This window comes from Pan paniscus, chromosome 9 (assembly GCF_029289425.2).
Source record: "Pan paniscus chromosome 9, NHGRI_mPanPan1-v2.0_pri, whole genome shotgun sequence".
NCBI lineage: Eukaryota > Metazoa > Chordata > Mammalia > Primates > Hominidae > Pan > Pan paniscus.
The window spans coordinates 105,723,776-105,867,954 of NC_073258.2; the positions used below are offsets into that span (position 1 = coordinate 105,723,776).

General features: G+C 37.2%; 5 protein-coding genes across 12 annotated transcripts in view; all 5 read right to left on the reverse strand.

Moving 5' to 3' along the window:
- Positions 1–10,234: 10,234 nt before the first annotated feature.
- Positions 10,235–36,014, reverse strand: CASP4 (caspase 4). Of its 3 annotated transcripts, XM_034933608.3 has the most exons (10): positions 35,869–35,941; positions 29,668–29,701; positions 22,089–22,343; positions 19,243–19,352; positions 18,281–18,454; positions 16,899–17,133; positions 15,898–16,041; positions 14,448–14,557; positions 12,115–12,218; positions 10,235–10,338 (listed from the first exon to the last, which is right to left on the reverse strand). In XM_034933608.3, the coding sequence occupies exons 2-9, from the start codon at positions 29,699–29,701 to the stop codon at positions 12,120–12,122; spliced, it is 1,161 nt and encodes a 386-aa protein (XP_034789499.2). In that variant the 5' UTR covers positions 35,869–35,941; the 3' UTR covers positions 10,235–10,338; positions 12,115–12,119. The 3 variants fall into 3 exon arrangements, with proteins under 3 accessions (XP_034789499.2, XP_008952013.4, XP_063464319.1); XM_008953765.7 differs by lacking the exon at positions 29,668–29,701 and having other exon boundaries at positions 35,869–36,014; XM_063608249.1 differs by lacking the exon at positions 35,869–35,941 and having other exon boundaries at positions 10,235–12,218.
- A 21,888-nt stretch (positions 36,015–57,902) lies between these two features.
- On the reverse strand, positions 57,903–90,584 carry CASP5 (caspase 5). Of its 2 annotated transcripts, none has more exons than XM_063608250.1 (9): positions 90,518–90,584; positions 74,592–74,846; positions 70,639–70,748; positions 69,332–69,505; positions 67,565–67,799; positions 66,179–66,322; positions 64,679–64,788; positions 63,045–63,147; positions 57,903–61,652 (listed from the first exon to the last, which is right to left on the reverse strand). In XM_063608250.1, exons 1-8 carry the CDS (start codon positions 90,522–90,524, stop codon positions 63,049–63,051), a joined length of 1,134 nt encoding a protein of 377 aa, XP_063464320.1. In that variant the 5' UTR covers positions 90,525–90,584; the 3' UTR covers positions 57,903–61,652; positions 63,045–63,048. The 2 variants fall into 2 exon arrangements, with proteins under 2 accessions (XP_063464320.1, XP_014202452.4); XM_014346966.5 differs by lacking the exon at positions 90,518–90,584 and adding an exon at positions 76,319–76,532.
- Positions 90,585–91,754: 1,170 nt separating this feature from the next.
- CASP1 (caspase 1) lies at positions 91,755–103,378 on the reverse strand. Of its 3 annotated transcripts, none has more exons than XM_008953761.6 (10): positions 102,500–103,374; positions 101,601–101,867; positions 100,457–100,519; positions 98,552–98,667; positions 97,715–97,888; positions 97,051–97,285; positions 96,510–96,653; positions 94,229–94,338; positions 93,615–93,745; positions 91,755–92,990 (listed from the first exon to the last, which is right to left on the reverse strand). In XM_008953761.6, the coding sequence occupies exons 1-9, from the start codon at positions 102,678–102,680 to the stop codon at positions 93,647–93,649; spliced, it is 1,389 nt and encodes a 462-aa protein (XP_008952009.6). In that variant the 5' UTR covers positions 102,681–103,374; the 3' UTR covers positions 91,755–92,990; positions 93,615–93,646. The 3 variants fall into 3 exon arrangements, with proteins under 3 accessions (XP_008952009.6, XP_034789502.3, XP_014202472.5); XM_034933611.3 differs by lacking the exon at positions 102,500–103,374 and adding an exon at positions 102,005–102,235; XM_014346986.5 differs by lacking the exon at positions 100,457–100,519 and having other exon boundaries at positions 102,500–103,378.
- Positions 103,379–105,575: 2,197 nt separating this feature from the next.
- Positions 105,576–112,805, reverse strand: CARD16 (caspase recruitment domain family member 16). 3 transcript variants are annotated; one of them, XM_008953764.4, is made up of 4 exons: positions 112,686–112,805; positions 111,786–112,052; positions 110,875–110,937; positions 108,955–109,111 (listed from the first exon to the last, which is right to left on the reverse strand). In XM_008953764.4, exons 1-3 carry the CDS (start codon positions 112,690–112,692, stop codon positions 110,918–110,920), a joined length of 294 nt encoding a protein of 97 aa, XP_008952012.1. In that variant the 5' UTR covers positions 112,693–112,805; the 3' UTR covers positions 108,955–109,111; positions 110,875–110,917. The 3 variants fall into 3 exon arrangements, with proteins under 3 accessions (XP_063464321.1, XP_008952010.1, XP_008952012.1); XM_063608251.1 differs by lacking the exons at positions 110,875–110,937; positions 112,686–112,805 and adding an exon at positions 112,586–112,677 and having other exon boundaries at positions 105,576–109,111; XM_008953762.5 differs by lacking the exon at positions 110,875–110,937 and having other exon boundaries at positions 106,058–109,111.
- Positions 112,806–130,702: 17,897 nt separating this feature from the next.
- LOC100985973 (caspase-1-like) overlaps positions 130,703–144,179 on the reverse strand; it is an 18,261-nt gene continuing 4,784 nt past the window's right edge. Inside the window, 9 exon segments of the mRNA XM_055095156.2 lie at positions 130,703–130,802; positions 131,273–131,381; positions 132,824–132,967; positions 133,363–133,597; positions 134,077–134,250; positions 134,905–135,014; positions 137,945–138,217; positions 138,746–138,818; positions 143,448–143,544. Coding sequence (XP_054951131.2) covers positions 130,703–130,802; positions 131,273–131,381; positions 132,824–132,967; positions 133,363–133,597; positions 134,077–134,250; positions 134,905–135,014; positions 137,945–138,217; positions 138,746–138,818; positions 143,448–143,544 — 1,315 coding nt within the window.

Here is a 144,179-nt window from a genome sequence, read left to right on the forward strand (position 1 = left end):
AATTAGTTCAACCATTGTGGAGGACAGTATGGCAATTCCTCAAGGATCTGGAGGCAGAAATACCATTTGACCAGGCAATCCCATTACTGGGTATATACCCAAATGAATATAAATCAATCTACTATAAAGACATATGCACACGTATGTTTATTGCAGCACTATTTATGATAGCAAAGTCATGGAACCAACCCAAAATTCTCAGCAATGATAGACTGGATAAAGAAAATGTGGTACACATACACCGTGGAATACTATGCAGCCATAAAAAGGAATGAGATCATGCCCTTTACATGGATGAAGCTGAAAATCATTATCCTCAGCAAACTAAAACAAGAACAGAAAACCAAACACTGCATGTTCTCAATCAAAAGTGGAAGTTGAACAATGAGAACACATGGACACAGGGAGGGGAACAACACACACCAGGGCCTTTTGGGGCATGAAGGGGAAAGGGAGGGAACATAGAAGACAAGTCAATATGTGCAGCAAACCACTATGGTACATGTATACCTATGTAACAAAACTGCATGTACTGTACATGTACCCGAGAACTTAAAGTAAAATTTTAAAACAGCCCTCTGGCCGGGCGCGGTGGCGCACTCCTGTAATCCCAGCACTTTGGGAGGCCGAGGCTGGTGGATCACGAGGTCAGGAGATCGAGACCATCTTGGCTAACACGGTGAAACCCCGTCTCTACTAAAAATACAAAAAATTAGCCAGGCGCGGTGGCGGATGCCTGTAGTCCCAGCTACTCGAGAGGCTGAGGCAGGAGAATGGAGTGAACCCGGGAGGTGGAGCTTGCAGTGAGCCGAGATAGCGCCACTGCAGTCCGACCTGGGCGAAAGAGCGAGACTCCGTCTCAAAAAAAAGAAAAAAAGAGCCCTCTATGACAAACTCATAACCAAATTCATAGCCAATCATAGTGAATGGGGAAAAGGTGGAAGCATTCCGTCTGAAAACCAGCACAAGACAAGGATGCCTTCTCTCACTACAACTATTCCACATAGAACTGGAAGTCCTAGCCAGAGTGATCAGGCAACAGAAGGAAATAAAAGGCATCCAAATAGGAAAAGAAGAAGTCAAACTATCCTCCAGTATACAAAATTTGGTAGCATGCATGTAATGTATCTTTATAATAGAATGATTTATATTCCTTTGGGTATATATACCCAGTAATCATCCATACTATTCTTTACATGTGGTATTTTCATCTGGTTCTGATATCAAGATAATATTAGTCTCATAAAGTAAATTGAGAAGTGTTTTCTCCTCTTATAATTTTTGTGAAAATAAAAGTCAAAACAATGAATGGTGGCAAGGCTGTGAAGAAAAAGGAATGCTGTCCAGCACGATGGCTCATGCCTGTAATCCCAGCACTTTGAGAGGCTGAGGCAGGTGGATCACTTGAGGTCAGGAGTGCAAGACCAGCCTGGCCAACATGGTGAAACCCCATCTCTACTAAAAATACAAAATTTAGCCGGGTGTGGTGACACATGCCTGTAGACCCAGCTACCCAGGAGGCTGAGGCAGGATAATCACTTGAACCTGGGAGATGGAGGTTGCAGTGAGCCGAGATTGCGCCACTGCATTCCAGCCTGTGTGAGAGAGTAAGACTCCATCTCAAAAATAAATAAATAAATAAATAAATAAATAAATAAATAAGGAATGCCTATACATTGTTGGTGGGAACATAAATTAGTTCAGCCAATGTGGAAAGTAGTTTGGAGATTTTTATATCCAAAGAAATATAAATCATTCTATTATAAAGATACATGCAAGCATATGTTCATTGCAGCACTATTCACACCAGCAAAGACACGGAATCAACCCAAATGCCCATCAATAATAGAATGGATAAAGAAAAGGTGGTACATATACACCATGGAATACTTTCAGCCCTAAACAGGAATGAGATCATGTTCTTTGCAGGGACATGGACATGGGTGGAGCTGGAAGTCATTATGCTCAGCAAACTAATGCAGGAACAACCAACCAAAAACGGTATGTTCTCACTTGTAAGTGGGATCTGAACAATAAGAACACATGGACAACAGGGAGGGAAACAAGACACATTGGGGCTTGTGAGGGGCCCAGGGGAAGGGATAGCATCAGGAAGAATAGCTAGTGGATTCTGGGCTTAATACCTATGTGATGGGTTGATCTCAGCAGGAAACCACCATTTCCTTTGTAACAAATGTGAACATCCTGCACATGTACCCCAGAACTTAAAATAGCTTGAAAAAAAAAAAAAAGAACTTAAAACAGAACTGCCAGGGAAGCCAAAAATACTTCCAAACTCACTCTACAAGTACAGCATTACTCTGATACCAAAACCAAACCAAGATACATTAAAAAAAAGAAAGAAAACTATTGGCCAATATGATTGATGAATATTGATGCAAATACTAGCAAACAAAATTCAACAACACATTAAAAAATTGTTCATCATGACCAAGTCAGATTTATCCTAGGGATGCAAAAATGCTTCAACATATGCAAATCAATGTAATGTAACACACTGTATCAACAGAAGAAAGAACGAAAAACATATAATCATTTCAGCTGATTCTGAAAAATCAATTGACAAGATTAAAAATGCCGTCATCATGAAAATTCTCAAAAAAAACAGGTAAAGAAGAAACACTTCAGCATAATAAAAACCATATACAACAGACCCACACATATATTATACTGAGTCTGGAAAAACTGAAAACCTCTCCTCTAAGATCAGAAACATGGCAAGGATGCCCACTTTCAACACTGTTATTCAACATAGCGTTGGAAGTTCTAGGAAGAGCAATTAGACAAGATAAAGAAATAAAGGGCATCCAGATGGGAGAGGAAAAACTCAAATTATCCTTGTTTGCATATTATGTGTTCTTATATTTGGAAAAACCTGAAGACTCCACCAAAAAACTATAATAGCTGATAGACAAATTCAGTAAGATTGCAGGATACAAAAATCAATCTACAAAAATTGGTAGCATTTCTATCTGCCAATGGTAAACAATATGAAAAAGAAATTTAAAAATTTCATTTACAATATCTACAAATAAAACTAAATACCTAGGAATTACGTTAACCAAAGAAGTAGAAGACCCTCACAATGAAAACTATAAAACATCAATGCAATAAATTAAAGAGGATGTGAAAAAAATGTAAAAATTCCTTGTTCGTGGGTTGGAAGAATCAATATTTTTAATATGTTCGTACTACCCAAAGCAATCTCCAGATTCAATGCAGTCCTTATCAAGATACCGTTGACATTCTTCACAGAATCAAAAAAAAATTCTAAAACGTGTATGAAACCACAAAAGACCTGAAATAGCCAAAGCTATCTTGAGCAAAAATAACAAAACTGTAGGAATCACAATACCTGACTTTAAATTACACTGTAGTTATCAAAATGTCATAGTACTGGCATAAAAACAGACATGTAAATAAATGGAACAGATTACGAAACTCAGAGATAAATTCGTACATCCACAGTGAACTCATTTTTGACAATGGTGCCAAGAATATTCATACGTTGGTGAGAGGACAGTCTCCTCAATAAATGGTGCTGAAAAATGAAACTAGATATCCATGTGAAAAAGAATGAACCTAGACCCCCAACTCTTGCCATATACAAAAATCAAATCAAAATGAATCAGAGACTTAAACACCTCAAACTATGGAACTATAACAAAAAATGGAGAAACTCCCCAGTCCTTTGGACTGGGCAAAGATTTTTTGAGTAACACTACGGAAGCATGGACAACCAAAGCAAAAATGGACAAATGGAATTATATCAAGTTAAATACCTTCTGCACAGCAAAGGAAACAATCAACAATGTAAAGACAAAACCCACAGAATGGGCAAAAAATTTGCAAACTATTCATCTGACAAGGGATTAAAAACCAGAATATATAAGGAGCTAAAACAACTCTATAGGAGAAAATTTTAATAATCTGATTTTAAAATGGGCAAAAGTTCTGAATAGCCATTTCTCAAAAGAAGACATACAAATGGCAAACAGGTATATGAAAAGGCGCACAACATTAGAGAAATGCAAATCAAAACTACAATAAGGTATTATCTCATGCTAGCTAAAATGGCTTTTATCTGATAGGGAATAACAAGTGCTAGCGAGGATGTGGAAAAAGGGAACCCTCATACACTGTTGGGGATAATGTAAGTTAGTACAACCACTATAAAGAACAGTTTAGAGGTTCTTTAGAAAACTAAAAATAAGCTGCCATATGATCTAGCAATTCCACTGCTGGGCATACACTCAAAAGAAAGGAAATCAGTATATCAAAGAGATATCTGCATTCCTGTGAATATTGCAGCACTATTCACAATAGCCAAGATTTGGAAGCCAACTAAGTGTTCATGAACAGATAAATGGATAAAGAAAATATGGTACTTATTCATAGTGGAATACTATTCAGCCATAAAAAAGAATGAGATTCAGTCATTGGCAACAACATGGATAGAACTAGAAGTCATTAGGTTAAGTAAAATATGTGAGGCACCGAAGGACTAAGATCACATGTTCTCACTTATTTGTAGGAACTGAAAATTAAAATAATTGAACTCAGTGAAATATAGAGAAGAAGAATGGTTACCAGAGGCTAGGAAGCATACTGTGGGGTGCAGGGAAATTGGGGAGGATTATTTCCCCCAAAAAGTGTTAAAAAGAAGGATTAAGACCTAGTATTTTCTAGCAAAACAGGGTTACTAAAGTCAATAATAATTTAATTGTACATTTAAAAATAACTAAAAGAGCATAACTGAATTATTTGTAATACAAAAGAGAAATACTTGAGGTATGGATGCCTCACTTTTCACAATGTAATTATTATGTATTGCATGCCTGTATCAAAATATCTCATGTAACCCATAAATATGTTATGTGTATACACATAAATATATACCTAAAATTGAAAATTAAAGAAAGAGAGAAAAAACAAACTGGACTATCATTTAATCTAGGAATCCTCTTATGGAGCATATATCCAAAAGAAAATAACTCATTCTTTCAAAAAGACACATGCACTCATATATTCATCACAGCACTATTCATAATAGCAAAGACAATGAATCAATCTAGGTGTCATTAAGGGTGGATTGGATAAGAAAATGTGGTGCATATACGACATGGAATACTACACAGTTATAAAAAAACGAAATCGTATCCTTTGGAGTGGCATGAATGCTTCTGGAGGACATTATCCTAAGCAAATTTACTCAGAAACAGAAAACCAAATACTGTGTATTCTCATTTATAAGTGGGAGCTAAACGCTAGGTACACGAGGATAGAAAGATGGGAAACAATGGACACTGGGGTCTGCTAGAGGAAGGAAGGAGATAGAAAGACAAGGGTTGAAAAACTACCTATTGTGTACTATGCTCACGACTTGGATGACAGGACCAACTGTCACCAAAACCCCAGCATCATGCAATATTCTTAGGTCACAAAAGTGCGCATGTACCTCTTAATGTAACTTTTCAATTTAAAAATGTGGGAGGTAATGGGAAAAAATTTAGGTTTGGGAGAATTTTGGATTTTGAATTTTTGGATGAGGAATAACCACATTTAGGGCTAGATACCTTGACCAGAATGGAGTTTCAGTACTCTTCTCCAACCTCTTCAACCCCGCAACACACATACACATCGGCCCACAGGCATTCATACAGCCTACTTCTTTTAATGTCCTAGGAAGAGATAAAAACATCTTGTCAATGTCACTCAGTGATGAGCATCTGTGCCCTATAATCTGGAAGCTCAAATGAAAATCAGACCTAAAAAGAGAAAGTCTGTAGACCTTTGCTCTGATGTAGAATCTTTAGCCAGAAAAACTGCGACAAATACAGCAAAATGAATAACAAAAATAAAAAAGTACTTGCACCTGCAACAAGCATAGCAACATGCATATCTAAGCATTGAATGACCCCCCCCCCCCAGGGTTTTTAAAATCTGCTCTGGATCTGATAGCCATGAAGGATACAGGTAAATTCGAGTCCATTCATTCCATCTGTTCAGGGCAGGCCAGATCTGCTTTCTATGTTTCCAACTGCAATAGTCTAGCATCCAGGGTAGTCAAGTGGTAGAAGCATCTTTAGCCCACCTTTCAGAAAATATCCTCCTTTTCACTGGATAAGGGATATTCTTGCCAATGTTTGATAAGTGTCAGAGTAAAAAGCCACTTGTGAAATGTTGGCAAGAAACATCTGTGAATAAACCACCTCACAAATCCCAAGACTGGCTCTTGCCTGAAGAAAAAGAAGAAATATTGTTTTTTTTCTAAGTCAGCTAAGACATGCAATGGAATTCACTTTGTTTTCTATACACTGGATTATATTTCTAGTGAATATATTCAAAATTCAGTGAGTATATTGTTACTGATATTTGACAAGTGTGCTGTATGTGGTGCAGATATTAGAGTAGCATATTCCCTGAGTTCAAGAAGTCATCAATTTAGTAGAGAGTAAGAGAAAGGTAAAATGGGGCAGAGGAAAGTGACTGGTCCATGGAAAAGACATACTTATATGTGCATTTCAAGAGTGATATTTACTAACTGATTTAAGTTAATCATGAGCTCTGAAATGCAATTGCCTCATCTATAAAGGGGAGGATAATAATTCATACACAAAAGATATCTGAAGCATCACAAGTGTATGGAATAATATAGGATATGTAATACTCAATCTCTACAGTATAATTCTATTAATAGCTTCTCAATTTATCAACTTCAAAAATAATTTTAATTAGAATTAAACAATATTCACCAAAAATATTCACACAAAATTTTAACTAAATACAAAAATGGTACAACAGAACAAAAGTGAAAATCTAGAAAGGGTTGATTAGGGAAGAAATACATAATATTGGAGGGAAAAAGTTCTTATGGACAACAGAAATATTGAAGAAGAATTAATTTATTACATAGTTGACACAGAAGTAATGAAGACATATAAATATTATACAAAGGAAGGTGTGAGGGAAAAATAATGGCAATAGCTCTGTTTATAACCATGGACACTTTCTTTAATCCAATCTTTTAGTCAATGGTAATGGTAATAAAATATATTGAATAATAAATTAAAATTCTATATAGAACCATGTCTATCACAATTAAAGGAAGGTTTTTAACTAAGTCTTGTTCCAGTTAAATAAAGTAGGTAAGAGATGAGATGGAGACAGGTGTCTCTGCAAATATTTTGTGAAATTCAGGAAGTAGATGGTTATTTTTCTTCAGGAGAGCACCATGATGTGGTTGGAATTTACACAGTGGAATGTGGAGCTAGGTGTAATATTGGAGTTATAGATAACTAAATTGGAGTTTCTGATAGTCATCTGGAAAGAAGGAGTAAAAAGTAGTGAAAGAAAAGAAAGAGACAGAAACCAGCAAGACTGATGTTGAGAAAACAGTGGACCAACAAAGGGCTGCAAAGACAGAGGCAAACGTCATGCGGAAGGCTGGGATCAAATGATTTTAAAGAACAATTCCATCTAATATTAAAGTCTGCTAATTACACTGAAGCTAGAAATGTTTGGGTCTTTTGTGTGGTATCATCGTTTTTGATCACGGAAAAAGTTAATTCTACCTTAGGATATGGTCAGCACAATGTGGAACCAGTCTGTCTCCTGAGGGAGGGCATCTCATTATAGACAATATGTAATTTACCTATATGAGCAGAGCCAAGACCTTCAGGCCATAGGTGACCAAGAGAATGCAAGTCCCAGGAAACTGCCAAACATGGTGAATGAAAAGATTCAAATGACTTTTATTTAAACCTTGATAAGGAAGTTAACTGAGTTAAGTTACAAAGTAGAAATATCTTTAATGATAGCAGTTGTTTAACACCTTCTTTACTCTGGACTATGCTAAATATTTTGCCTACATTAACTCATTACATCCTTAGAACAATGATATTTATATTCACATCTATTAGTAAGGAACTCAAAGAAAGGCCAGAGAAGCTAAATAAATGAAATTAATTTACCAAGTACTAAGTGGCTGTGTCAGTCTATAAAAGCAAGGATCTTACACCAAAGCTTACATTTACAATTATTCAGATATATTCTGTTTTATGTACTTCATACTTCTAGGTAAAACCCACTTTAAGGTAGGACCCAAATGTGCCTTGCTTGTTTTTCTGCTTCTCTGCCCTCTGCTTCCACTATTCTATAAATACTTGATGTCTGGGCAAATTGGACTGCTGAATGATCCCAACATTGCAGACCTTTTCTATGTGGAGTCAAATTCTAATGTACTCCAGCATAGATCATTTTCCACTGAATTCTCTATTATTGCTCACAGTTTATGGAAAATGTTTTGTACTATAGAGGAATTCAATGATTACTAATTCAGTGTATATATATTATATATACACTCATAGATTATTATATATACTCTCATAGATTTAATAATCTATGAGAATTACCCATAGCCCTCCCACCCTGGGTTTATCCTATGTAATTAATACCAAGGAAGATGGGATTCAAACAATGCTATTTTTTTAGAAGCACTGTTACCTAGGAAGGGAGAATACACTGCTTGAGAGTCTTCTGTGTTAAGGTAACTTCCAAATAGTGAACCTAAAGAAAGACGGACATTGAAAAAGCCTCACCTTCTCTAGAGAACTTTACCCCAATGTGTTGGATACTCTTTACTGATTTTTTTTCCACATGCTTGACTGATTGATAATAAGTCCTGTTCAAGATGTAAGTCACTTGAAACCATGCACATCACTTGGGAAACAAGAGGGTCTTCACATGAATGACTAGACAGTTATTTAACAGCTAAGGCAGAATAGATGAGTATCTGTGAGTGACACCTTTGGTCTCTGCTTTGTTTGGTGAAAGTGGAATCAAGACATCATCAGATATAGAATTAATAACTTTCTTGACATGTGTATGTCAAGGTGGCTCCTGAGGCATCACAGGTGTGTGAAAGTAAAGTTGCCTAACTCAGTTTGATGAACCGTATGGGGGAGAAAAAGACGTATATGCTTGGACCCCTAGTTTTGCTAAGATTTATCACAGTAGAAAAGTGGTTAACTGTCTTATATGAAAAATGAAATATAGCTCATTCACACTGCCAGATCTCTCTCTTGTTCTACATAATATTTGATGGTGGTGAGATTTCCGATTATTTCCTTGATTCATTTTGAAATAATAAGTAATATACTTTACTCTCATTTCTTCTTTCATCAGTTTTGCACAGTAGCTTAATTCTCTTCTGTGTAAGTTGATCAGAGTTTCCCGGGTGCAATTTACTCCATCTTTTCTCACCTCCAGTTATCCCTTTTGTCCCCAATGTCTTATTGTGGTAAAAATACATACCACAAAATTGACCATCTTAACATTTTTAAATGTAGTGTTTGATACTAAATCCATTCATAAAGTCATATAAGTGTCACCCCCATTTACCTTCAGAATTCCTCTTTGTCTGGCAAAGCTCAAATTCTATATCATTAACTAATAACTCCCCATTTCCTCCTCCCCACAGTCCCTGGCCATCACCATTCTACATTCTGTCTCTATGAATTTTATACCCTAGGTACCTCATGTAAGTGAAATCATGCAGTATGTGTTTTTCTATTGCTGCCTTATTTCACATAGCATAATGTCAAGGTTCATCCATATTGTAACAAATGTCAGAACTTCCTTCTCGTTAAAGGCTGAATAAAATTCCATTATGTGTATACACCACATTTTGCTTATCCATTTATCAGTTATTGGATTGTTCCACATTTTAGATATTGTGAGCAATGCTGCTATAAATGTGGATGTATAAATATATCTTTGAGACCCTGCTTTCAATTACTTTAGTTATGTACCCATAGGTGGAGTTTCTGGAGCATATGGTAACTCTACTTCTCATTTTATGAGGCAATACCATACTGTTTTCCAAGGTGGCTGTACCATTTGAAATTCTCACCAATAGAGCACAGGATTCCAATTATCCTACATCCCTTCAAACCCTTGTTATTTTCTGTTTGTTGGGGCTTTTTTTGATGGGAGTCATTCAAATGGGTATGAGGCAGTATCTCACTATAGTTTTTGGCAACATCTTTCATCCTATTGTTGGGGATAAATCAGTCAGTTTTCTTCATCAGCCAAGTATAGATATTTCATGAGCCATAAAGCTCGAAAATCCAGTTAGCTTCCTCCACTTCATTTCCACTCACCCACCATTTTCATTGAGATTATATTCTCTATTAGAAAAAGACACAGTTCGTTTGTCTTCACTTTTATTGAAATACAAAATGTTAAATATGCAAGCTGTACTAATGAAGGTGCTCCTTGAAGTTGATTAAGGAGGGCTGGGCTGCTTGTGGCTTCCTGCAGGGGAGAGAAAAAACAGAAGGTCAAGATGGTTACCCCTTGCTGCCTTCATCCCATCCCTCATCATGATTCTTCTTGCATCCTCTTCCATGTGCTCTTGCCACTTCCCTTGACTTCCATCTGTGACATCTTAGTCTATTCACGAAAATGTGATCTTTGTAAAACCTGATTTAAAGCATATTACTTCTTTTTTCTAAAGCACTAGAAAGGCTTCCTGTCTCGCTCAGATAATAATTTTTAAAGGTTTACCATGTGAAAACATAGAACCACACGATCTGGCTTCTCACTGCTTCTCCTAATTTGTCTCTGCCATTTTCTCCACTCACGTTCTCTTTTGGTCACACAGTCTCATTGCAGTTCTTTAAACATGTTTAGTGCATTGCTATCCCAGGGCATTTGCACTGGCTGTATTCTGTGCTGGGACACTTTTCCTGCATAAGAACCACATTATTCACTCCCCAACTCTGTCCATTCTTTGTTCTGATTTCATTATTTCAAGAAAAGCTTTTGAGTGAAATATCTATAGGAGTACAGCATCCATCATTCTGTGTTTTCCTTTGTCTTCCTTTATTTTTCCTTTTATCTTTTTTTGCTCTCTGGCCTGTGATATATTTACCACTTTGTGTCTTCAGAGTCTGTTTCTACTCACTAGAATATAAGCTTTCAGAGTGTAAGAAATCTATTTACGTTGTTAATTGGCATATTCCAAGCATCTAGAACAAAACCTGGTGCACAGTTAGTGTTGGCAAATATTAGTCAACAAACAATTCAATGTCCAAATGCAGCCCCACTGGATGGATTAGGCACTGAAAGCTGTTATGCTGAAATGATGCAATATTGTGACTGAAGTGTCAGAAACCAAGAGTAAAAATTATGTGGTAAATGTTGGAAGTATTGAGAACAACTTTATACATTTCACTATAAAATATAATTTTAAGTATGTATCTTAGAGGGAGATTGATAATAGTCTTATAGTCTAGTGTTAAATAAAGCTATTATGAGTGAAGAAAGTAATCATTTAGTCCAGACTCAATGTACCCATTCTATAATATTTTGGTCAAAATAATAACAAAAGTTACATGGGAGCTTGAAGGAACTTCTGGACTGTGATTGAAGATTCAAAAGCCAACTCTGAGTGATTGGTGATCTGCATTGTGAGAACAGTCTGAGAACCAGAGCCTGGATCAACACAAACTCTACAGTGTAGGATGTATTCTGTACCATCTGGTAATGGTACCTGGATGTCAGTAATGTGGTATTTGCTGTGACATCCTCACTCAGAGGATCAAAATGCTGCTTTCTCCAGAGTTAGCTCCTTTGTTTACTCTGTTTTGTTTAGGGTTTGATGCAATGTTTGGCTACTTAGTGTCTCTCTCTCTCTCTCTCTTTCTCTCTGTGTGTGTGTGTGTGTGTGTGTAAGAAAGGGGAATAAAAGAGAAAGACAGACTATGAGAGATAAATGAATATAAATAGTAATGGAAGCATGAGCATGTTTCTATTTTAATAATTACTATCCTTGGTTTTTCATCATCACATTCTGCTGCGGTTTTCCTTACCTCCTTGATTGATTGATTGATTGCCTGATTAATTGTAGAGTTGGAGGAATCCAAGTGCATGTAAGTCGGAAAGAAGTAGCAGATAATCACCAGACTATATCAACAAAAACACCAATTTGACCATCCAAGTACTCAGCTGTCATTTGTCATTGAACTTAACCACCAATATCACTCTCTTATTTATTTCACATACCACCAACAACTCTCAATACTTAACCATTTTCAATTGCCAGGAAAGAGGTAGAAATATCTTGTCATGGACAGTCGTTCTATGGTGGGCATTTGAGCTTTGGCCCTTGGAGTTTCAAATGATTGCTGTACCTGAAAAAGAAAATAGGCTGTAGATGAGATACGACTCTTTTCAAGTCTCAGAAAGCATCTTTCACCATGTACCAGACAACACCTGGAATGAAGTGAGCTTGCAGGTTTCATAGAACCAAGCCCATGGGCATTCTAACTCCTCAACATTGTACCCTACCTCTTAGAATTGCCACTCCATGTCAGACTGTACGCTTTACATCAAAATAAACACCTCATGTCTAATCCAAGGTCTTTCAACATTCATTTCCTCTATTTTCCATTTCTGACCTACAGATCTGACAATAAGTTATCCCTTGAAAACTGTTCATGAAAACCAGATAAGGAAGGACTCTGTACTTTCAACACTCACCAAGGCTGATTCCTCAATTGAAGGAGAATTTAATCCCAGTATCTTATCTTTCTTTTTTTTTTTTTTTTTTAAGATGGGAGTCTTGCACTGTTGCCTGGGCTGGAGTGCAATGGTGCAACCTCGGCTCACTGCAACCTCCGCCTCCAGAGTTCAAGCAATTCTCCTGCCTCAGCCTCCCAAGTAGCTGAGGTTACAGGTGCCCACCACCACGCCTAGCTAATTGGTTTTTTGTATTTTTAGTAGAGACGTGGTTTCACTATGTTGTCCAGGCTGGTCTCAAACTCCTGACCTCATGATCCTCCTGCCTCTGCCTCCCAAAGTGCTGGGATTACAGGCGTGAGCCACCGTGCCCAGCCCCAGTATCTTATCTTTAAGACCCAAACACTGAACAACTTTCGTATCTCCACCACCAAGCTGATCTTGTAGTTTTTTTGCATCAACTAATTGGTAAGTCTACTTATCCTAAATCCAGAATTTTTAGTTCCTTTTTCTATGAACATCCTTGAAAGTACAATGTCTAACTCCCACTTATCCAAGAAGATTTAAAAGATTTAACTTCCCAGATCTCTATTCACAGGAGCTCTGTCTCAATTTATGCTGCATTTCCTCCTCCTTCTCCTCCTCCTTCTTCTTATTTCACTACTTTTCTTTTTTTTTTTTTTTAAGACAGGGTCTTACTCTGTCATCCAGGCTAGAGGGTAGTGGTGAAATCTCAGCTCATTGCAACCTCCGCTTCCTGAGCTCAAGCGATTCTCCCATCTCAGCTCTCAGGTAGCTCGGATTACAGGTTCCAGTCAATATGCCCGGCTAATTTTTGTATTTTTTGTAGAGATGGGTTTTGCCATGTTGCCCAGGTTGGCCTCAAATTCCTGGGTTAAAGCCACTCCACCCTCCTTCGGACTCCCAGAGTGCTGGGATTACAGGAATGAGTGACTGTGCTGGTTCTGGATGGCTTTCTTCTATAAACGCCAGAGGTGTATCTTTCTTTTCCCGCAGGAGTTTTACTGTTCTCTACAATTTTTACTTTATTAATAATTATACTATTCTGTGTTAATACCAATCCCATTTTCTCTTTAAACAAGAGGGTGCATTTATCTATGTATTTATGCATGTATTTATTCAATAATTATTAACTGAATATCTGCTACGTGCCAGGTTTGTTGAATTGCTGAGCAAATCCCTGCCATCACGAAGTTTGCATGTTAGTGAGTAAATACAAGTAAAAAAACAGACACATAAATAAACTATTAATATTTGCTGAGTTGGTAGATGTACGAGCTATGGAGAAAAATAACGCAGGAAGTAGTGGGAATAAGGAATGTCCCAAGTTGGGCAAGAAGTAGCAACCTTTCCTTCTGCACTTTTTTATTGAAAGAATGACTTCTTTTTTGTTCCCTCTCACATGTCTTTATGGATCCTATCACAATCTGTAAGCACATATTTGTTTGTTAACCCACATTTTCAGTATCCATATCTCCCACGAAAATGTGAGTCCTAGATAGGATTATGTCATGTAGGCCTCATTTACCCCTCTGTCACCAGGAGGAAATCCATGACCTAGCAGACCACGCAGATTTTATTCATTTAATAAATTAAGAAATAAAAATTATTTCAAAATATTTTTCCTTCTCTAAAACTTAAGAACTTACGGTCCATAACATAAAGCTTATGGTTGATATTATTTTATTTTACTTTGATCTTCTGCTGGGATATATTGGAATTGTCTTTTCCTTAGCCATATTTTAAACAACTGAATGACAGAAACTGGGTACCTCTCTACTTTCACTTCCCTGACAAAAATTGTCATTGTGAAGTAAAAAGTGAATCATGACAAATTCTTCCTGAAGAAATAAATGAGTAACTAGAAAAGAGACACTTACCTTCCGAAATACTTCCTCTAGGTGGCAGCACCAAGAATATTTCTGGAAGCACGTGATGAGTTGTGTGATGAAGATAGAGCCCATTGTGCTGTCTCTCCAGGACACGTTGTCTATAATGATACAGATGGGTATGCCTTGGGCTATGACTTTCACTATGTTTTTGTTCATATTTTTGTTTTGAGAATGTTTTTAAAAAGAAAAGCATAGCTTGGGAATTATCTTTACAGATTTGTAGGAAGCACTTACAACCTGACATTTACCCACTTTCCACAGAAAGTAAACAGAAAACCTAGCAAAAGGTGATCAAAAGTTGCAGTTTGTAAGCATTTCAAGAGATTGTGTATTGAAGAAATTTTGATTCTTGGGATTGACTTTCTACTACAAAACTCATGTTCATTCTCTCAGCTTTTATAGGGGCTTGAGAAATAACTGGAATTATCCCACTTTACAGAGGAAGAAATAGAAGCACAGAAAGATGAAGGAACTTCCCCATGTTCACACAGTGAGTAAGCAACAAAAAATTGCCACCAGGCTCCAAAGTTGTTTGCAGATTATGCCACACTGTCTTTCACCGTATAATAGAAATAGATGAACACATGACAAGTTTCAGTGATAGAAGCTGAAAAAAGTGATAAAAATCTATTGTACAGGATGGTGCCAGTAGTAACCAACATTGTGTTATGTACTTGAAATTTGTTAAGAGAGTAGATTTTATGCTAAGTATACTTCTCACATGCAGTCACGGAATGATGATAATAATAAACAGAGAAGTGTAAGAATCTTTTGGAGAAGAGAGATATGTTTATGGCATAGATAGTGGTGATGATTTCAGGAGTACATACAAATCTCCAAACTCATTAAGTTGTATACATTAAATATGTAACATTATGTATGTCAATCATACCTCAATAAAGTGGTTTTAAAAAATAAGATTTAAAAATATACAAATCAAAAACAGTTAAATGTACACTCCTTAAGATAATTACCTAGACATGAAATACTAACCAGTGTTCCCTGAGATTAGACCTAATCAGCCCCACCCTATCATTTTCTACTTGTTTTAAAGGGTATCCACAGTTCTAGCAGGGCATGCAATGGCACTGCTCATTGTAGAATCAGATGGGAAATATGGAGAAGAAGACTTGAAGTTGATCATTTGAGAAAGAGAAGCCATTCCTGGAATCCATAAAAACACTATGTAAAATGTTAAATGGGCTTAATAAAAAAACAGAATTCATCATCTGTTTAAATGGTGAGTGGTGAATGGGTTTCCATGTATCGGGTTGCTTTAGGAATCTGTTCTCACAGCACACATAAGATCATGTAAAATATGTGGAGAGCACACAACATTCTATCAGATCATTGTTTCATAGGGATTCTTGATTTTCTAGATTCATTCAAAGATGGCCTCAGGCCCACAAATCCCTTACTGCCACTGAAAGATACATACGTGGCGTTGAAGAGCAGAAAGCAATGAAGTCCTTCTCCACGTGGGTCTTGTAAACAGCATCTTCCTCCAGGTTCTCAGATGACTGTGAAGAGGCCACTTCCAAGGATGCTGGAGAGTCTCTGACCCACAGTTCCCCATGGTTTGCTATGGAGACATTAACTTTCTGCACACTGCTGTGCCTCCCACAGAATGGCTGTCACAGTTGCCCACCTTGTTCTTTTTGAATGTTCATTCTTACTAGTTTCATACATACAGACCCACACACATACAAACACACACAGAGAAACAGACACACACACACCACTTTTCTTTCTCTCCAGTGTCATTCAACAATGTGCCTACTGATAGTGAAATCATCTTGAATTTACCATTTTCTAGAAAAAAAAAATCTGTTTTCTTTTGAAAAATAGCTCCCAAGAGCTATGAGACAATTGGTCTCAAATTCCTGGCCTCAAGCCATCCTCCTGTCTTGGCCTCCCAAAGTGTTGGGATTATAGCCACCATCCTCAGCCAGCCATGAGGCAATTGAATCTTTGGAGCAAAGTGGCACTGCAACATTCTAAAGTCCCCTGATCTCTTTACTAATTTCCCCCTCAATAATTATAAGAAAAAGGGATGCTGTTTTACATAATGGCCCCAGTTTCAAATGAAATTCTTCTCAAACCACATAATGTCAAAATTTCTGTAAAACATTTACAAATCAAGCTATCATGAAAATGATTCCATTCCAAAGTTTGAGTATTTCTGTTTAACTTTGATTTAGGGATTCTGATGATCTCCTTCACCACTTACTGTGGATAAAATTGAACATAAATTTCTCCACTAATTTTGATGAGACAATTTCTTGTTATACCAGACCCTTAGGTAGAGTTTCTTTAGAATTCAATGTACTTTATTTACACTGGATGGGGTCTAAGACTGTTGCCCCTAAATATAAACCAAACATCACAATCCTCTGCATACACCTTCATAACTGTTAGATGTTCAGTCTCAGCACTCACCACCTCTGCAGGCCTGGACAATGATGACCTTGGGTTTGTCCTTCAGACTGAGGCAGTTGCGGTTGTTGAATATCTGGAAGATGGTGTCATAAAGCAGCACATCTGGTTTTTTCTCATCATGCACAGTTCCGCAGATTCCCTCCAGGATGCCATGAGACATGAGTACCAAGAACGTGCTGTCAGAGGACTTGTGCTCTGGTCTGGTAGCAAATGCCCTCAGCGCTGACTCCATATCCTGTAAAAGTGCAATGTCTAACTTCAGTCAGAGAAGCATCACAATTAAAGGGGACTCCTAGATTTACCATGAGCGAAACAAGAAACATATGTAACATCCGGGTCGTGGTGCTTCACTTAGTGCTTACTCAGTCATGACAGCTGTTTAATGGTTTTATTTTTCCTTCTCTATGGGGCCGTGGATTCCCATTTTCTCTTCCTGCTGACATACTGTCTTCTTAGTATATTGTATATTGCTATGTGTTACTCATGTTACTTTTTCTTTTCCATCTCAATCTTTTCTCTCCTTACCTAGCAAGAGTCATGTGTTATAAATGCAACACACCACGATCTTTGTAAAATCCATCCCACTATGCTTAGAATAGAATCAAACTTCTGGCCTGACCATACACCACCCTCATACTATGTTCCTTCTCCTTCAACCTCTAGTCACACTGGTCTTCTCTTTGTGCTTCTCATATGCCAGGTTCATTTTCAGCTCAGCTCTTTCACAGGTGGCATCTCCTACTTTGAAGGCGCTGCATTCGTGTCTTTCCAGAGCCATCTCCAACCAACCCAAAAACGTTGCTCCCCACCCTACAATTCTGTCTCATATTTCCTTTTTCTTTTCTTTTTACTTACTTTTGGCTGTCTTGTCGCTGTTTTGTAGACACACATATGCACACCTGGTGCTTGAAGTTGTCTTTTTTCTTACAATTTCACTGTTTCTCTCTACTGTAACCTAGATGAATGCTGGCTGGGAACTTCCTGTCTCATTTACAGACCTATTCCCAACGTTAGGAATAGCTCTTAGCACCAAGTTTAGGACTCAATATTTGTTTTATAAGTATACTGCCATTTAACATTCATTACTCTACAATTTTCTGGGGATTCTCGGGGCTGCATCCCAATCACATGATTTTGGAATTCAATAAGAAATGTGAAAACACGTGTCAATCATGTTTAGTCTAGTTTTCCAGAATTGAGGATATTTGGAGGACCAAAGAGACATAGATTTACCAGTCTAGTACTCTTATTTTGTATACACACACACACACACACACACCCTCAGAGGTTGTTAAACCTTGTTGAGCTCTTTGAAGCCAGGTAGTTATTAGAAGGATGTGTCTTGAATATGTATGTGTTTGTGGCGGCTGAGGGATTCTTACCCTGGCTGTCAGATTCTCTTCTACATCTACACTATAGTCCAGACCCTCAAGTAGCTCCTTCATCCCTGTGATGTCAAAGTCAGCTCCATTCCTCGGAGGCAGATGGTCAAACTCTGTATTGCATATGATGAGAGCCAGGCGTGTGCGGTTGTTTCTCTCCTTTATTGGATAGATCTGCAGGATATGGAGATGCAATAAATTTAATTTACTCAAGTCTCCTTTCAGCCTCCTTATGCCTATCAGTGTTGCTTTTTCAAGTCTTCATGCAGCTGCTCTCTGCTCTAACTTGTATCAAAAGACACTGACTTTCTCTCTCTCAAGAACCCAGGGAAAGAACCAGACATATCTGAAATTGTTATTAAGAATCTTGAGGAAACTAGATAATTCCTATGCCTTTTCTTCTTCACCTACTCCAATCCTTCTTAGCATTCAAAGTTCAGGTCAAATTTCATACAAAACAAGAAATGTTGTCATTGACTCCAGTGAAAAATGAATACAGCAAAAGTCTTTGCCTTTGGAAGCATAGCTATTTTGTTACTATTTTTAACACATAAATTTATAATGTTTTTCAAGCTTTAATTATATTTCCCAAGTATCCTTCATGTCTAGACTTTTCAAGTAGAGTGCAACCAATTACAAGTCAGCTATATTATCCTCCAAATATGTTTATTCCATGGCTAATGCTACAATTGCCATAAAATCCAAATAATTACAAGAATAAATACAGGAGCAATAGAAATACCAGTTTTCTTTCAACTCATGATAAAATGATCTGCATCATGGATTGAGAAAGGATTGGTATCGTTGTGAAGTCACATAATCTTGCCCTTAGTAAAAGCATTATTGAAAATGGTTACTGTCATCCCCACCCCCAATCATTTAGTGCTATAAGAAATGGTGCACTGAAGGAAAGCAATGATATCTCTTCTTTTTTTTTCTATTTCATATAGATAGCATAGCACCTCTTCAGCTCTTTCTTTACATAGTCTCAGGAATTCTTCATGAGGACAAAGCTTGAGGGCATCTGTAGATTCTCCTGACTCAGGTGGTCCAGCCTCCATATTCGGATGAGCTGCAGGATATTGCATAAGATAAATTGTGATTTCTGACTCTGTGACCCAATTTATCACCTAAGAAGATCGAGAGAGAAGACATCCTGGGAAGATTTCTTCACATATAGGGGTTTTAGTTGTATCTCATATCTAGTATTCTACATCAGGAGATGTATTGTAACTGGAAAAGATAGAAAAGCAGATCCACCCAAACATGTAATCATAGATTCTGATCATTCTGGGGAAAACATGCCAATGATGTTGGGGTTAAATTTGGCCTTTCCTTATACCATCAAAAGAATTTGATTTTTCCAAAGGTTGTACTCCAGGATACTCATTTATCTGTGTGGACTTTCTATTGTGTCTGTGCAAGAGTATACTGAGTAAATAGTTGTCAGAACACTATCTACTACAAATTTAATGTGTGTTCCATGTCCAATATTTAATTTCTACTATCACATGTAAAAAGTAAAATTAAACAGGTAAAATTAATTCTAATAACATTTATTTAACATAACATACAAAAAGCATTATTTTAACATGTATTTTTAGCCACAAGCCAGATGCTTAATAGTTATCCCATACAGGATGGAACAAAATCCTATTTTGGAGTAATCGTCCCCTCCTAATCCCCACTACACATACAGATAAATACATACATACACCAAAGCACAGAATATTGAATCTTGTACTTTCAAGGCACTATTTTTTTAGCAACTTTACTGTTAATTTTTAATGATTCTAGAAGAAATGAACTTCAATTATCCCTGTGCAAATTGTAAAGCCAGCTATTTGTAAAGCCAGCCAGTCTGAGCTCTGGAGATGTAACAAGTTGTAAGAGTGTGTATGAATATCAAACCTTCTGAGCATCTCTTTTCATAGATTACACAGTGATATATGACCTTCGGTCCTATTTCAGAAAATTCTGCCAATGTGAAGACATGCTGGATCCTTGGATATTCCCTGGTCAGAGGGTATGTTTTCTAATCCAAAGTTTCCTGTTTCCACTTCACTTACAGGTTTAGAGAACTTCATAACTTAGTCATTTCCTAATGATCATTATGTGTGTGTGTGAGATACAGTGTTTTCAGGTAAAATTAGAAATTAGATAGAATTTCTATCTTACATCCAATAATAAAATTAGCATGAAAGCAAATCATTTCATTAGAAGATAGTACATATTATACTGCAGACTGCTGCCCAAAGAGAGCTGGATATACTCTAGGTACACTGGCAGTGTACCTAAAGTTTCCTGGGATCGCTCTGGAGACTCCAACTGCAGATAGAGCCCAGGGAGACACTAGACCCCTCCTGTGAGGGGTTGCAGCTGCCTTATTCCTGCCACAGCCTCTGCTAATCAGATAGGTTACTTCAGTTTAGAATTGAATGCTCATTGTGATATCTGGGTTTGCTAAAACCATTCTGTAGCCTCTATTACTTCTATTCTAATTCCCATTAGTTGCACTATCACTGACTTTTTGAAAATGGAGATTGTTTCCATGCCATCCAGGTTTGAGAAAAAACTAAAAACCTGCAAAGGGACCAGTTTAAATATTAATGAGAATGCTACCTTCTTATAATCTTGGACAACTATCATACTATCATGTGCTCCCTGTTGGTAGGAACAGTCCTTCTTCATAGAGGAGTGCTGATTGAAAAAGCTCATTTGATATAGTGAGGTCTCAACAATTTATATTTCCTTTTGTTTATCACTATTTATCATTATTGGTAATCTGTAATACTTCATGGCTCAAGATTTCAGCTTAAATTCTGGGGGGTATTGAGTCTGTCTCTGGTGAACTTCAATATGAGAATATTTAACCTTTAATAATACGTAATTCAATCTGGGTCAAAAGTTCCGAAAAGAAGTTTTAAAATTTTAGACATTTTATGGAGATTCTCCTTATCATATTTTGTAATTCGCAGAAGTAAGCACTGGAAAAGTCTAGTTCATAGCATCCACATAATAATTATGAAAACTAATATTTATTGAATGCATATACTTTATTTATTTACTCATCCTACGTTATTTAGGCATCTGTTATGTGCCAAGAAAACTACTGATTACTGTTATTAATTGGTGAAGAAACCAGTTGCATTCTGGTGGGAGAAACTTGGTAGATGTTGTTTCTGTCTACTGAGATGAAAAGGGAATAAAAATGCAACAGTTTTGTTCTGGGGAACAAGGTGTATATTTTAGCTGTATTTGTTTTGTGATGCCAGCAAAACACTCAAGTAGACCTGTTGAATATGTTGCTAGAGCTAAATGATCCTGGATCAGAGGAGAGAGTTCCGGATGAGAGCTAATATCTTGAGAGTTGTTGGCATGTGGTGCCTGTCATTATAATGTTTCTAGGCTTAGACGATCTTATGAGAAAGTACTGGAATTGTCTTCATTTCACAGATGGTAAGACTAATAACTAAGGATCTAGGGAAGTTAAGCAACTTACAGGATGTCACATAGGTCACAGGTGACAGAATCTAGGTTTAGTTCTATGTGTCCCTTACTACAAGGTGTGAACTATTAACTATTTTTGTACACAGTCTGAACACAAGGACTCAGCCTTTTAGCTGATTGTAAACTGGATTCCACCCCACAAAAGGGAAGTGGTCTCTAAAAGGACAAAGATAGGTTTAGTGAAAATGATAGTTTAGGAAGGGAAAGATAGGGGAATCACAGAAGACACTGCTTAGGCCTTGGAGTTAAACAGATTTAGGGAAAATTGAGACATTCATTGTAAAAAATCCAGTCTTACCTTTTTTATTGGGGGATATTTGGTCTATGTTAAAAAAGGTTTGAAGAAGCATTTGTCCTGCCATACGTTGCTTCTCTTGGATAGAGTCTGCCATGACCCGAACTTTGTCTTCAGTTTTAGCATCATAATATTTCTTTTTTTCCTCTTCCTTCCAGTTCAGTACATTTTGTTCCACCAAGTTATCCAAAACACCAGTGAGGAAATCTTTGCCCAGGGATTCCAACATCTTAAGTGGCTTTTTTCTGTGGTTGCTTTCTGTTAGAAATAGAAAGATTCCTTTAACTATGGGCACAGCTTAAAGAGTTTCACCCTCACTTTAGATATAGTTCTATAATGTGAAATACTTCTGAAAGTATGTCCTACTTCACCATCTGTCTTCTTGTACCTATAGAGTTCTGTCATTCATCAAATTCCTACCAGGTTGTTTAACAATTTATTGCCACTTAATACTTTTTATTTTCTTTTTTGTTCTTTTTTCTTTTCCTTTCTTTTAGCTTCTCATCTTCCTTCTGTGGCATTGGACCTAATGCTAACTTCCTGGTCATCCACTGTATTCATTTTTCTCTTTTACTGGTTCACGGCCCATAGTGATAATGATCTGCCTAAAACATATATTCCCGGGAAAGTCAATGCTCTTGTCTAGAATATAAATTCTTCCTACTAGATTTTTACTTCCTATATGATTTTTACTCTTTTCTGTATTTAGTTTTCTTGGTGAAAGAACTATATCTTTGAATTTGCATTTTTTTAACCTACATCCTATACCCACATCTTTGTATTCAAAATGTTTAAAAGTACTTAATATGCTTGCTAAATACATAAATTAAAGAATAAATGGATGAGTGCATCCATATTTATAATTCTTTCAAATCTTGTTCTCAATGAAAATTTAAAATTGAAAGTAACCTGATTACTAATCTTGCAGTGTGGTGGATTAGTTTAATTTGACACCATGTTAATGTATTACTCCTTAGAGTAATTTGAATATTTATAAGGAAATATAGATACCAAAGTAATACATCCTTTGTTTCAATACAACAGATATGATTTCGGCAGATTGTACACAGAAATGCTGGATATCTTATCAATTCTCAATCAATGCTACAAAGATAATTATACAATCCATGTAGATGTAAGGATAGTGTTGACACAAAATGACATCTAAAGAAATCATGTCAGGACATTGCACAAAAGCTATGGCACAGAAGCACCAGCCTCATTGTCTGGGTTATCTTGAATTAATATTTTCATATGTGCTTATTGGGCAGCTATTATGAGAAAAACATTAGACGTTACAAACCAGGAAAAAAGTTACATAATATAAATTAACTTAATAAAGGGTAATATCTCCCATGTACTTATTATAAATAAAAAATGGATGCATATAAAACAATTTAAATCATTATTATAATCATCATTATTATTTACACATCACTGTACCAAAGGTTTTACAAATGTTAATATACTGGACCCTCACAATAAGCCAGTGGGGTAGTTATTATATTCCCTATTTTATATTCACCATTTAAATAATAACTTGTGTCACATCACATGAATTAGGATTCAAATCTTGTTTTTTTCACCATAGTCTATATAGTTAATCATGATATGGTTCAGTTAAAATAGTTAATATTCATTGAACCCTCATCATGCCAAGTGCATTACTGAAATTTCACAAAAATTCCATATAAAACATATATTAACCTCTCTTATATGGAAAATGGAAGGTAATAAGTAATTGACTCAAATAATGTAAAAGAACACCGAGTATATAGTAACTGGGAACAAGAATTGAAATCTAGGGGTTCAGAATCCAGAGCCCCCATTCTTAATTCATCAAACTACATTGCCTGACAGTTGGTGAAGAGCTTCTTAAAAGAATGTAGACAAGATATTTAAGGGGCTCAGAAAACATTAGTGCATTCCAACAGGTGAGATCACAAAGGCTTCTGAGAAGAGGTAGCAAAAATATTAGTCTTGCAACATCAGGTACAGATGTTGCAACACAGTGTGATTTGCAAACAGTACACAGATTAGTGTGTGGGATATCCAAACTACCTGACTTCTGGGCTTCTGTTTTATTTATTTGTGTGCTCAGTAAACTAATATAGTGTTGACTGAATAAATGATATGTGAAGAAATATAATAAGCAATAAAATTGAAGAGTTTTTAACAAAAAAAGTCACATATGACAAACACACAGCTAACATCATACTCAATGGTGAAAAGTTGAAAACCTTTCTCTAAGATCAGGAAGAAGACAAAGATATTCACATTTACCACTTCCATTCAACGTAGTTCTGGCCAGAGCAATTCGACAACAAAAAGAAATAAAAGGCATCAAAATTGGAAAGGAAGAAGTTTAATTGTGCCTGTTTAAAGATGAAATGGTCTTATATACGAAAACCCTAAAGGATCCACCAAAAATCTTTCAGAACAAATAAACAGATTCAAGAAAATTGCAGGATAAAAAGAATCAACATACAAAAATCTGTAGTGTTTCTGTATAACAATAAACCATCTTTAAAAAATAAATAAATTTCCATTTAAAATTGCTACAAAAATACTTAGAAATCAATTTAACCAAGTAGGTAAAAAACAAGTACACGTAAAAGTATAAAACTTCAACCCGATCAACATGGTGAGACTATGTCTCTACAAAAAATTTAAAAAGTTGGCTGGCCATAGTAGCATGTGTCTATAGTCCTTGCTTCTTGGAAGTCTGAGGTAGGAGGATTGCTTAAGCCCAGGAATTTGAGATTATAGTGAGCTATAATTGTGACACTATACTCCAGTCTTGGCTACAGAACGAGATCCTGTCTCAAAAATAACAACAATAATAACAAATCTCAAAACTATAAAATATTGATAGAGAAAATTGAAGAAGACAAAAATAAGTAGAAATGTATTTTGAGTTGATGGACTGGAAAATTACTATTATTAAAATGTCCCTAATACCCAAAGAAATCTAAAGATACAATGCAATTCCTATCAAAATTCTAATGGCAGCTTTTACAAAAATAGAAACAAATCCTAAAATTTATATGGAATCACAAAAAAAAAAAAACCCTGAATAGGCAAAGCAATTTTGAGTAAAGGGAACAAAGCTGCAGGCATTGCACTATCTGAGTTCAAAATAGACTACAAAGTACTATAGTCATCAAAATAGCACAATAGTTGCATAAAAATAGAAACAGAGAGCAAATGAACAGGACAGAAAACCCAGAAATAAACCCAATTATTTACATTAATTTGACTTTTCAACAAAGGTTTCATGAACACACAATTGGGAAAGAACAAATTCTTCAATAAATGGTATTGGGAAAATTGTAAAACCACATGCAGAAGAATAAAAATCTCTAAACATATACAAAAATAAACTCAAAATGAGTTAAATATGTAAATGTAAGAACCAAAACTGTGAAACTACTAGAAGAAAACAGAGGGGAACAGCTTCATAACATTGGTCTAAACAATGATTTTTGGATATGACACAAAAGGACAGGAAACAAAAGCTAAAATATGCAAATGAAATTACATCAAACTAAAAAGCTTTTACACAGTCAAAGAAACAATCAAAAGATTAAAGAGATAATCAACAGTATGGTAGAGAAGATTTGCAAACCATACATCTGATAAAGAATTAATATGCAAAATACAAAGAACACCAACAATTCAATAGAAAGAAAATAAACTGATTTAGAAATAAGCAAAGGACCAGAATAAACATTTTTCAAAAGAAGACATACAGAGAATATGTATATGAAAAATGATCAACCTCTCTAGCCACCAGGGAAATTGAAGTCACAATGAAATATCACTTTGCACCTGTTGGAATGGCTATTACCAAAAAGACAAAAGATAACAAATGGTGGAGAGGATGTAGAAAAAAAGAAACTCTTGTACACTGTTGGTAAAACGTAAATTAGGCCCTGTGCAGTGGCTCACGACTGTAATCCCAGCACTTTGTGAGGTTAAGGCGGGCAGATCACCTGAGGTCAGTAGTTCTAGACCAGGCTGGACAACATGGTAAAACCCTGCTTCTAGTAAAAATACAAAAATTAGCCAAGCGTGGTGGTGGGCGCCTGTAATCTTAGCTACTCATGAGGCAGAGGCAGTAGAATTGCTGGAACCCTAGAGGTGGAGGTTGCAGTGAGCCTAGATTCCATGACTGCCCTCCAGCCTAGGCAACAGAGTGAGACTGTCTCAAAAAAAAAAAAAAAAAAAAAAAAAAAGAGTAAATTAGCATGGTCTTTATGGAAACCTATATGGAGACACCTCTGAAAGTTAAAAATAGAGCTGAAGATATGATCAAGCAATCCTACTATTAAGTATATATCAAAAATTAGAAAATCAGTGTCTCGAGGAGATATCTGAACTTCTATTTCCATTGCAGCATTATTCACAATAGCCAAGATATAAAATCAACCTAAATGTCTGCGGACAGATTAATAGATGAAGAAAATGTGGATTATATACACAATGCTTTTCAGCTTTGTGTTTTCACTGAATAGTGAATACACTATTCAGCTTTTAAATGGAAGTAAATCCTATCGTTTCTGACAATATTGATGAACATGAAGAACATTATATTAAGTAAAATAAGCCAGGCCAGGCACCAAAACACAAAATATCACATTATCTCCCTTATACATAGACTCTAAACAGGTTAAACTCATAAAAGCAGAAGGTTGTACATAGAAAATATGTACAATGTTTGTTTGTCAAATAAATAGTAAATTAAAAGTATGGCCTGAGGTATAATCTGCACATTCTGATGGCATCCATTATATGCTTAAAAGAATAAATAAATCATTCTCAAATTTATAGATTCAGCCCAGATGTGGATGTTGGTATTGAAACCTATACATTCAATAGACAATGAGATATCTCAACTACATCTCACAACCTCATTTAACTCAACTTACAAAGATGAACTGTTCATTTTTTCATTTCCATCCTTCATTCTCTTTTCCATATACTAGTAAATAATACCTATACTCCCAGTACAAAAAAGCAGCAAAACCTGGTGATATTCAACCTCTTTGGCCTTCTCTATATCTTATTTCCCTTCTTAATTCACATTGCATCGATTTTATTTGCTAAACATTTTCAGAATCTGACCACTTCTCTCAATTCTAATTGTTCATTACTTCTATTCAGGCCAACATCCTTTCTTTCTTAAGAAATAAATTCATAAGAACTTTATCAATCTACTCTCCGTCCCTTCTATTCTACTCTTTGCAACGAAGAGTGTTCCAATATCTAGATTTGACCATGAAAACTTTCAGCCTATTCTAATCTAGGCCTTCTCATTCACTCATTTTCTGATACTGTTCCCACCTTGCTCATTACATTCAAAACGTTCTGCCTTCAGTTATTTCTAGAAAGATTCTATTTAGGGGTCTCTGTATTTCCAGCCCCTACCTTCTCATTCATTCTTGTTTTCCCACTGCTGTCTGTCTAACCTTCAAGTCTCAGATTAGATGGCACCTTTCTCAGGGAATCAAGTCTCTACTTAGGGATCTGTATAGTTTCAGCAACCCCGCTTCTAATTTCTTCTGGTTTCTGAACTGTTCTCTGTCTATCTGTCTATCCTTCAAGTATCAGATTAGATGGTATTTTCTTAAGGGAATCCTCTCTGATTCTTCCAGAGGAGACAGCGTCAGAGGTATATGCTCCTAGGGCACCTTGTATCTCCTTAGAGTAGCATATTTTTTTCCATTTATTTACTTATGTATTTATATATTTTTGTGAGACAGAGTCTCACTCTGTCACCCAGGCTGAAGTGCAGTGGTGCTATCTTGGCTCACTGCAATCTCTGCCTCCCGGATTCAAGTGATTCTCCTGCCTCAGCCTTCTGAGTAGCGAGGACTACAGGTGCACACAACCACGCCTGGCTAATTTTTGTATTTTTAGTAGAGATGGGGATTCACCATGTTGGCCAGGCTGATCTCGAACTCCTGACCTCAGGTGATCCACCCATCTTGGTCTCCCAAATTGCTGCTATTGGATTACAGGCCTGAGCCACCACATCCAGCCTTTTTTTAAATTTTTCCATTTAATTGTGATTCCCAGCCTACTTATCTTTATCCACTGTTAGAATTTATGCTCTGTGAGGACAGGGGCCATGAACTACATCTGCACTATTTTTGGCATTCTTTTTACTAATTATTTACTGAATATTTACTAATTATTTACTGAATCAGTAGTCAAGTCCATGTAGGAACAAATGAATAAAACTTAAGTGTGGCTCAACTCTTAAGGAATATGAAACCACCTTTGCAAAATTATAACTGAGGAAATTACAACAATGAATGAAATCAGACTGGGAAAGCCTTTGTGGCTACCTGCTTGTGGTTTGGTGCCCCCCCTCCAGCGATGGATCCAGAAGCTAGCCCAAGTGGCCGCCTAGTTCTCTTGGACTGGGGGCTGGCTCTGGTACTCTCTCCACTGGCAGGCACTGCCAACCCAATGTGCATGCATTTAATTGCAATGGAGAAATAATCCTGGAGAGATGTCCTCTAACTGTGGCCCTATCACAGGTTTCCATCTGTAGCTGCATTGAAGGGTGTCTGGATTGGTGAGTATCCTAGGTGCTGCCAATACCTCCTTCCTTCTCCTGACTGGTTCTGTGGCCCCATAGTGGGGTGTCTGTCTGTAGCCCCATTGCAGGATGTTAGGATTGGTGAATATACTAGGCACTGCTAATGCCTCCTTCCTTCTCTCGACTGGTCTGTAGCTCTATGATGGGGTGTCTGTAGCCCCATTGCGGGGTGTCTGTAGCCCCATTGCAGGGTGTCTGTTTGTAGCTCCACCACGGGGTATCTGTTAGGCTCCACTGGGGTCTTGGTTGGCTCTAACTAGTAGGAAGAGTCTTGGTTCAGGAGACTTGTCCTCAATCAGGACAATTTTGAGATTTCTCAGACAGAGAATAGGAGGATAGTTTGGAAGGGATACTCTTGGAGTTCCTGTTTAGGGATCGTCTGATTTGGAAGGCCTTCTGTCTGTCTCATCTTTGTGTGTGTTTGTATATGTGGAGGGAATCTCAGAAGGAATTGCTGAAGGAAGTCCAGCAGGCCTAACTCAGAGGACTCTTCTTATTTGGTCACATTCGATGAGCCCTGGAGAAAGTTCAACAGGCCTGTCTCATGGTGACTATCTGCTCTTTGCCTTACCCAGAGACCCCATTGTGAATTACTGTTCTGAGGTCGTCCCTCCCCACCTGGATTGGATCAAAGACAACAGGGACGAACAGAAAAAAGTCTGAGCTTTGCCAGGTTGATATTGGGTGCTGAACGAAGTGACTAGTGTCTGTTTTGTTATGTGAATTCTGCTGGGATAGAAAATGTTAAATGGTTCCCTATGCAGCTGGTTGGGAAGCATCTTGCATTTTAAGAATCTTGCCTATGTTTCCATAAAACAGAAAATGGTGATTTTTTTCTTGTAAAGTAGCTTGAACCCCACAACTATGGTGAGGTGAGCAGGCTGATCAGAAGCTGTTCCGTTCTTCTGGAAGTTGCAGAGAAAAGGCACCCAGAAATCTGGTATGCCAGCAAAAAGTATAAGAAATTCTTACCAGCTAGGTTTCTGTTCTCTCTCTCTTTCTCCATCTGTGTAAACAGTAAACATCATTATATGTTTCTCTGTAAAGTTTTGATTAATAGAAAAAAGAATTTACAAGACTAGTCTTAGCCTATAGCAAATCTGATGTATTTTTGCTAAGAATTTGTCTTTCAGTGTTCTGTAATGGAAAGAGGGGTATCACAAGATAGAACATGGGTTTAGGACCCCTATAAGCCTGCTTTTCAAGCCAGCTCAGCAGGCTGGCCAATTATAATGGGTCCCTGAAACCAATACTGTATGAAATTTCTCTGTCTTGTTTGGCCTTCTTAAGAGCTTAATCTTGTGACCATATGTGGATACTTCCTTTTGGTTTATACCATCCAGCCCTAAAAATTTTTCTTGAGCAGTTAAAAGCCTTGGCAAGGTTAAAAGTGGCTTCTCTAGTCTCCTTCTTGGAATAGCAATAGAAACTGCTCAATGCTGTAACTCAGTAGCTAAGACTTTGCCTTTTGACATAGAGGCTCAGGCTCTATTCTTGGCTTCTGGAACGATTTCTTTCTGGTTTGCTATTTGCATAACTTTGCCATTTAATGAGGTTCCCCCACAACCCCATGGATAGCGTCTGATTTCCTCTCTTGAATTTTCCTTTCTCTGAACTACCTTGGGGAAATTCTAAATCTTGTAAAAAGAAACTGCTTACCACACCTTTGAAGCACCTGGGTAGTTACTTTTGATAAAGTTCAAAAGCCAGAAATGTTGGCCGCATGGCTAAAGTTGGGTAATACGAAATTTAAAAGGATTTTGTTAAGAGCACTAAGGTTAAAAGTCAGCTTAATTAAAAGTGAATAAACAAGTTATGGATACATTTAAAAGGCCTTTATGTTTTTCTCTTCTTGGATCTCGTTTTTCTGTAAAAGGTTTTTTCTTCTTAGTAAACTGAATTATTTTTCTCCATTTTTTGTCTTGCCACTCTTAATGCACACATGAGAGGCACTAAGATAACTTCTGGTAGCCTGAGACTCCTTGAGAAAAACAGAGGAGGCACCACAGACCCCATTTTGGGAAAAACAAACAACAAGAAACAAACAAAAAACCCTCTGTTTTATTCATGACAACCAAGGAATTAAAAGAAGATGGATCCCTCTCAAAATCAAAGGTTCTGTTCTGTTTTGCATTGTGTTATCTGACAGTTTGAATTTTGGGGATATCAGAAATTACTTTGCATTATGAGATAGCTTTGGTATGTAATAACTAGGTAGGAAATATACTTTAAGGGATGGCTAATAGTATTTTCGGAGGGAAACTTGGCTCTTTGCACACTTGGGTCAGAGAAGCATGCTCTGGGCCACCTGGAAGATATGGAAACATCCCCATACCTGACTGAGAGATGAGACTTCCATGGGAGATGGGCTGATTTCAAAATGGGCTGATTGGCTTTAGGTTGCCTTGCAATAAAATGCAGGTTAGAAGCACTGCACTCTCTTCTCCAGTAGTATTTCCTTCCTTTTGGGGATCCGGGATCCAGTATAAAATGGCATCCTTCATTTTGGAGATCTGTCTTTGCCTTCAACTGTGCCTGCTTATTTAGCTTGGAAAAAAAATGCATGCTTTCCTGGCCCTGTTCCTCCAAGGGCTCCGCTCTGAAGCCAGTAGTCCAGTTAACAACTGGCAAATAAAAAATCTTACAAGTGCTGAATTTTCTGTCTATCTGTGTATTTATATAAACTTCTATAATTCTGATAAAATTTACTGTACATTATTAGTAATTATAATTGTTATATAAAATTGTTGGATGCCACAGAAGTAAGCAAATTCCTAGTCAATTATAGCTTTAATAGTGTCTACAGACTTTTGTCATCCACAGACATTTTGCCTTGCTTTGGTCCTTTTCAAAAGGCAGTTTATAATCAGATATAGGACTCTGAGTGCAGGTCTCAGATAACTTTAAAAATTGTGCTATTGGAATAGAGGAAAAAAACGAAACTTCCAGGACTCTCATGAAGAGCTGATGTCTTAAATGTCACCAATCCTTTAGTTTTCAGAGTCAAGATAACTTATTTCTTTAGAGATATTTGCAACTTTTAACAATTAGGTAAAATACACTCCTGTGAAAAAATTTTGAAGCATATTTGTTTCTCTCTACCTGATTTCTCCGGAATTTGGAAACTCTTTGTAAGTATTCTCAATTTATGGCAGCATGGTTAATTCCATAGCACAATAAAAATCTGTTTTCTTTTGTAACACGACACATTTGGAGAAATTGGTCATTTTACCAAGGCTTTAACTGGAATGGCACTCTTCCCTTAAAGAATCGAAGTTGACTTACAGAGCCAATAAAAGCCCCTTGGGGAATCTGGCTTCATACCTTGTCTACACAGAGTCCTTGTACAAGGTTCTTGATCTGTAGTAAGTAAAGAATATCACTTTCTAACAGGTTCATGAGCTCCAAGTTATCTTGGGACCTTGAGAGGAGAGGAATTTACCCAACTCATAGGTATTTAAGGGTACAAATGCGTGGCTGGGATTGACTCTTAAAAGGTCTTATCTGAGATTCCTCATGGAACAGAGTTCCGTCAAAGCCAATTTAAACAAAAAACAGCCTAAATAAAAAATAATTATTCCTGTTGCACTTTATGCAAATAATCAGGCCAAGTACAGTGAGACTAAAGCTTATTTTGGTAAACAGATTAGTTCTATTATAATTTACTTTTAATAAAAATAGGGTCTGGAGAGAAAAATTATGCTTCAAAAGAAAACATATAATATACCCGTTGTTAGTTTTGCTTGAGTTTTTTTCTACAGTTTGGACTAAATCCTAAATTCTTTGTGGATTAGAAGTCCCCAAATTAATGCTTTCCAATCTTTGCTTTTAAAATTGAGAATTGTACTCCTCATCCTAGGATTTGTTATTTACCTTACAGGAGGCTGTTGGCTTAAATATTATAGCAAAACTACAGAGGAGAGTACTAATGTTTTTGCATTGCAAGCATTGGAAGCCCAGCCAGTCCTGCATGAGTATGCTCAGACAGTTGCAAAGTGGTTACATTCTTCTCACCTTGGGGTTCACTCTAATTTCCACTATGTCCCCTGTCAGCAGGAAGAAGCCAGAGTGATCGACAGCCTTTTCCCATCTTCAGAGCCTACACCTTAAGATTAAGCTATTAGAAAACCCAAACGGAGGGATTGAAACTGCCTTTGCAATATTATAACTGAGGTAATTATGACAGTGAAAGAAATAAGACCTAACCAACTCTATCTTGCTTCTATCCCTTAAGCTGTTCTTATTCATTCCTGGGCATAGGCCGAACTGACTTTGGGAAGGAATTCAGTTCATGGTTTGACTGAAACAAAACCGATAACAGCCTTTTCTCGAAAAGACCTTCTTCTTGGCTGGCGTCCAGTCTCCCTTTGCAGGACTAACAAATTAGCTACAAGACTAAAAATTACAATGTAAGGGACATGCAGCCTTTGGCTCCTAGAGTTGGAATGTCCCCATTGTGCTCCCAGGGATAATATCACTTTATAAAACCTAATATCAGCACTTAAGATATTTTTCAGACACTGCACTCAATGGATCAGCTGACACCACCCAAACCAGTAATCTAACCCAACCAGTTCTGCCATCACACCCAGGAAGAGAACACAGAAAGAAAACCTCACTTTGACACCCTATGATTCCATCTCCCACCTGAGTAATCAGCACTTCCTACTTCCCAAGCCCCTAGCTGCCAAATTATCTTTAAACGTTCTTATTTCTGAATGCTCGGGGAGACTGATTTAAGTAATAATAACACTTCCCTCTCCAGAACAGCCGGATCTGCGTGAATTACTCTTACGCCATTGCAATTCCCCTGTCTTGATAAATTGGCTCTGTCTAAGCAGTGAGCAAGGTGAACCCACCTGGTGATTACAAATTCTTAATAGCAAACCAGGTAAGTTTGATTTCATTTAATAGATGATAGTTGCATGTTGGATGTTTCAACAGAAGGAAGGCATGTTCATTCCCCTATCCATTCAGGTATATTTAATGAGCATAAATTCTTGAAACTTATTCTGCTGTTATTGGGGGTACCACTTTGGCAGCATGTCTGTACACTTTAAAGTTTGCAGTCAAGTGGAAAAATAGATATGCAAATAAGTAAAATGAAAAATATTATAAGAATGTAAATAATTAGCAGAAGCTCAAGAAAAGCATAAGCAAAGTGTGTCTCAGGTACAGCTGTCCAGAGAAGGGAGGGCTTGGCACTGAGACCTGAAGGACTGGTAGGAATTTGTCTCCTGGAAAACTAGGAGCTGGTCTTTTGGCAGAGAGCAGTAAGGAAAGAAGCACAAAGGCTTGAGGGTGTCTCGTGTAACCAGAAAACTGGGAGAGCTGGGCTTTAGAAGGAATAGAAATCTGAGGCCAGGACTGAAGTGGCAGTGATCAGAGACAGAGCAAGTATTTGAAGATGTTTGCAGAAAGTTAGATTAATGGCAGAGTTTGAGAGTCATGCCAACCTGAGACCACTCCTCTCAACAGACTTTTGACTTAAAGCATATTTTGAAGGCATTCTCTAAGTATTCCCTTCAACTACAATATGGAAATAATAGCACAACTGTATTGATTGATGTTAAATATTAAATCAGAGAGAGTGCATGAAATAGCTATCATATGGTAAGTATTTTTTAAAGAAATGGTTACTATAGATTATTTTTTGTTATTATAATAATCACTGAATGAAAGCTGCAGTGATAATAAAAATGGCAGGAATCAATTAGAGGAAAAAACTTATCAGGACCACAGTTTTGGTTCCAGGCAAAGTGATGTAATGTTTAAACACATTACAGGATACAATTCCTCAAGAGTTTAAGGTAATAATAGCTGTCTACATTTGGTTGTTTATAATTATCAAACCACGACTTGTTTTTGACTAGTGGCTTTCAATTTACCCTAACTTTATCTAATGATCCCTTGATTCCAGAGCTTAAGTTAAATGTTGTGAAGTTAGACATAAACCCCGGAGAGAATTGTTCTATAGGGAGAATCAAAGGAGTAAAGAAACAACAACAAGGTAATATGAGTGAAGTAAATACAGTATTTTTTTATGAAGTTGAAATCATGCTTTACAAAGATTAATGGAAAAACTGGATACACATGTTTCAAAAGGTAGAAAAAATTGTCTGAAAGTTCAGATATTAAAAAACAGAAAAGGCAATAGGGAGCCACTGTATGTCCCTGAGCAAAGTTAATTACATTAATAGATCACTAGCAGATAAGCAGAGAGTGTTAACTAACTGGTCAACTTTCCTAATAGAACAAACCTATGTCAAGTCAGTTTCATAAGAATTATGTGACGATCTTCAAAGGTAATAAATGCCTGCAGGGTATTTAAGATTGAGCTATTCGCGGTGAGGAAGGGGATAGTCATCTGACTTTTTTTATATGACTACAGATTGCTGTGATATGTTATAAGGTTTAGAATTCACTGATCTAGTCCAATTTCTTCCTTTTCCTGTGAGGAGAATGAGTCCAAAGAAGCGTTATGACCTGCTGGAATACTAGCTGCCTAAGTAGCTCTATCCCTTAGGCTTTTTCAGCTTCTGTGTATAAGACAGGTGACCTAAAAGTTGTGTGCGGAATGGATTGGAGAGTTAAGTCCTGGAGGGAAGGATACCAGTTAAAAACAATAACAACAGCAAAACAAAACAACTGTGATATTAACCCATGAAATATTATATTAAAGTAGTCAGTATCAGGACCAACGAGAAAGAGGAAAAAATTGAATCACTTTAAACAGACCAAGAATGTAATTCACAATAAGAGATGTCAAAGAAGATAACAATTCAGAGGCTCTCAGATCTGATTCTGGGAAAAAGGTTTGTGATCTGGGCAATTAATTTGGAATCAAAGGAAAGATTTCAGAGTGCATTTCGCAACTTCTAGAATTGTCTCACACAAATAACTTCCTCTGGCTTTCTTTACCCTCCCTTTGATTACCAGAAGCTGAAAGAAAGGAATTAACTTCTTTCTGGCTCAAAGACATTTGGAAAACATATGACCTCCGTCAATATCTCTAACACCAGGTCCCATGATTCAAACTACACACAATCACTAAGAAAAGGAATTCAGCATGTGTGCTATCGGCTCACTTCCTTTCTTGTGTTTATTTCAGAGCAATAAATCAAGTGTTTTCTAAGTTCCTACTCCCAAGCTCCTAGTCAGAAAAGGACTCACCTGCCATAGGGAACAGCCTCTGTCCTTTTTTACAGCGTTGGAAAGAGCCTCAGACTCAAAAATGAAAGTAAACTATGTATTTCCTTATTGCAAAGGGCGGAAACGTGTAATTACAGATTGTGAAACTGCTGCTGAGAATTCCAGACTCATTATCAGAAAGTGCCTTGTCATCAGCAAACTGGCATCCAATTACTGGAATTTAGTTTCTGACTTGGGGGAAAAAAAATGAAAATGACAAAATATTATCCTTTGGGTTGACACCTCAGCTTGTTTCTTTTCTTGTTTCCTGTGGCCACCCCAACTTCTTCTATCCATCTGTCTCTTCTCTTCCTGATCTCTCAGTTTTTCTTTCTCTGATTACAAAGAACTACAATGACTGAAGAAGTTTAATCTAACAACTCTTTTTCATTTCCTGATAAGAATTAACCCAATAGTTCATATTTCCAGCTTTTTGGGCAGGCACTGAGCTGCAGGAGTTTTTACATAGTCCAGCAGCTCCCGGAACTCTAGTGAGGCAGGAGTCCCGTCCACTCCCATGGAAAGGGGGCTGAAGCCAGGGAGCAAAATGGCCTTGCAGCAGGTCTATTCTCACAGAAGCCTGCAAGCTTAGATCCGCTGGATTAGAATCGCCACTAGCCAGCATAGCAGCCTGGAGTACGCCAGAGATGACCGAATTCCCCAGGGGAGGGGCAACTGCCATTACTGCAGCTCTAGTCAGCGGTTTTTCCCTACCAGTGCTAGGGAGGCTGGGCAGATTGGACTGGGCAGCAGTCTTCACAGTGCAGCACAGCCGCTGTGGCAGATCATGGCCAGACTGCTTCTTTAGGTGGGACCGGGATCCATCCCTCCTCTCCCGGCAAGAAATGCTTGCAGGAATTTCAGCAACTCCAGCTAGAGTTTACAGACAGAGCTCTCATTTCCCTGGGACAGAGCACCTGCGGAGAGGGGCAGCTGTGGTCTCAGGTTCAGCCAACTTAATCTTTCCTGCCTGCTGGCTCTGAAGAGTATCAGCGATCCAGACAAGGGGGATTCCCCCAGCCCAGTGCACCATCTCTGCTAAGGGATAGCCAGACTCTTTCCTTAAGTGGGTTCCTGATCCTGGGCCTCCTGACTGGGTTAGACCATTCAACAGGGGTTGCCAGACACCTCATACAGGAGAGTTCCAACAGGCATCAGGTCAGTGATCCTCTGGGAAGAAGCTTCTGGAGGATGGAGCAGGCAGCACTCTTTGCTGTTCTGCAGCCTCCATTGGTGATACGTAGGTGAACAGTGTCTGGAGTAGATCCTCAGCACACTGCAGCAGACCTGCAGAAGAAAGGCCTGAATGTTAGAAGAAAAACAAACAAACAAAAAAAAAACAATAACACAGCATCAACAAAAAAGACCCTACAAAAATCCCATCCAAAGGTCAACAGCTTTAAAGATTAAAGGTAGATAAATCCACAAAGATGATGAAAAACTAATGCAAAACCGCTGAAAATTCCAAAAGCTGGAATGCCTTTTCTCCTCAAATGATTTCAGCACTTCTCCAGCAAGGGCACAAAACAGGGCTGAAGCTGAGATGGATGAACTGACAGAAGTAGGTATCAGAAAGTGTGTAATGACAAACTTTGCTGAGCTAAAGGATTATATTCTAACCCAAGGCAAAGAAGCTAAGAACCATGATAAAAGATTACAGGAACTGTTAATTAGAATAACCAGTTTAGAGAGGAATACAAATGACATGATGGAGCTGAGAAACACAGTGTGAGAGCTTCATGATTCAAACACAAGTATCAATAGCCGAATCAACCAGGCAGAAGAAAGAGTATCAGAGTTTGAAGACTCTCTTGCTAAAATAAGGCAGGTAGAAAAGATTACAGAAAAAAATAAAAAGCAATGAACAATACCTTCCAGAACTATGGGACTATGTAAAAAGACCAAACCTATGACTGATTGAAGTACCTGAAAGAGATGTGGAGAATGGAGCCAAGTCAAAAAACGCACTTCAGGATATCATCCAGGAAAACATCCCCAACCTAGCAAGACAGGTCAACATTCAAATTCAAGAAATTCAGACAGTCCCAGTAAGATACTCCACAAGAAGATCAATCCCAAGACACATAATCATCAGATTCTCCAAGGTTGAAATGAAAGGAAAAAATGTTAAGGGCAGCCAGAGAGAGAGGCCAGGTCACCTACAGAGGGAAGCCCATCAGACTAGCAGTGGAATTCTCAGCAGAAATCCTACAAGCCAGAAAAGACTGGGGACCAATATTCAACATTAATAAAGAAAATAATTTCCAACCCAGAATTTAATGTCTGGCCAAACTAAGCTTCATAAGTGAAGGAGAAATAAAATCCTTTTCAGACAAGCAAATGCTGAGGGATTTTGTCACCACCAGGCTTGCCTTGAAAGTCCTGTAGGAAACAGTAGTCATGGAAAGGAAAATCTGTTAGCAGCCACTATAAAAACACACTAAAATACACAGGCCAATGACACTATGAAGCAACTACATTAACAAGTCTGCAAAATTAACCAGGCAACATCATGATGACAGAATCAAATTCACACATACCAATATTAACCTTAAAATAAATGGGCTAAATTCCCCAATTAAAAGACACACAGTGGCAAGCTGGACAAAAAGACAGGACTCATCAGTGTGCTGTATTCAAGAGACACTGTTGGTGAGAATGTAAATTAGGTCAATGATTGTGGAAGAGTGTGTGGTGATTCATTTAGAACAGAAATACCATTTGACCAAGAAATACCATTACTGGGTATACACCCAGAAGAATATAAATCATTCTATTATAAAGATACATTACATGCATGCGTATGTTCATTGCAGCACTATTCACAATAGCAAAGACATGAAATCAATCAAAATGCCCATCAATGATAGGCTGGATAGAGAAAAGGTGACACATATACACCATGGAATACAATGCAGCCATAAAAATGAATGAGATCATGTCCTTTGCAAGGACAAGAATGAAGCTGGAAGATGTTATCCGCAGCAGACTAATGCAGGAACAGAAAACCAAACACTGCATGTTCTCACTTATAAGTGGGAGCTGAACAATAAGAACACATGGACTCAGGGAAGGGAACAACACACATGGAGGCCAGATAAGAGGATGGGGGATACAAGAGAGCATTAAGGAAAAGAGATAATGCATGCTTGGCTTAATAACTAGGTGATGGGTTGATCTGTGCAGCAAACCACCATGGCACACGTTTACCTATGTAACAAACCTGTGCATCCTGCACATGTATTCCAGAACTTAAAAAAATATTAAAATAAAATGGCAGTATGAAGCTTAACATTGAAGGATTGCAAGAGGTCAGAAATTCGCCTTCACTTTTAATGAGTTTGGGATTAGAAAAGGCTCATGATTGCAACTGAATTTGTAGTTCTTCCAGTTCTTCAAAATCTTCACATCACTGACTGACTGATTTAACCCCAAACTATTTCCCCTGCACAACACAAGTGCATAATTTTGCATTCAGTGCACTGTAGTGTTTCTTCTGCATCTCATACTCTGTCTGCTATTACTTTTATGTTTGTTGACTGTTATACATTCTTAAGGAGGCTGTGAAATATTAGGGATCTATGGTTGAATTATTTATTTTTTCAAAGCTGTGAAAATACAATAAAGAACACATTTTGGTCACTTTATTAAATGACATTAAATAGTTTAAGTTTAAACTACTAAACAGCACTTTTAATGGTGAAAACACAGGTAGTATATTGTCATACTTGAATGCTTTTCTTTAGAAACACAATTCCAGTCCTTATATATATTACAAGACAGCCTTAAAGGAGGAAGTGACATCTTTTCTACAGTACTTAAGATACTCAATACAGAAATGAAAAGCGGTCTAACAGAAACAAAGACAAAGAGTGGTTTTTATCTCAGCAGAAAAGTAATGGTAGATTTAAAGCAGGCAGAAAAGATAATAGGACCTAGGAACTCTATAGTTTGTGGTTCAACCTTTGGGCTCTTTCTTCTTAATGTAAATGTGCACAAAAATGATTTACTTCTATTTCACATAAACTCTGGTGTTGCGGGAAGTCAGGGACCCCGAACAGAGGGACCGGCTAAAGCCATGGCAGAAGAACATAAATTGTGAAGATTTCAGGGACATTTATTAGTTCCCCTAATTAATACTTTTATAATTTCTTATGCCTGTCTTTACTGCAATCTCTGAACATAAATTGTGGAGATTTCATGGACACTTATCACTTCCCCAATCAATATTCTTGTGATTTCCTATGCCTGTCTTTACTTTAATCTCTTAATCCCATCATCTTTGTAAGCTGAGGGTGTATGTCACCTTAGGACCCTGTGATGATTGCGTTAACTGCACAAATTGTTTAAACAATATGAAATCTGGGCACCTTGAAAAAAGAACAAGATAACAGCGATGTTCAGGAAACAAGGGAGATAACCATTAGGTCTGGCTGCCTGAGAGCTGGGTGGAACAGAGCCGTATTTCTCTTCTTTCAAAAGCAAATAGGAGAAATATTGCTGAATTATTTTTCTCAGCAAGGAACAGAATGCGTTCCTAGGGGGAGGTCTCTAAAATGGCTGCTCTAGGGATGTCTGTCTTTTACGGTTGTGATAAGGAATGAAATAAGCCCCGGTCTCCTATAGTGCTCCCAGGCTTATTAGGATGAGGAAATTCCCACCTAATAAATTTTGGTCAGACTGGTTGTCTGCTCTCAAACCCTGTCTCATGATAAGATGTTATCAATGACAATGCGTGCCCAAAGCTTCATTAGCAATTTTAATTTCACCCTGGTTCTGTGATCTCACCCTGCCTCCATTTGCCTCGTGATATTTTATTACCTTGTGAAGCACGTGATCTCTGTGACCCACACCCTATTCGTACACTCCCTCCCCTTTTGAAAATCACTAACAAAAACTTGCTGGTTTTGTGGCTCAGGGGGCATCATGGAACCTGCCGACATGTGATGTCTCCCCCGGACACCCGGCTTTAAAATTTCTCTCTTTTGTACTCTTTCCCTTTATTTCTCAGACTGGCTGACACTTAGGGAAATAGGTAAGTGCCCACAAAGAATTATCGGGGGTGGGTTTCCCCCAATACTCTGGCAAGTAGAGGTGCCATAAAACCTACAAAGTGCTCAAAATAGGCTTTTCCTCCTTGTTTTCTACTCATTCTTAGATTATTTGTTTCCTGCTTTTTTTTTTTTTTTTTTTCTTAAAAGGAGAAACTGAGCTGTGGCCTAGGTTTTTGTGTAGTGGATCGATTTGTACTGCTCGTGGGCAGGACTCTACAGTGTGTCACCATTGAGTCAGGTCTACCCTTGTACATGTCTCAGTTTCTCTCTCCAGAGTTCTACAAACTCTGAGATGGCTCAAAACACTGGGTGATCAACCTGATATTCATTTCCTGGACAAGCCATCTTTATAATTAATTTTTGTTGGGGATTTTCCTACAGGGCTGCTGCATGTCACAAGAGGTCAACCCCCAGATACACCCAGGGGTGCCTTTTGGCTAGGAGGAGCAAATGCCCTTTCTCTTCAAAAAAAAAGTTGAGAAAACTCAGTTTCTCATTAACCAGTGAAATCAACAATTCAGTTCCTCATGCAAATGTGCAAAGTGAATTAAGATTAATTTTGGGAGACAAAGCAATAGAGAGAATTCCTTGAAAATCATCTCCAAACTATAATTAAAATCCTGAAACAACAACTTTCTAGGAGAAAAACCAGCTAAGATAAATCAAAGACCATCAACCAAAGAGAAGTCGGGGGCTCAGGAGGACTTACCAGTTCCACCAGATGAGAAGCTTGAAGTCATGTAGGCTTCAGTGGGCCCTGCTACTACCATAGCTCCATATTTGGGCAACTCCTTCTGGGTCCTGAGTCTTCTCTGAGGTGCCACATGTTTGATCCCCAAATTATTGTCAATGAAAAGAGTAAAACTCTGTAAAGTGTTTGAACAAATTTATTCTTAGCCAAATATGAGTGACCATGGCCCATGACACAGGCCCTCAGAAGGTCCTGAGAACATATGCCCAAGGTAGTTGGGGTAAAGCTTGGTTTTATACATTTTAGGGAGGCATGAGATATCAATTAAATACATTTAAGAAATACATTCAAAGTGTGGGACTACAGGCTACAGGTAAATTTAGACATTTTCTGGTTGATAATTGGTTGAGTTTGCCTAAAGACTTAAAATCGATAGAAAGGAAATGCTCAGGTTAAGATAAAAGATTGTGGAGACCAAGGTTCTTTTGAAGTCTTGTAGTGACAGGCCTTAGAGAAAACAGATGACAAATGTTTCCTATTCAGACCTTTAAAACGTGCTAGACTCTTAGTTAATCTCTTCAGGATTAGGAAAGCCTGGAAGAAAATGATCTAGCTATGTTAACAGAGATTCTTTACAGATGCAAATTTTCCGGCACAAAGGACAACTTTGCAGGGCCTTTTCAAAATATAGCAAAGAAACATGTTTTGGGGTAAAATATTTTGACCTTCCTCCTTGTCACATAATGATATGCCAGGGTGAGATTCTAAAGTCACGATACACAGGGTTAAAGAAAATCCATCTGATGAGAATTTATGGTTTGTAGGGCCTGGCTCCCCAGACCCCTTAGATAGGAATTTGGGCAAGATAAAGTCATCAGAATGAATATCTACCAACCAGCCATCTAATTCACAGAAGTGACAATCTTCAGTACTGACAGTATGAGTTCTTTGACATTAAAAGACAGACATAAAGAAACTGAAAAATCCTGGATGCATACAGATGAAGTCAGTGGTTGAATGTCTGGTGTTCTTAAAGACATTAGCACTCACCACCGCAGCAGGCCTGGATGAAGATCACCTTGGGTTTGTCCTTCAAACTTGGACAGTTCCTGGTATTCAACATTTGAAAAATTTCATTGACTTCTAATATATTTGGGAGTTACTCAGAGTATTTTTTCCTACAAATGCCTTCCCAAATACCATGAGACGTGAACACCAGGAAAGTGCTGTCAGAGGTCCTGTGCTCTGGGCAATGAGCAAATGCCTTCAGCTCTGTAGTCATTTCCTAAAAGGCACTATACCACTGATTTTGGACTGTGTAATTCACTATCATGGCACCTTAGAAATCAAATAAATAAATACATAAGGGATTTCTTAAGGAATTTTATGATAAATAATGGAGAGGCAAGAAAAATTTTAGTCTTAATTTGGAGAAAAGTGAAGAAAGTGTTATAGGAAATCATCCAGAGATATAGAGAGAAGGAAGCATTATTGAGTTAATAAAACACTCCCCAATTAAGTTATACCAGGCTTTAGCTTAATAATCCTTATGTTATAAGAGAACATGTAGCATCCGGCATCCTCCAATGGCAAATTTGGATTTTAGATTATGAAGAGATTATATTCCCTGGTCCTACAACTAAGCTTTCTAACATAATTTAGGAATATAAAAGCCATTACCATTGTCTCTGTGTATGATAAAACTTACTGAAGCAGTGACATTTTCATTCACATCCACGCTATACCCCAGAGATTCTATCAGCATCTTCATATCTCTGACATCAACTTCACCTCTAACCCTCCCAGGAAGAATGGCATTCCTCATGGATAATGGGATTCTTCTCTGTCCCACTTTGTGTTCCTTATAGCATCATCTATGTGTGAAGCCATAAAAGAAGAAATGCATTCTTAGGAGGACAATCCTGATGTAGTCATTAACACCATTGAGTGAATTATCTGCTAACGGAACACTTCCCAAGCTAGAGGAGATTTTTACTGGTGCAGTGCAGGAATCTATATTCATATTCTAGCATCAGCTTTTTTACAAATATTTTAGACAAAAACATAGAAAGGGGCATTTTCAAGGCCAGACGTAATAAAACACTCAGAAAACAATGTGTGAGATAAAATCTTTACAATATAAGTTTATTTCAAAAGATTCAAACCCTAGGATAAATTTAATAGGAGTAAGACTTAATTAACTTTGTTAAATATGTCTTTACAAGATGTATGTCTATCTATTTACTTATTAGACATGATAATAAGCATTAGACATTGTTTTAATGAACTTTTGTGCCAACATTCAGGATTTCTTCTCAGTACATATCTATATGGGAAGGAAGAAGAAGAATAGTGAGCATATAAACTAGAATGAATATGAAATAAAATAATCAATGCTAAAATCAAGGTGCACAATAAATGACTTCATAGCACTAAACATTGCTTTCATAAACATATGAGTTTTCACAGAGATTTATGTGAGAAAATCCTTGAGAATTTTATTTGATCACAAGTTCCACACCATATGACAATGTGATGTATTTGATAAATAAATTAATGTAATCTTTGTCTGTTTCAAAATATAAATAAATGTACTAGATATTTGGAGATTCTTTTAGAAACTAAGCTATTAAAATGAGAAAATTATATTCAATTTGGAAATGGAATTTGAGAAACTCCTTTAAAATCAGCTAGGTAAACCAAAGCAGCATTAAGTGGGTTAATTTTGGAGAAGATAAGAGCTAATTAGAATGAATATTTTGGAGAAAACTGTAGAAATAATCATTAGGTGGAAAAAAATGCTTGTTTTTTTCATAGAGGAATCAGAACAACACAAAAGACCTCAGATAGCCAGGCACTGTGGCTCAAGCCTGTAATTCCAGCACGTTGGGAGTCCGAGGTGGGTGCATCACCTGAGTTCTGGAGTTCAAGTCAGCCTGGCCAACATGGTGAAACCTTGTCTCTACTAAAAATACAAAAAAAAATTAGCTGGGTGAGGTGGCGAGCACCTATAATCCCAGCTACTCGGGAGGCTGAGGCAGGAGAATCACTACTTGAATTCGGGAGGCAGAGGTTGCAGTGAGCAGAGGTTGTGCCATTGCACTCCAGCCATAGGCAACTAGAGTGAAACTCTGTCTCAAAAAATAAAAAATACTTAAAGTAAGTTTTTGATTGTTTTGTAAGGAAGGAATAGGATATTTGGTGATATGATCAGTGTCTCATCTCAGAAAATATTCATAAAATTCATAAAATTATCACCCTTAATAGATTCAGCAGGCCAGGTGAAGTGACTCACACCTGTAGTCTTAATATTTTGGGAGGCCAAGGTGGGAGGATTGTTTGAGGCTGGGAGTTTGAGACCAGCCTGGGAAACAAGCAAGTCCCTGTCTCTGCAAAAAAGAAAAAGAAAAATTAGCTAGGCATCGTGGTGTGTGCCTACAGTTCCATCTACTTGGGAGACTGAGGTCGAAGAATTGTTTGAGCCCAGAAAACCGAGGCCACAGTGAACTGCGTTCATGCCACTGCACTCCAGCCTAGACAACAGAGCATGACCATGTCTCAAAAAAAAAAAAAAAAACCGACCGGAAAGTAATATCTAAACTTTGTGAAAAAAATTGCTTTCCTGGCTTCACAATTTCTTTCAAATATAAAATCCTTTTATTTTAAGAGAAAGAGTCACTTTTGGAAAAAAAAATTTTAGAGTTGTACCCTGTTCTAGGACAAATAAAACACTGACAATTTGGTAAGCAAGAAGCTGACCTCACAAACATAAATTTTTCTAACCAAAACCCAGCACATGTTGACTGTGTTAGGACTCAATAAAGTTTAGATCATGATTTTCAGGGTAGAGGACTGAAACATTTTTAAGATCTTTCTTGTCATCTGGGACATAAGTATTTCCTTTAGTACCCTGAATATTTTATGGAATAAAAAGTTTTATGCCTACATTTTTGTGGCAGCGACTAGCCAGACACTCTCAGTGTCTACACTGAGACCCAACAAGACACTTCTATGTTTCCTGGGCACTCAGCTAGTCTATGTTGCCAATGACTCTAGTAGTTAGGCATGACCATATCACTGGTTTCTAACTAGTGGAATGCAAGCACAAGTATGGGGTGAGCCTAGAAAAATCTCCTAAAGATGATCCTCCGTATTATTTCCAATGCCACTAACTGGATGGTTATCATCACAGTTATTTTAACATTGCCATGTTGCAGATTATCAGAGCCATAGAATAGAAGAGTTCTAAGCATCTGGGTTAGCACTTGGAGAAGAGCTGTCCACTAATCAGGAATAGCAATTTTAGAATTTTCATGAATGAGAAATAAGCTTTTACCATATCTGAGTGATTATAAATGTTTGACTTTGTTAAAACAACCCACATTAACACATACAGGCCTGTGTAGTCTCATTTATATCCCTAAATTATTGGAATGCTTTAATTTCAGGATAGAGATTTTTAATTACATTTTCACTTATGATTTATGTATTCATGTGAGTGCAATAAAAATGGGAATGCTGTCTTGTTCATTTTTCTCTATCCAGTCCATAGAACGTGGTATTGAATACAGTTGGCATGTGATCAATATTTTTCTAGTGGCCTGGTAACAATAATTCTAATGAAATTATTTAGTGAAGTGTTCTTTTAACAAATATTTATCAAATGCAAGGCAACCAACCGTTAAATGAGATCATACTTATGAATAAGTCAGACATTTTGAAATTTTACCTCAAAGCTTAAAGTCCAATGGAGGAAATTGAATTTATTTTTTAAATTACCAAAACATTTGGTAAGAGTTATGGCTAAAGAATTACAGGGAACTTTAGGAAAAGGGGCTCTGAAGCATATTAGCAGAAGTGGAGAGACAGATTCAAGTTGGAACAGTAGATCCATAAACCTGACAATGGCTTCAATGTTGGAGGTGAGTTAGAAGAAAGAGCTCAAGATGAGTTTCAGGTTTCTGGTTTGAATAATTGGTGATGGTGACATCGTTAACCAAGATAGAAGAAACTGAAAGAGAAGCAGCACTGGGGAAGAATGGCACGTTCAGCTGTGGGAATGTTCAGGCAAAGGCGTCTCTGGGAGATGTGAGTGAGTATGTTCAGTAGTCACTTGAATTATGAAGTCTGGCACTTTAGTGGGTAATCAGGATTTAATACACAAATTCAAATTTGTTTATACAGACATATACGCAGGGGTAGTGAAACTGTGAGAATAGCCTCTGTGGAAGCAGACTAGATTAAGAAGAGAAAAAAGTATATGATCAATCTATGAGAATTACCTATTACTCTCTCATCCTGGGTTTACCATATGTATTTAATATCAAGGAAGATGGGATTCAAAGAATGCTATTTCTTACCTGGGAAGGGAGAAAACACTTCTTAAAAATCTTGTGTACTGAGGTAATTTCCAAAGAGTGGGCCTAAAGAAAGACTGATATTTAAATAGTCGCTTATCATCTCTGAAGAACTTTACCCCAATGTGTTGGATACTCTTCACTGATTTTTTTTTCCATATGCCTGACTGATTGATAATAAATCCTGTTCAAGATGTGTCTTTTGAAACCACACACATCACTTGGGAAACAAGAGGCTCTTCACATGAATGACTAGACAGTTATTTAATAGCTAAGGCAGAATAGATGAGTATCTGTGAGTGACATCTTTGATCTCTGCTTTGTACTGTGAAAGTGGAATCAGGACATCATCAGATATAGAATCAGTAATTCTCTTGACATATGTATGTCAAGGTGGCTCCTGAGGCAACACAGGTGTCTGAAAGTAAAGTTGCCTAACTCAGTGCTGACTTTGGCTTTGAAGAAAACTATGAGGGGGGAAAGGCGTCTGTGTTTGGACCTCTAGTTTTGCTAAGATTTGTCACAGCAAAGGGGTTAGGTGAACAATCGGCCAAGCCAGGAAGAATGAACCCAAGTTCCAGGCTTGAGATGAATCAGTGACATCTCAGAGGAATCTATTTAGAACTTGGGAGGAATAGGGGTCAGAGACATGCTGGAACTCACAAGGTCTTTTAATCTGCTTAAATTGAAGGAGAAGGTTAATAAGAATGTGTTCTTCATCCTAGAATGATAGATATTTGTGCAAAGTCAATAATATTCCCTTAACATGTTTCTGAAATTTTTTCAAATTTATTTCTCACTGATATTAATAATCTCCCCTCAAGTGAACTAGTGAAATTTCCATGGTCCAGAGAGACTCATGACACATGTTAGATCATTTTATAAGTTGAATGTTGTGATGTACATGAAAGTTACAGGCAAATACACTGTCAGCTTTACTATGTGAATTTCTTGTCCCAACCATTCTCTATTCTCTATACTATGTCCTCTATTCTCTACCTATATCTCTATGCCCTATACTATAACACTGCGAGCAAAGTGGAAATAAAATTAATAATAATAATAATAATAATAATATGGAGTTAACATTTATTACTTGGTTCTTTTAGGGCTATCATTATCACCCATGGTTTGCAATATTGTACTAGCACTTAACCTGTCCCCCTATATCCACTCTTGCTGGGCTATAGTCCATTCCCCACAGAGCTCCCAGGTGATTCTTTAAAAATGAAAATTTTATCACTTAATTGCTTACAGCCCTCCAGAATTTCTTATTACTATTAGTAAGAAGGAACATATAAGGCCTCAGATATTCTGGTCCCTCCCTCACCCCCCAGCCTCCCTGTTGGCATCTCTTCTGACACTGTGTTCCAGCTACTAAGCCCTCTCTCTGAAGCTCTGTTTTGTCTGTAAGTTCCCCATACACACTGCTTCTCTTGTCTAGAATGTTCCTCTTTTACCCTTGATTTGCACTCCTTAGTTTTTCAAATGTGAGCATAAATGTTTCTTTAAAGGTTTTTATCACAGTGGACAATCATTATTTATTCCTGCTACATTGTACCTGCATTTTTTCTCCCAATTAATGTCTGCCTTTATGGCCTGCCTGTAAATACCATAAGGTTTAGTAACCAGGTCTCCTTTAATTGTGCATCATATGTCCTGCATGTAGCCTAGTCTTAGCACACAATTACATGTACAAAACAAAAAATAAAAAAAGGAATTTGCGTATTAGACTGTATTTCCACAACTAAATTGAACAATCCTTCAGAATATGTATCAGGCTTCATATGCAATTTTAACTTCCTTTAACAGCTATAAGTGTAGAACTCGTCTTTCAGATAAGTTCCAGAAAATATATGAGGGGTAATAAGATAGAGGATAACTGGGGAAGCTATCTGAGTAGGGAACTAGAAGAAATATGTTTAGCCAGAGCAGAGAACAAATGCAAAGTTTTGCTGTGTATGTAATTATTTTGTTTAGTTTTCTTCAAGCAACTAAGCAGATAGTGATGCCATCATCAAACTGGGAAAGAATGGGCTTAATAAGCTTGTTTTGGAAGGACTCAGAGAAAGAAAAAGTAATGAGAAATTAGAAATTTTATTTTAAATTCCTTAAATTTGAGCTACCAATTAGATATGCAAGGAGACAGGTACAGTAGAAAATTTTATGTATGAAACAGGAACTCGGCTTTTATAGAGTTCTATATAGTCTCATGGTTCTTGTGAAGGGTCAAAGGACTTAGACTAATACTAGACACCCAACAAGTCTTTGATGTTAAAGTGGTTTAAGTAGCCTAGAAAATACTGTTATTAGTAATTGACTAGAATAGTTCTAAGGAATAAAAGGAGTACTCAAACTATAAACACAGAAATTATATTACTTTATTTCTTTTTTACATAAATAAAGGACAGTCACCTTTTGAAAATATTTGGGTAGCTAAAACATAAATTCTACTCTTTATGCCTTTCAAGGAAGTATATAACACAGATAAGAGTACTAGTTTCTGTAAGAAATCTATTAGTGAGCAAATGGCACATATAAGATGCATTTTGTATGTGTCCCCAAACATGTGACCATTACATGGTTTATTTCACACCTTTATTGTTTGAAATATTCAATATTTATTGCACTTATTATATTGAATTTAAAAAGAGTATGTGCCACTGTACTGTTTTTAAAGAGCACTTACATAAATTTGAACATATTTAATTTTTCCATATTTCCCCTATAGTGCACAAAATTTAACTAAAAAATATTTGTTTTTATCAAAGTTATTCTGAGCCAAATCAGAAAAAAAGCCAAATGATACAAAATACATAATTTTGCTTATCTTGTTTTAATTTTTGCATCATTTTTTCCCCATAATTACATTCGACACTTATAAAATGATTTTGTGGGAACTAATCCCATCATGAAAACTTTGTAAGTATGCCATGCTCCACACTTCCATTTAGGGTTTTGTTCTTTATAAAAAGTGTATGGCCTTAAAGTGCAAAAATACAGACCTATTTATAGGATATTTAATATCCCAAACAAGTTAAACTATATGTAAGATTAATCAGAGTCTTCGGCAGAAACCAATATTTGTGTCTTATACTCCAGAAATACCTGTCTCAGCCTTGTCCAGTGCCAAGGAAAAATTCAACATACTGTTATTGACCCATAAATTCTACATCAAAATGAACTATGATTCTCTCACAGATTTAGAAGCCTCAAAAATTACATCTCATAATGTATCAGTCTGTTATTGCCACAAGACTGCCATATAACAAATGATCTCAAAATTTCAGCGACAAATTTCACTAAGCTCATTTTGCACCTGTGGGTATACAATTCAGCTGCAGGAACCTCTTACTTCCCTTGTGGGTCATCTCAGTGCGTCTTTTCCATAATTCGCATCCTCCTTTAGGTCTGGTAGGTTTCTGTCATAGCAACTGCAGAAGCCGAGACGACAAGCCTAATCAGTTAAGAATATTTCAAGCCTCTGCTTGGATTAATAAATTGGTCATTTCAACTGAAAGAAGTTGCTATGGAAGATGTAAAACATGGTACTCAGAACAATTTACTAATCCTCTACATCCTGAAGATTTCTGTAATGAATTGAATCCAAATATTTCCCTCCATTTGATCTCCTGTAGCAAATATTGATTAAGCCATTTAATAAAAAGATGCTTTATATTCTTTCATATAGGGTAGATACTTCTGACATGCAATTTTTTCCTGAAGTTCAAAAGCACCATGAAAGCATGTACTAGAGATTTTTCTCAATTTGTATAGCAGATGTTCAGCACAATGCCTTAAATAAATTATTGTTTTTAATAATGGACACAATATAGAGGGTAAAAAAGCACTTTTTTAAAAAAAAGAATCAGACAATTTTGGTTTGAGTTCTATTTATCAGTAGGATATCAATCAAAATATATAGGCTGCAAATATCACCAGGTTTACTATTAACTTTCTGCCTAATGTAGTCAACAGGTAGCTCTGATCATTGTACTTTTTAGAGAACTGGAATAATGGAAGATCCATTTTGACACATAGCTTTACTATGGCAGAGAAATGGTAAATAACAAATGGTGTTCTAGTTTCCAACCCATTATCTCAAATGGAAGCTCACATACTACCTCTGCTTATGTGGCATTAGTGAAAGTAAGTTATGTAGCTACAGCAACCTTGAAAGGAGATGGGTACAATCCTACCACATTCCAAGAGGCAGGCCCATGAGATGAGTACCTTTATTTCTCCCGTTTTACAGAAGAAAATCAGACTTCAGGCTGTAGAATAACCTCTGAAATCACACAAATGGAAAGTAGCCAAGCTGGAATTTTCATCAATGTGTCTAAGAAATGAAAACCTATGCTTTTCGGCACAGCATTTCTTTACCTTTTCATGTGAAGTAGGCTTTACAGTAGATGCTATGTGCTATTGTCTGAATCTTTATTTTCCCTCTAAAATTCATATGGTTAAAATCCTAACCCCCAAGGTTATGGTATTTGGAGGTGGGGCCTTTGGGAGGTGATTAGGTTATGAGAGCAGAGCCTTCATAACTAAAATAGGTGCTTTTATAAAAGAGACCCCAGAGAGGTAGCTCTTTACTACTACCATGTGAGGACAAAGTTATAAGATGCCATACAGAAATTAGAAAGTGGGCCCTCACCAGATCTAGATCTTCCAATGCCTTGATCCTGAACTTCCCAGCCTCTAGAATTGTGAGAAATAAATTTCAATCATTTATAAGCTACTCAGTTTATGGCATTTTGTTCCAGCTGTCCAAATGGAATAAAATAGTAGATACTAACAAATACTAGCTCTTGTTATCCTTAACCCTTGTATTTTCTACTGATGATAATGATAATTAAGAATGTAAGAATTAAATAACTATACAAAACAAAACACAAAAGAAAGAGAAAATTTTATCTTCTTAGGACAATGTGTGTTCATCTCTACCTAAAAGAAGGTTGGTAGACCGTCTTTTTGGAGATATTGCTTGTTAGTAATGAATATACTATAGTCCATAATGTAAGGTATGTCCATTATCAGTGGAGATTTTAACATGCTTAAGAAACCATTATATAAGTCCAAAATATTAATTTAGTTTTGAGAAATATAACTTTTATAAGAAATAGAATATTTGCATTAATATAGTAAGAGTATTTTCTTTCAGCAACCTGGCCAAAAGTATAATCAGAAGAATGCTAAGTGGACATAGAATCAAATGAGGGGGAATGAGATAAATCAATTTGTAATATCATCAAGCTAATAACTCCAACCTAAAGGAAATACTTCTGCTTATGGATGAAAGTATCAAAGTCCATTGATTACACAACCCTTTGCATACTTTCACCATCACTAAATGCTTTGTTATCATTTGGCTAAGGCTCTCTCCCACAAAGTGAAGAGGAATGGGTACTGTCACCCCTGCCTCTGTGACTCTTTTTTCTTATTTCAATGTATGTCTAGACATAGACTTTCCTTGAATGTGTGCTTATGTTCCTTCAGTTTGCCAAGTCTCTTAGGCTTCATACTTGTTATTAATATAACATTTCATACCTTTGCACTATCATATTTATTGATCTCATATTTAAATTTCAGAATAAAGTAATTTTCCACTGTTTTCAGACTTACTAGGATAATCTCATATATGATAAGAATAACAATGATGATGATACAGAACCAAGTTTAAATATTACTCCAGAATTACTTCCAGGGACTTGCAATGTCAGTGGATGAAATATGTGTCAAAAATTGGAGGAAAATAATGTTTTTCCTAATTAATAAGTGCATATTCTTTTTACTTTGAAATTTCCTGTATAGATCATTTCAAAGGTGGTTTCCCAAACTCAGTGAGCAATCACAGTACCTGCTTTTAACTTCTTATTGCTGAAAGAGGCATTGAAGTGGGTCAGAGAGACAGTCTTGAATGGTAGACACCAATTTTCCCCTATCCCCTGGCAGAGGCCATGCAGCAGTATGGAGAGTCTGTGTGTTGGAGGAGGGAGAGTACAGCATCTGAGGGACATTACATTGAACTCAGTGTTGCATGTCATAGTTGAGAACAAAGCTGTGATAGGCTCAGCCAGTGCCTGTGCATGGTGGGAGCATTTGAACCAGCCCTAGCCAGAGAGGAATCATCTATCCCAGTGGTTGAAACTTGAGTTGCTCAGCAAGCCTCGTCACTGCTAGCCAAAGTGCTCTGGGGTCCTTGGTAGACTTGAAAGGCAGTCTAGGATTCAAGAACTACAATTACTAGGGAACTCCTTGTGCTGGGCTAGGCTCAGAGTCATTAACCTGGAAAGTTACTAGCCAGGTGGCTAAGGGGGTGTTTGTCTCACCTCCTGGCAAACCCCAGGCTGCACAGCTCACAGCAATGAAAGTGATTTCTTTTTTCTGCTTAAGAAAAGGAGAGAGAAGAGTAAAGAAGACTTTGTATTGCACCTTGGATATTAGCTCACCCATAGTAGGAAAGGGCACCAGGTAAAGATGTGAGATACCCACCCCAGGCCCTGGCTCTCAGATGACATTTCTAGACATACCCTAGCCAGTCGGGAACCCAGTGACATAAAGGGAAGGACCCAGTCCTGGCAGAATTTGTCACCTGCTGACTAAAGAGTCTTTGTGTCCTTAATAATCAATACTCAGGTAGTATGCAATGCGCCTTGGGCTCTAAGATGTCCTGAATTCAGCTGTGATCCAACACATTCCCAGCTGTGGTGACTATGCTGAAAGACTCCTACAGTTTGATGAAAGCAGGGGAGAAAGTAAAGGGGACTTTGCCTTGCACTTTAGGTACCAGCTTGGCCACAGTGGGGTAGAGCAATAATCAAGGTCTTAGGGTCTCTGAGTCAAGGCCTAGGCTCTTGGATAGCATTTCTGGACCTGTCATGGGCCACAGGGGAGCCCACTGCCCTGAAGGGTGAGCCTCAGGCCTGGTAGCATTAATCACAAACTGACAGATGAACCCTGAGGCTTTAAGTGAACATCAGTGGTGGCCTGGTAGAATGCCCCATGGACCTGTGGTGCTGGTGGCCACAGGGAAAGTCTCCTCTGCCTGTGGGAAGGGAAGGGAAAAGCAGGAAGGACTTTGTATTGTGGTTTAAATGCCAGCTTAGCTACAGTAGAATAGAACAACAGGCAAATTACTAAGATTTTTTACTCCGATTCCTGGCTCCCAAATAGCATTTCTGGGCCTGTAGAGAACCTGGGGGAGCTCACCACCTTGAATGGAAGAACACAAACCTGTCTGGCTTTGCCACCTGCTGATCACAGAGCCCTAAGGCCTTGAGTGAACAGAGGTTGTAGCCAGTTAGTGATTACAGAGCATCTTGGGAGAGACCCAGTGCTGTGCTGGCTTCAGATCTGAAATAGTGGTGGTGGTGACAGGGGTGCTTGTGTCTCTCCACCCCAGTTCCAGATGACTCAGCACAGAAAGAGAGACTCTTTCTTTTGTTTGAGACAAAATAAGGAAAAAAAACAAGTGCCCATCTGATAATCTAGAGAATTCTTCCAAAATTCTATGTCTGTAACTGTCCAGAGAATTCAAAATAGCTGTTTTAATGAAACTCAAAGAAATTCAAGATAACACAGTGAAGGAACTCAGAATTCTATCAGGTAAATTCAAGAAAGAGATTGAAATAATTAGAATGAATCAAGCAGAAACTCTGGAGTTGAACAATATAATTGATATACTAAAGAATGCGTCAGAGTCCCTTAATAGTAGAATTGATCAAGCAGAATAAAGAATTAATGAGCTTGAAGACAGTTTATTTGGAAGTATACAGCCACAGGAAATGTAGGAAGGAAAAAAAACAATAAAGCATGACTACAAGATCTAGAAAAGAGGCTCAAAGGGATAAATCTAAAAGTTGTTGGCATTAAAGATGAAGTAGAGAAAGAGATAGGGATAGAAAGTTTATTTCAAAGGAGTAATATCAGAAAACTTCCCAAGCCTAGAGAAAAATATCAACCTTCAAGTACAAGAAAGTTATAGAACACCAAGCAGATTTAACCCACAGAAGACTACCTCAAGACATCTGATAATCAAACTTCCGAAGGTCAAAGATAAAGACAGATTTCTAAAAGCAGCGAGAGAAAGAAACAAATAATATACTCCAATATATCTAGCAGCAGACTTTTCAGTGGAAACCTTACAGGCCAGAAGAGAGTGGCGTGACATAATTAAAATGCCAAAGGAAAAAACTTTGACCCTAAAAAAGCACATCCAATGAAAATGTCCTTCAAGCAAAAAAGATGAATAAAAACTTTCCCAGACAAACAAAAAAAGATGAGGGCTTTTATCAATGCCAGACATGTTCTATAAGAAATGCTAAACCAAGTTCTTCAATCTGAAAAAAAGGACTTAAATGAGCAAGAAAGAATCATCTGAAGATACAAAACTCACTGGTAATAGTAAGAGCACAGAAAAACACAGAATATTATAACCCTGTAATTGTGATGTGTAAACATCTCTTAATTAGAAAGACTAAACCAATCAAAAATAATAACTACAACTACTTTTCAAGATGCAGACATTACATGAAGACATCAAGAGAAACAACAAAAAGTTAAAAATTGAGATGATGCAACTAAAGTATACAGTTTTTATTAGTTTTCTTTTTCCATGGTTGTTTGTTTATGCAATCAGTATTTAGCTATTATCAGTTTAAAATAATGAGTTATAAGATAGTATTTGCAGAACTCATGGCATCCATACAATGGATACACAAAAAGTAAAAAGCAAAAAATTGAATCATACTACAAGAGAAAATCACCTTTTCTAAAAGCAAGACAGAAAAAAAGGAAAAAAGGAAGATAAGATCATAAAACAAGCAGACAACAAATAACAAAATGGCAGGAGTAATAAAATAAAAGGAATTTAAATTAAAAAGAAAGAAGTCAAATTATCTTTGTTTGCAGATCATATTTTCTGCTTATTTGGAAATCGTAAAGACTCCACCAGAAAACTATTAGAACAGATAAACAAATTTGGTAAAGTTACAGGAGATAAAATCAATATACAAAAATCTGTAGCATTTCTACATGCCAACACTAAACAATTCAAAAAAGAAATTTAAAAAGTAATCCCATTTATAGCAGCCGTAAATAAATGCCTAGGATTTAACTTCACCAAACAAGGGAAAGACCTCTACAATGAAAACTATAATACACTGATGAAAGAAATTGAAGAGGACACAAAAAATAAAATGATATTCCATGCTCATGAATGGAAAGATCTAATATTGTTAAAATGTACAAACTACCCAAAGCAACCTACAGACTGAATGCCATCTCTGTCCAAATGCCATCTCTGTCCAATAAAAAGAATGCCCAACAACATTCTTTACAGAAATAGATGAAATAAGTCTAAAATTTATATTGAACTGCAAAAGACCCAGAATAGCCAAAGCTATCCTGAGCAAAAGGAACAAAACTAGAGGAATCACATTACATAATTTCAAATTATGCTACAGAACTATAATAATTAAAACAGCATGGTACTGGCATAAAAACAGATGCATAGACCAATGGGACAAAATAGAGAACACAGAAACAAATTTACACACCTACAGTGAGCTCATTTTTGACAAAGGTGTCAAGAATATACCCTGGGGAAAAGATAGCCTTTTCAATAAATGGCGCTGGGAAAACAGGATATCCATTTGCAGAAGAATGAAACTATAACCTTATCTCTTGCCACATACAAAAACAAAATCAAAACTGATGAAAGATTTAAATCTAAGACCTCAAATTATGAAACTACTAAAATAAAACATTAGGGAAACTATTAGAACATTGGTGTGGGCAAAAATTTTTTGAGTAATACCCCACAAGCACAAGAAACAAAAGCAAAAATGGACAAATAGAATCATATCATGTTAAAAAGCATCTGTGGAATAAAGAAAATAATCAAGGTGAAAGATAACCAACAGCATGGGAGAAAATATTTGCAAACTCTCCAAATGAAAAGGGATTAATAACCAAAATTTATAAGGAGCTGAAACAACTCTATAAGAAAAAAATCTAATGATCTGATTTAAAAATGGGTAAAAGAAAAAAATAAAAATGGGTAGAAGATTTGGATAGATATTTCTCAAAAGAAAACATAAAAACAACAAACAGGCTTATGAAAAGATATTCAGCACCATTGATTATCAGAGAAATGCAAATCAAAACTCCAATGATACATCATCTCACCCCAGTTAAAATGACTTTTATCCAAATGATAGGCAATAACCAGTGCTGGTGAGGATGCAGAGAAAAGGAAACCTTCATACACTGTTGGGAATGTAAATTAGTACAACCACTATGAAGAACAGTTTGGAGCCTTCTCAAAAAAAACTAAAGATAAAGCTACCATATAATCCAGCAATTCCACTTCGGGGTATGTAGCCAGAAGAAAGAAAATCAGTATGTTGAAGAGACATCTGCACTCCCATATTTTTTTTGCAGCACTGTTTACACCAGCTAAGATTTGGAAGCAGTCTAAGTGTCCATCAACAGATGAATGGATAAAAAAAATATGGTACATATACACAATGCGGTACTATTCAGCCATAAGAAAGACTGAGATTCTGTCATCTGCAACAACATGGATGGAATGGGAGATCATTGCATTAAGCAAAACAAGCCAGCCACAGAAAGACAAACATCACATGTTTTCATGTATTTGTGGAATCTAAAAATAAAAACAATTGAATTTATGAGTATAGAGAGTAGAAAGTTGATTACCAGAAGCTGGAAGGGTAGTGGAGGGTTGCAGGAGGAGGTGGGAATGGTTAATAGGTACAAAATTTATTAGAATGAATGAATAAGACCTAGTAATTGACAGCACAGCAGGTGACTATAGTCAAAATAATTTAATTGCGCATTAAAAAATAACTAAAAGGGGATAATTTGATTATAACACAAAGGATAAATGCTTGAGGGTATAAATATTCTATTTTTTCATGATGTGATTATTATACATTGAATGCCTGTATCAGTATATCCCATGTATCTCATAAGTGCATTCATTATTTGTGATAACACCAAAATTAAAAGTTAAAAAGCATCTCATACTTTTCTCTGTTGTTATACATATTCTCCAACTAAAAATGATGGTGGGATTATGGATCAAAAGATTACAAGGCAAAAGATAACAGGGACCATGTCTTTAAAACTTTCAAAATATGTGTAAATACTTGCTAATGTGAGTATATGTCAACACTATTTACTTCTTTCACTGGATGCTAGGGAAACAAGGAACGGGGTGGATCCTTCTGAGTAAAGGAAAATAGTTTCACTAAATTCTTGTCTTTATTTCAGAAAATGCCTGCCCTTCAAGGCAGATAAGAGAGTATTTTTTAAATATATTTTAAGTCTAACTTTCCCCTTTTAAGTCAAATTCTTCTTTTCTCTTTGGGTGACATTACTGATTATTATTATCTCCAATGGAAGATAGCTACATATATGAATGGAGGGAAAGAGAAGTCGTTTGGAAATGAAAGACTAACAGAAAAAGAACTCATATTATTTGAACCCAATTCATTTTTACTTTGATTCCTAGTTACGAATTCTAATTCTATCCAGCCTTAGTTTTAAGAGTCTTGGCAAAGAATTGTAACACAGGCAATTTTGGCTTCCTGTATGCCATTCAACCTGCTGTCCATTCTGCAAGCCATCTTTCTTAATTATAAATCTGACTATAAATAACGCCCCTGTTTAATAATATTCTAAAATAATTTACACTGTCCCCAGGACAAATAATTACTCCTATATATTTCATCAGTACATCTAATCTTTTCAAACCATACTTCAACTTTTACATTGCAACCATACAATTTTTTTAATTCCCAAATTTGTCTTATCGTTTTGCACTCTCAATTTTGGTGCGTGATTTTTCCTCCCCCTTATAAAATTCTCTTTTTGATATAACAAATTTATCATAATGAAAGCATGCACACTTACATGCAAACATAAGTCTCTGTGTTCTGTTTTCCTGTCAATTTTTAACACCGTTAATAACTCAAATTAAACTCCTATTTTTCATTGTACCACCACTAGTCTCTAAATTGCTGGGAGTTCTCACTCCACTGATGCCTGCACAACCCTGGAAGTATAAATTTGGAAGGTGAGGGGACAGAGGCTGACTTAAGGCTGCCAGTGATACTCCCTTCACTATTTCAAAAAGTCACATAAGTTATCTCTTTTCTTCTCTCTCCAATTCTGTTCATGTGTCAATTGGGGTATTGTTTATCTATCACACTCACTTGGGTTTTTTTGTTTGTTAAATATACAAAAGACTGATACTTAAATCATTTTTGAATACTAAATATAGGTTTGCCACTAAAATTAAACAATAGAAAAGTTTGTAAAGTGGAAAAGGATTATCCACACTCTTTAATTTGACACAAGGTAACCCCAATTATATGTTTAGCTTGCATCTTTCTGAATTTTTCTATGCTTTTGTAAAACACTTAATATATTACCGATTTTATTGATTTCCTTAATCATTGGCTTCCTAGTATCCTTGACCTTTGCTTCAACCCTGTACTAGTCTTATGACTTGGTTTTGGCCAACATAATGCAGTAGAAGGATCTTGTGCAATTCCCAGCTCAGGCTTTAGAAAGCCTGGTGCTCTTCTTCCTCGTGGACACCGGAACCTAAATGAGGACGAGCCTGAGCCACATTGCTGGCTAATAAGACACATCATGTGGAAAAGAGCCCAGCTGCCCCAGCCAGCCAAGGTCATTCTAGACCAGCCATGTGCTTTCCAAACATATGAGAGATCCCAGCCTTTCGGTAAAGATGCCTACCCCATGCACAGGTGATCTCAGACACATGGATAATCTCAGCAGAGTCAAGACCTATCTAGCTAACTGGTAACCTTGTGAACAATAGCAAATGCTTATTGTGTTAAACTACTGAGGTTTTGGGTGTTTTGATACCCATAAATAAATAACTGGCAGACACATATTTACCTATACCTTTTTTCCTTATAGCACCAGTATCATATATTATCAACAATTTGCTCCATTTGTTTAATTTTTGCTTCACAACATAGGACAAACCCTTTAAAAATTCAACACATTAAAATTCAATACTACCTGATTTTTAGAAATCTATAAATTATTAAAAGTGTCAATTCAATATAATTTTAAATGTTTTGTCAAAGTAATACATTCATGAGACAGTCCATAGTACAGAAAAGAATACAATAAAAATCATATTTCCCAGTACAACTCTCCCCACCTTTAGTCCCACATACTAGAGGTAATTTCCTTCAATTATTTTTGTTTTGTTTTGTTTGGCAGTAACATTTGGAATTCTCAATAATGACTATTATACCTCTGTGTTTCCTGAAATATAGAACATAAACAATGCCTTTGACTACCTGATATGAAAAATGAGATGCAGCTCACTTACATAGCCACATATCTGGTCTATTCTACCTAATATTTGATGATGTCATGATGTTCAAACTTTTTATTGATTAATTGTGAAACAATAAATAATATATTTAACCCTAATTTCTTCTTTCATCAATGTTGCTCAGTAGTTAAATTTTCTCTATGTAAGTTGATTAATGTTGCCCTCATACCTTCTCACTTTCAATTATATCATTATATTTTTGCAATTTTTATCGTAGTAAAATGCCATAACAAAATTACAAGCTTAACAATTTTAAGTGTACAGCCAAATAGTATTAAATACATTCATAATTTTGCACAACAATCACCCATCTACCTCCAGAATTCTTTCTATCTTGTAAATCTGAAACTTTATAACCATTAAATGACTCTTCATTTTCTCCTGCCCTAGCACCTGGCAATCAGCATTCTACTTTCTGTCTCTGTGAATCTGATAATCTAGGTACCTCATATAAGTGTGATCATATTGTATCTTTGTGTGTGTGAATGGCTTATTTTACCTGGTATAATGTCCTCAAAGTTCCTCTATATTTTAGCATATGTCAGAACTTCCCTCCTTTCTATGCTAAATTATATTTTATTATATCTATATACGATATTTTACTTATCCATTTTTCAGTCCATGGATACTTTTGTTGCTTCCACGTTTTAGATATCATGAACAACGTTGCCATGAACATGGGTGTATAAGTGTATCTTTGAGACCCTGCTTTCAATTATTTTAGGGATGTACCCAAAGGTGGAGTTTCTGGATCCTATGATAATTCTAGCTTTAATTTTGTGAGGAACTTCCATACTGTTTTCCACAGTGGTGCCATTTGACATTGTCACCAACAGAGCACAGGGTTCCGATTATTCTACATCCCTGCAAACACCTGTTATTTTCTGTTTGTTTGTATGTTTTGATGGGAGTCATTCTAATGGGTATGAGGTGGTATCTTATACTTTTAACACCATCTTCTTTCATTCTATTGTTGGCGGTAAGTCACAGCCAGTCGTCTTCATCAGCCAAGTATAGATGTTACATGAGCCATAAAACTCAAAAATCTAGTTAGTTTCTTCCACTTCATTTTCACTCGTCCATCATTTTCATTGAAATTATATTGTCTATTAGAGAATCTAAAAAGATACAGTTCATACAATCTAAAAAGATACAGTCTTTACTTTTATTGAAATACCAAATGTTGACTATGCAAGCTATACTGGTAAATGTGCTCTTTGATGTTGACAGAGGAGGGCTGGGCTGCCTGTGGTTTCCTGCAGAAGAGAGAAAGGATAGAAGGTCAAGATGGTTACCCCTCACTGCCTTCATCCCATCCTTCATTATGATTCTTCTTCCATCTTCTGCCATATGCTTTTGCCATTTCCCTCGACTTCCATCTGTGACCGCTGTGTCTATTTAGCGAAAAGTACTCAGGAATATCTTTGTAAAACCTAAGTTAAATTATGTCACTTCTCTTTTCCAAAGCACTGGAAGGGTTTCCTATCTACTCAGATAATATTCTTTTAAAGATTTACCATGTGATGTTCAAGCACATTGTGATGAGGCTCCTCACTGTTTCTCCTAATTTGTCTCTGTCATTTCCCTCACTTGCATTCTCTTTTGGTCACACTATCTCATTGTAGTTCTTTTTAAACATGTTCAGCATATTTCTGCCCCAGGGCATTTGCACTTGTATTCTGTGCTGGAACACCTCTCCTGCATAAGAACCACATGATTCACTCTCCAACTCTGTCCATTCTTTATTCCAATTTCATTATTTCAAGGAAGGTTTTCCTGAATAAAGTACCTATAGTTGAGCATGTATTTTCTACAGTCCCATAACTGTGGCTGAATGTCAGTAATGAGACAGCCAAGTAAAAAGGGCTCCCTGGCAGAACCTCCCACCAGCCTGTGCACTGGGAAGAATGCACACTGGGGTGGAGCCTTGGGAAGTTCATGCCATTTGCAGCAGGGAGAAGCCTGGCCCCTCCTCTTCCTGGGTGGTACCTGGTATTCAATCTGCGAGGCAGGAAGGGCATTAGCAGGACTCTGGCTCTGTGAAGGGTTCATTTCCCATTTTTTTCCTTTTCACACAATAAACCTTGCCCTCCTCACCTTTCAGATTGTCTGTGAGTCTAATTTCTCATGGTCGTGTGACAAGGACCCCATCTTTAGCTGAACTAAGGAGAAAGTCAACAACAGTAATGTGATATGTGCACTCAGAGGACCAAAGCCCTGCTTTCCCCATAGATAGCTCCTGTGTTTACTCTGTTTTGTTCAAGGTCTGATGCAATATTTGGTAACTAAGTGTGGCAGGTGGGAGAGAAACAGAGAGAGAGACAAAGAGAGGGAGTGTATGAGAGATAAATGAATATAATTAATAATGGTAATATTTGTACATTATTATTTTAATAATTACTAACCTAGGACTTTCATTGTGTATTACATTTTGCTGCAATTTTCCTTACCCCTTGATTGATTATATAGTTGGGGGAAACTAAATGCATATAAGTAGAATAAAAAAGAGCAAATAAATACTCACCAGACTACATCAATAAAGAACACTAACTTGACCATATAAGCAGTCAGCTGTCATTGGTCATTGAACTTCACCACCGATATAGCTCTTTCATTTATTTCACCCTCCAACAACTCTCAATACTTACATTTTCAATTGCCAGGAAAGAGGTAGAAATCTCTTGTCAAGGTTGCTCGTTCTATGGTGGGCATCTGGGCTTTAGCCTGTGGAACTTCAAATGATTTCTGTACCTAAAAGAAAAAACAGTAGATGAGATATGAGGGATTTTGGATTCTCAGAACGCATCTTACACCATGAACCAGGAAATGCCTGAATGAAGAGAGCTTCCAGGGTTGATAGGACCAAGTCCATGGATATTCCAACTCCTTAACACTGCTACTCTACCTCTTAGAATTGACACCCCATGTCATACTGTACACTTTACATCAAAATAAACACTGCATGCCTAGTCAAGGCTTTTCAACCTCCATTTTCTCTATTTTCCATTTTTGACCTACGGATGTGGAAATCAATTAAATATCCTTTGGGATATGCTCATGAGAACTGGATATGGAAGACTTAGTACTTTCAACCCCCACCAACGCTGATTCTTCAATTTAAGGAGAATTAAATCCCAGAATCTTGCTTTAAGGCCTGAACACTGAACAACTTTCATGCCCACACCACCATGCTGACCTCTGAAATCTTATGCATGGACTGATCAATGAGATCCTGCTTACCGTAAATCCGATATTTCTAGTTCTTTTCCCAGGAATATCCTCAAAAGTACAATGTCTAATTCCTAATCATCCAAAAGGATTTAACTTCCCAGTTCTCTATTCACAGAAACCCCATCTCAATTTATGGTACAATCTTCTTTAAACACCAGTGGTATATCTTCCTTTTCCCACAAGAGTTTTACTGTTCTCTATAATTTTTAATTTAGAAACAACCACACTTTCCTGTGTTAATACCAATCCTATTTTCCCTTAAAAAGAGAAGGAACATTTATCTATTCATTTATGCATCTATTTATTCAATATATATTAATTGAATGTCTGCTATATGTCAGGCATATTGAGGTGCTGAGCAAATCCCCGCCATCCTGAAGTTTGCATATTAGTGAGTAAATACAGGTAAAAAACAGACACGTAAATAAACTATTAATATATGCTTAATGGGAGGAGGTAAGAACTGTGGAGAAAATAAAGTAGGAAGGATGGGGAATAAGGAATGTCCCAAGTTGGGCAAGGAGTAGCAAACCTTCCCTTCTGCCCTTTCCCATGGAAAGAGTGATTTCTTTTTTATTCCCTCTTACATGCCTTTATGAATTCTACCACAATCTGTAATTGCACATTTTTTTTGCTAACCCATATTTCCAGTATCCGTATCTCTCACAAAAGTGTGAGTCCTAGATAGTCTTAAGCCATGCAAGCCTCATTTAACCCTTTGTCATCAGGATGAAGCCCCTCACCTCCATCCAGTTTTTATTCATTTAGTAAATTATTTCAAAATATTTTCTATTCTCTGAATTTTAATAACTTATAACCCAAAACAGGAAGCTTATAGCTGATATTATTTTGTTTTACTTTGCTCTTCTTCTGGGATATATTGACATTTTCTTTCTCTAAAGCAGATTTTAAACACCTGAATGACAGAAATCAGGTGCCATACTACTTTTGCTTGCCTGAAAAACTGTGTCATTTTTATTCGATTAGTGAATAATGGTAAATTCTTTCTGAGCAAATAAATAAATGACTAGAAAAGGAAATGGAAGCTTACCTTCCGAAATATTTCCATTAGGTGGCAGCAGCAAGAATATTTCTGGAAGCATGTGATGAGTTCCGTAATGAAGATGGAGCCCCTTGTGCAGTCTCTCCAGGACACGTTATCTATGATGATACAGCCTGGTATGCCTTGGGCTACGACTTTCACTATGTTTTTGTTTATATTTTTGTTTTTGCATAGCTTGGGAATTTACTTGATAGATTTATGGACATCCCTTATAACCAAACATTTACTTAGGTTTCACACAGAGGAAACAAAAGCTGGCAAAGGTTGAACAAAAAAGACAGCTTGTAAGCATTGCAAGAGATTGCATAGTGATTGTATTTTGATTCTTGGAACTAACTTTTTATTATGGACCTCATGTTCATTCACTTTGCTTAGAAAAGGGGACTTGAGAAATAACTGGAATTGTTTCACTTTACAAAGGAAAGAATAGAAGCTCAGAAGGATGAATAAACTTTTAGGTTCAGTGAGGAAGCAACAAAAAACTACCGTCGGGCTCCAAGATTGTTTACAGATTGCACCATGATGTCTTTCACCATATAATAAACAAAATAGATGAACACATCCAAAGTTTCAGTTATAGAAGATTAAAATATAGAAAAATACTGTATAATATGGTGCCAATAGTAAATAATACTGTCTTATATACTTAAAAATTTGCAGAGAGTAGATCTTATGTAAATTATCCTTATCACACCCTTGCAGAGTGATGATAATAATAAATAGAGAGCTGGAGGAATCTTTTGGAGGAGAGATGTTTACAGCATAGATTTGGGTGATGATTTTAGGGGTGTGTACTAATCTCCAAACTTATTGAGTTGCATACATTAAATATGTACAGTTTTCATATGTCAGCTATGCCTCCATAAAGTGGTTTAAAAATAAGACTTGAAAATTTACAACTTGGAAAGAGTAAAATAGAAAGCCCTTTAGGATGATTACCTAGAGGTGAAATACAAATGACTGTTTCCTGTAATTAGACCTAATTAGCTCCACCCTAACATTTCTTACCTTTTTTAAAGCGCATTCACATTTTTATCTGGACACTTAATAACATTGCTCTTTGTAGGATCAAGTGGGATATATGTAGAAGAGGGCTTGAAGTTGATCATTTGGAAAGACAGCCAGTACTGGGATCCATAAAACTTCTATTCAAAATGTCAAATGGATTTATTTAAAAAACAGAATCCATCATCTATGTTTACATGGTGTGTGGCGAATGGGGTTCCTTGTATTGTATTGCTTTAATATTTGGTATGCCTTTGACTGTAAAGTGTAACACTTATAATAAAAGTACAGTTTTTTAAAATGTGTGTGTGGGAGGGGGAAGGAATCTATTCTCACAGCACACATAAGATCATGCAAAATATATAGAGAGCACACACCATTCTCTCAGCTCATTGTTGCATAGGGCCTATCTTGATTTCATAGAATCATTCAAAGGTGGCCTCAGCACCCCCAAATTCTTGACTGTTACTAAAAGACACATACGTGGTGTTGAAGAACAGAAAGCAATGAAGTCCTTCTCCTCGTGGATCTTGCAAACAGAATCTGCCTCCAGGTTCTCAGATGACTGTGAAGAGATGACTGCCAAGGATGCTGGAGAGTCTCTGACCCAGAGTTCCCCATGTTTTTCTGTAGAGACATCAACTTTCTTTTTTTTTTTATGTTACTTTAAGTTCCAGAATAGAAATGCAGAACGTGTAGGTTTGTTACATAGTTACGCGTGTACCATTGTGGTTTGCTGCACCTATCATATAGGTTTTAAGCCCACATGCATTAAGTATTTGTCTTAAGGCTCTCCTTCCCCTTGTCGTCCACCCCCCGACTGGCCCCAGTGTGTGATGTTCCCCTCCCTGTGTCCATGTATTCTCATTGTTCAACCCTCACTTATAAGTGAGAACAAGTGGTGTTTGGTTTTCTGTTCCTGTGTTAATTTGCTGAGGATGATAGCTTCCAGCTTCATTCATGTCCCTGCAAAGGACATGATCTCATTCCTTTTAGGGCTACACAGTATTCCATGGGATATGTGTACCACATTTTCTTTGTCCAGTCTATCTATCATTGATGGGCATTTGGGTTGGATCAAGAGACATCAACTTTTTATACACTGATGTGCCTCACTTAGCATGGCTATCACAATTGCCCACCTTGTTATTTTTCAGTGTTCTTTCTAACTAATTTCATACATACATACAGACCCACACACATGCAAACACACACACACATTTTGCTTTGTCTCTAGTGTCATTCAGCAATGTGTAAATTAATAGTGAATTTATCATGTCATTACCAGTTTTCAGTTAAATTATTGCTGCTTTCTTAAAGAAACAAAACAAAATATACATCCCAATAGTCATGAGGTAATTGGAAGTCAGGAATAAAAAGAGGGGGAGAGAAGATTGACTTAAATCCCCTCAAGTTTCCTTAACTCCCAACTCATTTTCCCTTCAATAATTGTGAATAAATAGGGTGCTTGTATCACATAATAACTTCAGTTTCAAGTGCAAATTCTTCAGAAACCACATAATGTCAATATGTCTGTAAATCATTTACAAATCAAGCTATCATGTAAATGATTCCATTTCAAAGTTTGAATATTTCTGTTTAACTTTGATTTAGGGATTCTGATGATCTCCTTCACCACTTCCTTCACTTCCTTCACCACTATCACCGTGGATAAAATTGTACAGAAATTTCTCCACTGATGAGACAATTTCTCATTATATCAGCCCCTTAGGTAGAGTTTCTTCATAATTCAATGTACTTTATTTGCACTGGATGGGGTCTAACATTGTTTCCCCTAAATATAAACCAAACATCACAATCCTCTGCATACACCTTCAAAACTGTTACATGTTCAGCCTCAGCACTCACCACCTCTGCAGGCCTGGACAATGATGACCTTGGGTTTGTCCTTTAGACTGAGGCAGTTGCGGTTGTTGAATATCTGGAAGATAGTGTCATAAAGCAGCACATCCGGTTTTTTCTTTTTATGCGCAGTTCCACAGATTCCCTCTAGGATGCCATGAGACATGAGTACCAAGAACGTGCTGTCAGAGGACTTGTGCTCTGGTCTGGCAGCAAATGCCCTCAGCGCTGACTCCATATCCTATAAAAGAGCAATGTCTAACTTCAGTCAGAGAAGCATCACAATTAATAGGACCTCCTAGATTTACCATGAGCGAAACAAGAAACATATGTAACATCCGGGTCGTGGTGCTTCACATAGCGCTTACTCAGTCATGACAGCAGTTTTATGTTTTTTTGTTTTGTTTTTTTTTTTCCTTTGTAATGGGGCTGTGGGTTCCTACTTTTTCTCCCTGCTGACACACCATACACTGTCTTCTTAATATATTGTATATTTTTATATGTTACTTATATTACTTTTTTTAATCTCAACCTTTTCTCTCCTAACAAGAGTCATGTGTTATAAACGCATCACATGGTACGTTGGGTCCTTGTAAAACCCAACGTACGTTGCTTAGAATAAAATCAATCTTCTGGCCTGACCATACTCATCCTTATACTATGTCTGTTCTGCTTCAATCTCTAGTCACACTGATCTTCTCTTGTGCCTCACATGTGCCAGTTTCATTTTCAGTTCAGCTCTTTCACAGGTAGCGCCCCCTACTGGGAGGGCGCTGCATTCGCATCTTCCCAGAGCCATTCCATTCCTTCCAGTAGTGCCGCCCAACTCCTGTGTTCTCTCCCCACAGAGGCTTTTCTGGACCAACCCAAAAACATCGCACCCCATCCAACATTCTCTCTCATGTTTCCTTTTTGCTTACTTTGGATTCTCTTGTTATTCTTATATAGACAGATACACACACTCATTATCTGAAATTGTCCGGTTTCGCTTATATTGTGAGATTTTACCTCCACTCTAACCTAGATCCTTGCAATTTGAAACTTCTCGTATCATTTACAGACTTATCCACAGTATCAGGAAAAGCTCTTGGCCCCAAAGTTTGGATTTAATATTTGTTTTAAGAGTGCACTCCTGGGCCGGGTGCGGTGGCTCACGCTGTAATTCCAGCACTTTGGGAGGCCAAGGCGGGCAGATCACGAGGTCAGGAGATCGAGACCATCCTGGCTAACAAAGTGAAACCCCATCTCTGTTAAAAATAGAGAAAATTAGCCGGGCGTGGTGGCACGCTCCTGTAGCCCCAGCTACTCGGTAGGGCAGGAGAATCGCTTGTGGAAGGTGAATGTTGCAGTGAGCCAAGATCACACCACTACACTCCAGCCTGGGCGACAGAGTGAGACTTGGTCTCAAAAAATAAATAAAAATAAAAATAGAGTGCCCTCCTGCCTAAAACACATTACTCTGTGATTTTATGTGGAATCTTGGGGCTACATCCCAATCACCTGATCTTATTGGAACTCAGTAACAATTGCGAAAATACATGCCAATCATATTTTGTCTAGTTTTATCGAGTTGAGGGTATTTGAGGCTCAAAAGAGACACTGGTTTATGTGTTCAATAATTTCATTTGCTAGTGCATGTGCGCATGTACACACACACACACGCACACGAACCCAGAGGTGGTTAAACCTTGTTGAACTTCTATAAAGCTAACTAATTATTAGAAGAATCTGTGTTGCCTATGGATGAGTGTGAGATGGCTTAGGGGTTCTTACCCTGGCTGTGAGATTCTTTTCGTCAATCACAGTGTAGCCCAGGCCTTGAAGCAGCCTTTTCATCCCCAGGATGTCAAAGTGAGCCCCATTCCTTGCAGGCAGGTGATCAAACTTTGTATTGCATATGATGAGAGCCAGGCGTCTGCGGTCCTCTCTCTTTTTTATTGGATAGATCTGCAGGAGATGGAGATGAAGCAACTTTGATTACCCGAGTCTCTTTTCAACCTCCATATGCCTCACAATTTTGCTTTTTTAACACCTCATGCAGCTGCCCCCTTCCCTAACCTCTATCAGAAGACACTGCCTTCCTCTCTCTCAAGAGCCCAGAGCAAGAACCAGGACATATCTGGAATGATTATTCAACCTTCTTGTCTCTCTAGAGCCCAGAGCAAGAACCGGGACATATCTGGAATGATCGCTCAAGAATCTTGAGGAAACTAGAATAATTCCTACCCCCTTCCTTCTCCTTTTTCTTCTCCACCTCCTCAAACATTTCTTATATTTAGGTTCAAATCAAATTTCGTATAAACCAAGAGGTGTTGTCATCGGCTCCAGTAAAAATAAATATAGCAAATTTTCTTTGCCTTCCGTATTATGATTATTTTGGTACTATTTTAAAAACATAAACTTACAATGATTTTCAAGATTTAATTATACTTTTCAAATATATTTTATGTCTAGGCTTTTCAACTGGGTACAAACAATTACTACTCAGCCATGTTATAAACATTTTATTTTGTGGCTATATCTGAAATTGTAATAAATCCCAAATTGATACAAAAATCAATAAATGATAAAAAAGAGAAAGCTACATTTTATCATGGATTGAATGAGCACTGGTATTTGTTTGAAGCCATATGAACCCTTGCCTGCTGAAAGCATCTATCATAAAGGTTACCACTGTCACCACCCCCTCATCATTTAGTGATTTAAGTATTTGTGCATTTATGGCTGGCACTGTTGTTCCCACCTGTAATCCCAGTGCTTTGGGAGGCCAAGGCTGTGGATCTCATGAAGATAGGATTTGGAGAACAGACTGGACAACATAGGGAGACTATATCTCTACAAAAATTAAAAAAAAAAATCAGCCTGGCAAGGTAGTGTGCATTTGTAGTGCTGACTACTTGGGAGGCTGAGGCTGGAGAATCTCTTGAGCCCATGTGTTCAAGATAGCAGTCAGCTATGATCACACCACGGCACTCTAGGCTGGGCAACAGAGCAAGACCCCATTTTTAAAAATGTGCATTGCATTTAATGAAAGCAATTGTTTCTCTCTTCTTCCCCATTTCATACAGACAGCACAGCACCTCATCATGATTTTTTTTACACAGTCTCAGGAATTCTTCACGAGGACAAAGTTTGAGTATATTTGTAGATTCTGCTGACTCAGGTGGTCCAGCCTCGATTTGCAGAAGAGCTGTGGGATATCACAAAATATAAATTATGGTTTCTGCCTCTGTGACCCAATTTATCACCTAAGAACTTTGAGAGAGAGAGAGAGAGAAATCCTAGGGAAAAGACTCTTTATATTTAGGGGTTATAGCTGTACCTAATTTCCAGCTTAAGGAAATGTGTTGTGAGAATTCCCTGATAGAGAAAGCAGACTCCCACAACCCCACCAAGAAGAAGATGCAACTATAGATTCCGATTATTCTGGAGAAAAAATCTTGATGATTTAAAGTTAAATTTGGCTTTTCTATATTCAGAAAAACAGTTTGATTTTTCCAGTGGTTTTACACTAGGGTACTCATTCATTTATTTGGACTTTCTGCTGTGTCTGGGCAAGAGTGTGCTAAATAAATACTTGTCAGAGTGCTATTTCAAATACAATGTGAGTTCCATGTGCAATATTAAATTTTCTAATATCACATTTACAAAAGGTAAAAATAATTGTAATAATATATTTATTTAACATAATATATTCAAAATATTATTATTTTAACATATGTCACTAGCCACAAGTTATGTCTGGTGGCTACAAAACTGGATGGGACAACATCCCATTTTGGATTGATAGTCCCCTCCTAGTTCACACCACATACAGATACATGTATACAACAAACGCTTAATAGAATATTGAATCCTGTACCATCCTGGTATTTTTTAAGCAACTTTTATGTGAATTAATCATTATTCTAGAAGAAATAGGCTTCAGTTATCTTTCAACAAATTGTGAAATCACCTATTTATGAAGAAAGGTTGTCCAGTGACAACACAGTACACAATAGTACTGTGTCCAAGGTCAAAGGGACAAATATTTGTATGAGATTCTGACATAACTCTGAACATCTTGTCTCTAAACTGCTGGACAGCCAACACTGTCCAACTCATATTTTATAATGTGAGGAAATAATATATCTGTTTTGGATAAGTTTGCTTCTGAGTAATTCTGATCTATCCCCTTGTGAAATGTAATATTGATCTCTTTTGACCGATATTGTGCAAAAAACTGGGAGATTATTGAGCCCTCCTTCTGGAAAAGAAAAAGGAATTTATGTATACAAATTCAAAGAAGAATTTAGTAAGATCTAATAACAAGATTTCTTTTCATGAAAGAAATGGACAAGCATACTTTTATGTTTGGTTACGTGACCCAACCAAGACATAGGAATCATGAGTAAAGTAATATTGTTCTGTATAAAATTTATATTGTTTTTTAATATTTCATGTTTTTTTATATTTCAATCATTTGTTTCTCTTCATTTTTAATAATATTTTAAAGTAAATGTCTTGCTAAAGAGTGTGATAAAAGCGTGAGTTCTGGGAATGCAATAAGTTCTAAGTGTGTAAGGAAACCATACCTTCTAAGCATCTCTTTTTTCATAGATTAAACAGTGACAGATGCTTTTTCTTCTCATTTCAGAAAAGTCTGCCAATGTGAAGACATCTAGGGTCCTGGGATATTCCTGGTCTGAGGGTATGTTTTCCTGTTTAAAGGTTTGGAGAACTTCCAACTTAACAGTCATCTCCTAATGAGTTTTATGTGTCTGTGTGTAGAACAGGTGTTTTCCAGTAAAATTAGAAATTAGACAGAAATTCTATCTTATATCCAGTAGTAGAATTAGTACAAAAATATTATTTTATTACAAAATAATAAATATTATAGTGCAGTCTCCTTCCAAAGAGAGTTTCTATTAGCCTGGCAGTGCAACAGGGAGTAATGTGGAAATCAGGAGTTTAGATAAAAATTTCAATTTGAGTCTTATCTATTATCTAATGAAACAGGAATCTCTCAGGAATCTGCTCAGGAATCTCTTAACATTGACACAACAAGAAAGGGAGTAGTGGAGTGGTACAGGATCAGTAAAGCAATTTCCCACAGCACATAGGGACTTAGGTGGTTATCTCCTGACTAAATCAGATCATCGGTATATAGTGTGTATATATATATATATGTGTGTGTGTGTGTGTGTGTGTGTGTGTAAACAGTTTGTTAAATAACAAATGAATAGCTAGGATTCTTCTTATCCTGCACTCCAGAATCCAATGCTTTGCTGGAAACCCTCATAATTATAACCATATCCAAAGGCCTAGCCAAGGCCTGTACCTCTTCTAATAGCCCAGCCCACCCAGCTTCCTGGTCTGCTGTGCCAGTGTACTCAAAGTATTCTGGGATCGATCACTCTGGAGAATACAAATGCAGATAGAGTGCAGAGAGCCACTGGACCCCTCCTGCAGGGATCTGCAGCTGCCTCCTTCTTGCCACAGCCTCTGCTGATCAGATAGGCTAATTCAGTTTAGAGTTTAGTGCTCATCATATATGATATCTGGGATTGCTAAAATCATTTTGAAGCCCGTATTGCTACAAATATGATTCCTATTTGTTGCATTATCTCTGATTTTTAAAAACCGATATTTTTTCCTCATGCCATTCCAGGTTTGAGGAAAAGGAAAATACTTGCAAAAGACCAGTTTAAATATTAATAAGAATGCATCCTTGCCTAAAATCTTGGACAACTATACTAGCATGTGGTTTCTGTTGACGGGAAACTTTCCCCATAGAGAAGGGGAGTTTATTTTGTATAGTGAGGTTTGAACAATTTATGTTGCTTTATGTTCATGATCGTATGTGATTATTGGTAAGCTGTAGTAGTTCAGGGCTGAAGATTTCAGTTTAAAGTCTATGGCAAATTGAGTCCTTCCCTGGAAAACATGGATCTGAGAACATTTAGGCTCTAATAATACTGATAATTTAATCTGTGTCAAAAGTTTTGAAATGTTATAAAATTTAAACATTTTATAGTAGTTCCCTGATCATAATTTTGTAACTCACAGAAATGAGTAAGCATTGGAAAATTCTAATTTGTAGCACCCAAATAATAATTAAGAAAGCACTCTTTATTGCATGCATATACTTCATTTGTTTATTCATCACACATTAATTAGGTATCTGCTATGTGCCAGGATCTCCATTAATTACTCTTATTAATTGGTGAAGAAACCAGTTACATTCTGGTAGCAGAAACTTGGTGCATGTTACTTCTTTTTATTGCATGCATATACTTCATTTGTTTAGTCATCACACATTAATTAAGTATCTGCTATGTGCCAGGATCTCCATTAATTACTCTTATTAATTGGTGAAGAAACCAGTTACATTCTGGTAGCAGAAACTTGGTGCATGTTACTTCTTTTTACTGAAGCGGAAAAGGGTTAAAAGTGGAGCACGTTTATTCTGGAAAACAAAGCGTTTAATTTTAGCTGTATTCATTTTGTGATGCCAGTGAAACACTGGAGCAGAATTGTTTTATATGCCGCTAGAGCTAAATGAGTCTGGAGCTCAGATGAGAGAGTCCTGAATGACAGCTAGTATCTTGGAAGATGTTGGCATGTGGTGCCTGGCATTACAATGTTTCTGGCTGTAGACAGTCTTGTGAGAAAGTGCTGGAATTGCCCACATTTCACAGGTGGTAAGACTGATGACTAGGGAGAATGGAAGGTCAAGAAACTTGCATGAAGCTGCATAGTTCACATGTGACAGAATCTAAGTTTAGGTTTAGGTATCTCCTACTAAAAAATCTCCCTTATTAACTATTTCTGTGCACAGTCTAAACACAAGGACACAGCTTTTTGGCTAATTGGAAATTTGATCCCGTCCCATAAAAGACAAGGTGGTCTCTAACAGGATGATGACATGTTTACTGAAAATGAGAGTTTAGAAATGAAAGTGTAGGTAGATCACAGATAACACTGCATGGGCCTTGGAGTTGAATATATTCTGGAAAATTTAACATATTTATTGTGTTAGATGCAGGCTTACGTTTTACACTGGTGATCTTTTGGTCCATATTGAGAAGTGTTTGGGTAAACATTTGATGAGCCACGCGATTCTTTCGCAAAGAGTCTACCAAGATCAGGGCCTTGTCTTCAATTTTGGCATCATAATATTTTTTCTTTTCCTCTTCCTTCAATGTCAGAACATCGTGTTTTGCCAAATAATTAAAAACACCATGAAGAACATCTTTGCCCAGGTATTCCAACATCTTAACTGTTTTTTTTTTTTTGTGGTTGTCTTCTGTCAGAAATAGAAAGACTCCTTTAACTATGGGCACAGCTTAAAGAGTTCTGCCTTCACCTAAGACATAACTCTGTAATATGAAACTCCTCTAAAAATACATTCTATTTTACCATGTCTCCAGCGAATAACACACATCTTTTTTTGCAACTGCAGAATTCTCTCACCTATCAAATTCATACCAGACTGTGCTTAGCAATTCATTTCCTCTTAAATTTGTTTTTATAGCTTTTCTTCTTCCTTCTGTGGCATTGGGAATAATGCTAATTTCCTGGTCACCTGCTGTTTTCATATTTCTCTTTCTCTTGCTCACAGCTTATGATGATGATAATTTACCTGAAATGGACACTCCCAGGACAGTCCATGCTCTTGTCTAGACTGTAAATACTACTAGACTATACAATCTTGCCTCTTTGCTGTATTTAGTTTCCTTGGGGAAAGCACTATATCTTTGCATTTGCATTTTTAGCACACATCCTATACCCATATCTTTGTGCTCATTAACATCTTTGTGCCCAAAATGCTTGAAAGTACTTAGCATGCTTGCTAAATACATGACTTAATGAACAAATGGATGACTGCACCCAGAGTCCTAATTTTTTAGCATCTTTTCCTCAATCAAAATTTGAAATTGAAAATAATATCATAACTACTCTAGCATGGTGAATTTATGTGACATCAGGTTAATCACTACACCTTAGCATAATTTGAATTTTTATTGGAAAATATAGATATCAAAGTGATAAATTTTTTTGCCTGGCCCTCTTCTAATTACTGCCAGTCATTGGTAAAGCAACCAGTTGCATTCTGGTGGGAGAAATTTGATATATATTAGTTTCTTTTACTAAAATGGAAAGGGATTAAAGTTGGAACAAATTCGTTTAGAAGAAAAAGTGTTTAATTTTTAGGTAATCATTAGTTTAATGAAGCCAACGAAACACTGGAGCAGAATTGTTGAAAATACATCTAGAGCTAAATGAGTCTGGAGCTCAGAGGAGAGAGTTCTGGATGACAGCTAATATCTTGGGAGTTATTGGCATGTTGATGCCAGCCAACACAATGTTTCTAACCTTCCACAGTCTTGTGAGAAAGTACTGAAATTGTCCCCATTTCATAGATGGTAAGACTGATGATTAGGGAGCAAGAGAGGTTAAGATACGTGCAGGAAGCCACACAGATTATTAATAACAGAATCTAGATTTAGGTTTGAATATGTCTTACTACAAGCCTCTACTATTAATTATTTCCATGCACAATCTGAACCCAAGGACTCAGCCTTTTAGCCGATTGGAAACTGGATCCCACCCCACAAAAGACAAGGTAGTCCCTGAAAGAAAAATTATAGGTTTGGTGAAAATGATAGTTTCATAAAGGAAGGAGGATAGGGGGATCACAGAAGTCACTGCATGGGACTTATAATTGAACAGATTCTAAAAAATTGGAAATATCCATTGTAAAATATCCAGTCTTACTTTTTACACTGGTCGACTTTTGATCCGTATTAGGTACTAGGGTCTGGATAGATGTTTGTCCAGCCACGTTGTTCTTTAGCATGTGGTTTATCACCAAGTTATCCAATCCACTCTGAAGGATACCTTTGAACATAGCTTCAAAATTCTTACGCCTTTTTTTTTTGCCGCTGTCTTCTATCAGAAATATAAAGACTCCTTCAACTCTGGGCACAGCTTAAAGAGTTTTGCCCTTGCTTTAGACAAAGCTCTGTAATGTGAAACACCCTTGAAAATACATTCTGTCTTACCATGTCTTCAACAAATACTCATTATTTCTTTGTACCTGTAGCATTCTCTCACCCATCAAATTCCTACCAGGCTGTGTTTAACAATTCATTGCCACTTAAGTTTGTTTTTTATAGCTTGTCTTTTTCCTTTCTGCAGCATTGGGCCTAATGCTAAATTCCTGGTCATCCATTGTATTCAGATTTCTCTCTCTTGCTCAAACTCATGATGATCTACCTGAAATGCATGCACCCAGGACAGTCCATTCTCTTGTCTAGACTGTAAATTATTCCTACTAGACTGCAGGATCTTTCCTTTTCTCTGTATTTAGCTTCCTTGGTGAATTAACTATATCTTTGAATTTGTGTTTTTTAACACACAAGCTATACCCAATTGTGCTAATTAACAATTTTCTGCTCAAAATGCTTAAAAGTGCTTAATCTGCTTGCTGAATACATAAGTAAACATCCAACTTAATCATTAAGTGGATAAATGCATCTAGATACCTAATTCTTCAGCGCCTTTTCTCAAACCAAAATTTAGAATTGAAAATATTTAACAAATATTATGGTAGATTAATATGATACTGAGTTAATGTATTACTCCTTGGTATAATTCAGATTTTTACCAGGAGATATATATATATATATATATGTATACACACACATATATATACACATATATATATACATATATATACACATATATACATATATACACATATATACACACATATATATACACACATACACACACACATATATATATCAAAGTAATAAATCATTTATTTCAATACAAGAGATATGATTTAAGCAGGTTGTATGTGGAAAAGCCAGATATCTCCTCTCTTCTGTTAACTCTATAAAGATTATTATCTAGTTTATCTAAATATAAGGATAGCTTTCACACAAAATACATTTTCTAAAGAAAACATGTCAGGACATTGAACAAAATTTTGGCCTAGAAGCACCAGACTCATTTTCCAGGTTATCTTGAGTTCATATGCCAATAATGAACCAACCATTATTAGAAAGACACATGGAAGTTACAAAACAGGAGAAAAAGTTACATTTAATAATTGTAACATCTCCTATGTATTTTTTGTGATTAAAAAATGAATTCATATAAAGCAATGACAATCATCATTATATCATATGAGTAATTATCATTATTATTAACAATATCAGTAATTATTATAATGATTTAATAAATCAGTAATTATCATTATTATACTCATAATAAATCAGTAATTATCATTATTATACTCATATAATAAATCAGTAATTATCATTATTATACTCATATAATAAATCAGTAATTATCATTATTATTATTATATCATATCAGTAATTATCATTATTATTTACAAGTCTCTCTTCTAAGTACTTTACAAATAGTAGTATACTGGACCCTCACAATAAACCAGTAGAATATTTATTATTTTATCAATTTTATAAGTCATTTAAATAATAGGTTGCCCTAAATCACATGAATTAGGGTTCAAATCCTATTTTTACACCACATTCCATAGAGTTAACCATGACAGGCTTTCAGTAATAATAATGTATGTTGAACCCCCATGAGGTCAAGTGCTTTACTGAAATTTCACAAAAACTCCATGCAAAATGTATATTAACCTCTTTTATATGGAAAAGGAAACATATACAGATAAGTTACTTAAGAAATTGAGTGTAATCCTGTGAAAAGAAAATGAAGTATACAGTAACTCCGGAGCAGGAATAGAAGTACAAGTGATCAGAATCCAGAGCCCCAACTCTTAAGTCATGAAACTACATTACATGATAGTTGATGAAGAGCTTCTTAAGAGAACATAGATAAGATGCTTAAGGAACTCAGAGAAGATGAGAAAATTCCAGGAGGAGAGTTTACAGAGGCTTCTTAGAAGACAAGACAAAAACGTTGGTTTTAAATGCAATGTAGATGTTGGAACAGAGAATGTGAAGATTTGCAAAGAGTACCCAGATTAGTTAATGGAATGTCTACTCTGCCTGAGTTCTGAAGTTCTATTTAACTTACTTGCATGCTTAGTAAATGAATATAGTTTTGACTGAATGAATATGTGGAGACATATGAAAAGCAATTAACCTAAAGAGGTTTACAACACAATAAATGCCACTTATAGAAAACACACAGTTAACATCATACTCAATGGTGAAAAGATAAAAGCTTTTCTTCAAAGATTAGGAAGAGGACAAACACACCCACTTTCACCGCTGCTATTCTAGAAATCCTAACCAGAGGAATTAGACAACAGAAAGAATTTAAAGGCATCAAAATAGGAGAGGAAGAAGTTAATGTGTCCTGTTTATGAATGACATGATCTTACATATATTAAGAAAACCCTAAATGCTCCATGAAAAATCTGTTGGAACTAATACACAAATGCAGTAAAGTTGAAGGATACAAAAACAACATGCAAAAATTAGTATCATTTTTATAACAACAAACTAAAAAATTGGATGATAAAAATCTCATTTATAATGGCTATAAAAAAATTTCATGAAATAATAAGGAATAAATGTAACCAAAAAGTTAAAGATGTATATACTCATAACTATAAAACGTTGACAGAAGAAAATGCCTGAGATTCACAAAAATCAAAAGATATCCCGTGTTCATGAATTGGAAAATATTACATTATTATGTCTATACTACCCAAGAAATCTATGAATTCAATACAATTCCTATTAAGCCTCCAATGGCATTTTTTACAGAAATAGGAAAATCAACCTTAAAATTCATATGGAATTATTAAAAAATTCAAATAGCCAAAGCATCCTTGAGTAAAGAACAAAACTGGAGGCAGCACACAACCTGACTTTAAAACATACTGCAAAGTTATAATAATCAAACATAGTACTGGCATAAAAACAAACACAGAGATCAATGGAATAAAACAAAAAGGCCAGAAATAAACCCAGTTATTTACAGTAAATTTATTTTTGACAAAGTTTCAAGAACACACAATAGGCTAAGGACACTTTCTTCGATAAATGATGTTGGGAAAATTAAATATCCAAGAGCAGAAGAATGAAAACGGGCCCTTATCTGTCACCATATACAAAAATCAACTCAAAATGTATTAAAAACATAAGCCTAATAACTGAAACTTTGAAACTACTACACAAAAACGTGGAAAAGCTTAATGACACTGGTATAGACGATGATTTTTGGATATAACACTAAAAATATGGGAAAAGAAAGCAAAATTAAGATATGAGATTACATCAAACTAAAAAGCTTTTGCAAAGCCAAGGAAACAACAGTGTGAAGAGATAACCAACAGAATAGGAGTAAATATTTGAATCCATATGTCTGATAAGATATTAATATTCAAAATATATGAGAAACACAATTCAATAGGAAGAAAACAAATATTACAAAATGAGCCAAGGACCAAAATAGACATTTTTCAAAGGAAGATGCATAAATGGACAACAGGTCTATACAAAATGCTCAACATCTCTGATCACCAGGGACATTAAAACCACAATGAGATAATGCCTCACACCTGTTAGAATGATTAGAATGGGTATTATAAAAAAAAAAGATAACAAGTGTTGGAAAGGATGTAGAGAAAAAGGAACTCTTGTATACTGTTGGTGAAAATATAAATTAGTACAGTCATAATGAAAAACAATAGGAAACTCCTCAAAAAGTTAAAAATTAAAATGAATTAAAAATGTTAAAAATGATGTAGCAGCCCAAATATTTAGTATGTATTTTAAACATTAAGTCAGTGTGTTGAAAAGACATATACACTTCCATCATGATTGCAGCATTATTCACAATAGGCAAGATATAAAATCAACCTAAGTATCTGTAGATGGATGAATGGATGGAGAAAGTATCATAATGCAACAGTATTCAGCTTTAGAAAAAAGAAAGAAATCTTGTCATTTGTGACAACATTGATGAACATGGATAACATTACATTAAATAAAATAAGCCAAGCTGGGCACCAAAAAACAAATACTATATGATCTCACTGATGTGTAGACTCAAAAAAGTTAAACACATAAAAGCAGAGGGTAGAATGGTGGTGATTAGGAGGAGGCAGGAAGTTTGGGGAGATGTTGATCAAAGGAAACAACATTTCAATTAGATCGGAGAAGTAAGTTTAAGAAATCTATTGCACCACATAGTGACTATAGTCAATGATGAATTCTTGAAAATTGTTTGACAGTGTAAATTTTAAGTGCTGTAATCACAAAAAAAGATGAGCATATGAGGTAATGCATATGTTATTTAGCTCTTTAGGCATTCTACAATATATATTTCAAACATCATTTTGTACATAAGTATATAAAATATTTATTTGCCAATTAAATAAATAAAATAATATTTATAAAAAACAATTCAAGACATTTGGCTTGAGAGCCTCTTTTCATAATCTATAAATTCTCATAGCATCAATTATAAGTTTAAAATAATAAATAAATGACTCAAATTTATGGATCAGCCCAGATGTGGATCCCGTATGGAAACCCATACGTCCAAAAATGAGACGTCACTTAAAATACTCCCACAACCTCATTCAATTGAACCTTTAAAATTGAACTGCTAATTTTCTTCTATTTCCATCCTTCATTTCCTCCTCCATATAGTAAAAAATAATACCTAACTTCCAAGTGCGGGAAGGCAGCAAAACCTGGTGATATTAAACTTCTTCTGCCTTCTGTATGTCTTATTCCCCAACTCAATTCACACTGCATTGATTTTATTTACTAAACATTTTCAGAATCTGACCACTACTCTTAATTTTAATTGTTCATTACTTCTATTCAGGCCAACACCCTTTCTTTCTGAATTACACCAAGAACCTTATAAACCTTCTTTTTGTCCTTTCTATTCTATTCTTCACAATGAAGAGTGTTCCTATATCTAGATTTGACCATGAAACCTCTCAGCTTATTCTAACCTAGGCCTTCTCATTCAGCCTCATCTTCTGATACTGTCCCCACCTTGCTCATTACAATTAAAATATTCTGCTCTTCATTTAATGTCTAGTCCAGTCTCCCACCTTCTCCTTGCTTCCTATTCTCCTATACTTTCTGTTCATTCTCCAAGTCTAAGACCAGATGGCATTTTTTTTTTCAGGCAATCCTCTGATTCTCTGAGGGGAGACAATGTCACAGGTACATGCCCCTAGGGCACCTTGTTTCTCTTTAGGGTATCATAGTTTTTTACCTTTAATTGTGATTTCCAGCCTAATTCTCAGCATCCACCATTAGATTTTATGCTCTGTGAGGATAGGTGGCCATAAACTAGGCCTGCACTACTTCTGGCACTCAAGGGAAGTCTAATAATTTTCTACTGAATCACTAGTTGAGTGAATGTAGAAACAAATGAATAAATTTTAGGTATGGCCCAACTCTTGAAGAATATTTAATAAAAGGTAAGTAAGTTTGATTTTATTTAATAGACAATAAGCACACACTGGAAGTTTTAAGCAGAAGGAAGGCATATTCATTCTGGAAAATTTGGTGAGCAAAAGTTTGTGAAAAATACTCTGCTAGTTGTGAGGGTACCATTTTGAGGAAATGTTCTTACATGTTCAAGCTTACAGTCAAGTGGAAAGATAGATATGCAAATACGTCAAATAAAAAACATTGTAAGAATTTAAATAACGAGCAGATGCTCAAAAAAAAGCATGAGCACATTGTGTTTCAGGTAGAAGATAGCTGTCCAGAGAAGGGAGGGCTTGGCACTGAGACCTGAAAGACTAGGAGGAATTTGCCCCTTGGACAAGTGAGGGCTGGTCCCTTAACAGAGAGCAGTGTGGGAAGAAACACAAAGATTTTAGGGTGTCTAAAGTAATCAGGAAGCTGGGCTAGCTGGGCTTTAGAAAGTATTGAAGTGTGCAGCCAGGACTGAAGTGGGTGTGATGAGATAGGGCCACCATTTGAAGATGTTTGTTTGCAGAAAATTGACAGAACATTAGAGTGTTGAGTTTAAGAGTCAGGCCAACCTAGATTCACTCTTCTCAATAGACATTAGACCAAAAGAAAATTTCGTAGTCCTTTTCTAGACACCTTCCTCAACTGTAAAATGGCAATAATAGCACAAACTTAACTGACTGGTTTTAAATATTCAGTCACAGAGAGTGCAAGAGATACCGATCACACAGTATTGTTTTTAAAAAACAGTTTTTATTGATTACTTTTTGTTATTTTAGTAATCAATGAATTGAAGATGCAGTGATAATAAAAACGAATGGAATAATTTAGAGGCCAAATTCATCAAGAGCAGTTTTGGTCCTGGGCAAAGTGATGTGATGTTCTTACACATTTTATATAGGATACTGTTTTTCACTAGTTTTATTTAACAAAGACCAACTACACATGGTTGTTTATAATTATTGACCCACTTAACTTGTTTTTGATTAGTGCTCTTCAATTTCTCCTATCTATTATCTAATGATTCTCCTGACTCCAGTCTACGACCAGTAAAGTCAGACTGCCCGGCCAAAGAGGCAGCCATGGCTATGAATTTGACTTACTCCTCCCTGGCCAAATGCTTTTTAGTATCATAAAATAGACAAAAAAAAATTTAAAGGCAAGCAATTCCTGCATTTTAGGAGTTTCAGTTAAATGTTGTGAGGTGAGACGTAAACCTTGGAGATAATTAAGCTAGTGGGAGAATCGAATAAAGAAACTCAACAGCAAGGAAGTACAAGTGAAGTAAAATACAGTAAACATTTGCTTTTTTTTTCTTATGAACGTAAAAATCGTGCCTTAGAGTGATTAATGGAAAAATGAATAAGTATATTTTGAAAGACAGAAACACCATCTAAAACACTATCTGAAAGTTTAGATATTTTTAAAAAGGCAATAGGGAGCCAATGTATGTTGCTGAGTAAGAAAATTATATTAATAGATCCCTAGCATGTGAGAGGTGAGAGTTAACTAACTGACCACCTTTGCTAATGATGCTAACCTGCAGAAGAACCTGTGCCAGGCTAGCTTCATAAGAATTGTCTGCAGATCTTTAAAGGTTAATAAATGCCTACAGTCTGTTAAAGATTGAGCTATTCAGGGTTGGGAATGCAGTGGTAATCTGATTTTTAAATATGACTGCAGGGGGAGGCGCCAAGATGGCCGAATAGGAACAGCTCCAGTCTACAGCTCCCAGCGTGAGTGAGCAGAAGACGGGTGATTTCTGCATTTCCATCTGAGGTACCGGGTTCATCTCACTAAGGAGTGCCAGACAGTGGGCGCAGGTCAGTGGGTGCGCGCACCATGCGCGAGCCGAAGCAGGGCGAGGCATTGCCTCACTCGGGAAGCGCAAGGGGTCAGGGAGTTCCCTTTCCTAGTCGAAGAAAGGGGTGACACAGGGCACCTGGAAAATTGGGTCACTTCCACCCGAATACTGCGCTTTTCCAATCGGCTTAAAAAACGGCGCATCAGATTATATCCCGCACCTGGCTCGGAGGGTCCTACGCCCACGGAGTCTCGCTGATTGCTAGCACAGCAGTCTGAGATCAAACTGCAAGGCAGCAGCGAGGCTGGGGGAGGGGCGCCCGCCATTGCCCAGGCTTGCTTAGGTAAACAAAGCAGCCCGGAAGCTCGAACTGGGTGGAGCCCACCACAGCTCAAGGAGGCCTGCCTGCCTCTGTAGGCTCCACCTCTGGGGGCAGGGCACAGACAAACAAAAAGACAGCAGTAACCTCTGCAGACTTAAATGTCCCTGTCTGACAGCTTTGAAGAGAGCAGTGGTTCTCCCAGCATGCAGCTGGAGATCTGAGAACGGGCAGACTGCCTCCTCAAGTGGGTCCCTGACTCCTGACCCCCGAGCAGCCTAACTGGGAGGCACCCCCAAGCAGGGGCAGACTGACACCTCACACGGCCGGGTACTCCAACAGACCTGCAGCTGAGGGTCCTGTCTGTTAGAAGGAAAACTAACAAACAGAAAGGACATCCACACCAAAAACCCATCTGTACATCACCATCATCAAAGACCAAAAGTAGAAAAAAACACAAAGATGGGGAAAAAACAGAGCAGAAAAACTGGAAACTCTAAAAAGCAGAGCGACTCTCCTCCTCCAAAGGAACGCAGTTCCTCGCCAGCAATGGAACAAAGCTGGACGGAGAATGACTTTGACAAGCTGAGAGAAGAAGGCCTCAGACGATCAAATTACTCCGAGCTACGGGAGGACATTCAACCAAAGGCAAAGAAGTTGAAAACCTTGAAAAAAATTTAGAAGAATGTATAACTAGAATAACCAATACAGAGAAGTGCTTAAAGGAGCTGATGGAGCTGAAAACCAAGGCTCGAGAACTACGTGAAGAATGCAGAAGCCTCAGGAGCCGATGCGATCAACTGGAAGAAAGGGTATCAGCGATGGAAGATGAAGTGAATGAAATGAAGCAAGAAGGGAAGTTTAGAGAAAAAAGAATAAAAAGAAATGAGCAAAGCCTCCAAGAAATATGGGACTATGTGAAAAGACCAAATCTACGTCTGATTGGTGTACCTGAAAGTGATGGGGAGAATGGAACCAAGTTGGAAAACACTCTGCAGGATATTATCCAGGAGAACTTCCCCAATCTAGCAAGGCAGGCCAACATTCAGATTCAGGAAATACAGAGAATGCCACAAAGATACTCCTCGAGAAGAGCAACTCCAAGACACATAATTGTCAGATTCACCAAAGTTGAAATGAAAGAAAAAATGTTAAGGGCAGCCAGAGAGAAAGGTCAGGTTACCCTCAAAGAGAAGCCCATCAGACTAACAGCAGATCTCTCGGCAGAAACTCTACAAGCCAGAAGAGAATGAGGGCCAATATTCAACATTCTTAAAGAAAAGAATTTTCAACCCAGAATTTCATATCCAGCCAAACTAAACTTCATAAGTGAAGGAGAAATAAAATACTTTACAGACAAGCAAATGCTGAGAGATTTTGTCACCACCAGACCTGCCCTAAAAGAGCTCCTGAAGGAAGCACTCAACATGGAAAGGAACAACCAGTACCAGCCGCTGCAAAATCATGCCAATATGTAAAGACCATTGAGACTAGGAAGAAACTGCATCAACTAACGAGCAAAATAACCAGCTAACATCATAATGACAGGATCAAATTCACACATAACAATATTAACTTTAAATGTAAATGGACTAAATGCTCCAATTAAAAGACACAGACTGGCAAATTGGATAGAGTCAAGACCCACCAGTGTGCTGTATTCACGAAACCCATCTCACATGCAGAGACACACATAGGCTCAAAATAAAAGGATGGAGGAAGATCTACCAAGCAAATGGAAAACAAAAAAAGGCAGGGGTTGCAATCCTAGTCTCTGATAAAACAGACTTTAAACCAACAAAGATCAAAAGAGACAAAGAAGACCATTACATAATGCTAAGGGATCAATTCAACAAGAAGAGCTAACTATCCTAAATATATATGCACCCAATACAGGAGCACCCAGATTCATAAAGCAAGTCCTGAGTAACCTACAAAGAGACTTAGACTCCCACACATTAATAATGGGAGACTTTAACACCCCACTGTCAACATTAGACAGATCAACGAGACAGAAAGTCAACAAGGATATCCAGGAATTGAACTCAGCTCTGCACCAAGTGGACCTAATAGACATCTACAGAACTCTCCACCCCAAATCAACAGAATATACATTTTTTTCAGCACCACACCACACCTATTCCAAAATTGACCACATAGTTAGAAGTAAAGCTCTCCTCAGCAAATGTAAAAGAACAGAAATTATAACAAACTATCTCTCAGACCACAGTGCAATCAAACGAGAACTCAGGATTAAGAATCTCACTCAAAACCGCTCAACTACATGGAAACTGAACAACCTGCTCCTGAATGACTACTGGGTACATAACGAAATGAAGGCAGAAATAAAGATGTTCTTTGAAACCAACGAGAACAAAGACACAACATACCAGAATCTCTGGGACACATTCAAAGCAGTGTGTAGAGGGAAATTTATAGCACTAAATGCCCACGAGAGAAAGCAGGAAAGATCCAAAATTGACACCCTAACATCACAATTAAAGGAACTAGAAAAGCAAGAGCAAACACATTCAAAAGCTAGCAGAAGGCAAGAAATAACTAAAATCAGAGCAGAACTGAAGGAAATAGAGACACAAGAAACCCTTCAAAAAATTAATGAATCCAGGAGCTGGTTTTTTGAAAGGATCAACAAAATTCATAGACCGCTAGCAAGACTAATAAAGAAAAAAAGAGAGAAGAATCAAATAGACACAATAAAAAATGATAAAGGGGATATCACCACTGATCCCACAGAAATACAAACTACCATCAGAGAATACTACAAACACCACTACGCAAATAAACTAGAAAATCTAGAAGAAATGGATAAGTTTCTGGACACATACACTCTCCCAAGACTAAACCAGGAAGAAGTTGAATCTCTGAATAGACCAATAACAGGATCTGAAATTGTGGCAATAATCAATAGCTTACCAACCAAAAAGAGTCCAGGACCAGATGGATTCACAGCCGAATTCTACCAGAGGTACAAGGAGGAACTGGTACCATTCCTTCTGAAACTATTCCAATCAATAGAAAAAGAGGGAATCCTCCCTAACTCATTTTATGAGGCCAGCATCATCCTGATACCAAAGCCGGGCAGAGACACAACCAAAAAAGAGAATTTTAGACCAATATCCTTGATGAACATTGATGCAAAAATCCTCAATAAAATACTGGCAAACCGAATCTAGCAGCACATCAAAAAGCTTACCCACCATGATCAAGTGGGCGTCATCCCTGGGATGCAAGGCTGGTTCAATATACGCAAATCAATAAATATAATCCAGCATATAAACAGAACCAAAGACAAAAACCACATGATTATCTCAATAGATGCAGAAAAGACCTTTGACAAAATTCAACAACGCTTCATGCTAAAAACTCTCAATAAATTAGGTATTGATGGGATGTATTTCAAAATAATAAGAGCTATCTATGACAAACCCACAGCCAATATCATACTGAATGGGCAAAAACTGGAAGCATTCCCTTTGAAAACTGGCACAAGACAGGGATGCCCTCTCTCACCACTCCTATTCAACATAGTGTTGGAAGTTCTGGCCAGGGCAATTAGGCAGGAGAAGGAAATAAAGGGTATTCAATTAGGAAAAGAGGAAGTCAAATTGTCCCTGTTTGCAGACGACATGATTGTATATCTAGAAAACCCCATTGTCTCAGCCCAAAATCTCCTTAAGCTGATAAGCAACTTCAGCAAAGTCTCAGGATACAAAATCAACGTACAAAAATCACAAGCATTCTTATACACCAACAACAGACAAACAGAGAGCCAAATCATGAGTGAACTCCCATTCACAATTGCTTCAAAGAGAATAAAATACCTAGGAATCCAACTTACAAGGGATGTGAAGGACCTCTTCAAGGAGAACTACAAACCACTGCTCAATGAAATAAAAGAGGGTACAAACAAATGGAAGAACATTCCATGCTCATGGGTAGGAAGAATCAATATCGTGAAAATGGCCATACTGCCCAAGATAATTTACAGATTCAATGCCATCACCATCAAGCTACCAATGACTTTCTTCACAGAATTGGAAAAAACTACTTTAAAGTTCATATGGAACCAAAAAAGAGCCCGCATCGCCAAGTCAATCCTAAGCCAAAAGAACAAAGCTGGAGGCATCACACTACCTGACTTCAAACTATACTACAAAGCTACAGTAACCAAAACAGCATGGTACTGGTACCAAAACAGAGATATAGATCAATGGAACAGAACAGAGCGCTCAGAAATAACGCCGCATATCTACAACTATCTGATCTTTGACAAACCTGAGAAAAACTAGCAATGGGGAAAGGATTCCCTATTTAATAAATGGTGCTGGGAAAACTGGCTAGCCATATGTAGAAAGCTGAAACTGGATCCCTTCCTTACACCTTATACAAAAATTAATTCAAGATGGATTAAAGACTTAAAAGTTAGACCTAAAACCATAAAAGTCCTAGAAGAAAACCTAGGCATTACCATTCAGGACATAGGCATGGGCAATGACTTCATGTCTAAAACACCAAAAGCAATGGCAACCAAAGCCAAAATTGACAAATGGGATCTAATTAAACTAAAGAGCTTCTGCACAGCAAAAGAAACTACCATCAGAGTGAACAGGCAACCTACAAAATGGGAGAAAATTTTCGCAACCTACTCGTCTGACAAAGGGTTAATATCCACAATCTACAATGAACTCAAACAAATTTACAAGAAAAAAACAAACAACCCCATCAAAAAGTGGGCGAAGGACATGAACAGACACTTCTCAAAAGAAGACATTTATGTAGCCAAAAAACACATGAAAAAGTGCTCACCATCACTGGCCATCAGAGAAATGCAAATCAAAACCACAATGAGATACCATCTCACACCAGTTAGAATGGCAATCATTAAAAAGTCAGGAAACAACAGGTGCTGGATAGGATGTGGAGAAATAGGAACACTTTTACACTGTTGGTGGGACTGTAAACTAGTTCAACCATTGTGGAAGTCAGTGTGGTGATTCCTCAGGGATCTAGAACTAGAAATACCATTTGACCCAGCCATCCCTTTACTGGGTATATACCCAAAGGACTATAAATCATGCTGCTATAAAGACACATGCACACGTATATTTATTGTGGCATTATTCACAATAGCAAAGACTTGGAACCAACCCAAATGTCCAACAATGATAGACTGGATTAAGAAAATGTGGCACATATACACCATGGAATATTATGCAGCCATAAAAAATGATGAGTTCATGTCCTTTGTAGGGACATGGATGAAATTGGAAATCATCATTCTCAGTAAACTATCACAAGAACAAAAAACCAAACACCGCATATTCTCACTCATAGGTGGGAACTGAACAATGAGAACACATGGACACAGGAGGGGGAACATCACACTCTGGAGCCTGTTGTGGGGTGGGGGGAGGGGGGAGGGATAGCATTGGGAGATATACCTAATGCTAGATGACGAGTTAGTGGGTGCAGCCCACCAGCATGTCACATGTATACATATGTAACTAACCTGCACATTGTGCACATGTACCCTAAAACTTAAAGTATAATAATAATAAATAAATAAATTAAAGAAAAAAAATGACTGCAGATTATTCATATATGTTATAAGGTTTAGAAAGCACTGATCTATTCCAGTTTCTTCCTTTTTCCAGTGAGGAGAATGAAGCCAAAGACGCAATATGACCTGCTGGAATACGAGCTGCTTAAGTAGCCCAGGACTCCAACTCATAGGCTTTTTTATCTTCTGTGTATAAGACAGTTGGCCTGAAAGTAGTGTGCAGTATGGACTGAAGGGTTAAGTTTTTGGGAGTGGGAAGACAGTTAAAAGTCTATGATAGCAACCTAAGATATATTACATTATAAGAGTTAGTACCAGGACTACATAGAAAGGTGGAAAAATGCAATCACTTTAAACAGACCAATAAGATAATTCAAGATAAGAGATGACAACACGTTGAGAACACAGAGGCTCTCAGATCTGATTGTGGGGAGAAGGTTCATAGTCTGGAGGATTAATTTGGAATCAAGAGGAAGCAGAGAAGATTTCAGAGTGCATTTAGAAATTTCCGGAGTTTTCTCACACAAATAACTTACTCTGTCTTTCCTTACTCTCTCTTTGATTACCAGAAGTTGAAAGAAAGGAATTTACCTTTTTCTGGCTTGAAAACATCTAGAGAACATACTCTCCTTCAGTGTCTCTACACAGAGTCTCATGATTCAAACTACATACCACCAATAAGAGAAAGATTCAGCATGCACACTATTGGTTGATTTCCCTTTTGGTATTTCTGCCTGTCACATAGCAATAAATCAAGATTTTTCTAAGACCTGAGTACCCAGCTGCTAGTCAGAAAAGGGCCCAGACTCACCAGCCATAGCTAACAGCCTCTGTCTCTTCGTACAGCACTGGAAAGTGCCTCAGACTCAGAAATAAAATACACCAGGTACTTCCTTATTGCAGGGAGTGGGGACAAGTGATTACAGATTATGGGAAGTTGCTTCTGGGAACCTCTAGTTTCATCATTGGGAAGTTCCCTGTAGTAAGCAAATTGGCTTTCTATTCTTGAACTCTAGATTCTTCCCTGGGGAAAAAAAATGCAAATGACAAAACATTGTTTTGTGGGTTGAAACCTCAGCCTGGTTTTCTTTTTCCTTTTCTCTCTCCATAGCCCCACATCTTCTTGTATTCATCCCTCTCTTCTGATCTGTCAGTTTTTCTACCTCTGCTCATCTAAAAACACATGTCCTGAATGAGTAAAATCTAACTAGTTTCCTTGCATCTTCCCATAAGAATTAACCAAATATTTTGTATATCTTGGGTTTCTTTATTTTTCATTTCCATTTTTATTTGAGTTTCAGGGGTACATATGCAGGTTTGTTACAAGAGTATATTAGGTGATGCACAGGTTTGTAGTACAATTTAACCTATCACCTAGGTAGTGAGAATAGCACCCAGTACATAGTTTTTCAGCTCTTGCCTTCTTCCTTCACTCCTCCCTCTGGTAGTTCCCTGTGTCTGTTATTCCCGTCTTTATGTCCATGTGTACACAATATTTAGCTAGAACTTACAAGTGAGATTATGTGATATTTGGTTTTCTGTTTCTGCATTAATTTGCTTAGAATAATGGCCTCCAGTTGCATCCATGTTGCTGCAAAGGGCAGGGTTTCATTTTTATGGCTGTGTAACATTCCATAGTAGGTGTGTACCACATTTTTTTAAATCCAATCCACCATTGATGGACACCTGGGTTGATTCTATTATTTTGGCTACACTGAATAGTGCTGCGACAAACATTTGAAAGCACATGTCTTTTTGATAGAACAGTACATTTTCCTTTGAGGATTCAGTCAGTAATGGGATGCTTGGACAAATGATAGTTCTTTTTTTAGTTATTTGGTAAATCTCCAAACTGCTTTTCACAAAGATGGATGCATCACATTACTGGACTTCAAGCTATGCTAGAAGTCTGCAGTAACCACAACAGCAAGGTATTGGTACAAAAAAAACAGACACATAGCCCAATGGAACAGAATAGAGAACCCCAAAATAAAGCCACACACCTATAACCAACGGATACTCAACAAAGTCAACAACAACAGCAAAAAGAAACAAGGAAAGGATTGTTTATTCAATAAATGTATTTCTTGTTTAAACTGTGCTGAGGAATCATGATGGAGTCTTCTCCTCCCCATCTCCCTGTCATCTTACCCTTTGATTGGAGACAGTTCTGAAGGAATCCTCTTATCTACTTCCTGGAATGCTGTTCTTCAACTGACTAAAACTGCTTTAACAGTTAATTTTTACTTAGGGTGGCAATTCACTTCTCCTTTTTGATATTCTCTGAGCAAAGACTGATCACAGATGTAGTCTCAGGTTGTAGTAGAGTATGCATGATAACACAGAAGAGATATGCCCAGAGAAACAGTTAATAAAAGGTAAAAAAAAAAAAAAAAAAGAGACAGAGAGAGAGACTGTAATGTGTTCAACTATGAAGGTGTTTAAGAAGTCAGAAATTAACTCTCATTTAATCTGTTAAATATTAGAAAAAAACATATTTGCAAGTAAGGGGTAGTTCTTCGAATCCTCCCTAAATCTTAACATCCCTGAGTGCATGATTTCACCCCAAACTCGTTTTCTCTGCACCATGCCAGGACTTCATTGTGCACACCATGCATCCTAGAGTTTCTTCAGGGTGTCAGGCACCATCTGCCAAGCGCTTCATTTTGGATGGCTGTCTTATCTTTTCAAGAAGTCTGTGAACTACTGAGGGTTGATTCAAAACTTACTTTGTCTTAAATACTTTTGCAAAGGGTAGAAACATGCAAGTTCATGGATTTGTCAGTAGTAAACTGTGGGATTTGGGGAAAGTTCTTTATCACACTACACTGTCGCTGTCATAACTAGCTGTCTTCCCCCGTCTCTCCTGCTGAGCTCTAAATTATTTGAAGTCAGATACCTGCTGTAACTTATATCACATCCCCAAAGCAGAAAGCCCAGCAAACGATTTTTCTTTTTTTAAAAATGGCCAAAATAAATTTTTGTTCAAGAAAGTAATTAATAACATTGCTATGTTTGTAAGTCTGATTTTCTTTTTTAAATTTTTATATTTTATTTTACTTTAAGTTCTGGGAAAGAAAGGTGCCAATAGCCAGTTTGGGTCTGACAGATTAAGTCAAACACTCTAAATTCCTTAGTCACTCTAAGTTCCAGTCCCTGTTTCTTCAGTGTGGGAGAAAAATGAGGACAAGTTTTCATTTTTCTACCAGATTTATTATTTCAAAAAAGTTTATTATTCAGCAGACATAATTCCAAAAACCTTTACAGAAGGATCTCTTCACTTCCTATGAGAAAAAGAAATAATTAAAAAAAAAACATAGGAAAGAATTTTGTTAAAGACATGCAAGTTATAAAGTTATACCACCAATGGGAACATACACAATTTTAAAAGGAAAGACCGCATGCTATGTTTAAATATACCCTGCTGAGGTGAAGGAGAGAAACATCCAAAAGTGAGGGTTCGTAGTCTTACGGCCACTTCTAGGCCAATATCAGATGAATCTCAAAAGGGGTCTAAATGAAAAACTTTGGGAGAAGAGCAACGTGCTCTGCACTGACCAGAAGAAAGGCATTACTTCAGTATTTTCTGTATATGGCTTGATTATCCCTTATCCAAAATGCATGCTACCAGAAGTATTTCAAATTTCAGATATTTTTGTATATTGGAATTCAGCAGTATACTTACTGGTTTAGCATCCCTAATCCAAAAACCTATAATTTGAAATGTTTCAATAAACATTTCCTTTGAATATCATGTGGGCGCTCACACAGTGTTGGATTTTAGAGCATTTCAAAATTCAAATTTTTGGATTAAGGATTCTCAGCCTGTAGACCTAGAGTTCTTGACTAAAATGGACTTTCAGTACCCTTTCCTCAACCTTCCCATACTCCCGACCATACACATGTACCTGCCCACAGACATTCATAGAGTTTCCTTATTTTAATGTCCTGGGAAGAGGTAGAAACATCTTGTCAAAGTCACTCTTTCAGTGGTGGGCATCTGCACTCTACCATCTGGCTGCTCAAATGAAAATCGAACCTAAAAGAGTAAGGAAAGTCTGTAGCCCTTTTTTTTGCTGAGTTTTTTTTCAAGAGTTTCTTGAGTTATGTCAAAAAACTACAACAAATATAGCAAAATAAGTGAGAAAAACAAAAAGTACTTCCATCTGCAACAAGTGTAACTATATATGTATGTAAGCATTGAATGACCCTCCTCAGGGCATTTTAAATCTGCTCCTGGATCTAATAGCCATGAGAGACACAGGTAAATTAGAGTCCATTCATTTGTCTCTGCAGGGCAGGAGCGGGGTGAAACTAAATGATTGTTTTCTCAAGGCTGTGGGTCTTAATAGATTGGATTAGGCTCCTGGGTTTGTCCACTCTCCAAAGAACTCCAAAACTCTTTTGGAAAGAAGGGCATTATTGGAAGATAAACTTGTCTGGATCTGCTTTCTATGCTTCCAATTGCAATAGCCAAGCATTCAGGGAAGTAGAGTGAAAATAGCATCCACGAGAGTCTTACCTTGCGGAAAATTTCCTCCACATCACAGGAACAGGCATATTCTTGCATATGTTCAATGAGTCTTCCAATAAAAACAGAGCCCATTGTGGGATGTCTCCAAGAAACATTATCTATGGATAAAGCACATTTCAAATCTCAAGACTGGCTCTTGCCTGAAGAAAGAGAAGAAACCCTAGTATTTCTACTCCAGCTGAGGGATGTTTGAAATCATAAATTTAGTAGCAAATAAGGAAAAGATGGAATGGGGTAGAGGGGAGTGATTGGGATTTGGAAACGAAATATCTAAATGTGCATTCCCAAAGTGGTATTACTGACTGTGATTCAAGTTAATTATGCATTCTGATATTTAATAGACTCAGCTAGCTATACAAGGGATGGTAATAACTCCATACACAGGAGGTATCTGAGGTCACGCAAGTGTTTGAGATAACCCAGGATATGCAATACTCAGTCTACATGGGGTAATTATATTAACAAATTCTCAATTTATGTACTTCATAAAAGATTAATCGAAATTAAATAACATTGACAGTAAGATATTTACACACAAAAAGTTAACTATAAAAATCATAAAACAGAACAAAAGTAGAAATCTAGGAGGAGTAGATAAGTAAATAAGCACATTATATTGGAGGAAAAAAGTTCTTATGAAGAAGAGAAATATTAAAGAAAAACAATATTAATTTATTACATAGTAGACACAGAAGTAATGAAGGCATAAAATTATGCAAAGGAAGTCATAAGAGAAAAGCAGCAGCAATAGCTCTGTATATAATGACAGACACATTCTTTAATGACACATTTTAGCCAGTTATAATGGTCATAAAGTATATATTGATCATAAAATTCTATTTAGAAACCCAGCTATCTCAGCTAAATGAAGCCTTTAACTGAGATTTGTTCTAGTAAAAGGAAGTAAGTGAAAGATATGGTGGAGACAGATATCTCTGCAAATGTTTTGTGAAATTAAGGAAGTAGATAATTATTTTTCTTCAGGAGATCACTATGATGTGGTTGGGATTGGCACAGCAGAATGTGGAGATAGGTTTAACATGGAAGTTATAGATAGCTGAATTGGAGTTTCTGACAGTCATCTAGAAGGTAGGAGTAAGGAAAGTGAAAGAAAAGAAAGACACATAAATCAGCCAGATTGATAATGAGAAGCCAGAGGCCTACAAAGAGCTACTTAGCGGTGAATGTCATGTGGAAGGCTGGGATCAAAGGATACTAACGAACAGTTCTGTCTAATATTAAACTCTGCTCTATGTACTCAGGCTGAAAATATATGGTGTTTTTGGGTAGTGTCATTGTTTCTGATCACTGGGAAAAAAAAATTATTGAGTTCTACATCAGGGCATGTTCAACACAATGTAGAACCAAGCTTCTTCTGAAAGAAGATATCTCATTTTAGAAAATATTTTAGAAAACTTAACTATTTGAGCAGAGGCAGGGCCTTTGGGCCAGAGGTGACCAAGAGAATGTGAGTCCTCTCAGGAAACTGCCAAAGGTGGTGAATGAAAGGATTTAAATAATTTTTATTTAAACCTTGCTTAGAAAAGTAACTGAATTAAGTTATCAGATATATACATTTCAAATAATAGCAGTTTTTTAATGTGTGCTTTATTTTGTGTCGTGCCCAATATTTCAAATATATTAATTTATTAAATCCCTAGAAAAATAATATTTATATTCACATATTAGTGAGCAATTCAAGGAAAGCCCGAGGAGGAGCTAGTGGAACTGTTTTACAAAATACTAAATGTCTGGGTCAGTCAATAATAGCAAGATTCTTACTCCAAAGCATACATTTAGAAAAATTCAAATATATTCTGTCTTACACACTTCATGCTTCTAGGTAAAACCCACTTTAATTTAGGGCCCCAAAGTGCCTCGCTTGCTGTTCTACTTTTCAGAATCTTGCTCCTACTCTTCTCCTATAAATATCTGATGTCTGGGCAAATTGGACTAATGAATGATCTCAACATGGCAGAATTTTCTATGCAGAGTCAGATTCTAATGTACTACAGCACATACCGTCTTCCATTTAATTCTCTGCTATCACTCAAAGTTCCAAAAATATTTTGAAACATAGATGAATTATTTAATTAGTAATGCATTGAACAGATATGCAAAATTGATCTCTTGGATAAAGGGAATTGTGTGTATAACTTGGAACAAAGCTTGAGTTGGTCTTGAGTTGTTAATCACCACCTCTAGTGGGTTATTGTCACTTTTTGTATTGATAGCCCCAACAAAGATGTCCTGTGTAGAAACCTGTTACCTGGTGTGGAAGAGCAGAAAGCGATAAAATCCTTCTCTATGTGGGCTTTCTTAATAGCATCATCCTCAAACTCTTCTGTAGTTGGTAAAGATAGGTTTCCAGAAACTCCTACTGAATCTTTAAACCACACCACACCAGGGCTGTCTGGAAAGACACAATTTGATTTGTTACTACTACCAATGGCTGAGAAGATGTTTTCCTCCTAGCCTCTGTTCAATGATATTTATTAATGTGTTTGCTCTATCATTAATTCACATGCAAATACACACATGCATTTCAGTTACAATCTTTTCAACAATGTTTATCTTTTCTAACCATCAAACAAATTGTAAAAATTTCCAAATATCAAAATCTCAAGCTTAAATATGGAATAAATATCTACCAACCAGCCATTCAATTCACAGAAGCTGCATTCTTGAATACTGACAGTACGTGTTCTTTGACATTAAAAGACAAACCAAAAGAAACCAAAAATTCTTGGATGCGTACAGAGTAGGATAGTATTTGATTGTCTGGTGTTCTCAAAGGCATCAGCACTCACCACCACGGCAGGCCTGGATGATGATCACCTTCGGTTTGTCCTTCAGACTTGGGCAGTTCTTGGTATTCAACATGTTAAAGATTGCATTGAGTTGTAATACATCTGGGACTTGCTCAGAGTATTTCTTCCCACAAATGCCTTCCCGAATACCATGAGACATGAACACCAGGAACGTGCTGTCAGAGGTCTTGTGCTCTGGGCGGTGTGCAAATGCCTTCAGCTCTGTAGTCATGTCCTGAAAGAGACCATATCACTGATTTTTGACTATGTAATTAACTATCCTGGTACCTTGCAAAGTCAATAAATAAATACTTAAGGAGTTTCTTAAGGAATTCCATGACAAACAATGGGGTGCCAAAAAAAATTTAGTCTTAGTTTCAAGAAAGGTGAAGGAAAGTGTTATAGGAAGTCATCCAGAGTTATCTTGTAGAGAGACGGTGGCATTACTGAGTCAATAAAACATTTCCCAATTCAGTTATACCAGGCTTGTGCTGAATGACTCTTATGTTACAAAGGACCATGTAGTATCCAGCAGTCTCTCATGACAAGTTTGTATTTTAGATTATCAAGAGATTACATTTCTTGGTCTTACAACCAAGCTTTCTAATATTATTTAGTTATACGAAGGGCATAACCATTGTTTCTGTTGTATAATAGAACTTACCGAAGCGGTGAGATTTTTTTTCACATCTACGCTGTACCCCAGATTTTGTAGCAGCATTGTCATGCCTGTGATGTCAACCTCAGCTCCAGTTCTTCTAGGAATAGTGTCAAATTCTTCATTGCAGATAATGAGAGCAAGGCGTGTGCGGCTTGACTTGTCCATTATTGGATAAATCTGTAGGAAATGCAATTTGAATGAACAGCCTTGTTCTTTCCAATTAAATATTTCCCTTGCTGGTTTATGACAGCTTCCCCTTCCTTAGTCCTATCAAGATGCCAAACCCCATGAACCATACATTGGAAAGGGGGAACAGAATTGAATGCTGCTTCAAGAGTATGCATGGACATTGCAAATGCCCAGGTGGCAGCTGAGCTTCTGACTTCATTGTTCTTGATAGGTAGGATTTTGAAAGATGCACAAGCTTTGAAGCAAAAATGACTGAATTCTAAAACTGATTGTTCCAATTTCTGATTGTTTTTCTTTGGGAAAAATATTTAACAATCCCCTGTCTCAGCTTCTTGATCTCTAAAATGGGTTGTGTTTAAGGTTAAAAATTATGTATTATCATGTGCAAAATGCTTAGAACAATGCCCATTCTTAATAAGCATTCAATAGCTGTCATTACTGATGTTATTTACCGAGGAAGTGGATCCAATTTGGACCTCTTTCTATAAACCTGGGATTCTAGGATATAGAAATCCTTTATGTAAGGGGAGCAGAAGTATGATTCTCCAGAACTGCTTAATGAAGTTGACTCTAAGAATAAGCCACTGCATTTCAGAACTGCCTGAAGTGTTTCTTTCACCCCACTCTATCCTTGTGTTCTGAGCATGGCACCTCTGCCGACTTTTCTTTCCATATCCTTTGCGCTTCTTCTAGGGAGCAAAGCTTGACATTCCCTTCTGAGCCTGAGGATGTGGGCATAGCTGGGTTGTCCTGCACTGCCTGAGGAGCTGCAAGAGACAAAGAACATCATGAACAGTGGCATCTCTGTTTGTTCCGCTTTGTGTTTGTTACAGCCTCACCTATGGATGATGCCACAGAAGAGGAAATGCACTCTGAGGGCGACAATCCTGATCTACATCATTAACACAGCTGAGTGAGTTTGCTCCTAATGGAGCACATTTCAAGCAAGAGATTTCCAGGTATGCATTACAAGTATCTTCTTTCATATTTCAGGATCAGCCTTTCTACAAGCATTTTAGATACTAACATAGAAAGGGAAAATTTAAAGTCTATGCCTGATAAAACACTCAGAAAACAAACAATGTGTGAGATAAAATAGTTAAGAATATAAACTTTTTTCAAAATATTCAAACCCTAGGATAAAATTTAATGGGATCAGGTCTTAATTTAATCTACTAAAATATTTTTTAAAGTACATGTTTATCTTTTTATTTATTTACTTAATATACATGGTAGTAAGCACTAGGAATATTTTTTAATGAATCTTTGTCCTGTCCTTCAGGATCTCTTCCTTCTATGTATACGTATGAAAGGACATGAATATTGAATATATGAAGTAGAATGAAGATATAATGATAAATGCTAAAATCAAGGTACACACTAGATGGATTTATAGCACTAAACATTCATTGCACAGACACTTGAGGAAATGTTTTCACAGAGTTTATGTGAGAAAATCCTTGAGCCTTTTATTTCATCACAGGTTCAACACAATCCAACAATGTGATGTCCTTGTTAAAGAAATTAATGTAACCTTTGTTTTAAAATAGAAATAAGTTTTCTAGATGTGTGGAGGATCTTTTAGAAGCTATTAAGGCAAAAAATAATATTTAATTTTAAAAACAAATTTGAAAAATGGTTATACAATCAGTTAGATAAACAAAGGCAGCATGAAATGTGCTGATGTGGAGAAGAACTAATTAGAATAGATATACTGGAAAAAATTATAGAATAATCATTTGTTGGATAAAATGTTGGATTTCTTCATAAAGAAGTGTGAAAACAATAGAAAAAAACTAGAAGTAGTTAGGTTATTTTTGAGCTATTTTTTCATAGTAGAGAATACAGTATTTCTTTATATATTGAATATCCCATGCTGTGAAACATTTAAGAAAATATTCATGATACCCAACCTTAATAAATTCAGTAGAGTAATATCTGAACTTGATAAATAATTTGCATTCCTAGCCTCTACATTGCTTTCAGATATAAGTTTATTTTAAGAGTGCACTATGGGAATAGGAGTTCTTTAATAAAATAATAGAAGTAGAAAATAGAGAGACGGTTCCAAATTTGAGAAAAGCCTGCATAAAACTTGGCCATGGGTTGAATGTTAGAGGTGCATGAGAAGGAAGGGTCCCATATGAGTTTCAAGTTCCTGGTTTGAACAACTGGTGATGGTGGCACCAATAACCAAGTTACACAAAACCGGAAGAGAAGCAGGGTGTGGAAGTATGGCATTTTCAGCTCTGGGAAAGTTTAGAATAAGGTGTCTCTGGGAGATGGGAGTGAATATTTCAGTAGGCTTAAATAATGAAGTTTGGTACTTATTTGGGTAATCAGGATTTGAGACACAGATTCAGAATTTTTAATATAAATGTGGATAATGAAGCTGTGGAAACAGTTTCTACAAAAGCAGAATAGATTACAAAAAGAAAATTATATGACCAATCTATGAGAATTCTCCATAGCCCATTTACCCACGTTTGATCCTACAAAATTAATGTCAAGGAAGATGTGGGTCAAAGAATGCTCTTCCTTTAAAAACAGCATTACCTGGAAAGGAAGAAAGTACTCCTTGAGAGTCTTGCATATTAAGGTAATTTCCAGATGTTTGATCTATGAAAAGATAAAGGGTATTGAAGTAGTCACTTATCATCTCTGGAAAACTTTACCCCAATCTGTAAAACACTCCCCACTAAAAATTTCTCCCATAACACTGACTGACTGACTGACATTAAATAATGTTCAAGATGTTCTTTAATTTAGAGAGTGGTGGGAGGTAGAAAATGAAAGAGGCATTGGTAGAAAAATATGTGTTTATTACACATAGATGAAAACAGAAACATCTGCAATGTCTGCTTAGACAGGCATAAGCTTTCCCAAACCCTTAGAACAGAAGGCTTTTGCTTTCAAAGAACATCTCCCTCTGAAGTGGCTTTAGGAAGTGCCACAGACATCAATGACTGGGAATCCACCAGAACTCTCATCCTCACCACGTGATAGGTCCAAGTGGTCATGAGATTTGGCCAGCTCAGTTCCTGAGCCCTGTATTGGGCCTGAGGAGGGTTGCAAGTGGAGGATTTCCAGGCCTCACAGCATGATCCACAGCCTGGTAACAGGCAACCGGGTGATCGTACTCAAAGAAAGTACAAGGAGGCAACTGGAGGAATGAGCCCATTAGAAATCTTCACTTTTCTATACGTTCAATGTGTTCTCTGAGTGTATCGCCATCATTGAAATATATTTTATTCTTTTGGGAGGGTAAAATTTTGGAGAAAATTTATAAAAAGTATTTGATTATAAACCTTAAAGCTTCATGTGACTTTACAACTACATAAGTGCCTACAGACCCCTTGCACTCAGCAAAAATAAATCCACAGGTAAATATTTTGCCTTGCCAGGAACACTGGAAAACACAGCATGAAGCTTTTCAGGTGGTTCTCAAGAGCTTCAGTAAAGGAGCTACCACATACTCAGAACAGGAAATGAGCTTTAATCAGAAGAGTGCCACTGAGGATGAAGGAAAAGAATCAAAGGAGGGTCAAGGGACATGCAATAGGGACCCTGCTACAGAAATATGGCCCTGAAGCCAGAAATAAGAACGTTTTCTTCAAATTAACATGACTAGTAAAGAAATCAAATGTTAGGCATGAAGACAGGCCCTAGGTGAACTTGAGTGTGAGTCACTGACCCTTACCTGCTGAGAGTCCCAGCGTCCCTGCCAGGTAATTGTCTTCTTCACAAATGTATGTGATGCAAATTTGGCATGCCTGTGCCCCTTTCGGAATAACGGAGTCAATCAAAGCTCGAGTCTTATCCATAGCTGTAGCATTTTCACGTTTTACTTTCTCCATCTCTTCCTGGTTCAGCACCCTTGTCTGTAATAATTCATCCAGTAAGCCATTTATTGTACCTTCACCCATGGAACGGATAAACAGCTTTCTCTTCTCCTTCAGGACCTTGTCTGTTTGGAGCACAAGGATTTCTCACATCATGAAAACAGCCTCATATTCCTCTCATGTAATCAACAGAAAGTGACCTCATTTAGATTTCATCAGTGAAATGTCCCCCTCCTCACAGTTGGGTAATCCCTCTTCTTACTGTATCGCTGTCCTACTTGTTTCCCTCAATAGTCTCCATACATGTGCATGGAGTGGCCTGAAGACTGAGTTTACCATTTCCACATCAGTCCCTGGAAAGCAGAGATCATCCTCTTATGTTGCATGTTTATTTAACTCTGATTAATAAAGTAATGAAGCAGAAATAGCCCATTTCATTTAGGAACCACTGCTGCTAGTACTCCTCCTGTGCCAATTCTGTACCCTCTGTCAGACTTTCCACATGTAAGTAAGAGTTTAATTAAGATTGCAAAATGACATCAGGCTTCCCCTAAAGCCTTAGTTCCTTTCTGGGCTTGCCTTTCCTTTCTAAAGTCTGCAAGAATCTTCTAATTCCTTCTCTCCTCCCTCTCCCCCCTTTTCCTTGCTTCTACTCAAGTAAACTTCCACAGATGCTAATTATGGCTTCCAGAAGAGCGAGCCCCTTCCAAAACTCTTTCTTCCCAGGGACCTGTTCTTGGAACAGTAAAAGACTTACCAGCCATGGCTTTTCTCTCCTCCCTTCTTGTGTGACTGAAACTGAAAGTATGCTTCGCCTTCCTTTTTGGCAGGGCCTGTACACGTATTGGGAAATACTCACTGTGCATGCATGTGCATGTCTTTATTTTTCTTCCCATTAAAGAATCAGAACTGTAGCCTGCATCAGGTAGTGTATCCATGGGAAATTTTCTTCACCAGCCCTTGGATAGATCAGGGTAGGAGTGGAATGGGGCTTGGAGAGTAAGACAGGATTGAAAAAGTATGTGTACAATTAAATTCACACAGTGAAGAGTTTCTCAATCATTAGAAAGCTTGACGGAGAAAAGTAACACAACCTTCGGAGTATGTGAACCACTGTTCCCCTGACCCCACCTCATAGCTCTTGGGAAAGTTGTGGGTAATGTATGTCCCTGGGAAACATTTTTGCTTTAAGAAATAGAAACATTTTTCACCAGAATTAAAGCTTTTCTTATTTAATGTCCTTCTTTTCACCTTGCTTTTTTCTTTCTTTTTTTTTTTTTTTTCGGATACACGGTATCATTCTGTTGTGCAGGCCGGAATGCAGTTATTTGACCTTGGCTCACTGCAGCCTCCACTTCCCAGGCTCAAATGATTCTTCCAACTCAGCCTCCCGAGTAGCTGCAATTACTGGCACATGCCACCATGGCCAGCTAATATTTGTATCTCTTGTAAAGACAGGGTCTCCTTGTGTTTCCTAGGCTTGTCTTTAGCTCCCAGGCTCAAGCAATGTGCCCACCTTGGTCTCCCAAATTGCTAGGATTACAGGCATGAGCCACCCACCCATCCTGGAGGGTTTATTTTTGAGGGAAATTGCATTGTAGAGGCCCAGAGCATAGGCTCTGGAATGAGAATGTTGAACTTAGCATTTTAAACTTCCCTTCCTTGGCAAGATAATGAACTTCCCTATGCATTGGTTCCTCTGTATGTGAAATAATTTTATTAACAGTATGTACCTACACAGTTTTGAGCATAAAGTGAGAGAAAATGTGGAAAATGCATGGAACATAGCCTGGCAAATGGTAAGCAAATAATGAGTGATATTACTATAATTAATACAAATGTTTAAGGTTAGAAAAATAATCAAGGATGATTATTTGCAGATTATCTAGCTAAGTTTATCTTTTGTTAGAATCCTCAAGCAGTGCATCTAGTCATTCATTTAGCAAACATATATGGACGACGTTGCTCTAGGTGCCAGAGGTTCAGTCAAAACATATCATGGTCCTTTCCCCTTTGGTCTCACATTCAAGAGGGAAAGAAAAACATGAAGGCTGGTGATATGGTCTGTCTCTGTTTCCCTACTCAAATCTCACCATGAATTGTAATAATCCTCATGTGTTATGGGAGGTATCTGGTGGGATGTAATTGAATCATGGGTGCTGTTTTTTTTCCATGCTGTTCTCCTGATAATGAATGTCTCATGAGATCCGATGGTTTTATAAAAGGGAATTCCTCTGCTCATACCCTCTTGCCTGCACCCATGTAAGACGTGTCCTTGCTCCTCTTTTGCCTTTTGCCATGATTCTGAGGCCTCCCCAGCCATGTGGAACTGTGAGTCTATTAAATCTCTTTTTTGTTCTATATAATTACCCAGCCTTGAGTATGTCTTTATTAGCAGTGTGAGAAATGACTAATGCAGTAAATTTATACTGAGTAATGGAGTGCTGCTGTAAAGATCTCCAAAAATGTGGAAGCGATGTTGGAACTGGGTAAAATGCAGAGGTTGGAACAGTTCTTAGGGCTCAGAGAAAGATAGGAAAATAGAATCTGGAACTTTCTAGAGACTTGTTGAATGGCTTTGACTAAATGCTGCTCATCTCGAATGAAGATAGGAACTTGTTGGGAAGTGGAATAAAAATGACTGTTGCTGTGTTTTAGTGAAGAGATTGGTGGCATCTTGCCCCTGCCCTAGAGATCTGTGGAACTTTGAACTTGAGAGAGATGATTTAGGGCATCTGGCAGAAGAAATTTCTAAGTAGCAAAGCATTCCAGAAGTGATTTGGGTGCTGTTAAAAGCATTCATTTTTATGTATTTGCAAAGATATGGTTTGGAATTGGAACTTATGTTTAAAAGGGAAGCAGAGCATAAAAGTTTGAAACATTCGCAGCCAGATGATGTGCTAGGAAAGCAAAACCCACTTTCTGAGGAGAAATTCAAGCCAACTGTAGAAATTTGCAGAAGTAACGAGGAGGCAAATGTTAATCTCTAAGACATTAATCTCCAAGACAATGGGGAATATGTCTCCAGAGTATGTCAGAGACCTTCCAGGCAGCCCCTCCTATCACAGGACTGGAGACCTAAGAGGGAAAAAAATGTTTTCATGGGGTAAGCACAGGGCCCTTCTGCTGTATGCAGCGTAAAGACTTAGTGCCCTTCTTCCCGGGCCACTGAAGCCATGGCTAAAAGGGGCCAAGAAATAGCTCGGGCTGTGACTTCAAAGGGTGCAAGCCCCAAGCCTTGGCAGCTTCCATGTGGTGTGGAGCCTGTAGGGGCACAGAAGTCAAGAATTGAGGTTTGGGAACCTCTGCCTAGATTTCAGAGGATGTATGGAAATGCTTGGATGTCCAGGCAGAAGTTTGCTGCAGGGGTGGGACCCTCATGAAGAACTTCTACTAGGGCAATGCAGAAGGGAAATGTGGGGTGTGAGCTCCCACACAGAGTCCTCACTGGGGCACTGCCTAGTGGAGCCATGAGTAAAGGGCCACCATCCTCCAGATCCTAAAATGGTAGATCCACCAACAGCTTGCGCCATGCACCTGGAATAGTCAGGCACTCAATGCCAACCCATGAAAGCAGCTAGGAGGGATGCTGTACACTGCAAAGCCACAAGGGTGGAGCTGCCCAAGGCCATGGGACCCCGACTCTTGCATCAGCATGACCGAGATATGAGACATGGAGTCAAAGATCATTTTGAAGCTTTAAGATTTGGCTGCCCTACTGGATATTGGCCTCACATGGGGAATGTAGCCCCTTCCTTTGGCCAATTTCTCCCATTTGGAATGGGTGTATTTACCCAATGCCTGTATCCCCGTTGTATCTAGGAAGTAACTAACTTGCTTTTGATTTTACAGGCTCATAGGTGGAAGGGACTTGCCTTGTCTTAGAGAAGACTTTGGACTTGGACTTTTGGGTTAATGCTGGAATGAGTGAAGACTTTGAGGAACAGTTGGAAGGCAGGATTGGTTTTGAAATGTGAGCACATGACATTCAGGAGAGGCCAGGGGCAGAATGACAGAGTTTGGCTCTGTGTCCCCACCAAAACCTCACCATAAATTGTAATAATCCCCTGGTGTCATGGGAGGCACCTGGTGGGAGGTAATTGAATCATGGAGGTGGGTTTTTCCCATGTTGTTCTCATGATAGTGAAAAAGTCTCATGAGATCTGATGGCTTCATAAAGGGGAGTTCCCCTGCACATGCCTTTTTGTCTGCTTCCATGGAAGATGTGTCCTTGCTCCTCCTTTGCCTTCCACCATGATTGTGAGGCCTCCCAAGCCATGTGGAACTATGAGCCCATTAAACCTCTTTTTTTCTTTATAAAGTACCCAGTCTTGGGTATGTCTTTGTTAGCAGCATGAGGACAGACTAATACACCTGGTATGTAATATGTAACCGGAATATTCAGACTGTTCAAATGTAGCAAGTGATGAGAATGATAAAAAAAAAATTGGCAAAGTAGGAGACAAAATATTGCAGGACTCATGAACTTTAGACAGAGGAGCCAGGGAAGGCCAGAAAAGGTCTCTGCCTTTGCAATCACATGTTCAATTGCTTATCCCAGAAACAAACTCAATGTGGCTAATTTATTTTATAAATCTATTTGATGAAAGGTGGGCTAATTGCAAAATGCAAACGGTATGTTACGTTTATCAAATTCTTTACCAAAAATTCTCCTGATTTGTTACCTTAATATTTTTGGAGATTAAAGACCCAGAGTTAGAAAAACATCCACCTTTTGACATGTGGGCTACCAGTTTTATTTCCTGTGCTCTAGGTGAAGGGTTAAATGTGTTCGGGTTTGACTAGAACTCACTGTGTAGGAGGACATAGTTTTTTATTTTTATTTTTTATTTTTTGACAGAGTCTCACACTGTAACCCCACTGGAGTGCAATGGCGCCATCTCCGCCTCCCGGGTTCATGTGATTCTCCTGCCTCAGCCTCCCAAGTAGCTGGAATTACAGGCACCACCACACCTGGCTAATTTTTTGTATTTTTACTAGAGATGGGGTTTCACTATGTTCACCAGACTGGTCTCAAACTCCTGACCTCGTAATCTGCCCACCTCGGCCTCCCAAAGTGCTGGGATTATAGATGTGAGCCACCATGCCCAACCTCTCATGGTGTTTTATCTTTACTTTGCCAATGACTTAATCCGATGGCAGCATAAACTTGTGCTCCTTGCCACTGGGAGGATTTGTAGCATGGAAGAAAGCAGAAATTGCCTGTGTATTACTTATCTTCCCATCATTTACTTTTAAATGATTCATTTTTTTCTATTAACTAAAGTATTTCACATGAGGGTTTCCCCCGCAGCCAGAGCCATGAACCACTGAGTTGAAGCATGTCAGAGTGACATCCCAGAAACAGAAGCCATGACTAGACCATATATCTGGGAATGTAGAACCATAAGCCTTGAGTCTCATGTCATGGAAAGCTAAACACTGAGCCACTAGATTGCAAGGGCCCACTGTTTCCTCAAAAATGAAGATGTCAAAAACTGGAAACAAATCAATATCCAATTCCGGAGCATAAAATAACAATTTGTGCTATACATGTACACTGAAATGCTATTCAGTCATGAAAGGGAAAAATTACTAATATATGCAATAACATGGATGAAAAAAATATGTTTCAATTATGAGTGAAAGAAGCCATATAGGAAGGAACACATACTCTGTGATTCCAATTACATAAAGTTCTAGATTAGGGAAAACTAACGTACAGTGATAGAAATTCGATGACTACTTATCTGAGGAGGAAGTGGAATGAGATTGATAACAATGGGCATGACAAAACTTTCTGGGGTGACAAAATCGGTTTGTCTATTCAGTGGGATGTTATTATACTAGAATAGCCATGTATCATTAATTATCAAATTGTATTCTTAAAAGGAGTACATTTTCTTTGACGTACATTATACAAAAATAACATTAAAATTTTGAAGCGAAAATGGTCAGTGGTTGTAATAATATATATTTTTTTGTTGATTTCTGGCTGGACACATTCCACAAATTTGAAAAATTTTGGTAAGAGGAAGTTGTTCTTATAGTGACTGAGTTGTAATTACCAACCACCCAAGTTGGATGGGGAATTGTAGACAGAGTGGATATAATTTATGGGAACCAAATTGTTGACTTAAATGTGTACTTGGAAAATAGAATTACAAAGGTAAAATCATCTCAAAATGAATGAATGTAACAATTCTATTATAAGTAATATTTTAAATGTGCATAATGTTATAAAATCCTGTCAGTGTGAAGTCTGGGAAACAATATCATTTTAAATGACAGAGTAGGTACTATAAAAATCTCTGACATAGAAGGCAGAAAATTCTGTGCTTGGGTTTTGGCCATCACATTTCCAAGCCTTAGAAGTTCATGGACCCTTTCAGTTTATCCAACTCTTCTTAGTTATATTTTTGGACTATCAGCACATTTTGTGTAATACAACTTAGAGCACTAATCAACTATTACATGTTATTTTATTTTTTCTTTGTCTACAAGCCTCTTTCTTTCTGCCCGGCTTATCAGTGTGGACTTTGGCGTCTAATAGCCCTAGGGTCAACTTCTATTTATGAGGTGTAGATCTTAACCAAGTTATTTAACATCTCCCATCCTCCGTGTTCTCATGTATAGGAGGGGCCTCATTATCATTCTTACCTTCTAAGATGCAATGCCTGGTGTAGAGAGCATGCCACTATACCTCTCATTTATAGTAGTCATAAGTTATAGCCCAGAAGCAAGGTAATGTTAAAATGCACTTTTTGGTAAAGTGCTTCTAAATTATTCATATGCTTCATTTCAATATGTTAAATAAATATTAATTTCATTTTATGAATAGGAACAACAGGTAAAAAACTGACTCCAATTCTTGGTAAACACAAGTTGGAGAATTGGGTGAGAAGCGAGAGTCCACTTCAATACTTGTTCAATGTGATGTGCTTTTTTCCAACTGGGCACTACACTGGAAAATCTGGGTTATACAAGCAGACAAAATGGCTTGTTTTTGTCAGTGGGAAATAAATTCTAAGAGACAGACTGGGTGAAGACTAAGATAATTTATGAGTTCCAGTTTGCAACTCTTTACCTAAACCTGGGATTCTAGGATATAGAGTTCCTTTATGCAAGGGGAGCAGAAGTATGATCCTCCAGAACCGCTCAATAAAATTGGTTCTAAGAAAAAGCCACTGCATTTCAAAACTGCCTGAAGTATATCTTTCACTCCACTTTATTATTGTATTCTGAACATGGCACCTCTGCAACTTTTGTTTCCATATCCTTTGAGCGTCTTCTAGAAAGCAAAGCTTGATTCTGCCTTCTGGGCTTGAGGATGTGGGCATAGCTGGGTTGTCCTGCACTGCCTGAGGAGCTGCAAGAGACAAGGAATATCATGAACAGTGGTATCCCTCTTTGTTCTTATAGCCTCACCTATGGAGGAAGCTACAAAAGAGGAAATACATTCCTAGAGGACAATACTAATCTAGTCATTAACATAGTTGAGTGTGTTTGCTGCTAAAGGAGCACATTTCAAGCCAGAGATTTCTAGGTATGCATTACAGGGAGGATCTACTTTCATATTTGAGCATAAGTATTTCTACAAGCATCTTAGATAAAAACAGAGAGGAAGCTTTTCAAGGCCATGCATGATAAAACACTCAGGAAACAGTCAATGAGTGATATAAAATAGTTAAAATATGATTTGTTTTCAAAGGATTCAAACCCTAGGATAAAATTTAATGGGAGCAGGTCTTAATTAACACTAGTTAATTTTTAAAATATGTGTTTATCCTTTTATTTATTTACCTAATAGACATGGTAGTAAACACTGGGAATATTTTTTAATGATCCCTTTTCCTGTCCTTCAGCATCTCCTCCTACAATGTATACATATGGGAGGACAAGAATATTGAATACGTAAACTAGAATAAATATAAAATAGAATGATGAATTCTAAAATCATGGTGTGCTCTAGATGGATTCATAGCACTAAACATTGCTTTCACAAACATATGAGGAAATGTTTTCACAGAGTTTGTGTGAGAAAATCTTTGAGGCTTTTATTTCATCACAAGATCAACACAATCTGACAATGTGATGCACTTGTTAAAGAAATTAATGTGATGTTTATTTCAAGATAGAACTGAGTTTTCTAGATATCCAGAGGATCTCTTAGAAACTATTAAGGCAAAATAATAATATTTAATTTTGCAAACAAATTTGAAAAACTGCTATACAATCAGATAAACAAAGGCAGCATGAAGTGTGTTGACATGGAGAAGAACTAATTAGAATGATTATATTGGAGAAAACTATAAAATAATAATTTAGTAGAAGAAATGTTTGGTTTCTTTGTAAGGATTTGTGAAAGCAATAGAAAAAAACTAAAGAAAAGCATTTGAGTTATTTTTGAGAATACAGTATTTGGTTATATAGTGAGTATCCCATGCTGTGAAACATTTAAGAAAATATTCATGAGGTAATCATCCTTAATAATTTCAGTAGAGTAATATCTGAACTTGATAAAAACATGCATTTCTAGCCTCTAAATTGCTTTCAAATATAAATTTCTTTTATTTTAAGGGGGGCACTTAAGGAATAAGAGTTCTTTAATAAAATAATAGAAGTAAGAATGAACAGACATTTCCAAATTTGAGAGAAGAATGCATAAAACTTGGCCATGGCTTGAATATTGGAGGTGCTTGAGAGGAAAGGGGCCAAGATGAGTTTCAAGTTCCTGGATTGAACAACTGGTGATGGTGGCATCAAAAACCAAGTTACACAAAACTGGAAGAGAAGCAGGGTGGGGAAGAATGGCATGTTCAGCTCTGAAACTGTTTAGATAAAGCTGTCTCTGGAAGATGTGAGGGAATATTTCAGTAGTCTTAAATGATGAAGTTTGGTACTTATTTGGGTAATCAGAATTTGAGATACAAATTCAGATTTTGTTAGTATAAATAAGAGTAGTAAAGCTTTGGGAACAGTTTCTGCAAAAACAGAATAGATTAAAAAAGAAAATTATATGATCAGTCTATGGGAATTCTCCATAGCCCCTTCAAGCAGAGCTCATTCCACTAAATTAATGTTAAGGAAGATGGGGTTCAAAGAATGCTCTTCATTGAAAAACAACATTACCTGGGAAGGAAGAAAACAGTAATTGGGAGTCTTGTGTACTAAGCTAATTTCCAGGTATCGGACCTATAAAAAGATGAAGAACATTGAAATAGCCACTTATCATCTCTGGAAAACTTTACAGCAATGCATAAGCCACTCCTCACTGCAAATTCCTCCCACAACCCTGACTAAATGACAATAAATAATGTTCAAGTGCACCAAAACTCCCATCCTCACCATGTTGTAGGTTCAAGGAATTATAAGAATGGGCAAACTCATTTCCTGAGCACTGTATCAGGCCCTAGGAGGGCTGCAGATGGTGGAAGTCCAGGCCTCCCAGTATGATCTGCAGCTTGGCAACAGACAAGTGGATCTTACTCAAAAGAAAATGCATGGGGGTAACAGGAGGAAAGAGCCCTGTTGAAATCTTTACTTTTCTGTAATCATTGAATGTATTTCCTGAATGTATCATCATCACTTAAATATACTTTATTCTTCTCAGAGGGCAAAAGTTTGAAAAGAATTTATAAAAAGTGTTTGAATACAGACCCTAAAGCTCATGTCAAACAACTACATAAGTGCTTAGGGACATCCTGGACACAAAATAATAAATCAATCAATAAATATTGTGCCTTGCCAGGAACACTGGAACATATTGTATGAAGCTTTTTAGATAGTTCTCATGACCTTAAGGAAATTAGCTACCATGTACTCAGAACAGAAAATGATGTTTAATCAGAAGAGGGCCACTGAGGATGAAGGAACACAAAAAAGAGTCAAGGGACATGCAATAGGGACCCTGCTACAGAAATATGGCCCTGAAGCCAGAAATAAGAACGTTTTCTTCAAATTAACATGACTAGTAAAGAAATCAAATGTTAGGCATGAAGACAGGCCCTAGGTGAACTTGAGTGTGAGTCACTGACCCTTACCTGCTGAGAGTCCCAGCGTCCGGGCCAGGTAACTGTCTTCTTCACAAATGTATGTGATGCAAATTTGGCATGCCTGTGCCCCTTTCGGAATAACGGAGTCAATCAAAGCTCGGGTCTTATCCATAACTGTAGCATTTTCACATTTTACTTTCTCCATCTCTTCCTGGTTCAGCACCCTTGTCTGTAATAATTCATCCAGTAAGCCATTTATTGTACCTTCACCCATGGAATGGATAAACAGCTTTCTCTTCTCCTTCAGGACCTTGTCTGTTTGGAGCACAAGGATTTCTCACATCATGAAAACAGCCTCATATTCCTCTCACGTAATCAACAGAAAGTGACCTCATTTAGATTTCATCAGTGAAATGTCCCCCTCCTCACAGTTGGGTAATCCCTCTTCTTACTGTATTGCTGTCCTACTTGTTTCCCTCAGTTAGTCCCCATATATGTGCATGGAGTGACCTGAAGACTGAGTTTACCATTTCCACATTAGTCCCTGGAAAGCAGAGATCATCCTCTTGTGTCCCATGTTTATTTAACTCTGATTAATAAAGTAATGAAGCAGAAATAGCCCATTTCATTTAGGAACCACTGCTGCTAGTACTCCTCCTGTGCCAATTCTGTACCCTCTGTCAGACTTACGACAGGTAAGTAAGGGTTTAATTAAGATTGCAAAATGACAGCAGGCTACCCCTAAAGTCTCAGTTCCTTTCTGGGCTTGCCTTTTCTTTCTAAAGGCTGCAAAAATCTTCTAGTTCCTTCTCTCCTCCCACTCCTCCCTCTCCCTCACTTCTGCTCACCTAAACTTCCACAGATACTAATTATGGCTTCCAGAAGAGCCAGCCCTTTCCACAACTCTTTCTTCCCAGGGACCTGTTCTTGGAACAGTAAAAGACTCACCGGCCATGGCTTTTCTCTCCTACCCTTCTTGTGTGGGCTGAAACTGAAAGTATGCTTCGCCTTCCTTTTTGGCAGGGCGTGTACACATATTGGGAAACACCCACTGCACATGCATATGCATATCTTTATTTTTCTTCCCAGAGAAAGAATCAGAACTGTAGCCTGCATCAGAGAGTGTATCCAAGGGAATTCTTTTTTCACCAGCCCTTGGAGGGGAATGGGGCTTAGAGAATAAGACAGGATTGAGAAAGTATGTGTACAGTTAAATTCACACAGTGACGAGTTTCCCATTCATTCGAAAACTTGACCGAAAAAATTAACACAACCTTTGGAGAATGTGAACCACTGTTCCCTTGACCCCACCTCACAGCTTTGGGGAAAGTTTGTGGGAAATATATGTCCCTGTGAAGCAATTTTGCTTTAAGAAATGTAAACATTTTTCACCAATATTAAAGCTTTTCTTATTTAATGTTCTTCCTTTCCTGATGGCTTTTTTGTTTTGTTTTGTTTTCTGATACATGATGTCACTCTGTTGCCCAGGTTGGAGTGCAGTGGCATGACCACGGCTCACTGCAGCCTCCACTTCCCTAGGCTGAGATGATTCTCCCACTTCAGTTTCCTGAGTAGTTAAAATTACAGGCAAGCCCCATCAGGGCTGGTTAATTTTTGTATTTTTTGTTGAGACGGGCTCTCCCTATGTTTCCTTGGCTGATTTTGAATTCCAGCGCTCAAGCGATCCGCCCATCTTGGCCTCCCAAAGAGCTGGGATTACAGGCATGAGCCATGAGCCACTCACTCATCTTGGATGGCTTTCTTTTAAGGAACATTGCATCACAGAGGCCCAAAGCATAGACTCTGAACTCAGAATGTTGAACCTAGCATGTTAAACTCACCTTCCTGGGCAAGATACTGAACTTCTTTATACTTTGGTTCCTCTGTCTGTAAAATAATATTATTAATAGTACATACACATCTACACAGTTTTGAGCAGCATTGAGATAAAAATGTGAAAAATGAATGGAACATTGCCTGGCAAATGGTAAGCAGATAATGAGGGATATTACTATAATTAATAGAAATATTTCAGTTTAGAAAAATAATCAAGGATGATTATTTGCAGATTTTCTAGCTAAGTTTATCTTTTGTTAGAATCCTCAAGCAGTGCCTCCAGTCATTCATTTAGCAAATATATGTGGACAACATGGTTCTCGGTGTCAGGGGTTCCATCAAAACATATTATGATCCTTTCCCTCTTGCTCTCACATTCAAGAGGGAAAGATACACATGAAACCGGGTATGTAATATGTAACTGGAATATTTAGAATGTGAAAATATGCCAAGCGATGAGAAGAATAAGAAATTAATTGGAGAAGTGGGAGACAAAGTATTGCAGGACTCATGAAAATTGTACACAGAGGAGCCAGGGAAGGCCAGAAGAGGTCTCTGCCTTTGTCAGTACATGCTGAATTGATTATCCCAGAAATAAACTCAATGTGGCTAATTTATTTCATGAATAAACTTGATGGAAGATGGACTAATAGCAAAATGCACACGGTACATTTCATTTATCATTTTTTTTCTTACCAAAAATTTTCTTGGGCTGTTACGTTATTATCTTTGGAGGATAACGACCAGATTTACAAAAATATTTACGGTTTGACATGTGGGCTACCAGTTTTACTTCCTGTGCTCTAGGCTAAGAGTTAAATGTCATTGGTTAAGTAGAACGGACTGTGTAGGAGGACAACGATGTGGCTTTTAATCTAAGGTGTTTTTCATGGTGTTTTTATCTTTACTCTGCCAATGACCTAATCCGATTGCAGCAAAATCTTGAGCTCCTTGCCACTGGAAGGGTTTGTAGCATGGAAGAAAGCAGAAATTGTCTGTGCACTACTTCTCTTTAGTTTATTTACTTTTAAATTTATGTACTGACTCATTTATTTTTTCTGCTGCTTAAGGGTTTCACATGAGGGTTTCTCCCCACCAGCCAGAGCCAAGAACCACGGAGTTGATGCATGCCAAAGTGGCATCCAGGACACAGAAACAATGATTAGACCATGTATCTGGGGATGTAGAATCATGAGCTTTGAGTCATGTCCTGGGAATGTAAACACTGAGCCATTAGAGTGCAAAGGCTCACTATTTCCTCAAAAAGGAAGATGTCAAAAACTGGAAACAACTCAAATTCCAATTCGGGAGCATAAGTAAACAATTTGTGCTAGACACATACACTGAAATACTATTCAGTCATGAAAGGAAAAAATTACTAATGTATGCAATAAAATGGATGAAAAACTTATACTTTCATCATGAGTGGAAGAAGCCATATAGGAAGGAGCACATACCCTGTGATTCCAATTATATAAAGTTCTAGATTAGAAAAAACTAATGTGTAGTGGTAGAAATTCGATCACGGCTTATCAGAGGAGGAAATGGAAGGAAATTGAGAACAAAGGGCAAGACAAAACTTTTTGGGGTGACAATATCGGTTTGTCTATTAAATGGGATATTATACTAAATATTCTTGTATAATTAATAATCAATTTATATTCTTAAAAGGGGTACATTTTCTTTTATGTAAATTATACTAAAATAATGTTAAAATTTGAAATGAAAAAGGTCAATGGTAGTAATAACAGACTAATTTGGAAAAAAATTTTTTTTCTTGATTTCAGGACACAATCAAGCCTCCAAAAATTACCCATAATTCTGGTAAGAGGAAGCAGTTCTCATAGTGGCTGAAATGTAATTACCCGCCACCCACATTGGATGGGGATAGGTAGACAGAGGGGAGATAACCTACAGGAACCAATTTATTGACTGAAATATGTACCTGGAAAATAGCATTACGTAAGTAAAATTATCTTAAAATAAATGAATGTAGCAATTCTACTATAAGTGATATTTAAAATCTGCATAATGATTTAAAAATCCTTCTATCAGTGTGAAGTCTGTGAAACAATATTATTTTAAATGACAGAGTAGGTACTATAAGAACCTCTGACATAGAAGACAGAAAATTCCTGTGCTTGGGTTTTGACCATCCCATTTCCAAGCTTTAGAACATCATATACCCTTTCAGTTTATCCAACTCCTCTTCTTATTTATGTTTGTGGACCATTAGCACATTTTGAGTAATACAATTCAGAACACTAATCAACTATAACATGTTATTTTATGTTTTCTTTGTCTAAAACCTTCCCCTTTTCTGCACAGCTTATCAGTGTGGACTTGGGTATCTAACAGTCCTGAGGTCAACTTCTGTTTATGAGCTATTAGATTTTGGAAAAGTTATTTAACATCTCTCAGCCTCTGTGTTCTCATGTACAGGAGGGGCCTCCTAATCATTCTTACCTTCTAGGATGTAATGCCAGGTGTAGAGATCATGCCACAGTACCTCTCATTTATGGTAGTCATGACCTATAGAGCAGAAGCAAGGTCATGTACAAATGTACTTTTTGGTTAAGTACTTCTAAATTTTTCATATGCTTCACTTCAGTATGTTGAATAAGCATTAATTTCATTTTATGATAGGAAGATCAGGTAAAAAATTGCTTCAAGGCCTTGGTAAGCCCAAGCTGGAGAACTGGGTGAGAAGCCAGCCCACCACCTCACTCATGACTTGCTCTATGTGATGTGCTCCTCTTCAACTGGGTACTAACTACACTGGGAACTAGGAAGTAGATAAGCAGATAAAAGGTGCTTTTTTGTGTCAGTGGGAAATAAATTCTGAGTTAAATGCATCTAGACTATGATAATTTATAACAGTCAGCCCCAGTAAACTATTTAAATGATGAGATGGGCAATAGGAAACCATTGCAGCTTCCTAAGTAGGAGAGTCACGTTAACATGCTTCTAAAGTAACTATTTCATATTGAGTGCTTAATAAGGCCCAGGCCCTGTAATAGATACTTCATCTATATTGGTTCCTCTTGTCTAACCATTTAAAAATATTGGTACTTGGAATAACCCCAGATTATGAAACCAAAATCTCATCCTGACCCTCACCCTTGAGACTTCATGCACCGCCACATCCAGAATTTAATAGGACATGTTCTTTGAGGCATTGCTGGTACCATGTGAACCAGGAGCTGGGTCCTGATTGGACTGAGTGTTGGAGACAGGAGAAGGGGTAAGAATGTCTCGGAGTTGGTGCTGACTACAGAAAGAAGCTGCAGAAGAGTAGGAAGGAGCGAAGATGAAGCAGTAAAGAGCTTGCCTGGACAGGCAAGTGGCCAGGAGGGGTGTGGTCTCCTTGTGTCAGATTTCTACACCAACAGGATAGATAATAACTGACCCATGGAACCTCTACAAGTTAGAATCTCATCTTGGAACCAGATAGAGCCAAATCCCCAAGGAGGGATAGACATGGTCTTGGATGTGGTGTGTTGCCTAGCAGCAGAAACAGAAGCCATTCTTCTCCTTCAGCCCACTCAAAATATAAACTACACTGACAGATGAAGTATATAAATACACTAGAAAGCAAGCCACTATAAGGATATATCAGCAGAAAGAAGAGACTATAAATTTAGATCTTGAAGGACATTGAGATGTTGGACAAATCAAATATCAAATATAGAATGAAATCATTCTATATCAAATATAGAAGGATGTAAATAAAGGGAGCAAAAAGTAATTATTCTATAATAAGCAATAATTTGAGAAACAATAAAAATAGAGCATGTATAAATACAAAAATTAGTTATATTTAATAATGGACAGATTAAAAGGCAGACACACAAATCTGCGAAAATGTATATAATGTGAAAGATACAGAGATGTACAGTTGACCTTTAAACAATGAAATACTTAGAGGCACTGACCCCTATATACAGTTGAAAATCTGTGGCCGGTTGCGGTGGCTCACGCCTGTAATCCCAGCACTTTGGGAGGCAAAGGCGGACGGATCAGGAGGTCAGGAGATCGAGACTATCCTGGCTAACACGGTGAAACCCCATCTCTACTAAAAATACAAAAAAATAGCCGGTCATGGTGGCAGGTGCCTGTTGTCCCAGCTACTCAGGAGGCTGAAGCAGGAGAATGGCATGAACTCAGGAGGTGGAGCTTGCAGTGAGCCGAGATCGCGCCACTGCACTCCAGCCTGGGCAACAAAGTGAGACTCGGTTGCAAAAAAAAAAAAAAAAAAAAAAGAAAATCTGCATATAACTTTTGACTCCTTCCAAACTTAACTTCTAACGGCCTGCTATTGAAGAGAAGCCTTACCAGTAACAAAAACCACTGATTAACAAATATTTTGTATTTTATATGTATTATATACTGTAATATAAAGTAAGCTAAAGTAAAAAAAGTTGTTAAGAAAATCATAAGGAAGAGAAAATATATCTACTATTGACACAGTGAGAGTGGATCATCATAAGGTCTTCATCCTCATCGTCTTCACATTGAGTAAGCTGAAGAGATGGAGGAAGGGGATGGCTTAGTCTTGCAGTCTCACGGGTGGCAGAAGCAGAAGAAGAAGAGGTGGAACAGGACACAGGAGAAGAAGGCAAACTGCATTTATATTTGTGGAAATGCATAGTTATTTCTGTCTGACATTTTTGCTTCTCCATTTCCCTAAAATTTTTTCTAGACAGTATGAATCTTTCTTTCACCGTTTCCCTTAGTTTCAGTGCTCATATCATAGAATGGTCTTTGTTGTAAAACAGGTCAAAAGCTGCTTTGAAAAATCAGAATCTTTCTGCCAAATTATAATGCCAATTTGTGCTCTGGCACTGCTTCTTCTACATCTTCTTCCTCATCATTTGGAACTGGTTCAGTAGCACACATCTCTATCAAGTTGTCATCTGTTAATTTCTCTAATGTGCAATTAGCTCTTGAATTTTTATAAGATCCATATCTTAAAGTTATTCACTTTTTTGCAATAGCCACAATCTTTTTCATTATTTTCTTGACTGGCTTTTTCATAAACCCTGGTGAAGTCATGGACAACTTCTGGAAACAGTTTTCTCTAGCAGAAATTTATTGGGGTCTTGTTATGTTGCCTAGGTTGGCCTCAAGCTCCTGGACTCAAGCTATCCTTCCACCTCAGCCTCTTTAGTAGCTGGGATCATAGGCCCATACCACTGCACCCAAAATCATGGCTTTTAATTTTTTAATATCAATGATGTCATTTTCAGTGGTGTAGCCCTTCCAAACTTTCATGATGTCATCTCTATCGATGGTCTCTTCCTTGGCATTCACAAATCTTTTCATAGAGTAACATGTGTAATGAGCATTAAAATTCTTTCTGACCTCCTGATTCAGGGGCTGAATTAGAGATGTTTCATTTGGTGGGGAGTAGACCACTTTGATTTTTTGCAAATTGAACTCGTGAGGTTTTGGGTAGCCAGGGGCATTGTCCAACATCAAAAGAATCATAAATGGGCAGTCCCTTATTGGCAAAATATTTCCTGACTTCAGGGACAAAGCATGAAAGGAATTAATAGAGAAAAAGCGCTCCCATTGCACAGGCATTCTTGTTGTCCAACCAAAACACTGGCAGCTAGTGTTTACCATTTCTGTTCAAGGCTCAGGGGTTTGCAGCTTTATAGATAAGAGCAGTCCTGATGATAAACCTGACTGCATTCCCAGGAAACAGTAGAATTAGCTTATCCTTTTCTATTTTAAATCCTGGTGCTTGCTTCTATTTCTTACTAACATATGGCCTTTTTGGCATCTTTTTTTCTAGACTAGAACATTGTCACCTGTATTCAAAACCTGTTCTGGTAGTATAGTTTCTCTTCAATGATTTTCTTAATAGTTTCTGGGAACTAATCTGCTGCCTCTTGATAACCAAAAGCTGCATCTCCTGATGTCTTGACTTTTTTAATGCAAAAGCACTTTAAATTATCAAACCATCCTTGGCTATCATTAAAGTATCCACCTTTAGATCCTTCCCCTTTCTTTGGCTTTAAGTTGTATAAAATGACTTCATTTTTTCTGGAATCATATTAGAGTCTATAAATATACCTTTCATATGAAAATTCTGCCACCACATACACGCTTCAATTTCAATACAAGATTAAAAATTGTTTCACAATAGTGCAAGGTTTTGGGACTGGCAGGCACAGTGCAGTGATAGCTTTATTATCTCCTTTTATTTTTTTACATTGGTCTTCATTCTGTATTCATTTATCTTGAAATGGTGAGCAGCCACAAATCCAGATCTCAATCTACAGTACATATCAAACAGTTCTACTTTTTCTTGTAATGTCATGACATTGCTTCTTGGGAACATTACACCATCAGTATTGGTATGTTGTATGGACCCCGTGCTGTTATTCGAGAATTATGGTGTTGCAGTAAATGCAATGAAAAATACATTAAAAACCCAAGGATATTGCTTTTTATAGCAATATGAAATTTACTGGAGATACAAACTGCTGATGTAGAGATAATGAGTGTCACATGGCACTTTAAGCAGATACAAAACTTGAATTCACTGAAATAGCAACAGGAAATGGCTATGAAAATATAGGAGTACAGTATCCATGGTTAATTTTGTGCAGTTAGGATTTAATAGTGTATCTTTATATTTGTTTACATTTCTCTCATTTCAAGCGGTACTATGTTTTATCTATGAGTGCATAAACTTTGATAAACTTTAGCTTTCTATAATAGATTTGTGTATATTTTATAATATAGTAGTAAATGATAAAATAGACTTAACATCTCCATAAATTTTGTGCATTTTTTACATACCTAACTTAATTTTTCAGTATTTCTAGTGTAGATGATTTGTGATTTTCTTCAAATTGTAGCAAATCTCCTAAACTTTTCCAATATGTTTATATGTTTATAAAATGCATGTATAAGCAGACCAAGGCATTTCAGATACTTGTTGTTTATGGGTTAATACTAATTTATCTAGATAGCAAAATCAAAACAGAAATGAGAGGCTGAAAAATTTGAGAGGGCTTCAGAGGTATGAAGGATGGAATGAGAAACTCTGAGATATAGCTGATCAAATTACCAGAAAGACAGACGAGAGAGAATAGAAAAGACAAAATATTTAAAGCAAATTTTTCAGAACTGGGGAAAAATATGGGTCCACTGATTGAAGAAGCACAATGTATCTGTAATAGGATAAGTTCAAAGAATAACTGCTTTCTAACAGCCCTCTGAGTTCGGCATTGTGATGAGTTGAATTGTGTACCATAAAAACATATTGAAGGCCTACACCCCAGTTACTCAGAATGTGCTCTTATTAGGAAATAGGGTCCTTGCAAATATAATCAGTTACAATGAGTTTATTTTGGATTAGTGTAGGGCCATCATCCAGAACAACTCATGTTCATACCAAAGAAAAGGGGCTCTGGAGCAAAGACAGACAGGAAGAGCAACATGTGAAGACACAGACTCACAGAGGGAAGGCAGCAGTATAATCACAAAAGCGGAGAATAGAGTGATGTAGCTGCAAGCAAGGAACACCAAGATTGATTGAGGCAACCAGTAGTTAGGATGGCGGCCATGGCCCTACTCTACTGACACCCTGATTTCAAACTTCTTGCCTCCACAACTGAGAGAATGCATTTCCAGTTAAACCTCCCTGTGTGTGGTGCTTTGTCATGGCAGCCCTAGGAAATGAATACAGGTATTATTAGTTCCATTTTGCAGATGAGAAAACAGATTCTCAGAGAGATTGATGACTTAGCCAATGGAGTGAGGAGCAATCTCACCTCATGGATCTATTATCTGAAAATGGAACAACAACCACATGTTCTAGAACAGAAGTAAAAACTGGTGACCCACAGAGTCCATCATGAGCCCAGTGATATTTCTTTGGCTCTCTCAGATGTGATTTATCTTGACATTGAATTAATTATCAGAGGTAAAAAATTGTAAGATTCCAAATAAAGTGTTTGATTCCAGGCCTCTGTTGCTTGAATTTCAACATGGAAAGGGTTGCCTGGTACTGAGTCCTTGATGACGCATTCATTATGCCTTCTGATTTTTCCTGCGTTCACCTAACCTGATTAACTTAATGTGTGTTCTCTGCCAAGCCTATATGGTGTTGGTATTTGTGGCCACTGCCTGGGAGACCTGAGATTAGACTTGCAGTCTGTAAATTTTATTAAGATTATTATTAAAAATTATTATTAATCTCACCAATTTACACTGATATAATGATTTGTATGATAATTCACTTCAAGTCTCATTTCTCTATCTGTCAACTACCTGCCTTGGAGAATTGTTGGATTAAATTTAATGTCTGAAGAACAATAATACCTATTGAATAGCACAAATGTAGTAATGTTACCTCTTATCTCAATATGATTCTTCACATATCTGTAATGCTAGAAAAATATATGTTACATATGAGAAAATTTTTCATAAGGTAAAGCAACAGCATTTTTCCACAAGGATTTCAAAACATTGAGTAAATGTATCTATTTCAAGGGAGACGGGAGGGTAAAAGGATGTAATAACTATATTGATTAAGAAAAGAAAGGAAATTTAAGGGATAAATAATGCAACATAAGTTTCATAAGCAATGTAGTATGTGATGTTTATTTTCACTATGTAACTCAGAAAAATCATTGTCATCACATGACACACCACTTCAACCCTCCTGACTTTAGTGCTGTCATAGTGGGGACTCCACCTCATGTGGTTGTTGTCACACATCAAGCCACTGTGCTTCAGGTTCTTTCTGCTTTGAAGATCGAAGATGTTCATCAAAGGACTGAGGACTGTTTAGATGTGCATATGTGGGTCCAGAATTGTGGGAGAGGGAGGACCTTCTCCTGGGGGCTAATTTCAACCAATGAATGGCATTAGTCCATTGATGAATGTCTCTAATTCCTCATCTTCTAGTAAGGTAGAATCTACATAATTGTAGACGATCCTGAAGAAAGACTGGAACCCAGTTTCTCAGAGCAGTAATGAATTCATTATTGCATTTTTTGGAATATTATCTTTCTTTCGTCTCCCTTCCCCACTCCCTCATTCTGCTTTTTGGAAATACTTTCCAAATAATACTTACAGTCAAGTGGCTGACTCCTCCTACTTCATGGTCAACCAAATTGCATCATTATCATCATCAACATCACCACTATCATTGTTGCCATCATTATCTTTATTGAGCAATTTAAGTATGAACAGAACTATAATTAGTTTTCTACATATATCATGTCATGTAGTTCTTACTATATTACAAAATTGCTAGGATTAACTCTCCTTACTCATAAAACTCTGTAGCTAAGTTAATTACACATATAATCACACATCTAATATCAAGTATGGGGCAGAAGAAGTCCAGGCCTTGAAACAGCTCCTTCATCCCCATGATGTCAAAGTGAGCCCCATTCCTTGGAGTCAGATAGTCAAACTTTGTATTGCTTATAATGAGAGCCAAGTATCTGCAGAGCTTTCTGTTTTTCTTTTTATTAGATTGATCTGCGGGAGATGGAGATGAAGTGACTTTGATTACCTGAGTCTCTTTTCAATCTCCATATGCTTCACAATTTTGTTTTTTTAAAACCTCGTATAGCTGCCCTCTTCCCTAACCTCTATCAAAAGACACTGCTTTCCTCTCTCTCAAGAGCCCAGAGCAAGAACCAGGACATATCTGGATGATTACTCAAGAATCTTAAGGAAACTAGAATAATTCCTACTCCCTTTCTTCTTCTTTTTCTTCTGCATCTACTCAAACATTTCTTATATTCAGGTTCAAATCAAATTTCATAAAAACTGAGAGATGTCATCTGCACCAGTAAGAATGAATATAGCAGAGGTTGTTTGCCTTCCATATTATGATTATATTTATACTATTTAAAAAATATCAACATACTGTTTTTTAAGCTTTAATTATATTTTTCAAATATGCTTCACATCTAGGCTTTTCAACCAGAGTACAAATAATTATTACTCAGCTATGCTATCATGTAACTATTTTTCTTCTGTGACCATAGCTGAAATTGTAATATATCTCAAATAGATACAAGAATCAATAAATGAAAAAATGATGAATCTACATTTTATCATGGGTTGAATGAACATTGGCATCTTTTTGAAGCCATATGAACCCTTCCTTGCTGAAAGCATCTATGATAAAGGTTACTACTGTCATCACCCCCAGTCACTTAGTGCTTTAAGTATTTGTGCATTTATGGCTGGCACTGTGGCTCCAGCCTGTAATCTCGGTGCTTTGGGAGGTGAAGGCAGTGGATCTCATGAAGCCAGTATTTAGAGATCAATCTGGGCAACATAGTGAGACTATGTCTCTACAAGAATTAAAATGATCAGCCTGGCATGGTGGTGTGCATCTGTAATCCTAGCTACTTGAGAGGCTGAGGCTGCAGAATCTCTTGAGCCCATGTGTTCAAGACAGCAGTCAGCTATGATCACACCATGGCACTCCAGGCTGGGCAACAGAGCAAGACCCCATTAAAAATAGTGCATTTAATGAAAGCAATTGATTCTCTCTTTTTGTCCATTTCATGAACAGAGCACAGCATCTCTCCAAGTTTTTCTTTACGGTCTCAAGAATTCTTCCTGAGGACAAAGCTTGAGAGTATTTGTAGATTCTGCTGATTCAGGTGGTCCAGCTTTGATTTGTGGAAGAGCTGTGGGATATCACACAATATAAATGATGTCTTCTGCCTCTGTGACCCAGGTTATCACCTAAGAAAGTTGAGACAGAGAGAAAGAGAGAGAGAAATCCTAGGAAAAAGACTTCTTTGCCTGTAGGGATTATAGCTGTGCTTAACTTCCAGCTTAAGGAAATGTATTGTTATTGAAGAAGAAAAGGGAATTCCCTGATAAAGAAAGCAGAAATCTCCCTCCATCCCTCTACACACAAAAAATGCAATCACAGATTCTGATCATTCTGGAAAAAAAATCTTGATGATTTAGGGTTACATTTGGCCTACTTCTATTCAGAAAAACAGTGTGATTTTTCCAGTGGTTTTACTGTATGGTACTGATTCATCCATGTGGACTTTCTACTGTGTCTGGGCAAGAGTGTACTAAATAAATACCTGTTCAGAGTGCTATCTATTTGAAATACAATGTGAGTTCCACATGCAATATTAAATTTTGTAATATCACATTTACAAAAGGTATAATTAATTTCAATAATATATTTATTATAATATATACAAAACATTACTCTATCAACATGTGCCACTAGCCACAAGTTAAGCACTTAATAGGTACATGTGGCTACAAAACTGGATGGGACAACATTCCATTTTGGAGTGATAGTCCCCTCCTAGTCCACACCACACACAGATACATATATACAGCAAACACTTAACAGAATATTGATTTCTGTACCATCCTGGTATTTTAAAAGCAAACTTTAAGTGAATGATTAGCTTTTCTAGAAGAAACGGGCTTCAGATATCTTTTAACAAATAGTGAAATCAGCTATTCAATGAAGAAATGTTGTCTAGTGACAATAGTACTATGTCCAAGGTCAAAGGGACAAATATTTGTACGAGATTCTGACATAAATGTGGACGTCTTGCCTCCAAAGTGCTGAACAACCAACACTAAGTTTTTTACCTTGTGTTTTATAATGTGAGGAAATAATACATCTCTTTTGGATAAGTTTGTAATAGTCATTCTGATCTATCCCCTTGTGAAATATAATATTCATCTCTTTTGACTGATATTGTGCAAGAAACTGGGAGATTCTTGAGCCTTCCTTCTGGAAAAGAAAAAAGAATTCATTCATACAAATTAGAATAAAAGTTTACTAAGATACAATAACAAGGTTTCTTTTCATGAAAAGAATGGACAGGCATAGTATTTATGCTTGGTTACAAGACCCAATCAAGACATAGGAACTATGAGTAAAGTACTCTTATCCTGTATACAATTTATATTTTGTTATATTTCATGTATTTTTTCTATTTCAATCATTTTTTTCCATTCGTTTTTAATGATATTTTAGAATAAATATCTTGCTAAAGTGTATGATAAAAACCTGATCTCTGGGGATGCAACAAGTTGTAAGAGTATGTAATGAAACCAAACCTTCTAAGCATATATTTTTTCATAGATTAAACAGTGACATATGTTCCTCCTTCTCATTTCAGAAAGTTCTGCCAATGTGAAGACATCCAGGGTCCTGATATATTCCAGGTCTGGGGGTATGTTTTCCTGTTTACAGGTTTGGAGAATTTCCTAAGTCAATAGTCATCTTTTAATGACCTTTATGCATCTAGATAGATAGATAGAGAGATAGAGAGATGCATCTATATATGCATCTATATATATATATATATATCTATATATATATAAAGTGATTTTAGGTAAAATAAAAATTAGACAAAATTTCTCTCATATCCTATAGTAAGGTTAGCATGAAAATGGTTATTTTATTACAATATTATAAATATTATAGTGCAGATTGCTGCCCAAAGAGAGTTTCTATTAGCCTGGCAGTGCAACAGAAAGAAATGTGGAAATCAGGAGTTTAGATAAACATTTCAATTTGAGTCTTATCTGTTATGTAATGAAATAGGACTCTCTCAGGAATCTCCCCTGGAATCTCTTTACATTGAGACGAAAAGAAAGGGAGTGGTATAGGGTCAGACAAACAATTGCCATGGCAGGTAGAGGTTTACATGGCTATTTCTCTGACTAAATCACAGTCTTGGAACTGTGATTTCTATATAATGCATAATATATGTATATTATGTGTATATCTATATATTATATTATATATAATATTTTTATATATATATATGTGTTGGTTTGTTAAATGAAACAAACAAACAAATATCTAGGATTCTTCTTATCCTGCACTTCAGAATCCAATGCTCTGCTGGAAAACCTCAGAATTATAACCATATCCAAAGGCCTGGCCAAGGCCTAGACCTCTTCTAATAGCCTCGTTAACCTGCTTCCTGGTCTGCTGGGCTAGTGTCCCCAAAGCGTCCTGGGATCCATCACTCTGGAGAATCCAAATGCAGATAGAGTGCAGGGAGCCACTGGACCCCTGCTGCAGGTATCTGCAGCTGCCTCCTTCCTGCCACAACCTCTGCTGCTCAGAAAGGTTATTTCAGTTTGGAATTTAGTGCTCATTATATATGAGAATTGTACGTGATAAATAGTATATAATTATTGGTAAACTCTAGTAGTTCAGGGCTGCAGATTTCAGTGTAATTCTATGGAAAATTGTGTCTATCCCTGAAAAACATGGATCTGAGAATATTTAAACTCTAATAATACTCAAAATATAATCTTCTAGTCAAAAGTTTTAAAAAGTTATAAAATTTAAACATTTTATAGGAGTTCCCCAATCATATTTTTTTAATTCACAGAAATGAGTAAACACTGAAAAATTCCAATTTGTAGCATCCTAATAATAATTAGGAAAACTATTCTTTATTGCATGCATACACTTCATCTGTTTATTCATCACATATTAATTAGGTATCTGCTATGTGCCAGGATCTCTAGTACTTACTCCTATTAATTACTGAAGAAACTAGTTACATTCTGGTGGCAGAAACTTAGTACATTTTAGCTCTTTTTACTTAAATGGAAAAGGGTTAAAAGTGGAACAGGTTTGTTCTGGAAAACAAAATGGTTAATTTCAGCTGTATTCATTTTGTGATGCCAGTGAAACACTCTAGTGGAACTGTTGAATACGCTGCTACAGCTAAATGAATCTGGAGCTCCAAGGAGAGAGTTCTGGATGAGGTCTAATATCTTGGAAGTTGTTGGTATGTGATGCCTGGCATTATATTGCCTCTAGCTTTACATAGTCTTATGAAAAAGGACTGGAATTGTACCTGCTTTATATGTGGTAAGACTGATGATTAGTCAGCTACAGCGGTTAAGATACATGCAGGAAGACATATACTTTACTGACAGAATCTAGGTTTAGATTTGAGTATCTCTTACTACAAAGCATCTACTATTAATTATTTCTATGAACAGTCTGAACCTGAGGACTCAGCCTTTTAGCCAATTGGAAACTGGATCCCACCCCACAAAAGGCAAGGTAGTCCCTTAAAGAACAATGATAGGTTTAATGAAAATGACAGATTTGTAAAGGAAGGATAGAGAGATCACAGAAGACACTGCATGGGCCTTGGAGTTGAATAGATTCTAAAAAAATGGAGATATCCATTGTAAAATACCAGTCTTACCTTTCATACTGGTGGACTTTTGGTACGTATTAAGTAGGGTCTCGATAGACTTTTGTCCAGCCACATGGTTCTTTAGCACATTGTCTAGCAAGACGAGGGCTTTGTCTTCAATTTCGGCATAATATTTTTTCTTTTCCTTTTTCTTCAATATCAGAACTTTTTTTCTTCACAAGTTATTCAAATTGTCATGAAGAATACCATGGCCCCCACACCTTCTTCTGTTCATCCTTTCTTCTGATCTGTCGGTTTTTCTACCTCAGCAAATCTAAAATACATGTCCTGAATGAGTAAAATTTAACTAGTCTCCTTACATTTTCCCGTAATAATTAACCAAATAGTTTATATTTCACTTTTTGTTTTCATTTCAATTGTTTTTTTAGATTCAGGGATACACATGCAGGTTTGTTAAAAGGGTATATTATGTGATGCTGAAGTTTGGGGTATGATTTAACCCATCACCTAGGTAGTGAGAGTAGCACCCAGTATATAGTTTTTCAGCTCTTGCCCTCCTCCTTCACTCCTTCCTCTAGTTGCTCCCTGTGTCTATTATTTCCATCTTTATGTCCATGAGTGCCTACTATTTAGCTACCACTTATAAGTCAGATCATGTGGTACTTAGTTTTCTGTTTCTGTATTAATTTGCTTAGGGTAATGCGCTCCAGTTGCATCCATATTGCTGGAAAGTACAATATTTGAATTTATATGGCAGTGTACTATTCCATGGTAGATATGTACCAATTTTTTTTTTATCCAGTCCACTATTGATGGGCACCTGGGTTGATTCTACGATTTTGCTATGGTGGATAGTGCTGTTGACAAACATCTGAAAGCATGTATCTTATTGATAGTACAGTACATTTTCCTTTGGGAATTTAGCCAATAATGGGATTACTTGGTCACATGATAGTTCTGTTTTTAGTTCTTCGGTAAATCTCCAAACTGCTTTTCACAAAGATGGAGGCATCACATTCCTGGACTTCAAGCTATACAAGTCTACAGTAACCCCACAGCAAGGTAATGGTATAAAAAACAGACACATAGACCAATGGAACAGAATAGAGAACTCCAAAATAATACCACACACCTGTAACCAACTGATATTTAACAAAGTCAACAGCAACAAAAAAGAAATAACGAAAGGATTGTTTATTCAATCAATGTATTTCTTGTTTAAACTGTGCTGAGAAATCATGACGGTGTCTTCTCCTCCACATCTCCTGGTCATCCTACCTTTTGATTGGAGATCATTCTGAAGGAATCCCCTTACTCCCGGGAAAGCTTTCCTTCAACTGCCTAAGATTGCATTAACAGTTAATTTTTACTGAAGGTGACAATTTACTTCTGCTTTTTGATATTCGCTGAGCAAAGACTGATCACAGATATAGTCTCAGGTTGTAGTAGAATATGCATGATAGTACAGAAAAGATATGCCCAGACAGTTAATAAAAGGCCAGAAATAAGGGGGACTGTAATGTGTTCAACTATGAAGATTTTTAAAAGGTCAGATATTCACTTTGATTTATAGGTTAAAGATTAGAAAAGGCTCATATTTGCAGGAGAAATGGTAGTTCTTCGAATCCTCCCTAAATCTTAACATCCCTGAGTGAATGATTTCACCCCAAACTTGTTTTATCTGCACCATGCAGGTACTTCACTGTACACACCATGCATCCTAGAGTTTCTTCAGGGTGTCATGCACCGTCTGCCAAGCACTTCATTTTTGATGGCTGTCTTACCTTTGCAAGAAGTCTGTCAACTACTAAGGGTCTAGAGTTAATTCAAAATTTACTTTCTCTCTCTTAAATACCTTAACAAAGAGTAGAAATATGCAGGTTCTGTTCATGGATTTGTCAGTAGTAAACTGTGGGATTTGGGAAAAGTCTCTTATCACACTGCACTGTCACTGTCATAACTATCTGTCTTCTCCCCATCTCTCCTGCTGAGCTCTAAATTTTTTGAAGTCAGGTACCTGTGGTAATTTGTATCTGCATCCCTAAAGCAGAAACCCCAGCAAATGGTTTTTCGAATGAAAAAATGGTGCTAATACGCAGTTCAGGTCTTATGAATTAAGCCTAACATTCTAAATTCAATACTTCCTCTGATTTCCAACCTCTGTTTCTCCGCTGTGGAAAGAAACTGAGGACACGTTTTTATTTTTATATCAAATTTATTAAAATATTCAAAAAAGTCTATTATTAAACAGATATAATTCCAAAAACCATTATAGAATGAAGGAAGCCTTGGTTACCTGTGAGGGGGGATAAAAAAAAACATAAAAGAGAATTTTGCTAAAAGAAATGTAAGTAATAAAATTATACCACCAATGAGAACACACACAATCTTAAAAGGAAAGACTGCATGCTATTTTAAAATGTTACCCTGCTGAGGTGAAGGGGAGAAACATCTAAGAGTCAGCCTTCATAGACTTATGGCCACTTCTAGGTCCCTATCAGCTGACACTCAGAAAGGGTCTAAAAGAAAAACTTTGGAAGAAGAGCAGTGTGCTCTGCAGTGACCAGAAGAAAGGCATTATTTCAGTATTTTCTGTATATTATACTACGGATTGATTATCCCTTATCCAAAATGCATGCTACCAGAAGTATTTTGAATTTCAGATATTTTTGTATATTGGAATATCTGCATTATATTTACTGGTTTAGCATCCTTATTCCAAAATCCTAAAATTTGAAATGCTTCTATAAGCATTTCCTTTGAATATCATGTGGGTTCTCACACAGTTTTGGATTTCAGATCATTTCAAAATTTAAATTTTTGGATTAAAAATTCTAGGCCTGTAGACCTAGAGTCCTTGACTAAAATGGACTTTCAGTACGCTTTCCTTAACCTTCCCACACTCCCAACCACACACACATACCTGCCCTCAGACATTCATACAGCTTCCTTATTTTAATGTCCTGAAAAGAGGTAGAAACGTCTTGTCAAAGTCATCCTTTCAGTGCTGGGCATCTGTGCTTTATCATCTGGCTGCTCAAATGAAAGTCGAACCCGAAAGAGAAAGGAAAGTCTAGAGACCGGTTTTTCTGAAAAGTTTGTTGACTCATGCCAAAAAGACTACAACAAATGTAGCAAAATAAGTGACAAAAACAAAAAGTACTTGTATCTGCAACAAGTATAGCCACGTGCTTATCTAAGCATTGAATGACCTCCTTGGGGCTTTTTAAATCTGTGGTTGGATCTAATAGCCATGAGGGACACAGGCAAATTAGAGTCCACTCATTTGTCTCTGCAGGTCAGGGGGAGGGTGAAAATAAATGATTGTTTTATTGAGGCTGTGGGTCTTAATAGATTGGATTTGGCTCCCAGGCTTGTGCACTCTCCAAAGAACTTCAAAACTCTTTTGGAAAGAAGGGTATTATTGGAGGATAAACATGTCTGGATCTGCTTTCTATGCTTCCAATTGCAATAGCCAAGCATTCAGGGAATTAGAGTGAAAATAGCATCCACCAGAGCCCTACCTTGCAGAAAATTTCCTCCACATCACAGGAACAGGCATATTCTTGCAGATGTTCAATGAGTCTCGTAATAAAAACAGAGCCCTGTGTGGGATGTCTCCAAGAGACATTATCTGTTGATAAAGCACATTTTACATCTCAAGACTGGCTCTTGCCTGAAGAAAGAGAAGAAACTCTAGTATTTCTGCTCCAGCTGAGGCATGTTTTGGAATTCATCTATTTTCCATACACTTCATTGTAATTTTAATGAATCCATTTGAAGCTCAGTGAGTGTATTTTTACTTATACTCTAACCGGTGCTGTATATGTTGCAGGCATTAAGATGACATAGTCCCTGAGTTCACACAGTCGTAAATTTAGTAGAGAGTTAGGAAAAGGCAGAATGGGTTAAAGGGAAGGAATTGGGTTTTGGAAAATAGCTATATACAGAGCTAAATAGAGAACTGTGAATGTCATGTGGAAGGCTGGGACCAAAAGATATTAAAGAACAGTTCTATCTAATGTTAAAGTCTACTATATGTACTCAGACTGGAAATGTATGTTTTTGGTGTGTGTCTTTTCATTGTTTTTGATCATTGAAAAAATATAGAGTTCTACATCAGGGCATGTTCAAGACAATATAGAACCAAACTTCTTCTGAAAGAAGATATCTCATTGTACAAAATATTATAGAAAATTTAACTATTTGAGCAGGGGCTGGGCGTTTGGGCCAGAGGTGACCAAGAGAATGCAAGTCCTCTCAGGAAACTGCCATACAAGGTGGATGAAAGCATTCAAGTGATCTTTATTTAAACCTTGCTAAGAAAAGTAACTGGATTAAGTTCTACGATGAAAACATTTTAAATAACACCAGTCCTTTAACGTGTACTTCTTTCTGTGTCATGTGCAATATTTCACATATATTAATTTATTTAATCCATAGAAAAATGATATTTATATTCATATATTTTAGTGAGCAATTCAAGGAAAGCCCAGGGATAAAAAAGTGGAGCTAGTTTACAAAGTACTAAATGACTAGATGAGTCAATAATAGCAAGATTCTTACTGCAAAGCATACCTTTAGAATAATGCATATATATTCTGCTTTATATACTTCATGCTTCTAGGTAAAACCCACTTTAATTTAGGGGACCAAAGTTCCTTGCTTGCTATTCTACTTTGCTGAACACTGCTCCTACTCATCTCCTGTGAATACTTGATGTCGGGGCCTATTGGTCCATTGAATGATCTCAACATGGAGGACCTTTCCTATGCAGAGTCAGATTCTAATGTGCTACAGCGCGGATCATCTTCCATTTAATTCTCGTTATCTCTCACAGTTCTAAAATATTTTGCAACAGAGAGGAGTTCATTAATTACTAACTCAATGAAAAGATGTGCTTACTTGCTCTCTGTGGATAAAGAGAATTGTGTGTATGACTTGGAACAAAGCTTTGGTTTGTGTTCAAAAATCTTATCTAAAGTTCTGTACACTTATGTACCCTCTAGTGGGTGGTTGTGGGTTTTTCTATTGATAACACCCACAAAGATATTCTGTGTACAAGAAACCTGTTACCTGATGCGGAAGAGCAGAAAGCAATAAAATCCTTCTCTATGTGGGCTTTCTTAACAGCATCATCCTCAAAATCTCCCAGAGTTGGTAAAGATATATTTTCAGAGACTCATAATGAATCTTTTACCAACACCACACCATGGTTCTCTGGCAAGACAAAATTTGGTTTGTTACTACTACCAATGGCTGAGAGGACAACATTCTCCTCTTAGCCTCTGTTCAATCATATTTATCAATATATTTGTTCTATCATTAATTCACTTACACATGCACACATACATTCAAGTAACAATCTTTTCGACAATTCTTATTTCTTCTAACACTCAAACAAATTTTAAAAACAACCAAACATCAAAGTCTCAGGATTGAAAATGAAACAAATATCCACCAACCAGTCATACAATTCACAGAAGCCACATGTTGAATGATGACACTACGTTTTCTTTGACATTAATAAACAGACACAAACTGAAAAATCCTGGATCCATACAGATGAGGACAGCATTAGAATGTCTGGTGTTCTCAAGGACATCAGCACTCACCACCACAGCAGGCCTCGAAGATGATCACCTTGGGTTTGTCCTTCAAACTTGGGCAGTTCTTGCTATTCAACATTTTAAATATTTCATTGAGTTGTAATATATCAGGGACTTGTTCAGAGTACTTCTTCCCACAAATGCCTTCCCGAACACCATGAGACAAGAACACCAGGAAGGTGCTGTCAGAGGTCTTGTGCTCTGGGCGGTGAGCAAATGCCTCCAGCTCTGTAGTCATTTTCTGAAAGAGACCATACCACTGATTTTGGACTATGTAATTAACTCTCATGGCACCTTGGAAAGCCAATAAATAAATACTTAAGGATTTCTTAAGGAATTCCATGACAAACAATGGAGTGCCAAAAAAACTTTAAGTCTTAATTTCGAGAAAGTTGAAGGAAGTTGTTTTAGGAAGTCATTCAGAGTTATCTTGCAGAGAGAACGTGGCATTACTGAGTTAAACAAACAAACAAACGAAAACAAAATCAAAAACAAAAAACTAAACAAAAAAAAAAGCACTTCACAATTAAGTTAAACCAGGCTTATGCTGAATGACTCTGATGTTTCAAGGGAACTTGTAGCATCCAGCACCCTCCCATGGCAAGTTTATATTTTATATTATCAAAAGATTACATTTCTTGGTCCTACAACCAAGCTTTCTAATATTATTTAGTTATAGGAAGGGCATGACCATTCTCTCTAAGGTGTAATAGACCTTACCCAAGCAATGAGATTTCTTTTCACGTCCACCTTGTACCCCAGATTTTGCAGCAGCATCGTCATGCCTATGATGTCAACCTCAGCTCCCATTATTTTAGAAAGACTATCAAACTCTTCGTTGCAGATAATGAGAGCAAGACGTGTGCGGCTTGACTTGCCCATTATTGGATAAATCTGTAGGAAATGCAGTTTGGATGAGCAGTAATTTATTCTCTGTAATTTAATATTCCCCTGGCAAATTTATGACTATTTACCCTTTCTTAATTCTATCAAGATACCAAATCCCATGGACTATACATTGAAAATGGCTAATGGAATTGAGTGCTACTTCAAGAGTAGGCATAGAAATTGCAAATGCCCAGATGGCAGGTGAACTACTGGCTTCATTGCTCTTGATAGGTAGGATTTTGAAAAATGCACAAGCTTTGAAGCAAGAATGATTGAATTCTAAAACTGATTGCTCCAATTTCTGATTGTTTTTCTTTTCACAAAATATTTAACAATCCCATGTCTCAGCTTCTTGATCTCTAAAATGTTTTTTTAAGGTTAAAAATTATGTATTATCATAGAATGCTTAGAACACTGGCCACTGTTAGTGAACATTCAATAGCTGTCATTGTTGATGTTATTTATCCAGGAGTTGGGTGCAATTAGGAACTGTTTCTATAAACCTGGGATTCTAGGATACAGGAAATTTTTTTTTTTAAGTAAGGGAAGCAGAAGTACGATTCTCCATTGAGAACAGCTCTAAGAAAAAGCCACTGCATTTTAGAATCACCACAAGTATATCTTTCACCCCACTCTATCCTTATGTTCTGAGCATGGCACCTCTGTCAAATTTTCTTTCCATATCCTTTTAGCTTCGTCTAGGGAGCAAAGCTTGACGCTTCCTCCTGAGCCTGTGGATGTAGGCATAGCAGGGTTGTCCCACACTGGCACTGCCTGAGGAGTCGCAAGAGTCAAAGAATATCATGAACATTGGCATCCCTCTTTGTTCTGCTTTGTGTTTCTTACAGCCTCACCTAAGGATGAAGCCATGAAAGTGGAAATGCATTCTTAGGAAGACAATCCTGATCTTTCACCGCTGAGTAATTTCACTGCTAATGGAGTACATTTCCAGCCAGAGAATTCCAGGTGTGCAATACAGGGATCTCCTTTCATATTTCAGGATCAGTATTTTCACAAATATTGCAGATAAAAATGTAGAAAGGAAGATTTTCAAGGCCATGCATGATAAAATGCTCAGAAAACAATCAAATGTGTAAGATCAAATAGTTAGAATATAAATTTATTTCAAAAGATTTGAACCATAGAACAAAATTTAATGGGAGGCAGTCTTAATTAAAGCTACTAAAAATTTCTGAGAGATATGCTTATGTTTTTATTTATTTACTTAATGGAAATGGTAGTAAGCACTAGGAATATTTTGTTAATGAACCCTTGTCCTGTCCTTCAGGATCTCTTCCTACTATGTCCATGTATGGAAGGAGGAGATTGTTAATTATATGAACTAGAATGAATATAAAATAGTATGATAAATGCTAACATCAAAGAGCACACTAGATGGATTTATAGCACTTAACATTGACTGCACAGACCTATGAGGAAATGTTTTCACAGAGTTTATATGAGAAAATCCTTGAGACTTTTACTTCATCACAGGTTCAACACCATCTGACAATGTGATCACTTGTTAGAGAAGTTAATGTAATCTTTGTTTCAAGATAGAAATGAGTTTTCTAGATTTGTGGAGTATCTTTTAGAAACTATTAAGTCAAGAAAATAATATTTAATTTTGAAAACAAGGTTGAGAAACTGTTATACAATCAGTTAGACAAATAAAGGCAGCATGAAGTGTGGTGACATAGGGAAGAAATAATTAGAATGGATATATTGGAGTAAACTATACAATAATAATTTGATAGAATAAATGTTTGGTTTCTTGAGAAAGAAGAATGAAAACAATATAAAAAAACAAAATAGAAATATATGGGTTATTTTTGAGGTAATTTTTCTTAGTGAAAATACAGTATTTCATTACATAGTGAATATCCCAGGCTCTAAAACATTTAAGGATACATTCATGAATTAATCAACCTTAATAAATTCAATAGAGTAATGCCTGACCTTGATAAAAAAATGTGCATTTCTAGCCTCTAAATTGTTTCTAAATAAAAAAGGGCCCTTGATGAATAGGGTTTTTTTAATGAAATAGAAGTAGAAATGCAGACACAGTTCCAAATTTGGGAGAAGAATCTATAAAACTTGGCCATGGCTTGAATATCGGAGATGCGTGAAAGGAAAGGGGCCAAGATGGGTTTCAAGTGCCTGGTTTGAACAACTAGTGATGGTGACACCAACAACCGAGTTACACAAAACTGGAAGAGAAGCAAGGTGTGGAAGAATGGCATGTTCAGCTCTGATATTGTTTAGATAAAGGTGTCTCTGGAAGATGTTAGGGAATATTTCAGTAGGCTTAAATGATGAAGTTTGGTACTTATTTGGGTGATCAGGATTTGAGACACAGATTCTGAATTTTTAATATAAACATAGATAGTGAAGCTGTGGGGACAATTGCTGCAAAAGCAGAATAGATTACAAAAAGAAAATTATATGATCACTCTGTGGGAATTCTCCATAGCCCCTTTAACTGTGGTTCATTCTACAACATTAATGTCAAAGAAGACAGGGTTCAAAGAATGCTCTTCCTTTAAAAACAGCATTACCTAGGAGGAAGTACTACTTGAGAGTCTCGTGTAGTAAGATGACTTCCAGATGTTGGACCAGAAAAAGAAGGACATTGAAATAGTCACTTATCATCTCTGGAAAACTTTACCCTAATGCCTACAACACTCCCCACTAAAGATTCCTCCCACAACCCTAACTGAACGACATTAAATAACGCTCAAGATGGTCTTTAATTTAGAGAGTGGTGGGGGGTATAAAATGAAAGAGACGTTTTCAGAAAAATATGATATTTATTACATATAGATGAAAACATAAACTTATCCCATGTCTGCTTAGACAGGCATAAGCTTCCTCTAACTCTTAAAAAAATAAAAAAATTTAAAAAAAAAAAGGCTTTTACTTTGAAAGAACATCTGCCTCTGAAGTGGCTTTGGAAAGTACCACAGAGACCAGTAACTAGGAGTCCGCCAGAACTCTCATCCTCACCATGTGGTAGGTCCAAGGGATCACAAGAATGGGCCAGCTCATTTCCTGAGCACTGTATCAGGTCCTAAGGGGGCTGCAAATGGAGGCAGTCCAGGGCTCACAGCATGATCCACAGCCTGATAACAGGCAAGTGGGTGATCTTACTCAAAAGAAAATGAAGGAGGCAACTGGACGAAAGAGCCAACATGAAATCCTTACTTTTCTATAATCATTCAATGTATTATCTGAGTATATCGTCATTTCTGAAATATAATTTATGCTACTTGGAGGGCAAAATTTTGGAGAGAAGTACAAAATGTAGTTAATTACAGACTTAAAGCTTCTTGTCAAACAACTACATAAGTGCCTGGGTACAGCCTGGACTCAAAAATACTAAATCCATCAATAAATATTGTGCCTCACCAGGAACAGTGGAACATATAGTGTGAAGCTTTTTAGGTAGTTCTCATGACCTTCAGGAAATTAGCTACCACGTACTCAGAACAGGAAATGAGCTTTAATCAGAAGAGGGCCACTGAGGATGAAGGAACAGAAACGAAGGATAGTCAAGGGATACGCAGTAGGGCCCCTGCTAGAGAAATATTGCCCAAAGCCAGAGATAAGAAAGTTTTCTGCAACTTAACCTGACTAGTAAAGACATCACATGGTAGTCACAATGACAGGCCCTAGGTGAACTTGAGTGTGAGTCACTGACCCTTACCTGCTGAGAGTCCCAGCGTCCCTGCCAGGTACCTGTCTTCTTCACAAATGTATGTGATGCAAATTTCACATGCCCGTGCCCCTTTCTGAAAAACAGCGTCAAGCAAAGCTCGGGCCTTATCCATAACTGTAACATTTTCACATTTTACTATCTCTGTGTCTTCCTGGCTCAGCACATTTGTCTCCAATAATTCATCCGGTAAGCCATTTATTGTACCTTCACCCAATGAATTGATAAGCAGCCATCTCTTCTTCAGGAGGATCATGTCTGTTTGGAGGACAAGGATTTCTCACATCAGGAAAACAGCCTCATATTCTTCTCATGTCACCAACAGAAAGTGACCTCATTTAGATTTCATCAGTGAAATGTCCCCCTCCTCACAGTTGGGTAATCCCTCCTCTTACTTTATCGCTGTCCTACTTGTTTCCCTCAGTAGTCTCCATACATGTGCATGGAGTGGACTGAAGACTGAGTTTACCATTTCCACATCAGTCCCTGGAAAGCGGAGATCATCCTCTTATGTTCCATGTTTATTTAACTCAGAATAATAAAGTAATGAAACAGAAATAGCCTATTTCATTTAGGAACCACTGCTGCTAGTACTCCTCCTGTGCCAATTCTGTAGCCTCTGCCACACTTACAACATGTAAGAGTTTAAATAAGATTGCAAAATGACAACAGGCTGCTCCTAAAACCTCAGTTCCTTTCTGGGCTTGCCTTTCCTTTCTAAAGGCTGAAAGAGTCAACTAGTTTCTTCTCTCCTCCCTCTCCTCCCTCTCCCTCACTTCTGCTCACGTAAACTTCCACAGATACTAATTATAGCTTCCAAAAGAGCCAGCGCCTTCCACAACTCTTTCCTCCCAGGGACCTGTTTTTGGGACAGTAAAAGACTCACCGGCCATGCTTTTCTCTCCTCCCTTCTTGTGTGAGCTGAAACTGAAAGCATGCTTCACCTTTCTTTTCACCTTCCTTTTATACCTTTTTGGCAGGGCGTGTACACGTATTGGGAAACAACCACTGCACATGCATACGCATGCCTTTTTTTAATTTTTTCATATTTTTAATAGAGTGAGAATCACATTCCTGAACTCTAGACTGCAACAGAGAGTGTATCTTTGGGAAATTTTCTTCACCAGCTTTTGGAACAGGTCAGGGTAAGAGGGGAATGCGGCTTGGAGAATAATGACAAAGTATGTGTACAATTAAACTCACACAGTGAAGAGTTTCTCATTCATTAGAAAACTTGATGGAGAAAAGTAACACAACCTTTAGAGAATTTGAACCCCTACTCTTCTGGGCCCATTTCACAGTCTAGGGAAAGTCATGGGAAATGTATGTCCCTGTGAAGCAATTTTACTTCAAGAAATGAACACATTTTTCACAAAAATTAAAGCTTTTCCTATTTAATGTCCTTACTTTTCAGATTTTTTTTTTCTGATACAGAATTTTATTCTGTCACACAGGCTGGAGTGCAGTGGCACTAACATGGCTCACAGCAGCCTCCACCTCCCCAGGCTCAGATGATCCTCTCAGGTCTGCCTCCCAAGTAGCTGGGAACACAAGCACATGCTACCATGGCTGGATAATATTTTTATGTTTGTAAAGACAAGGTCTCCCTATGTTTCCTAGGCTGTTTTTGATATTCTGCACTCAAGCAATTCACCCACGTTGGCCTCCCAAACTGCTGGGATTACAGCTGTGAGCCACCCACCCATCCTGGATGGCTTTCTTTTGAGGAACATTACCTCATAGAGGCCTGGAGCACAGGATCTGGACTCAGAATGTTGAACTTAGCATCTTAAACTTCATTTCTTGGGCAAGAAATTGAACTTCCCTATGCATTAGTTCCTCTGCCTGTGAAATAATTTTAATAATAGTACATACCTACACATTGAGCATTAAGTGAGAGAAAATGTACAAAATGCATGGAACATTGCCTGGCAAATGGTAAGCAGATAATGAGTGATATTACTATAATTAATACAAATATTTTACATTAGAAAAATCAAGGATAATTATTTGCAGATTATCCAGCTAAGTTTATCTTTTGTTAGACTCTTCAAGCAGTGCATCTAGTCATTCAGTCAACAAATATATATGGACGATATGGTTCTAGGAGCCAGGGGTTCAGTCAAAACATATCATGGTCATTTCCCCCTTGCTCTCACATACAAGAGGGGAAGACAAACATGAAGCCTGGTATGTAGTATGTAACTGGAATATTCAGAATGTGCAAATATGGCAAGTGATGAGAAGAATAAGAAATTAATTGGAGAAATGGGAGACAAAATATTTTAGGACTCATGAAAACTGTAGAATGAGAAGCCAGAGAAGGCCAGAAGAGGTCTCTGTCTTTGCAAGCACATGTTCAATTGATAATTCCAGAAATAAACTCAATGCGGCCAATTTATTTTATGAACCTCTTTGATGCAAGTTGGACTAATAAAAAAAATGCAGACAGTACTTTACATTTATCAATTTCTTTAACAAAAACTTTCTTGTGTTATTACCTTGTTATCTTTGGAGAATAAGGACCAGGAGTCACAAAAACATCCACCTTTTGACATGTGGGCCACCAATGTTACTTCCTGTGCTCTAAGCGATGAGTTAAACGTGTTTAGGTTAGACTAGAATGCACTGTGTAGAAGGAAAATGATATGGCTTTTAACCTAAGGGCTTTCTCATGATTTTTTTTTTTATCTTTACTTTGTCAATGACCTAGTCAGATTGCAGCAAAATCTTGAGCTCCTTGACAGTGGGAGGATTTGGAGCATGGAAGAAAGTAGAAATTACCTGTGCATCACTTCTCTTCCATTCATTTACTTTTACATTTATGTACTGATTCTTTTATTTTCTCTATTAACTTAAGGATTTCACACATAGTTTTCTCCCCCAGGCAGAGCCATGAATCAGTGAGTTAAAGTATGACAAAATGGCATCCAGGACACAGAAGCCATGACTAGACCATGTATCTGGGGATGTAGAACCATGAGCCATGAGTCTTTTGTCCTGGGAAGCTAAACATTGAGCCACTAGATTGCAAGGTCTCACTGTTTCCTCAAAAATGAAGATGTCACAAACTGGCAACAACTCAATATCCAATTCAGGAGCATAAGTAAACAATTTGTGCTATACACATACACTGAAATACTATTCAGTCACAAAAGAAAAAAATACTAATTTATGCAGTAACATGGATGACAACATTATGATTTCATGATGAGTGAAAGAAGCCATATACAAAGGAACACATATCCTGTGATTCCAATTAAATAAGGTTTATATTAGAAATAACTAATGTATAGTGGTAAAAATTTAATCACTACTTATCTTAGGAGGAAGTGGCAGGAAATTGAGGACAATGGGCATGAAGAACTTTCTGGGGTGAGAAAATCGGGCAAAGTTTTATCTTTACTTTGGCAATGACTTAATCCATTTGCAGCACAATCTTGTGCTCCTTGCCACTGGGAGGATTTGTAGCATGAAAGAAAGCAGAAATTGCCTGTAAATTACTTCTCTTCCAATCATTTGCTTTTAAATTTATTTACTGATTCATTTATTTTTTCTATTAACTTTGATGCGAAGGTTTCTTCCCCAGATAGAGCCAGGAACCACTGAGTTGAAGCATGCCAAAGCAGCATCCAGGACACAGAAATCATGACTAGACCATATATCTGGGGATGTAGAACCATAAGCCTTGAGTCTCATGTCCTGGGAAGCTAAACATTGAGCAACTAGATTGCAAGGGCCCACTGTTCCTCAAAAATGGAGATGTCAAAAACTGGAAACAACTCAATAACCAATTCAGGAGCATAAGTAAATAATTTGTGCTATATACATACACTGAAATGCTGTTCAGTCATAAAAGGGAAATATTACTAAGATATGTAATAATATGGATGAAAAAACTTCTGCATTCATTATGAGTGAATGAAGCCATATAGGAGGGAACACATACCCTGGGATTCCAATTATATAAAGTTCTAAATTAGAAAAAAACTAACGTATATTGATAGAAATTCAATCACTACTTATCTAAGGGGGGAGTTTTTTCTTCTTAGTCAACTGAATTTTTTTTTCCATTTTTTGTCTTGCCACTTTTAATGCACACATGAGAGGCCCTAAAATAACTTCTGGTAGCCTGGGACTCTGTGGGAAAAACAGAGGAGGCAGCATAGACCTCGTTTTGGGAAAAAAAACAGCAAAAAGCAAACAAACAAACAAACAAAAATGCTCTGTTTTCTTCCTGAAACCCCAGGAATAAAAAGTAGATAGATCCCTATCAAAATCAAAGGCTCTGTTCTGTTTTGCATTGTGTTATCTGACAGTTTGAGTTTTGGGGGGGATCAGAAATTACTTTGCATTATGAGAGAGCTTTGGTATGTAATAACTAGGTAGGAAATATATTTAATGGATGGCCAAGAGTATTTTTGGAGGGATACTTGGCTCTTTGCACACTTGGATTAGAGAAACATGCACTTGGCCACCTGGAAGATATGGAAACATCCTTACCCCTGACTGAGAGATGAGATTCCCATCGGGGATGGGCTGATTTCAAAATGGGCTGATTGGTTTTAGGTTGCCTTGCAACAAAATGCAGGGTAGAAGCACCACACTGTCTTCTCCGGTAGTATTTTCCTCCTTTTGGGGATCAAGCATCCAGTATAAAATGACACCCTTAATTCTGGAGATCTGTCTTTCCCTTCAGCTGTGGATGCTTATTTAGCTCAGAAAAAAGTGCATGCTTTCCTGACCCTGTTCCTCCAAGGGCTCCACCCTGAAGCTAGTAATCCAATTTAAAGCTGGCAAATGAAAAATCTTACAAGCCCGGAGTTTTCTGTCTGTGTATTTATATAAACTTCTGTAATTCTGATATTATTTAGTGTACTTTATTAGTAATTATCATTGTTATGTAAAATTGTGGGATGTCACAGAAGTAAGCCAAATTCCTAGTCAATTGTAACTTTAATAGTGTCTATAGGCTTTTGTCATCAACAGATATTTTGTCTTGCTTTGGTCCTTTTCAAATGGCAGTTTATAATCAGATATAGGACTTTGAATGCAGGTGTCAGATAACTTTAAAACTTGTTCTATTGGAATGGAGGAAAAAATGAAACTTCTAGGACTCTCATGAAGACCTTATATGTTAAATATCGCTAATCCTTTTGTTTTCAGAGTCAAGATAACTTATTTCTTTAGAGCTATTTGCAACTTTTAACAAGTGAGTAAAATATGCTCTGGTGAAAAAATTTTGAACCATCTTTGTTTCTCTCTACCTGATTTCTCCAGAATTTGGAAGCTATTTGTAAGTATTCACAATTTATGGGAGCATAGTTAATTGCATAAGTGCAATAAGATTTTTTTTTTTTTGTAACAGGACACAATCGGAGAAATTGGCTGTTTTATCAAGGCTTTGAGTGGAATGCTGTGCTTCTTTTAAAGAATCGAAGTTGACTCATAGAAACAATGAAATCCCTTGGGGAATCTGGCTTCATACCTTGTCTACACAGAGTCCTTGTACAAGTTTCTTGATCTCTGGTAAGTGAAGAATATCACTGTCTAACAGGTTCAGGAGCTCCAATTTATCCTGGGACCTTGAGAAGAGAGGAATTTACCCAACTCATAGGTATTTGAGTGTACGAACGCATGGCTGGGCTCGGCTCTTAAAAAGTCTTACCTGAGATTGCTCATGGAACAGAGTTCCATCAAAGCCAATTTAAACAAAAAACAGCCTAACTGAAAAATAATTATCTGTTGCACCTTATGCAAATAATCAGGTCAAGTACAGTAAGACTAAAGCTTATTTTTGTAAACAAATTATTTCTATCATAATTTGTTCTTAATAAAAATGGGTCTGGAAAGAGAAAAATTATGCTTTGAAAGAAAATCTATAATACACCTGTTGTTAGCTGTCCTTGAGTTTTTTTTTTTTTCCTGCAGTTTGGAATAAATCCCAAAATATTTGTGGATTAGAAGTCCCTAAACTAGTGCTTTTAAATCTTTCCTTTTAAAATTCTTTTAGAATCTTTCCTTTTAAAATTGAGAATTGTACTCCTTATCCTAGGATTTGTTTTATACCTTACAGGAGGCTGTTCTCTTGAATACTGTAGGAAACCTACAAGGACAATACTAATGTTTTTGCCATGTAAGCATTGGAAGCCCAGCCAGGCCTGCATAAGTATGGTCTGGCAGTTGCAAAGCAGTTCCAGTCTTCTCACCTTGGGGTTCA

Bases quoted from the DNA above. Each gene is read 5' to 3' on its own strand.
- CASP5 (XM_014346966.5), bottom strand. From the start codon at position 76,451: ATGTTCAAAGGTATCCTTCAGAGTGGATTGGATAACTTGGTGATAAAC. The intron at 64,789-66,178 runs GTATGTGTCTTT...GTATCATCATAG, and splicing joins TTTCTGTTCTTCAACACCAC to ATAACGTGTCCTGGAGAGAC. The intron at 63,148-64,678 runs GTAAGCTTCCAT...TTTTTCTTTTAG, and splicing joins TAATGGAAATATTTCGGAAG to GTACAGAAATCATTTGAAGT.
- CASP1 (XM_008953761.6), bottom strand. From the start codon at position 102,680: ATGGATACACTACCTGATGCAGGCTACAGTTCTGATTCTTTAATGGGA. The intron at 94,339-96,509 runs GTAACAGGTTTC...CTTTATCCATAG, and splicing joins TTTCTGCTCTTCCACACCAG to ATAATGTTTCTTGGAGACAT. The intron at 93,746-94,228 runs GTAAGACTCTCG...TTACTCTTTTAG, and splicing joins TGGAGGAAATTTTCCGCAAG to GTTCGATTTTCATTTGAGCA.
- CASP4 (XM_034933608.3), bottom strand. From the start codon at position 29,701: ATGGAGAAAGAGAGAGAGAACAGAAACCTAGCTG. The intron at 17,134-18,280 runs GTAAGAATCCCT...GCACTTTTACAG, and splicing joins AAGAGAATCTGACAGCCAGG to GATATGGAGTCAGCGCTGAG. The intron at 16,042-16,898 runs GTGAGTGCTGAG...ATGTCTCCATAG, and splicing joins TGTCCAGGCCTGCAGAGGTG to CAAACCATGGGGAACTGTGG.
- CARD16 (XM_008953762.5), bottom strand. The intron at 109,112-111,785 runs GTAAGGGTCAGT...TGTCTCTTGCAG, and splicing joins GACGCTGGGACTCTCAGCAG to CTCCTCAGGCAGTGCAGGAC.